Source organism: Stegostoma tigrinum, unplaced genomic scaffold (assembly GCF_030684315.1).
Source record: "Stegostoma tigrinum isolate sSteTig4 unplaced genomic scaffold, sSteTig4.hap1 scaffold_49, whole genome shotgun sequence".
NCBI classification, from domain to species: domain Eukaryota; kingdom Metazoa; phylum Chordata; class Chondrichthyes; order Orectolobiformes; family Stegostomatidae; genus Stegostoma; species Stegostoma tigrinum.
In genome coordinates, this window is record NW_026728419.1 from 5178110 (window position 1) to 5295086 (window position 116977).

At 44.0% G+C, this 116977-nt stretch overlaps 1 protein-coding gene, 1 long non-coding RNA gene and 1 other non-coding gene across 3 annotated transcripts; 2 read left to right on the forward strand and 1 right to left on the reverse strand.

Annotated features, from left to right (window-relative positions):
• The first annotated feature begins 6165 nt into the window (after positions 1–6165).
• On the forward strand, positions 6166–6357 carry LOC132208632 (U2 spliceosomal RNA). The gene has a single exon (XR_009444772.1). It is a non-coding gene; the product is annotated as a U2 spliceosomal RNA (small nuclear RNA).
• Positions 6358–8667: 2310 nt separating this feature from the next.
• On the reverse strand, positions 8668–25204 carry LOC132208610 (uncharacterized). The gene is made up of 4 exons (XR_009444743.1): positions 24906–25204; positions 21097–21261; positions 16005–16104; positions 8668–10423 (listed from the first exon to the last, which is right to left on the reverse strand). It is a non-coding gene; the product is annotated as an uncharacterized LOC132208610 (long non-coding RNA).
• A 7995-nt stretch (positions 25205–33199) lies between these two features.
• LOC132208609 (ral guanine nucleotide dissociation stimulator-like 1) lies at positions 33200–95659 on the forward strand. The gene is made up of 27 exons (XM_059644076.1): positions 33200–33334; positions 34434–34492; positions 35852–35925; positions 39764–39963; positions 43402–43464; positions 44889–44969; positions 47309–47386; positions 49673–49750; positions 51823–51900; positions 55214–55291; positions 56125–56205; positions 57259–57345; positions 58003–58080; positions 63204–63397; positions 64024–64151; positions 66296–66511; positions 68522–68625; positions 69413–69491; positions 71946–72032; positions 72594–72626; positions 74466–74617; positions 76348–76407; positions 78884–79058; positions 80814–81029; positions 90223–90337; positions 91802–91916; positions 95387–95659. Exons 1-26 carry the CDS (start codon positions 33231–33233, stop codon positions 91912–91914), a joined length of 2811 nt encoding a protein of 936 aa, XP_059500059.1. The 5' UTR covers positions 33200–33230; the 3' UTR covers positions 91915–91916; positions 95387–95659.
• Positions 95660–116977: the final 21318 nt, after the last annotated feature.

Here is a 116977-nt window from a genome sequence, read left to right on the forward strand (position 1 = left end):
AGCCCTCCTCCACCTCTCGTAAGGTATTAAAAAGGCCATTTCCCGAACCTGTTCAGTTCTGAAAAAGGGTCTTGCTGGACTTAAAGCCTTAACCCTGTTTCTCTGTCTCCACCGATGCATCTCGACCTGCTGAATTTCTCCAGAAATGAATCAGCACTGACTGAATTTTCAACAAAACAAAGAACCATGCATGCTGGAAATCTGAAAAATGAAAAATTGCTGCAGAAACTGGAAGCTTTGAAAAGGCATCACTGGGTCCAACAGCTTAACTTTGCTTTCACTCTACAGACACTGCCAGACCTGCTGAGTTTCTTCAGCAAATTGTGTTTTTGAATAAATCCCAAAAACGTGTGTCAAAGTTGCTCAAATACCCTTTCCAACATGGATCACCAAACACTGAGAAGTGAGTGACAGTGCAAGGTGAAAAAATTACTTGGTTCTGAAACTACATAACTCTAGCCTCACTGACAGTACAGAGCTCTTAATCATGGTCAGGGAGAGAAACATTCACTTTAAAAACCTTCCGACAGTGTGGAAACAAGCCCACCAGCCTAACAAATCCACACCGACTCTCACAGCATGCCATCCAGACCCAGCCCCCTATTACTCACCTAATCCACACAATGGGCACTTTAGCATGGGCAATTCACCGAGCCTGCACAGCTTAGGTCTGTGGGTGGAAAGTGGACCACCTGGAGGACACCCACGCAAACATGGAAGAACATGCAAACTCCACACAGTCGCCTGAGGGTAGAATTGAGCCGACATCACAGGGGCTGTGAGGCAGCAGTGTTAACCACTGAGCCACTGTGCCACCCAAAGATGTTCCTACTGGAAAGGGAAAGGTTCAGATGAATATGTTAAAGGGTTTTGAGCAACGTGACAAATTGGAGATGTGACACCATGGAGAGACTGTCAGTAGAATGAGAATATTAAAATGTAAGTGTTACCACATCAGAAAATAGAGTAGGTCACTGCGTACAAGGGCAATGGGGACTCAGTCTGAACTGGGGAACATTACATTGCACTTATTGCAGCTCAAAACTGGGCATCCATGTGGTGATGGAAACCACAGCAGCAGCAGCAGAAGCAGAATTGTATTCCACCAGAATCTGTGACTCTTTGTCCCGGATAATCCCTCAGTCTATGATTCCCATGAAGCTGATCAATGGTTCAGTGACGAGTGCAGGCAAACATGCCGGGGTCAGAACCATGCGTACCTGAAACTGATGCCAACCCATTATAGCGACTGCATTCAACTGCTTGCATTACAAACAGCAGAACTAATGCATTACAGACAGGGTGGAAGGATTGCAACTATTCTGCTACAACCAGTCATGAATGGTGATGGGGGCAGCAGGAACTGCCGATGCTAGAATTTGAGATAACAAGCTGTGAAGTTGGATGAACACAGCAGGCCAGGCAGCATCAGAGGAGCAGGAAAGCTGATGTTTCAGGTCTGGACCCTTCTTCAGAAAAAAAGTAGGGGAACAGAGCTCTGAAATAGAGAGAGGGGGAGGCAGTGATAGAAGGTAGATAGTGGAGCAGATAGGTGGAGAGAGGATGGACAGGTCAAGGAGTTGGGGATAAAGCCAGTAAAGGTGAGGTAGGTAGGGAGATTTGACGGGGGTTGGTCAGTGAGGAGGGAGGGGCGAGTAGTGGGAGGGAAGACGGACAGGTCGAGGAGGCAGGAATGAGACTAGTAGAGGTGAGGTTAGTGTAGGTGGGAAGTGGGGCTGGAGGTTGGTCAGTGAGGGGGGAGTGTAGGTGCTCCACAAAGCAGTCTCCAAGCATTCGAGATAACACGGTGTGAAGCTGGATGAACACAGCAGGCCAAGCAGATTCAGGGGAGCAGGAAATTTTGACGTTTCAGATCGGGACCCTTATTCAAAAATGGGTGAGAGGAAGGGGATTCTGAAATAAATAGGGAGACAGGGAGGCGGATAGAAGGTGGACAAAGGAGAAGATAGGGTGAAAGGAGACAGACAGGTCAAAGAGTTGGGGTTCAAACCAGTGAAGGTGACTGTAGGTGTGGAGTTAAGGGGAGATAGGTCAGTCCAGGGAGGATGGATAGGTTGGGAGGGTGTTGCGTGAGGATAGTGGATAGGGGATGGGGGTGGGGCTTGAGAAGGGAGGAATGGTTAGGGAGGCAGGGACTAGCTGGGCTGGTTTTGGCATGTGGTCGAGGGAAGGGAGATTTTGAAGCTTGTGAAATCCACATTGATACCCTTGGGCTGCAGGGTTCCCAAGCGAAATATGAGATGCAGTTCCTGCATCTTTCGGGTGGCATCATTGTGGCAATGCAGGAGGCCCAGGATGGACATGCCATCCGAGGAGTTGGGGGGGTTGGAAATTGAAATGGTTCGCAATTGGGAGGTGTAGTTGTTTGTTGCGAACAGAGGATAGGTGTTCCACAAAGCGGTCCCCAAGCCTCCGTATAGTTTCCTCAATGTAGAGGAGGCCACAACGGGAACAGCGGATACAGTGTATAACATTGACAGATGTGCAGGTGAACATCTGTTTGATGTGAAAAGTCTTCCTCGGGCCTGGGATGCGGGTGAAGGGGGAGATATAGGGGCAGGCATGGCACTTGCTTCGGTTGCAGGGAAACATGCCCGGGGTGGTGGGGCTGGAGGGGAGTGTGGAGCGGACAAGGGAGTCACAGAGAGAGCGGTCCTTCCGGAAAGCAGATAAGGGCAGGAACGGAAAAATGTCTTTGGTGGTGGGGTCGGATTGCAGATGGCAGAAATGTCAGACGAAGATGCGTTGGATTTGGAGGTTGGTCATGTGGTATGTAAGGATAATGGGTATTCAATTTTGGTTATTATTGCGAATAGGGGGTGTGAGGGATGAGTTGCGGGAAATGCGGGAGACATGGTCGAGGGTATTTTTGATCACTGTGGAGGGGAAGTGGCGGTTTTTGAAAAAAGAGGACATCTGGGATGTTTGGGAGTATCATAGGCCGAGACATCTTTGTCAAAGATCATCAGTCTCCTTCGCTTTGTGCAGAACATCTTCAGTTTCACCAACCTGACCTTACAATTAATATCCCTCAGTTCCTGAATCATTCTGATCAATCTCCTTTCAATCACTCCACAGACCCTCACTTCCTTGGTGCACACCACCTGTTTGTGCAGACCCGAATGCTCTGTGTTCAAGTGGGTGATGTTATCACACACGGGCAATTGCTCAGTGACATCACCCTGAATCCTGGGCATTTCATGAACTGTGGGTTTCCTCTGATCCCAGTGGCTCTGATATCTTTTGAGCTGCAGACTCCAGCATTTGATTTTAAAGTTGAAGACAATGAAATTATTTCATTATTTTCAACCAGTAATGTACACATTTTGTATCAGAGATAATAGGAACTGCAGATGCTGGAGAATCCGAGATAACAAAGTGTGGAGCTGGATGAACACAGAAGGCGAAGCAACATCTTAGGAGCACAAAAGCTGACGTTTCGGGCTTGGACCCTTCATCAGAAAAGCGGAATGGGGAGAGGGTTCTGATATAAATAGGGAGTGAGGGAGAGGCGGATTAAAGATGGATTGAGGAGAAGATAGCTGGAGAGGCAAAGGTGGCAGAAAAACTGCTCAATGTCCTAACGTGACTGTCATTCGTGGATGTGTGGGTGAATGAGGACAAAGGTGAGCCCCTTACTGAGGACTAACCGTTTGACCTCAGTCAGTGGGAGGTCTGGGGGATGGTGAAAATTCGGCAGGGCTCAGCGTGGCTGTCTCCTCTGGGGCTGCTGGCTGTGGAGGCTGTGGGCTGTTTGGCCTGCTGTATTCATCCAGCTCCACATTTTGTTATCTCATGTACACATTTTGCTTCACATACTGTTCCCAGTCATCTGACTCTGGTGTTGGTGTGATGTAAATCATGTCCCACTAACATGAGGATTTTGCAGAGGTGACAAAGAAGGTTGGTGAAGACAGAGCGGGTAAAAATTGTTTGGATGCACTTTGGAAAGGTGTTTGAAAAGGTTCCTCATGGTAGACTGGTTAGATCACATGGAATCCAGTGGAAGCTAATGGTTTGGATCCAAGACTGGCTTGAAGGCAGGAGGCACAGAGTGATGGCGGAGTATTATATTTCAGACTGGAGACCTGTGACCTGTGGTGTGTCACAAGAATCAGTGCTGGGACACTGCTTAGCCATAACTTTATATAAATGATTTAGATGGAAGCATAGGAGGGGTGGTTAGTAAGTTTGCCGATGGCCCCAAAATTCATGTTGTTGTGGATAGTGAAGAATGTTATCTCAGAGTACAACGGGACCTTGATCAGATGGGCCTATGAGTGACAGATAGAGTTCAGATAAATGTGATGTGATGCGATTTGGTAAGGCAAACTAGGGCAGGACTTACAAGTTAATGGTAAGGCCTTGGGGAGTGTCACCAAACAGAGACATTGGGGTGCAGATGCAAAATTCCTTGAAAGCGGAGCCACAGTTAGACAGGGTGGTGAAGAAGGCATTTGGCACGCTTGCTTTTATTGATCAATGTATTGAGTATCGGAGTTTGGACGTTATAATGCAGGTGTACAGAACATTGCCACTTTTCGAATACTGCATTCAGTTATAATATCCCTGCTACAGGAAAATTGTTTAACTGAAAGGTTTCAGGAAAAAAAACATTTACAAGAGTGGTGCTTGGATTGAATAGTTTGAGCGACAGGAAGAGGCGGCTGAATAGGCCGGAGCTGATTCCCTGTAACGTCATAGGCTGAGGCGTGACCTTACAGAGGTTTATAAAATCATGAGGGGCTTGGATGGGGTGAATTGTCAATATCTTTTTCTCAAGGAAAGGAATCCAAACCTGAGAGCATGGTTTAAGTTGACAGGCGAAAGGTTTAAAAGGGACCTGAGGGACAGTTTTACATGTAGAGAATGCTGCATGTACGGAGGAGGTGGTACAATCCCAGCTCTTAAACAGCATCAGGATTGGTAAATGAATAGGAAGGGGACGGAGGGATAGGGGCCAAATGTTGGCAAATGGGACTAAAATAACTTAGGATATCTGGTTCGAATAGACAAGTTGCAGCAATCAGTCTGTTTCCATCCTTTATATCTCTGCAGCTCTTGGATCTTAATTTGCAATTCTAAATTACCAGATTGTAATTGGAATGTTTGGAGTCGAAGCCAAACCATTTGTGACTTTTCAAGGTACTGAACTTAATATCCAGCAGCATCACGCTGCTCATTTCCATGAAGGGCGGGGAGTGACGTTAGGGATGTTGGAGTGGTTTGGGGACCAGAGTTCATATATTCCAGGTCAGATGGATTAGTCTAAGAAATTCTGTTTGTAACTGTGACCCAGTACTTCCTGACAGGGATATTACTTGATCAGAATTAGAATTTGTTTCAAGTATTTGATTTGATTTGGGAAGAGGCAGGCATTTTTATGCATTGCTAACAGTTCAGTTTGCTTAGTGCACAGAATAGAATGGCATAAAAATCAGACCCTTTTAGCAACTGCAGGCACATTGACACTGCAGGCAGTTACACATTCCAAAGAAATAGACGGGGTGGGATGGATTTGGAGGGAGGGGATAGTGATTCGCCTTTTTTTTGTAACAAAGAGTCACATTTATCAAGGGAGGGGGACCCACCATCTTCAGCGAGTGGTTCCTGCCGGCTGTGCACTGCCTGAGAGGGCGCTGGAAGCAGAATTATTCATGGCCCTCAGGAGAGAGTTGAATGATGAGATTTACAGGGCATCGGGAGGGACTGGTGAAGTTACCCATACAGAAAGCTGATGCAGAGAGTGACAGGCTGAAGCACCTTCCTCTGTGCTGGGACATTCTCTGAGCGTGCCGTTCTCTGCCGATTGTTGCTGCAATCTCACTGACCCGCTGCTAGTCATGGAGCTGGTTGATGAGGCTTGTTGGTGACGTCAGCTCTGCCCTACCTCATCTGATTGGTACATTTTCGATGATCTACATTCACTACGAAGATGTTTTCTAGAAAAGTGATGAAAAAGCACTGGTGCAATCTGACTTCTTTGCCCTGGTTAAGAAACCCAGGAGTTTGGGAACAACAGTAAAAACTGTCAGCAGTGATTTACAAGTCTTTGCACACAGTCAGGCTGGTGGAAAATAGGATCAAGTGTTTATTATACCAAGTGTTCACAGTTGGTGGCTATCTCATGTGTGGAAACATGGCCTTGCTTTTAGTGGTTTTGGTGTGAAGACAACACCACAGAAAAAGCATTTGTCCCTATCAGCTTTAATATCTGATATGTCCTTTGCCTAAGGACCCTATATTAAACTGATTTTTGGAGCAGGGAGTTGGAATACGAGCTTTCTCCATGCATTATTGTGGTATTGCAGTGTTCCCAGGAATGATGAAGTCTTATTAAACCAATTTTAAAAGCAGACTGATCAAAACTTGAAAAATCCTAGGTCCAAACACCTTGTTATCTCAGATTCTCCAGCATTTGAAGTTCCTACTATCCTCGATATGCTGGGATATGCTCAATGCTCTGGAACCATAATCATGGAATTCCTACAGTGTGGAAACAGGCCCTTCAGCCCAACAAGTCCACACCAAACCTCACAGCATCCCAGCCAGATCTATAACCCTCCTAATGTACCCCTCCCTGAATACAACAGGCAATTTAGCACAGCCAGTCCACCTAACCTGCACATCTTTGGACTGTGGGAGTAAACTCACACAGAAATGGGGAGAATGTGCAAACTCTACACAGGCAGTCGCCCAAGGCTGGAATCGAACCCGGGTCCGAGTGCTGTGAGGCAGCAGTGCAAACCACTGAGCCACCGTGCCACTGAAATGCTTTCTCTCAGTACTTTCACCCAACTTTCTCTAAATATGCTTGTTCCAAGGTAAACGTTAATCTCTCCTTTTCTGCATGTTCAGCACTTGCTCCGAATATTATTGCCTCATCCCTGGTACATGCTGCACCTTCCCACCAACACCATCCCTGAATATTCACACATGGCATCAGAAGTAAAAGAAAATCACCTGCCAACACTACCTCATTACAAATAGCATTTCACAAAAAAATGCTATCGAAGTATTCACTAATTTTGAATTTGATGATGATGACTTGGATGTATTGAATGAGAGATTTTGGGAACACTGTGAGCCAGGAAAGGATATGGTGTATACAACGCACATTTTTCATTTGAGTGCAAAAGCAACCAATCAAACAGATGTGCACGTGGCTGCTTTATTTTTCGCAAGTCGAGGCCTATGAGTTTAATCAGATTACTGACTCACTGATGTGGGACACAACTGTGAATGACCAAGTCAGTGGCATATTACGCCAAAAGCCATTTCTCACATTAGCCAGACCAATAGATATTTGCGGATCTAGCAAAATGAGCCAGAGTGAAATAAAAATGCTACATCAAGATGCCCAAAAAGTACATTGTTGCTGTCAGAACTCTACATGCTTTTCAGCACCTGAGGCATGTTCTGCTCAGGGCCTGGCACAATGTCTCTGCCTTTCCCTGGCATTTTTGCACTTTGATGTCTCAACTAGAACCTAATGTCCCACAGTGCTCCTGTCTTGCCTGGTTGCTTATCACAGGCATAAGTCAGGCAGCTTAGCATCGTTATTACCAGCAGTCAGTCAAGGGCTGGTCAGCAGCTGTGGCAACTAATGCATTTTTTTCAACCAAATGGTCACGTCTACAAGTCTCAGGGAAACAGTTCTCAGTCAGGGCAAGGGAGACAGGATTCAGTCAGGGGATCCTGACACAGCATGTCCAAGGAATCATTTGATATCAGCCCAGGGACTTTGACAGTGTCAGTCAGCCATTGGGGCAATCAGGATCAGGGAATCTGTATCACTACAGTACAGAGAGGTGGCCACACTCACTAATTACATTCTCAAAATGCTGCAATAGACTTGTTGAGCCTGAATTATGTTCATCAATCCAAGCTGACCCTGTCCATTCCTGCCATTGGAGGTCAGTTTGATGAAATGCTCAAGGTTTTTGGGAGTTTGGGAGGTTCAAGTCCATAGCTCCCTGAAACAGCAGCACAAGTAGATAAGATGGTGAAGAATTTCGCTTTCATGGTAAACAGCATCAGGATATGGTCAACGTGGATGTCTGGTTCCTAAGTGGCATGTCAGAGCATGCACTATTTGTACGAGAATTACTATGGTTTCAACCACGAAATGGCCACAACTTGATCAAAAGAGAAAGTGACCAACAAGCAGTTTGAACCATCAGCTGTCAAATAAATTAAGACAGAGTTAAACGTATTGGCAGGAGTTTTTTTTACATTTTTTTAAAAAAAATTCATTCATGGGATGATCACATCACTGGATAAGAATGGCAGTTTCCTTCCCTAAAGGCCGTTGGTGAACAGATGGGTTTTTTCCAACAAAGACAATGGATTCACAGTCATCATCAAATTCTTATTTCCAGATGGATTCACACCTAGGTCCCCAGAACAGTATCTCAGCCTCTAGGGAAGTGACGGACAGAAGACTAAATAGAAAATATGTACTAGAAATCATACAATGTCTTGGTTTATGTTTCCATCATGAGATCCATCACTGCTATGGACACCAGGTAAAGAGCTGAAGAGACTGCAATGCCCCCAGGCAGAGTCACAGCGGTCACCAGGTTTCATAGCCGACTGGGAAAATGCAATCAGGGATTATAGGACATGACTCAGCCCAATCCTATGTTTGGATTTAAAACTTTCCTTTGATTTTTATCCACAAAATGAAAGATTACATTGTTTCCAATAAACAAATGTCTGTGGAGAGCAACAGAATCCGTCATTGTAAAGGTGTGCAGACCTGTCTAACAAATAAAGGGCCATCGAGATCATCACAGAATTCCTACAGTGTGGAAGATGGCCATTCAGTCAATATCAACCCTGCAAAGAGCATCCCACCCAGTCTCACACCCTACCCACCCTATGCCTGCATTTTGCACACAAGATACTATGGGCAATTTAGCATAGTCAATCTACATAATTTGCACAGTTTTGGACTGTGGGAGGAAACCAGAGCATCTGGAGGAAACTCACGCAGACAGTGTCTGGGTAAGACACTGTTTGTCAGGTCAGTGCGGACATGATGGGCTAAATGGTCTGCTCCCACACTGGAGGGATTCTATGATCTCCAGCAACAAGCCCAAAACACATGGTTTTTGAATCTACTATAACAATGTGTGGAGCTGGATGAACACAACAGGTCAAGCAGCATCTCAGGAGCACAAAAGCTGACGTTTCAGGCCTTGACCCTTCTCTAGGCCCGAAAAGTCAGCTTTTGTGCTCCTGAGATGCTGCTTGGCCTGCTGTGTTCATCCAGCTCCACACTTCGTTGTCTTGGATTCTCCAGCATCTGCAGTTCCCATTATCACTGATACTATTTTTGATTCTACTGTTAGCTATATTCAAACCAATCAACTTATTCAGAAATTTGCTGGCAGTTAACCAGTCCTGATGAACCAGCAAGTCCCTTTTCACATATCGTGCAGGTGGATAGTCTTTAGTCAGTGCGAATGTGTCGACGTGTTGTGACAACGTGACTATTTCCAAGCTCTACCTTACACAACTGTTAGTGTGACATTTTATTCACAATACCAGCACCTTTAATTGAGCAGGGGTCGGTAACATCTGTACAAACAGCCCAAAACCATGGTTCATTTGATAGTGAGAGTGACAGCAAAGTTCTTCAACTGTGGTTGTCTGTGAACTCGCTGGTGTGTTAACAGTTTGGATGACAATGAATCCCTTCCCACACTCAGAGCTCATGAAAGGTCTCTCCCCAGAGTGAACTCGCTGGTGTATCAGCGGGGAATTCGAATCAGCAAAGCCTTTCCCTCATGCAGAACAGGCCAATGGTCTCTCTCCAGTGTGACTCTGGTGGTCAGTTTCTAGCTGGGATGGATGAAGAAATTCCTTCCTGCAATCTGCACATTTCCACACTGTCTCCCAGTGTCACTGCACTGGTGTTCGGACATTTCAGATGAATCTTCACAGACTCTTCAACACACACACCTTGTGCATTTCTCCCCAATGTGAGTGCTGCGTTTTCCTTCAATGTTCAAAACCCTGAGATAATTGGGTTGTGATAAACAAAGTGACCGTCAGACCTGGATGTGGACCTGTTAAAATTCTCCAACTGCAGACTATACTTTCAAACAGAAAGTTAAGTGTAGCGAGTAAGAAACCAGAAGGACACAGATTGTGAAACTGAGAAATTCTCTGGGCATGTGTGGAGCGATACTTGGGGAAAATGCTGGATCACCATTAGAACAAATTCATTCATAAATATCCTCCAGGTAAGGGATCCAGTCAGTGTTTGCATAAAACTACCAAAAGAGAGGTGGGGGAAGCCAGCGAGGAAGGACAGTCATTGTATAGATCTGTAACTCAGTCTTTCAGAGGGATCGAAAGGTTAAGAATAGTGCAGAAGTAAAATTGTGGGAATCTGAAATGAAAACAAAAAATGCTTCATCAGCATTGTACAGCACAAAACAATCCCTTTGGTCCCAGTTGTCCATGCTGACTAGATATCCCAAATTAATCTAATCCCATTTGCAAGCATTTGACCTATACTCTGCGACACCCTTCCTATTCACATACAACATTTAAAAGGTATCTGGATGGGTAACTGTACCAGCTTCCACCAGTTCCTCTGGCAGCTCATTCTACACAGGCACCACCCACTTTCCCTTTTTAAAAAAAACAAATTCGCTGGAAAAGCTCAGCAGGCCTGTAGCATCTGTTAAGGAGGAAAAAAAGTTAACATTTCAGGACCGGTGACCCTTCCTCAGAACCCGAAACTCTTCTCTCCTCCACAGATGCTGCCAAACCTGCTAGGCTTTTCCAGCAAATTTGTTTTTTTTTAGATTTAAGGCATCTGCAGTTCTTTTGGTTCCCTTTTAAGACTTTCCCTCTCGGCTAAAGCCAATGTTATTAGTTCTAGTCTCCCCTAACCTGGGAAAACAATCTTGGCCATTCACCCTACGCCCACCATAATTTTAACAACCTCTATAAGGTCACCCCTCAGCCTTCAATGCTCCAGGGAAAATAGACCCAGCATATTCAACTTCTCCCTACAGCTCAAAATTCCACCTCTTGCAACATCCTTGTAAATCTTTTCTGCACCCTGCCAAGTTCAACAGCATCATTCCTATAGCAGGGAGACCAGAACTGAACACAGTATTCCAAAAGCAGCATAATCAATGCCTTGTTCAGCCTATAACATTGACCTCCCAACTCCTACGCTCAATGCACTGACCAATAAATGCAAGCAGAGCAAATATCATCTTCACTACCTTCTGTACCTGCAATCCACCTTCAAGGAACTGTGCACATGCACCCCAAGGAGTCCCTGTTGCATAACAGTCCCCAGGGCCTCATCATTAACTGTTTAAGTCCTGCGCTGATTTGCATTACCATAATGCAATTGCTCACATTTATCTGAACTAAAAACTTATTTCTATCACTCCTTGGCACATCAACCCATGTGATTATGTTCCCATTGTGCTTGGGAAGTAAACGCCTTTGCTGTCTACTACAACAACAATTTTAGTGTCATCTGCAAACTTACTAACCATTCCTCCAATATTCATTCCGCATGATTTGCATCAATGATTAAAAAAAAGCAGTGGACCCAGCACCGATCCTTGCAGCACACTGCTGTTCATAGTCATCTAGACTGAATCCACTCTCCCCCAGCTGACCATGATCTTGTCTCCTACCTTCAAGCCAATTTTGTTTCAAATAGCTAACTCTCCCTGGGTTCCATTTGATCTAATCTTGCTAACCAATCTGTCATGTGGAGCTTTGGTGAATGCCTTGCTGAAGTCCATAATAGACAATGTCCACTGCTTTGAGTTTTTTGAAGAAGTGACGAAGAAGGCAATCAAGTTAATGAGACAAGATTTCCTACTCACAAAGCCATGTTGACTATCCCTAATCAGTCTTTGCTTCTCTAAACACATGCAAATCCTGTCCCTCAGAATCCCCACCAGCAACTTACCCACCACTGACATCAGGCTCAACGGTCGATGGTCCCGTGGCTTTTCCTTAAAGAATGACACCACATTAGCCACCCGGCCTTCTGGCACTTCACTAGTGTCAGTGATACAAATACCTCAGCAAGGGGCCAGCAATTGCTTCCCCAGCTTCTCCCAGAGTTTGTGGGTAACACCTGATCAGGTGCCAGGAACCTATCCACCTTTATGCATTTTAAGACATCTAGCACCTAGATCTCTGTAATATAGACACTTCTCACGACTCACTATTTATGTTTCCAAGCTCTCTCACTTCCATATCCTTCTCTGCAGTAAATACTAATGCGAAATACTCATTCACTATCTCAGCCTGCAGTTCCACACAGACAGCCTCGTTGATCTTTAAAGGGGCCCTATTTTCTCCCTAGTTGCTTTTTTGTCCCAAATGAAGTTTCAGAATCTCTTGGGATTCCCCTTAACTTGATTTGCCAAAGATAGCTCATGTCTCCTTTTTGCCGTCCTGATTTCTCGAGTATAATCCTACTGCCCTTGTACTTCGAGGGATTGACCTAATTCCTGCTGTCAATACCCGACATGTGCTGCCGCCTTTTTCTTGACCACAGCCTCAATTTCTCCAGTCAGCCAGTATCCCCGACATTTACCAGCCTTGCCCTTCACATGAACAGGAACATATTGTGTCTGGGCTCTCCTTATTTTAGTTTTGAAGACCTCCCACTTTCCAAGCATTCCTTGACCTGCATATTACCTCTCTGGATCATCTTTTGCAAGTTCTTGCCCAACAATGTCAAAGTTGGCCTTACTCCAATTTAGAATTTTGAAATGTATATTAAATAAATAAGTTTTATTTTAAACTGATCACATCTGCCTGCATCTGGCATATACTCCTCTAAACCTCTCTTGTCTATGTCCTAATTCAAATGTCTTTTAAACAACGTGGCTGTACCTGTATCTGCCACTTCCTCTGAAAGTTTGTTCCACACATGGAAAACTCCATAAAAATAAAAGTTTCCCTCATGTCTTTTTAAATATGTCTTTCTCCTCTCACCTTACACACATGTCCGCTTGTCTTGAAATCAGCCAACCTTGTGAATAAACCCTTGCTATTTGCATAATCTGTGCCCTCATGATTTTATGAACCTCCAAGGCCACTCGTTAACCCATTATGCTGCAGTGAGAAAAGTGCCAGCTTTGGCCGTCTATTTGATAATCAAGCCCTCCATTCCTGGCAACATCCCAGCAAGTCTATTCTGAACTGTCTCCAGTTTAATAATAATGTCCTTCCTGTAACAGGGCGACCAGAGCTGCACACAATACCTCAAATGAAGCCAAAACAATGTCCTGTACAACCTCAACATAACATCCCAACTCTGAGACTCTAAGGTCTGAGCAATGAAAGGAAGTGAGCTAAACAACTTATTAATCACTCTGTCTACTTGTCTACATAAACTTCAAAGAATTATGCACTTGAATCTCAGCATTTCTCTGTTCCACAACACTACCCTGGGTGCAACCATCAATTGTGCAAGTCCTACCCGGTTCATTTTACCAAAATACAATGTCTCACATTTATTCAAATTGAACTTCATCCTCCACTCCTCAACCCATTGACATAATTGATCAAGATCTTGCTGTCATCTTCGATAACCTTCACTGACCACTATACCAACATTTCATACCACTAATTCTAGTATCATCTGCAAACTTACTAATCTTGTCCCTTAAATTCTCATCCAAATCATTAATATAAATGAGAAACAAAAGTGGACCCTGTGCCAAATGCTGTGGAACATGCTGGTCACAGAACTCCACTCTGAAAAATCCTCCAGCACCACCGTCTCTCCTCCAACTGAGCCAATTCCGCTTCCAATTAGCGAGCTCTTCCTGAATCACATGTGATCTAACTTTACGTATCAGTCTACCATGTGGAATCGTGTCAAAGGCTTCACTCTCACTCTGGAGGTGCTGCAAAACTGAAACAATTCCCCCACCATTTGCCCATCATTCCTTGAAAAGTTAAATCCAAACTCTTTTTTGAGAATAACTGCTAAATCTGCATCCAGCTGCCATTCAGACTGTTCCAGATCCTGGGAACTTGCTGAGTCAAACACTCTTCACATTTTCACTCTGCATTTTTTGCCAATTATCTGAATGTTGTACTCCACGGTTACCAAACATTGCTACAATGGAGAATTACCTGAGCTTTTGTTCACTCTCTCCAAACCAGAGACCCATCAATTTTAATTGACTTATGGGATGTGGCCTTTGCTGCACAGGCTAATATTGATTTCCACTTTTATTCAATTTGGAGAAAGTGGTACTTTCTATTACTGCTGCACTCCATCTGCTGTAAGTACACCACTGTGCTGTTATGATAATAATCCACCCTGGAGCCTCACTACCCTCCCTACTGCAGGAATCATACCTCAGACCTCACTACCCTCCAGATCATGCCCTCAAGCCTCACTACCTGCATTGTTGCAGGCATCATTCTCGAGTCTCAACACCCTTCACATCTGTGGAATCCCTCTCCAGCCTCATGACCTGCCTATCGTTGGAATCCCCCTCCAGCCTCAACTCACACCATCTATCTAGATTCCTCCAGTCTCACAGACCACCTTATCTGTCATCTCCTCCAGCCCACAAACTTCTTTAGCTCTATAATTGTCTTTACCGTCACAAACTCCCTCTGTCTGGTCTCCTCCAGCCTCACAATCTTCCCCATTTCTGTAATCTCCTCCAAGCTCACTTTTCTCTATTTTTGTAGTCTTCTCCAGTCTCAGAACCCTTCCTGTCTCTCATATCATCCAGCCTCACAGATCAGTGATACAAGAACGATATTTCTTTCCTCTAATACAATCCTTATTTTTATTCATCCACATGATGGCAGCACTTTCAATTTCCTGGGCTTCAGGCCCCAGAATTGAAGTCAACCGCTTTCCCTCTATACCTCACTTTACTCCCGAAAACACTGACCAATCATGAGTCATTTAGTCTAATATCTCATTTTCTGAAATAACTTGAAATATTGCTGGGCATCTTCCTATGTGAAGAGTCTCGGAGGTCTACAGCACAGAAAAAGGCTTTGTGGCCCATACAGCCTGGGCTGGTTAAAAACCACACCCTAACTATTCTAATCTAATTTTCCAGCACTTGGCCCATACACTTGTCTGTGTTGGCATCACAAGTGTGCATCTAAATATGCCTTAAACGCTATGAGGATCTCTGTGCCTACCACCCTCACAGAGAGTGAGGCTCAGTGCCATTGTCACAGCATGATGACATCACAGACAGGAACAGAGACGAGCTGAGTCTGTGCAAACCAAAGATCCCCCACACACCGTGAAGGACGGGAGGGTCCCTGATAGGGGGCAGAGGAGATTTAACAGAATGGTTTGTACGAAGAGGGTTTTTAGTTGCATGGATAGGGTTTTTTTTAAAGTTATAATTTCATGTGACTTAGGTATTGCTGGTACATATTGAGAATATCCATCGACAATAGATGGACTCTCATTCTCAACCTCTCCCCTTGCCTGGGGTGTGGTAATCTTCAGGTTAAACTAGCCCTATGGTCAGGTAGGATAATGGTGACTTCACCTTAGGCACAGTGATGCCACTTTGCCTCAGTGGTGTAGAGGGGAATGTTGAATGTGGTGGATGGGACACCACTCCGACACTGCTTCATCTGGAGGATGTTAACTTCCTTTAATATTGTTGGGGCTGTACTCATGCAGGTAAGTGGAAATGAAAAGTGGATGAGTGCCTCACACACAAGAAGCAAACTGTCATTGGGTAATCAGGTGCTTGGGGAAACGGAGATTGATCTCCTTGTAACAAAGGATTTTGAGGGGACCTTTGATAGGAGGTGTTTACAAAAGATAAACATTAGAATGGTAAAACGTACACAACTGGCCATAAAAAAGGACTACAGGACATATATTGAAAGTTGTAGGAAAGATCTATTGAGAGAATGGAGTAATAAGAGAGAAATTTTACATGGCAAATGGGAATGAGCAGGAACACAATACTCACACACAATGCGAATATCCAGGTCCTGATGAATTGAGTAATTCTGTCAGAGTTTGGTGTTACAATTATTGAGCTTCCTACCTGAAAGTCCACTTGTAATATCCTGTAACACAAATTCATAAAATCCATCACTGTCAGAGTAGAAATCCACAACATCCCCTCCTCCTGGCCGAGGGTAACTGTGCATTGTTCCTGCTGCACATTATTCCTTGTGGGAGTCAGCAGCTGATTTGAGGGATTTCTATTTGGGTTTCTCGGAATTTCCACATTGGGGCTTCATGTCACTGAACAGAACAACAGGTGTTTGACACAAGGCAAAGAATGGCCAAGATTTAGTGCGATGCAGGCAGCAGGATTTGCTTCCTTTTCTTTCCTTCTGTGCTGCTGCACTGCCACAATGAGACATCAGCTTTTCCGGCCCAATGCAACTTGATGAACAAGTTGTCTCGATTCTGAGAAATGGGCAGTAAGCTTCTCCCAGTCATTTGAAAAAACGCCCCTTAAAAAGGCAGCAATTACATATGTGTCATGTTGCCCAGTGCTCCCAACAAAAAGATGAGAAGAATGAGGGAGGATCTCATAAAAAGGGATAACAGTCAAGTTCCATGAGGGTTAGAGTTTATGGAGAGATATTGATAAATGGGCGACAAGTCGGCAAATGGAGTATAATTTGGGAAAATGAGAAGTTGCTATTTTTTGAGGAGATGACCGAAGAACAGTGTTATTTAAAAATGTAAAAACTGTGGAAAACTGCAACACAAAAGGGATTCAGGAATAATTGTGCAGGAAGCATGAAGCGAGCACACAGTTGCAACAGGTAATCGGGAAGGGTCATGGGATGTTATCCTTATGTCAAGGTGTTTGCAGTAGAAGAGTTTGGAATACATGTCTTAGGACAAATATACAACTTGCTGGCAAGACCACATCTGGAAGAATGTGAGCAGCTTTTTTGGTCCACTTATTCGAGCAAGTATATCACTTCACTGGAGGCATTTCAAAGAAGTTGAACTAAGATGATCATTGGTTTGGAGGGATTATGTTTTAAGCTAAGACTAAACAGGTCTGGAATATACTAACTAGATTTTTTTGAAGAATGAGAGATGTTCTAATTAAAAATAGAGGATTCTCAAGGGAGTTGACAGGATAAATGCTGAGGAAATATTTCTCATCGTGGGAGCAGATTCTTGATAAGGCAGAGGAGAGGGTTCTCTTTTGGAATTGTCAAGCTTAAGGCAACACAGACATGGGTAAGGGGTTTCAGTCGCGAATGAGCTGGAGTGAGGTGGAGAGAAGGAGCATTTTAGAGATTGAAATTTCTGGCATTTGTGATTGAAATGTACGGTAAGATGTTCATCTTGAGACCAGATATGAGAGCATTATTGAGAAGGGTGCAGTTCAGCCTCAGACAGTTCCCAATGAGAGGGATGGATTCAGTACAATAGTAAGGAAAAATAATTTGTAATAATAACTGAAGGCAATGTGTTTTACTATCACAAAGTGTTATTGGAGGAAATTTCAGCTAATCAAGTAGTGGAAGCATGAAAAGCAGTTTTATAATTGAGTAACAGTGGAGCAAAGTGATGGAGACGAGTTAGATCTGAACATTGTAGAATACATGTGAAAGTTAACACAGTGCTTGTCGAAGATCTCACCTCCTGGAAGTATGTTGGTGAGAAACAGCATGGGCCAAGGATAGATCCTTGAGGGACATTTACTACATGGATTTCAGACAGGAAAGAGAGATGGAGTGGGATTTTCCAATGACGGTGAGGTCGAACATTGGTTTTAAACAGAATGGGTGAGAAGGACATAACCAGAAAAGAGAAACAGACAGAACAAGTAACAATATCTGTGAATTGGCATGGGGGAAGAGGCAGGGAGGAGGAGGAGGAGAAATAAGAGTTGGAATATTTGTAGTTTAGTGAGAATAGGGCAAAGGGTTAAGATGAGCTCTGATAAGGCTTGACATGAAACTGGACAAAGATGCAAGTTTAAGCCTAAAACGAGGAGCAACATGCTAGGCAATTTGGTTTGGTGGGCTTGTGGAAGAGAGGGAAGCAGCAGAGGCAGCTGATTGGATTGTCTCAATCTTAGTGACATAGAAACTGCATGTGTCTCCTTCACTTGCTGTTGGAGCGGAGGATGGAGGAGACAGGATGATGGACAGTGTTTTGCAAAGAAACAATGCCTGTGTTAGTGATATTTAAAAATGAGTGAACAAACCTGATGACTAACTTTTATCCAGAATGTTAAAATGTACAACAGAAGTCCAGGTTCAAATCCTATCTCAGCAGATGGTGGAATTTGAATTCAATTAAAAAAACTGGAAGAATCAACTGGTTGCCATGGCAACAATTGCTGATGACAGAGTGAAAAAAAAATCTAATGTCCTTTGGGGAAAGAAATTTGCCAACCTCAGCAAGCCACTCAGTTGCAAATCACTGCAAAGTTTCAACAAAGGAATGAAGCTGGGTGGCCCATTTGGCATCTACCAGGGAACTAGGAAAGACAACTGCAGAATCAGCCCTATCGGCCCCCCAAACTCCTGCTTAATAATATCTGGGGGCTAGTGGCAAAATTTGGAGAGCCGCTTCAAAGACGAGTCAAGGAACAGTGTCAGACTCATGGAAACATACCTGGCAAACAATGACACACACCACTATCATTGTCCTTAGTGAAGCCCTGTCCCAGCAGACGTGACAGCACAGTGCTATTCTGACCAGATTATTTGACCTGGGAGTACTCAACTTTGACTCTGACGCCTGGAAGTCTCACGGCTCCTGCTGATTACCATGTACCATCCTCCCTTGGTTGATAAATCAGCAGTAGTATTATCGCTAGATTATTAATCCAGAGACCCAGGTAACATTCTGGGGACCTGGGTTCGCATCCTGCCATGGCAGATGGTGAAACATGAATTAAATAATGATCTGGAACTAAGATTCTCATGATGACCATGAAACCATTGCCAATTATCAGGAAAGACCCATCTGGTTCACTTATGCCCTTTCCGGAAATGTGCCATCCTTACCTGGTCTGGATGACATGTGACTCCAAACCCATAGTGATGTGCTTGACTCTTAACTGCCTTCCAGGTTATAAACGCTGGTCCAGCCAGCGATTTCCACATCCCAAGAGGGAATTTTAAGAAACAAAAAACTCCATCATGTTGAACAGCACTTCGAGAAAGCACTGCGAGTGTGAATAGCACTAAATGGACTCAATGTCCACATCAGGAGTAGTTTGCAGGAGGATTACCAATCAGGCTGGTCGGGTCCTGAAGGACAAAGCTGCTTGGCTGGGACTGCAGCAGGTGCTGACGCACCAAACGGGGAAAATATAGCTGATCTCATCATCACCAATTTCCCAGCTGCAGAGGCATCTGTCCATGACAGGATTGTTAACAGCAACCACCGCACACTCCTGTGGAGACAAAGCCTCATCTTAAACTTGAGAATACCCCCCATTGCGTTGGGTGGCACTAACTTCGGCTAAAAGGGACAGACTTGGAACAGACACAGGAGCTCAAAACCAGATATCTATGAGGCTTTGAGAGAGACTGCAACAGTAGCAGACCTTCTCCAGCACAATCTGTAACCTCATGGCCCAGCATATCCTACAGACAGCCATTGCCATTGATCCAGGGGACCAACACTGCTTGAACGGAGAGTATTGGAGGGCACGCCAAGGGCAGCACCAGGCATACCTAAAAAATAAGGTGCCAACCTGGTAAAACCACCAAACAGGACTATCTGCATGCCAAATAGCATAAGCAGCAAGAGTTAGAGCTAAGCCACCCCATAACCAATAGATCAGATGCAAGCTCTGCAGTTCTGCCACACCCAGTCGTGAACGGTGATGGACAATTAAACAACTCACTGGAGGAAGAATGCCAAAAATCCCCATCTTTACCCGACACAGGACCCCAACCTATCCATGCAAAAGACAAGTCTGCAGCAATCTTCAGCCAGAAGTGCCAACTGGATGATCCATCTCAGCCTTCTCCAGAGGTCCCCAACAGAGATGTGAGTTTTCATCCAATTTGATTCATTTCACATGATATTAAAGAAATGAATGAACAGTGCAAAGGTTATGGGCCCTGGCAACACTCTGACAATAGTAGCGATGACTAGTGCTCTAGAGCTTGCTAGCATCCAAGCCAAACTATTTCAGTTCTGCTACAGCGCTGGCATCTACTAACAATTTGGGAAACTGCCCAGGTCTGTTCAGCACAGAAACACTGAAAATTGAACCCGACCAATTTCCCCTCAAGCAATCTACTCTCTATCATCAGTAAAGTGATGGAAGGCGTCGTCGACAGCGGTCGTAAGCAGCACTTACTCAGCAGTAACCTGCTCAGTGACACCCAGCATGGGCCATGGTGGGCACTCGGTTCCTGATCTTATTACAGACTTGATCCGCAAATTCACAAACAGCTGAATTCCTGAGGTGAGGTGAGGGTAAACAGCAGAGCTCTGCACAAAAACCACTTACTTCCACTTCAGTGACAATGACTGACAGTGACACCTTAGTTTCAGCTCATCTGCTGAACCTCTCATCTATTCCTGTGTTACCTCTAGACTTAACTATCCAAACTCACTGCCAGTCGGCCTCCCACATTCAACATCCCTGCAACCTCAAGAATACCTAAAATTCTGCTGCACACAAGTTCATTTGTACCAAGACCTGTTCACCATCACTGCTGTGCTCCCTGACCCACAAAGGCTCCTATTTATAAGCAACAATTTAAAATTCTCACCAGTGATTTAATTCCTGGCTGTGATGAGCCCTATCTCCCTGCACCAAACAACCTTCAAGACTTGGATAACTCATTTAGTTCCAGACTCCAACAATGCGTTTAATCATCCCTTCACTATTGGAGGCTGTTTCTAAAGTTGCCAGAAAACGTGATCTGGAATTCCCCTGATAAACCTCTTAGGTTTGCTTTCCTTGAGAGAGTCAGGAAAACCTGTAGATTTGGTAACTTTTTGGTCACCTGACCTAATATGGCCTTACGTCAAAAGTTTGTTGATAATATTTTTGTGAAATTATAAAACATGATAAAAATACAAATAGTTTGTTGATTTGGACATACACCATTAGCTCTTCAGTAGCTCTTCAGTATCGCTAGATGAATGATCTGTAACTTCTCAAATGGAGCATTGTGAGAGCACCTTTATCATACAAACTGCAGTAGCACACGAAAGTTAAACATCACCTTCTCCACAGGTAACAGGGCTTTGGCAACGATCGCTGGTATCTGTGGAAGGAGAAACACACAGTAAATGTTGCAGAAGTGCAAAATGAATGACAGATAAAAACGCTGTAGAATTTGGTGGTCTGAAATGGAAGAAAAATACACTCTTTCTGGGAAAATATTTCCTGACTGTGAAAGATACCATTCAAAAATTAATCTGGTCAGAGAGCAGCACATGGTCAGGGGGTGGGCAGCAGAGGAAAATTTATTTACAAAAAAGGTACAAGGAAATTACAGTAAAATACTACAGAGATCAAATCTATCCATCAGTAGAGACTGAAGAGATTAGACACCGACAAAGGTGATCAGGGAGCACAGAAGTGAGCAAGAGCAGTGTGAGCTGCTATGATCCAACAGTCTGGGAAAAAAAATCCATAAGAAACAAACATTTCTCTTGGATAAGAGATAATAGGAACTGCAGATGCTGGAGAGTCCAAGATAACAAGGTGTGGAGCTGGATGAACACAGCAGGCCAAGGAGCATCTTAGGAGCAGGAAAGCTGACGTTTTGGGCCTGGACACTTCATCAGAAACGGGGGAGGGGAAGAGGATTCTGAACGAAATAGGGAGAGGGGGGAGACAGATCAAAGATGGAGAGAAAAGATATTTGGAGAGGAGACAGACAAGTTAAAGAGGCGGGCATGGAGCAGGTAAAGATGAGGAGAGGTGGGGAGGTAGGGAGGTGATAGGTCAGTCCAGGGAGGACAGACAGGTCAAGGGGGTGGGATGAAGTTAGTAAGCAGGAAATAGGGGTGCAGCTTGAGGTGGGAGGAGGCGATAGGAGAGAGGAAGAACAGGTTAGGGAGGCAGGGACAAGCTGGGCTAGTTTTGGGATGCAGTTGGGGGAGGGGAGATTTTGAGGCTTCTGAAATCCACATGGACACCATTGGGCTGCAGGGTTTCCAGGCAGAATATGTGTTGCTGTTCCTGCAACCCTTGGGTGGCATCATTGTGGCACTGCAGGTGGCCCAGGATGGACATGTCATCTGAGGAATGGGATGGGGAGTTGAAATGGTTCGCGACTGGGAGGTGCAGTTGTTTCTTGCGAACTGAGCGTAGGTGTTCTGCAAAGCGGTCCCCAAGTCTCCGCTTGGTTTCCCCAATGTAGAGGAGGCCACAACGGGTACAGGGGATGCAGTATACCACATTGGCAGATGTGCAGGTGAACATCTGCTCGATGTAGAAAGTCTTCTTGGGGCCTGGGATGGGGGGGGGGGGGGGGGGGAAGAGAAGAGGGAGGAGGTGTGGAGGCAAGTGTAGCACTTCCTTTGGTTGCAGGGGAAGGTGCTGGGAGTAGTGGGGTTGGAGGGCAGCGTGCAGCGGACAAGGGAGTCACGGAGAGACTGGTCTCTCCGGAAGGCAAGCAAGGGTGGGGAGGGAAAAATGTCTTTGATGGTGAGGTCGGATTGCTGATGGCGGAAGTGTCAGAGGATGACGTGTTCGATCCGGAGATTGGTGGAGTGGTATGTGAGGATGAGGGGGATTCTTTTTCAGTTGTTATTGCAGGGACAGGGTGCGAGGGAGGAGTTGTAGAAAAATGCAGGAGACACGGTCAAGGGTGTTCTTGACCACTCTGGTGGGGAGGTGGGGAGTGGAGTTGCGGTCCTTGAAAAACAAGGGCATCATAGATGTACGGGAGTGGAATCCTGGGAGCAGATGCGGCAGAGGTGAAGCAATTGGGAATAGGAGATGGCATTTTTGCAGGACGGTGGGTGGGTGTGAGATGTTAATGTGATAACATCCCATTAATTTAAAGAAGTATAGAAATCAAAGTCTTTCATCTGCATTTGATTCCTATACAGAGACTTCGATTTATAGAAGTAAAGTCTTTTATCTACTCACATCGGTATGCAGACACTGCCCTGAAGCTTCCTGCCCAGCTAGGAATTCAGTGTAAAGCTTTTGTAACTCCTTATCTTCTCACACATCGGCATGCAGACACTGTCTTAAGTTTCCTGACTGAACTGAAATTAGAATCAATCTGTATCAAATAGGGTTAGGTGGGGAAATTTTGTAAAGGTGTGAAACCTCTAAAGCATGTAACTTCTGTCGCTGACTAAGGAGCCAGGGCACTGACTTTGTCCTAGCCAGACACACTGGCAACTTGAAATCACAATCTGTCCCGGACAACAACTCAAAATCACCTCCGGCCATGAGCAGCTACTTCACAAGCAATCGATACTATATCCTGGTCTTTTATGTTGTCGATGTAATAATTGCTTGGTATCCTGTTTTTGTCTGTTGTAGTAATTGTTTTATGTATCATGTCATTGGAGGTTGTGAAATCGTTTTCTGTATCATGTCTTTTGTAAAGTATAAAAAGCAGGGACTGTCCGGGGAGAACTCCTTGTGAGACTTTGCACTGTGTGCCGGGTTGAGTACAGTGATTCTTCACAGCTTGTACTTGCTTGGTAAGAAAATGATTGGTGTTTTTCTAAACAGGTCAGTGTCTTGTTATTGCAGCACGTCCGTGAGGGTCTCCGAAAACAAACTTGACAGGTGGGAGGAGGTGTATTCTAGGTAGCTGTGGGAGTCAGTGGGCTTGAAATATATATCGGTTTTGAGATTGTTCCCCAAGATGGAAATAGAGGACCAGGAAGGTGAGAGAGGTGGTTAGAGATGGTCCAGGTGAACTTAAGGTTGGGGTGGAAGGTGTTGGTGAAGTGGGCGAACTGTTCGAGCTCCTCATAGGAGCACGAGGCAGCGCCGATACAGTCATCCATGTACTGGAGGAAGAGGTACGGAAGAGGGATTGTTCCAACAAAGAGGCAGGCAAAGCTTGGGCCCACGCAGGTACCCATGGCCACCCCCTTTGTCTGTAGGCAGTGGGACGAGTTCACCGAAGCACATAATGGGGTCAGTGGAGGGGAACTGGTCAGACCTGCAGGACAGGAAATAGCGTAGGGCTTTGAGGCAATCTGTATGGGGTATGCAGGTGCTAATGTGGTATACTGCACCGCTGCACCCGTTCTGGCCTCCTCTATATCAGGGAAACCAAGCAGAGGCTTGGGGACCACTTTACAGAACACCTACACTCAGTTCGCAATAAACAATTGCTCATCCCCACCTCCCTAACCTGCTCTTCCTCTCACCTATCCCCTCCTCCCATCTCAAGCCACACCCCCATTTCCTACTTGCTAACCTCATCCCACCCCTTTGACTTGTTGGTCCTCCATAGACTGACCCATCCCCTCCCCACCTACACTCACCTTTACCTGCTCCATCCTCACCTCTTTAACTTGTCTGTCTCCTCTCCACTTGTCTCCCACTCTCTCCCTGTTTGTTTCAGCATCCCCTTCCCCTCCCCCATTTCTGAAGGGTGTGGGCCCGAATACGTCAGTTTTCCTGTTTCTCTGATGCTGCCTGTCCTGTTATGTTCCTCCAGCTTCACCCCCGGCCCTTTTAAAGTTTCAAAGCTGTCGCGCATGCGCCCCGCGGATCACTGCCCCCAATAAAGATGGTGACGGTCACACGGGCCTATCGCCATCTGAGGCGTTGATTTGTTTTCTGCAAACGTGAGTCTGGGAGTTTCAAATGGGTGTGTTTTCCGACGTACACTAACTGTTTGTAAAACTTCCAAACCCATACGAATATCACTTCCCTCCAGCTTTCTACCGTTTTGCTTTCTTTACTGTGGCCTGCTCTTACCTCAATTGCACAAATCTTGGTCTCAGCGAAGGATCTAGGCCCGAAACGTCAGCTTTCCTGCTGTGTACATCCAGCTGCACACCGTGTTATCTCGGATTCTCCAGCATCTGCAGTTCCGGTTATCTCAGCGACTCTGCACCGCACTCGTGGATGATCACGTGGTTTTCACTGATCCCGCCCTCCCTTCATTCCGATTGGGCGACATCCGTCCGGTCATGCACGGCACACCTGTGCTCCTATTGGTCGCGCACTGACATCAATCAGCCGGACTTCACTGTGAGCTGGAGCATGCGCAGTGCTTTGTGTTATTGTTGGAAGCAAATGAACGTCGTCGCAATGTTGCATTTTGAGACGAATGAGACTGAAAACTGGATCTGTCTTTTTACCTTCACAGATGCTGCCAGACCTGCTGAGCTTTTCCAGCAACTTTGTTTTTGTTCCTGATTGACAACATCCCAGTTCTTTTGTTATTTTTTAATAAGTCGCGATTGAAAAGGCTTCCGGCAGCTCAAAGCTAAAGGTACTCTTGATACCGCTCTGTCAGCCAATAGAGAAATAGCGATGAAATAAGGGTAATAAATACAGGTCTAGCAGTCCTCAGGTAAGATGTAAAGGGAATAATTATGAATATGAAGAACATCACGTGGTGAAGTGAGGTGAGTGTTGTTCATATGAACTGTGATTGGACAGAGAGGGAGGTTAATCAAAAAAGAACAAGCAGAAAAGAGACTCTCAAGAAAGGTCTGTGCAATGGAAAGCAACGAGAATCAGAAGATAAAAGCCCAACACAAGAAAAAGTTTGAAGACCGCGGCTGCAGAAACTCCAATAAGTTGTTTCACTGCTCTACTGCCTAGTTATTGACTTAAGCAGTATAATCCACATTCAACTGTAAGTAGCTGTCTGAGTTTGTCACTGTAGTTTACTTCATAACAGATAAACTCCACACTTTGTCTCAATAAAGCTGACAGTTGGTTCACCAATTAGTTCTGCTGCCAAGTCTGTTCTTGTTTGAAAAGGGGTATAGATCACATTTAAATAGACAATGAAAAATGTCAATCCAGGCTGGGAGCAAAATTCTACTCCCTCGCCACTGACTCCATCCCTGCCCCGGGTAACTGGCAGGTAACACACTGGTCACAGTCAGGGTGCAATATTTCACCCCAAGATGAGCTTCTAACCACATTACTCACCCCCACACTCATTATCACAAAGACCACATACAATTTCAACCTCAACAGCATCTCAGGTCATCTGCTGCTGAAACTCTCATCCATTCCTTTGCTACCTCTCGACTTAACTCCCCAAACACACTCCTGGCCGGCTTCTTAATACTACTTCCCTGAAATCTTGAACTGATCCAAAAATCTGCTGCCCATGTGTTTATTCTCACCGATTTTAACATCTTCAAGTTTTGCCATTCTGTGCTCACTAACATAAACATTTTCTCAGTGGCAAAGCACCAAGGTTTTGAAATTCATATCCTTATTTTGAAATTTTGGCATCACACCACTTTCGTTTGATAGTCCCTCCAGCTGCAAACCCCTCTGAGATATATCTGAAGAAGGGTCACTGGACACAAAACAGTAATGCTGCTCTCTCTCTCTCCACAAGCACTGCCAGATAAGCTGAGTTTTACATCAATTTCTGCTTGTGTTACAACTTTCAAGCATCTACTGTCCTTTTGCTTTTTCCTTCAAGACATTTGTTCTCCCTGACTTCCAACCTCCTGTGGATTTCTGGTTTTAACTCCCACCTTTTTCATGTTTTCAGTTCCTAAGGCCATAAGCTCTTGAATTTACTCCCTAAACATCCGTGGTTTTCAAAGTCCCCTTGTTTGTTCAGGATATTCCTTGAAACCTACTTCTTTGGCCAGTTTTGGGTCACTTGTCCTAATAAGTACCTGGTATCAAATATTGTTTTGTGACAACCTTGTGTAATATGTCAGATCATTGGATTGAATCAAAAATGTGAAAACATTTAAATTGTTCTTTTGGAAAACATCACTAATCCTTTACGATCATTTGGGAACTCGTTACCTAATATCATTGCAAGTGCGACTTCACCACATGACCTGCACTGGTTCAGAAAGGTCAAACATCAAGTTCTCCAGATGTAACTGAGGATTGGCAATAGTTACTGATACCTTTGGAGAGTGATCCAACGTTCATGTATCTGGATATGGTGAATGAATAGACAATAGGTGCTGGAGTAGGCCGTTCGACCCTTCGAGCCAGCACCACCATTCATTACGATCATGGCTGATCATCCACAATCAGTATCCTGTTCCTGCCTTATCCTCATAACCCTTGATTCCACTATCTTTAAGTGCTCTATCTATCTCTTTCTTGAAAGTATCCAGAGAGTTGGCCTCCACTGCCTTCTGGGGCAGTGCATTCCATATATCCATCGCTCTCTGGGTGAAGAAGTTTTTCCTCAACTCTGCTCTAAATGGCCTACCCCTTATTTTTAAACTGTGTCTTCTGTTCTGGACTCACCCATCAGCGGAAACATGCTTCCTGCCTCCAGAGTGTCCAATCCCTTAATAATCTTATACGCCTCAATCAGATCCCCTCTCATCCTTGTAAACTCAAGTGTATACAAGCCCAGTCGCTCCAATCTTTCAACATATGATAGTCCCGGACGCCATTCCAGGAATTGACCTCGTGAACCTACGCTGCACTCCCTGAATAGCCAGAATGTCCTTCCTCAAATTTGGAGACCAAAGCAGCACACAATACTCCAGGTGCGGTCTCACCAGGGCCCTGTACAGCTGCAGAAGGTCCTCTTTGCTCCTGTACTCAATTCCTCTTGTTATGAGGCCAGCATGCTATTAGCTTTCTTCACTGCTTGCTGTACATGCATGCTTGCTTTCATTGACTGATGTACAAGAACACCTAGATCTCGTTGTACTTCCCTTTTACCGAACTTGACTGCATTGAGATAGTAATCTGCCTTCCTGTTCTTGCCACCAAAGTGTATAACCACACATTTATCCACATTAAACTGCATCTGCCACGTATCCGTCCACTCACCTAGCTTGTCCAACTCACCCTGTATTCTCATAACATCCTCCTCACATTTCACACTGCCACCCAATTTTGTGTCATCAGCAAATTTGCTAATATTACTTCTAATGCCTTCGTCTATATCATTAATATATATCGTAAACAGCTGCGGTCCCAGCACTGAACCTTGTGGTACCCCACTGGCCACTGCCTGCCATTCTGAAAGGGACCCGTTTATCACTACATTTTGCTTCCTGTCAGCCAGCCAATTTTCAATCCAACTCAGTATTTTGCCCCCAGTACCATGTGCCCGAATTTTATTCACCAATCTCCTATGTGGGACTTTATCAAAGGCTTTCTGAAAGTCCAGGTACACTACATCCACTGGTTCTCCCTTATCCATCTTCATATGGACATGTTGCAGAACCTGTTGGGTAGGAGAAGTTCAGAAACAGAACTGCGATGGCTTCCTTCTGACTCGAGAGGGTCTAACTTTACTTTTTAATTGAAAAATCTTCAGGTTCATTTATAGTTCTTCACGGAGTATGAATTGTTGAACTTATTCAGCTGCATGTGTCCAATAAATTTCTTCAGATGTGAGGTCAAAGAAATTCAAAACTATTCCTCATCCTCCCACAGACTTTCTCTCACTGTTAAGGTGCCTACTCATGGACTTAGGGGATCCAGGTACATGATTATTTGAAGTTTACATCTCATTTAGACAGTGGTTAAACAGTCTTTTGGCACGGCAGCCTTCATTGCTCAATTGTTTCAGTTTAGGAGTTGGGAAGTCATATTGAGGTTGCACAGGATGTTGATGAGACCTCTTCTGGAATACAATGTGCGGTTTCTGTCACACAATTACAGGAGGCATATCATGAAGCTGGTGAGCGTTAAGAAGAGGTTTACCAGGATGTTGCCTGGTATGGAAGCTTTGATTTATAAAGAAAGGTTGGATAGACTTTGACTTTTCTTGCTGGTGCTTAGGAGGTTGAGAGGCGGCCTGTTAGAAGTTCATAAAATAATGAGACATGTAGATAGTATGAATTGTGGTCGTCATTTCCCAAGGATGGGAGATTTCAAGACTAGGGAATGTCTTTAAGTTGGGAGGAGATAATTTAATAAAAAAAATATGCAAGGCAGAACTTTGCAGTGACTGTGAACAAAGCAATGGCAAGTTCCAGCAGAGAAACGGGTGGCAAAGAAACAGGTGACAGTGAACCAGGCATGTGAGGGCTAATGTGTTTCGTTTGCCAGTGACATTCACCGCTTCACAAAGTGGAGAACGTTGAAGTGCAGCAGCGACGGTGATTATTTTGCAGGATATTCACCTTGCAAATGGGTTTTCCGCCAGTATCCCTGATTACATCGCAATCGACAGGATGAAAGCTGCAGCAAGACGTGTGGAGCCAGTGGTGTAATTGAGACGGCATCTGATTTTGAATTGGAAGTTTGGAATATTGTATCCTCTCTCACTCGAGTGAAGTTGACAGCTTTTCTACCCTTGCAAATTGACAGACACTCCCGAAGAGGAATGTCTGGCCAACGCTGTTTTTGTCAGGTTCCCAGCAGCTTAAGTGAATGGATTGCTGGGTTTTGGAAATTGAAAATTGAAATTAAAAGGTAAATGAGTAACTTGAGTGTGGGGCTACTTCAGCTCATTGTATATTTCATATCCCAGCTCATGGCAACAGTACCCATTGTCAGGAGAAACTGCATGTGTTCCACACAAAGCTGCCTTTTGCTGGGAAACCTTGTGTACAGCAGGAGAAGCGGGTAGAACACTGTGTGTATAAGACTGACACTGAGCCACACATTAAACGGTAAAGATAACAAGTAAAGTTGTAAACTTGCTCACCCAGCTGGCTTGTTTTCGTTCAGACTTTTCGTCACCACGCAAGGTAACGTCATGAGTGAGACTTCCGAAGAAGCGATGTTGTTCTCCTCCACTTGAAATTTATACTGCCCGGTCTGTTCCGGCAACTTCTGTCATTTCGCATTCTGTTCTGTATGGGTTGCATATGGGGTCCAATTCTATATGTTTGCCGACTGCATTATGGATTGAGAACCATGCCTCTAGGAATTCCCATGTGTGGCTATGTTTGGATTGCACTACTACGGTTATGTTGTCCCAGTTAAACTGATGGCCTTCATTATCCGGGTGTACTGATATTAGGGAAAGTTTGTCATGTCATTTTGCTGCCGGCTGATGTTCATGTACACTGACGGCTAGTTTCCTTCCTGTCTGTCTGATATAATGTTTGTGGCAATCGTTGCACAGTATTTTGTAAACACTGTCAGTTCTGCATGTCGTGGGTATGGTGTCTTTAATCCTTGAGAATGTTTGTCGTAGCATGGCTTTGGGCTTGTGTGCTACCGTAATTCCTAGTGGTCATAGGAGTTGTCAGTTCTGATATGTTCTTGATGTGTGGCAGTGTGTCCAGTGTGTTAGGGCATAATGTGTCCTCTTCGTGTTGCTGTTTAGTCAGTACCTGTGGATGAAATTGCAGGGATAGCCATTCAAAGCGAAGATTTTGTATTGGTGTTCTTCCTCTTTCTGCATAGTTCTGGGTCATTGCAATGAGTGGTGACCCATTTAAATAGTGTCCCGACACAGCTTAGTTTGTGCACCACTGACCTGAGTTAGTTGCCAAATTAAAAATATCCGAGCCCCTCGAGGCACTGACCCGAGTTGTTGTGTGCAAAAGACAACACACAAAGGAGGATCCTTGTGTGATTGATCCAATGTGATCTGTATGCCAGGGTAACAGTGAAGACTGGTCTTCAACACCCACATTGAACCTGGCTCCACTTGGCCTCCAGTCACCTCTCACAAACTACCATTGCCCTTCACTTTTCCTGACCTCCCCTCTATTCTTGTTTTAAACTGATTGCACATCAGGCAGTTTCAGCTGGCATTGCTGATGTGGAACTGTAACATGGAGTGAATTGATTTTGACTGATCAATGACATAATTCTGCTTCTCAAGATCAGTCAATATTTCAGATTTATTACTTTAAATGATAACCATGAACAGGCTACGACAGTGAAGGCACTGAATAGTAATCTCTGGACCAGCAGGAAAGATCAGTTTATGGCACTCAGGACACTGTCTGATTCGGCCTTGCATTCTCCCAACCTTCTGCACATGATGCCCCTCTGCTCTGTTTCGGTTTTGTTACGTCTTGATATATAATAGTCTCCAGTTATCTATTCTTTTGCTATTTCCAATACATGAGACCCTCTTTCCATGTCTTGTGCCTGGCTGCACAGCTCAGTGGTCAGAGCACTGGTCTCAGAAACTAGTGGTTGTGAGTTCGAGCCTGTGATAGTGTTTGTACACCCCCTGCTTCAAAGGGCAAAAAGAGCCCTTTAAAAATTATCTGAAATTATAACAGTATCATTTCCTCCACAGACCAGAAATATGTGTGAATTTCCACATTGCTGTTTGTCCTTCCACTTGAGGAGGAGCATTTGGAATGGCAGGAAGCAGCTGACATCAGTGATGTTTGGCTGGAAGTACAAGGTGAAGCAGGAAAACTGCAGGTGAGCAATGGGGGAGGAGCACAAACCCAGGGCATCCATCAAATACTTCCATTTGTTGCTGTAAACAGGTTCTAGTTTTGGAGTCTGGAATGGGACAATAGAGCCAAGTGAGTGACGTTCTGCTTTCTGGGGGTTGCTCTCTCCGAAAGCCTCTGGCACTCTCAGTGGAAGGTGTCCTTGTTAGTTTCCTTCTGTGGGTGAAAATGAGGGTCACTTCCCCGAGGGGGCATGGACACAGTCTTCCCACCTCAAACTTCAGTTTTGCTTGTTGGTTCCTCAAAGTGTTGACCCAGAAACCCGCACTGCACACACTTCATTGGGGAGACAGTGGCCTGAGATTGTTATCACTGGACACTTAATCCAGAGACCCAGATAGTACTTTGGGGACTTGTGTTTGAATCCAGTTGCAGCAGACGGCGGAATTTGAATTCAATACAAACCTGGAATTAAGCGTCTAATGATGAGCATGAATCTGTTGTCCTTTAAGGGAAGTAAACTGCCAGCCTTGCTTACATGTAACTCCTGACCCACAGCAATGTGGTTGACTCTTAACTGCTCTCTGGACATTTAGGAATTGGTAATAAATGTTACCCTAGCCAGTGATGCCCTCATCCCGTGAATGAATTTAATAAGTATGTCAGGAATTCCTCCTGTATGCAATGATAACTGATTTGCTTTGCCCAATCTTTATGCAGACTGAAGTCACCTGACTCTTGAAGTCAGTGACCTTTCATCACAGTTAGAGCTCTCCCTTTCTGCTGGTGTCTTCAATTTCCTGTTTAGTGCCTTCTGCTAAAATTACCACTTGAGTTGACTGGGGTGGATATACATCGACCACTGTCAATTTCTGTCCCTTGATGTTTCTAAACTGTACCCAGACTCCATTTCACCAGAACTAATATCCATTGTCATTACCATATTAATTTTATTCCGTAACCAGTAATGCTGACCTACCTCCTCCTTCTTGTCAGTCCTTCCAAGAAACTGAATACCCCTGGAGCCCAGCTTCAGACATCGTAGATATTTTGGTTTCTGATTTACCAAAATATCCTGGATTCTGGAAAAGTCTGAGTTCAGTAGAAATTAGCAGTTGTAACACTGCTATGTAAGAAAGAAAGAGGAGCAAAAATAAGGGATAAAGCCAGTTAACATGATTTCAATCAGTTGGGAAAGTGCTTAATAATGTCTCTTCATTAAGTATGTTTCAGCAATGCTTTTAAAACAAAAATCGTATCATCTGATTAAATCAACGTGGTCAATCCAGAAGAAGACTTTCCATGATGGAGACAGGACAGTTGCAGGTAAGTTCAAGGTCACCCTGGGGCCAGGCATGTTTGACAATTTCATTCCTTTTTCAGAGTCAAACAAGTGAGGTCGCAAAGAGGAAACCAACAGCTGCATAACACCTGGATTCCCAAGAGGCATTTTGTAGGGTGTCACACTGGTGGCTAATAGATAAGATAAGGGCTCTGGAACTGAAGGTAATGTATGAGCATGAATAGAGAGTTGGTGAACATGCAGGACATAACAGTGAGTGTTGTTGTGACTGTGATGAGAGGAGTGCAAAGGATTCGAAGGTGAATATAAAGGTTAAATTAACCTCAGGGATGTTTTTAAGGGACTTTCAGGACAGATGAGACCATCCATCCTCTTGACAGCTGACCAGCCAGTCTGGCCACCAAATAAATTAATAGACGTATTGGTCACATGTGGGCAGGCCTCCTGGTGCCTTCACCCCCATGGGCAATATCCCAGGAAGGCTGTTAAGGGAAGATGGTGAAGATGGGAAACTGCATCCATGTTATGATGCCCACGTTTACAAACAAGCCCTCCCCACATGACAACCGCGTACACGGAGATGAAGTGGAAAACAGCAGGTAACTGCTGGAACAGGTTTTGTGTTCTTTCTCGGGAAGGTTTTCTTTTAAAAAAGAATAAGCCCAGTGACATCACAATGGTTTGCCTGTGATGTCATAAACACAAACAAGAATAAACAATAACTGCTGTGTGTCTTCACTTCATGTTGAGACAACGTGAGGTGAACATTGCAGACTTGTAGCTCTGCAGTTTCAAGTGCGAATCGCTTATTTCTTTTCTCTCCCTCATCAGTGTAATTAGAACTAACACTAATTGAAGCGGAGGGAAAGGAGCAATACCTTTGTGGTATCACTCTTGGTTGTGAGAAGAGTTTTGAGGTAATTTGAATTCAATATATACTGGACACTATTTGTAAAGAAATTGGATTTTAGTACGAATTTCAAAGACGGGAAAACTGGAAAAATGATGTGAATTTGGGGTAACCCGATTGAATTAATGCGTGTATGTTGTGGGTCGCAATGGTTCCAGTACTTGCCAAAACCAAAATTATATTGGCCACATTTTTGTGTCCGCTCTTTGATGGAGGAAAATGTTTCTTCTGGTCTTTGCTGAAGGTGATGTTAGCAGGAAAAATGTTCATCTCGGATGACCGCAAGATCCCATTATCACAACAATTCGCAAAAAAAACAAGAATGGAATTCTCCCGTATAAATCATCTACTATTTATCCCTCAGTGAATGTTATTTCAATGGAAAAGCTAATCATTACCAATTGTTATTCATGAAAACGTGCTTTCTGCACATTAACCAGTGCCTTTCCTACATTACAGCAGCCAAAAAATAGTATTTAGATGAAAAAGGCCCTTTGGGAAATCATTCCAGATGTTCAAGGTGTTGGATTAGAGCAAAGCTTTGTTGAGTTTCATTTTGAACTGAAGTATCTGAAGGGTGATGTCCTGGCTGCTCAGTTGACATGTTAAAATGTTAAATTGTTGAAGGAAGACCAAGTAGACAGTGAAGGCGCAAATGAATATTTGACATATGTAATGAGGCTGAAGTCAGCATATTTTTTGGTCTAGTATTTAAGTGTGATCGTACTCTTTCTCTTTTCATGTTGAATTTGGTTTTTACTTTTATGGTGTTTTCATTTGTCTTTTAGGTTTGACGATACTTCACCTTTCTCATTCCTCAGACTCCAACCCACTTTGATTCTGAAAGGTATGAGTTATCATTAATTTTTCACAAAGCACAAGCTTCAATCCAGTTCCTTGTCTCCCTGTGTTCAGTCAGGCATCGACTCACTTATTCCAGACCTCACATGGAAATTTGCCTTTAGAGACAATGGGAACTACAGATGCTGGAGAATCCAAGATAACAAAGTGTGGAGCTGGATGAACACAGCAGGGAACTGCAGCTGCTTGGCCTGCTGTGTTCATCCAGCCCCACACTTTGTTATCTTGGAAATATTCCTGCTCCTTTGTTCCATTTGCTCATACTCATCTGTGACATATTAAATTAGATTAGATTCCCTACGGTGTGGAAACAGGCCCTTCAGCCCAACAAGTCCAAACCGCCCCTTGAAGCATCCCACCCAGACCCATCTTCCTTTCACCCACACACCCTTCAACACTACGGGCAAATTAGCATGGCCGATCCACCTAGCCGACACATCTTTGGACTGTGGGAGCACCCAGGGGAAACCCATGCAGACACGGGGAGAATATGCAAACTCCACACAGTCAGCCTGAGCCTGGAATCGAGCCCGGGTTCCTGGCACTGTGAGGCTGCAGTGCTAATCACTGAGCCACCGTGCCTCCCGTATCCGACGAGATTAAAACAGCAGCGGTCCATGACACCTGTGAAAAGTAGTAGTTGTCAGCCTTGCATCAATGACAGCAGCCTGACCCTGGAGTCAGACAGTTCTCAGTGTAATATCTTTGAGCACAATGAGGACTGATGTGGCAGCCCCCTTTTGCGACCTTGACAGACTGAGCAATAGGTGACCCGACATCTAACTGATGTCTCTACAGTTTCCCAGCTGTTTTCTCCCCACTCCCCACACCGGGTTCGGTCTCCCACTGGGCTGACTGTGTCCCACTCACTGGACTGCAGAGGTGTGGATTCTGAGAAGCTGACTGCCTCAGGTGTCCATCTGGCAGAGCCCATTACCCTGTATTAATGCCAGAGACTGCTCTTGGTGAACCGATCCTGCATGAAGGCAGCCTCGCTTGCTTTGACTCTGGGTTACTCCCTTTAGATTCTGAGACAGTGCTTCCAGGGTGTGTAGAGTGATTTTTATTCATATATTGATGTGAAAGCTTTGTTGATTTTTATTTTGAGTGGCCTAAAAAGTCTGAATCCTGACGTCCGTGTTGGCTCAGTTAGGATTTTAAAGTTGTGTTTTCTGAACAAGAGCAACATGATATCAGAAGAGCAAACAGATCATGGACACATGTAACTACACTGAAGTCAGCATTTTATCTTTTTTGGTCCAGTATTTAATTTTTTTATGGCAGTCTTTCTCTTTATATGTTGAATTTGGTTTTGTCTCTCATGATGTTTTCACTTATCTTATAGATTTGACTGTTGTTTCCGGTCAGTCAGCTTGCCGAAGCAGTCAGATTTCCGTCATACTACTCAGAATAAAAATGGTATGTACTATCCTTGCTTTTTTACACACAACAAATTCCAATCCCCTGATTACTTATTCTTCATATTCCTCTACACCATCCAACACTCACTCACTCGCACATTCTTCCACGATGTGCAAGATGTTTTATATATTTGGTCACAGGTTTGTCCCGTTTTATTTTGAGGGAGCTGAAATGTTTGAAGGCTGATGCTCTCATCTGCTCACTTGGCCTTTTAAAGTTTCAATTGTTCTAAGGAAGAGCAAGGTGATATTGAAAGAGGAAATAAACATTTGTGTTGACCATGAGGGTTTGTCCTTATCGACTTCTCCCCGTGCCTGACATGCTGGTTAAACAATCACCAGCTGTCTCTCTCTCTCTCACTCATGTGAGCACAGCCCTATGATGTGGTGTGGTAATGGTGACTTTTTTTTCGAAGGTGGGTCACTTTGGAACAGACAAGCTGGGTTTTTTTGTGATAATCACTGACTGTTTATGTCAGGAAATATCTATTGCTGCACTTTTCAAATCCGAGCTACGTCCGATGGGTGTGAAATCTGGCGACAGACGTTTTTCCAAAAAATGTCGTCCATTGGAGGTTCTGAAGTTGAAGTCTGTTGGGTTCATTCAGAACTTCAAGACTGCCATTTATGTTACGCTAGTGTATTCACAGTAAATGGATAAATGGAGTTAAGAGAGAAATGCATCATGATGTGATACAATGGAGCAAGCTCAAGAGACCTTATTCCTATGAATTCAAAAAATATAGTTTAAGTTCTGAGATATTCAGCAAGCAAACTGTAAGACAAATGGAGTAACAAAAGTATGCTGTGTACTAGGATAGAGATCTGTTCAAACTTTTCTAATTGTTATTAATTAAGTAAGCGACATGTGCAAATTCTTCTTTTCAATTTAAGACTGAGATAGAATAGTCACCCAATTTACATTCATGATGAACATAGAGCAACGATATAATCATGAAGAGGAATTGTGTCCCTTGATGTCGTGTAGTGGGGGTGGTGAAAATAACTGTCATGTTTTTCATAAATTTTTGACAATCATCATGACTAGAACTAACTTGTCGCCACAAACTGGAGTGTGTTAATAGGGGTTAAGAGTGGGCATTAGATGGTGTTTCAATCACTGGCCACTTTCCACTGCTCTGCCACATGCTGTGCCTGGCAACCTTCAGTGAACAAAGTCCAAATCTGAACCAGATTTGCAAACCAGTTCCTGAATTCGAAACAAGAAAAGAACATGTCATCTGTCAGGCAAGCTAGTGTGTTGTGGCATTTTGACTACGAGAGGGAAATAAAACAATGTTCATGTGGAACTCTACTTAATATTTGAAACCTGAATGTGCACACTTCAGTTGATTCTCTCCGCTGCATAATTAACTTCAACTCTTCCATCCTGCTTTTATTGACATATTAATATCTGCTTGAGAGATTTCCTCCATGCCTGTTGATTGCTTACTGACTGCATGTGTACAATATACTGAGAAAACGCACCAGTTTTGATTTATCGCCGCAAAAACTGTGCGTTGAGGGACCGTGATTTACTGCGCTCGATTGTATTTTTTTTTCCTTTTTGCTGGAATTGTGAAAACTTAGAACACTGGAGGGCACATCCTTCCATAGATATCCTGTCCTTTCTTCTGTTACACCGTGCAATGAATGGGAAGGAAAGGAGCGGGAAGAATGATTATGAAGTAAATTTGAGTAGGGGAGCTGATAGCCTTTTACCACAACAGCAGAACAGATGGAAGGAATGAGTAGTAGGGTGAGAGAGAAAGGAACAGAGATTTCACCATTAAAAATGTTGAAGGCAATGTATTGGCAGCTGGTAGCCTTTGTTTTAGTAATGTATTGCAAACATTCAATAGTTTTGCTCTTTTAATATTTAAAGATGGACATTACATAATTTCTCTCACTGAGATTGTCATCATCGTCATAAAACATCAATTTATTTTTAATGTTATTTGTCTTTCTGGATCAAAATATGATGACACATAAACAAATTGAGCTTCAAAATCTCCCCTTCCCCTACCGCATCCCAATACCAGCCCACCTTGCCCCTGCCTCCCTAACCTGTTCTTCCTCTCATCTATCCCCTCCTCCCACCCCAAGCAACACACCCATTTCCTTCTGTCTAACCTCATCCCACCCACTTGACCTATTCGACCTCCCCAGCCTGACCTATCCCCTCCCTACCTCCCTACCTACAATCACCTCTACTGGCTCCATTCCTGCCTCGAAATTTGTCTGTCTCCTCTCCACCTATATTCTCCTCTACCCATCTTCGGTCCGCCTCCCCCTCTCTCCCCATTTATTTCAGAACCCTCTCCCCCTCCCCCTTTTCTGATGGTGCGTCTAGGCCCGAAACGTCAGCTTTTGTGCTCCAAAGATGCTGCCTGGCCTGCTGTGTTCATCCAGCTCCACACTTTGTTATCTTTGTTTGGAGGTTATGCTTTTCTGCAGTCATGCTTTTTTATACTTGTGTGGGGTAAAGTTCTTAAAACGGCAACTTCATTTAATTGAAACACATTTTGTACAATTTTCTATTACTTGGAACAAGTCTTGGAAATACATTTCCTGTGAATACAGACGATTCATAATTCTGACAGAACCGGTCAGCTACTCTGGCAAAGTTGAGAGGTTCGCATTGGATTTCAAATTTCAAATCAGGCTCCTTCAAGAGTGCTCCAATTCCCTCCTTTGCTGACATGCTCCACCCTGACCCCTGCCCAATCCCAAAGGTATATTCATCTGCTGACATGAAGGAAACTGAATTTGATATAGGGGTGCTTGATGTGATTTGAACTATGAAGTTCTTTGTGAGAGTTCTTAATTTCTTTTGCACACTCCACAGTATCAAGTATGATAACCCTTCGGCAGCACATTGGAAGAGACCTTGCATGGCACGAGTTGTGGAACAAAAAAAAAACAGAGGTTTCCTTTTTCTTCAGTTTCTCCCTCCTTCTATTTTCCGCCAAGTCAGCAAACATTTTACACCTCTCTGCTTTCCTTCCAGTTATGTAAGCTTGCTTTCAAGAGTAATTAGATTCCTCAGAACAATATTGTTCAGAAATGTGAAGTCAGTGATATTGTTAGCAGAGAATTCAAACAGGATTGAAGCCAGACTGTCATGTTTCCTGTTGCTGGCTGTGGCCTCGAGCTGTAGACAGAAGTTGCTGCACATAATTCCACATTTTCTCTGTTGTGGAAACTTTCTGGCCCGTCTGATGACTGGATTAAAGTAGAAATTGAGAAATAGTGGGTAGTCAGCTGAAGGGATTTAATATTAAATGTTTATTTACTTAAAATGATGGTTTAATATTCTTGAGATCGACACAAAATAACTCCAAGGCTCAAATTTCTGTTTTGTATGAATCTAGCTGGCCATGTTTCTGTAATGTTTTGACTTTAACTTTGTGTTTTTTTTAATGGTTCAAGCAATACATGAAGTGACCAGCTGCTTTATCATTGGATTGAACATATTGTATCTCCTCATCAATGGTATTCCCCTCCAACCCTTCAATGCTCATATCTTTGCACTTCTAATTCCGGCCACTTTGATCTTGCCTGCATGCTTGATCTTCTTTATCCTGTCATTGGTGTGTTCAGCTACCCAGTTCTGGGACACTGTTCCAAAACATCTCCTCTTTGTCCTCAAAACCAATCTTTCTGACCAAGCTTTTGGTGACCTGCCCTAGTTTTAGCTTCATGAATCTTGGAGCGATTTTTAAATGATTATGTAAATGTGAAGCATTTTGAAATATTTCTACCATGTCAGAGATCTATACAAATAAACATTGTTCCTGCATCACATTTACTTTTTAAATTTGTATTCTCTGTAGGCATCAGGAGATGAGCTTCCATCCCATCTCGCTGTCGATACCTCCAACGTTCAAATTCTTCACTCTGAGACCTCAAAAAGACTTGTCGAAAATTTTGTAATCGCTCTCATGAACAAGGAGCGTTTCTACATCCGCACATTCTTTTCGACATACAAAGCATATACCACTGCTGAAAGTGTGTTGTACATCCTCCTGGACAAGTGAGCATAAATCTTATGAGCATCTCCTTTGTTTAATGGTAATGATAGAAAAGTATGTTCTGTCGAGTAATTTTTGTTATTAATCCTTCTGGCAATGAATCGCTGAAACTAGCCATATGGAAACAACTCTCAGTAAACTGAGAATCTCCATCCAACCCTCAGTTAGGGAGACTATTTTTTGTTCATTGAAGACACAAACTTACCTGCACCCCAATCCCTTGGACATTAAGCTCTGCAAATTTGGGCTTTAACTTTCATCCAGTTTCATCAGAAAAGTCCACATTTTTTAAAGTATTCTGGAGGATTTTATCCTCCACACAGATGGTTTTATCTTCCACCTTCTGCCTAAAAGGTCCGGATTCAAATTCTATCTCCTATGTCATGTGTCATAATAAGTTTGAATAACTTGATTAAAAGTAATTAGACTTGAAGTCCTTCATAAAGAGAGACTGCAGTGGGACTGATGAGCTTGTTTGTTTACAACAAGGCAAAGCAGTCCTTCAGTTCTCCTGTTTTGTGCCCCCATCGCCTTCCAATATCCCTGATCCCAAATGGTGGCACAAATCATGTTTAAGCACCCGGCTAGTGATTTGGGACAGAAGTGAATAAAACATACTCACAAAACATAATGCTGAGACAGCTGCCAATGTATTTTTGATTATTTTTTCGCAATAATGAAGCGATCGAGAACCAGTACAATACAACGATTAAAAAGTGTGGTGAATGTATTAGGACAATGTCTGGACCTTGGTATTAAAGATAAACAGTGACGTTGACTTCCTTCAATGCTTTTTATGTAGTTTGGAGCTTCCTACAACTATGTTTGGAATGTTTAAGTTTCTGCATGTAGTGAATGGAAAAATGTTATTTTAATTGAAAGAAGCCTATCAATTGTCTGTAATAACAAAGTGTGGAGCTGGATGAACACAGCAGGCTAAGCAGCATCTTAGGAGCACACACGCTGACATGTCAGGCCTAGACCCAGCTTTTGTGCTCCGAACATGCTGCTTGGCCTGCTGTGTTCATCCAGCTCCACACTTTGTAATCTCGGATTCTCCAGCATCTGCAGTTCCCATTATCTCTGATCAATTGTCTGTAAGTCTGTGTTGGGCATAACAATCAAAGTTTGGAAGCTGAGTTCAGGGTGAGGAACCTTCATTGCAAAACTGAAATGTTGGTCAAATGAATGTCTGCTTCCAACTGAAATATGCAGGAATACCACAATTTTGTAATAATGGGTGAAATGTTTTTCAAATGACATCAGTGATGGTTTCTCTTGTCACCTCAGTTTTTATACATTAGTTTTTTTGCATGTTGGGTGAGCATTGAACAGTTTATGTACTTCACAAATGGTGTTTTGGGGTAACTTATAAAAACTCAGTTCGGGGACAAAGCGATTCTCACCACTGCTGACCTGCAATTGATGTACCTCTGACATTAGAGGGATATCCCTGGGTAGGAAAAGTTTCCCAAATGTGCTATGGTTAAAAAATTGGAGAAAATCAGCAAATAACCAGAGATTATTAGATTTTTCTTCAAAGCAGTAAGCTAATGAGCAGGCTTTCATGAACCCAATAGGTTGCAGAAATCGATCCAGCTGGACCTTTCAAAAGGGAATTTGGGTTTCTCTTTTTGCCTGTTGCCAAAATATTCTCAATTCTTTGCCCAAGTAAATAAATGTTCCAGCAGAATAATTCCAACCAGAAGCTTCTGAGTTTTTAAAAAAAGATGACCCATACTTGCCGTAGAATTTGAAACATCACAGCTCACGCATGTGTCTCACGTTATCTCTCAGAGGTGAGATAGTGGACAACGATTCTTCGCAGGTTATTACTTTCTTATTTGCTTTTGTGTTAGGCCGGTGGTCATCTTAGATGATGGTATTCTTTTAAAGGTAAAGTGAAAATTTCGTAAAACCAAGGAATCTCAGCAAACTGTGGTTTGTTGAAATTTGAGGAGTTTGGTTCTCATTAAACTCTAAGGTAGCTGTGGTTAAGACAATCATCTGTTATATTTACTATCTCCTCCTTTCACAGTGTAACTGTTTATGACTTTGGCTGCTTAGATCTCTAACTTGTCCATTGTCTTTTGGTGAAAGTCTCCATCTGCAGGGAGATTCTTGGAGTTTTTAAAAAGTCAACAACAAAGTGGCTTCCATGCCATTCAAAAGTTCAAACCCATTTTACCAATTGGTCAGATTTTGTGTTTAAGATTAGTGTTTGAGCCAACCATTTTAATTCGGCTAAAAGATCATCATAATTCAACGGATGTTTATAGCATCCGTTCACCTTACAGGCACCCTACATTTCAAAATTTTCCTTTATCCATGGTGAAAGGGAGAAACAGTCTGACTAGTTGCTACAGTTATTTTGGTGTTCTGTAATTAGATCCAGGGAATTCATCCCTTTTTACGTGTGCTTTTATACGTGAGAATTAACTTGAGTTCAAAATGGTTGGGATCGTATAGTATGAGTATAATTTAAAAAATCTGTTCCTGCCCAAGTTTTCCAAGTGTTGACGACCAGCCCATGACTTCTGAAGGAATGAATTTATGACTGACAGATTTGGTGATGTGACAAAGATGCGCTAAAAAATTAACCTTAGAGGACTTCGGAATACTGCAGAGAAATATAGGTTTAGCAAGTAGTCAACGATATGACAAATAGAGTTGTACATGGGTAAATTTGAAGTCCATTTTGGCAGAAAGAATAGCAGTTTTGTTTTTATTGAGGGAGATTGCATTGCTCTGAGATAGAGTGGAATCTGGGTATCCTCGTGCATGAATCACAAAATGATCATGTACAGACACATTAAGTAATTTGGAAAGCAATTAAATGTTTTCATTTTATCATGAGGGAATTTAAGCACAAAATTAGGGATCACTGGTTATCCAATATCTTGAATGATTTTCTTTATATTAGTCAGTGTATTTCAAGGATGGAAGTAAATATATTAGACGCAGTTCAGAGCAGGTTTACCAGAATAATACCAAGACTAAGTGACTTGTCTTACAAGGAAAATTTGCACAGGCAAGGCTTGCATCAGTTGGTGTTTAGGGAAGGAAGAGGCAACGTGTTTGAAACAAAAAAAACCTGACGATTTGGACAGGGTAGACATGGAGACAATGTTTCCTCCTGTAGAAGAGACTAGAATGAAGGGCGAGTGTCTAAAGGGCAGTGGTTGTCAATTTAAAACAGTGATTTTTTAAAAAAACATTGAACCACATTGAATGCTTTACTCTTCTCTGTGGCAGGGGATGAGGCAGGTATGCTGTAAAGTGCCAAATTGGAGTTTCAATGCAAAGTATTAACAAACTTGGTAATCAAGGCTTCAAATGCCAAAATCCTGAACCTTCAGATGTTTTTCAGTGGCTGAATGCAAATTGTAGATTCAAGCTTGTTTAAAATCACTTAGTTTGTGCTGTCTGACCAATTGCAGATATGGAAGCTTTGGCACCTCAGAGGCAGAAGAGATTCCAGTTATCGATTCAGTGAGCACAAAGTAAGCTTTAGTCTAATGTGTGACTTAATTAAATTTCATCCAAAATACAACAATGTTAAAAAACCTGCTGGCACTTCCTGTAAGATCTGTGGAGGGCCTTCCTCCCACAGCAATGCAGCAAACACTAGACAGCAGCAGTCACATGAACAGAGTTGTTTGATTGTATCAAAAATCTACACAGATTTTGTTTGTTTAAAAAGAAAAGTTGTATCAACAGAAAAGATCCAAAAGTGTTCAGTGAAAAATTGCTCATCTATTCACTATTCAGATCTCCATTTGTCGCCAAACATTTAGATAGCTGAACTCTGAATTAAGGATACAACATGTTGAAGAATTGAGGTTCCTACCTCCTCCCCTCCCCTCAGTCTGCCTGTGCTGTCTTTCAAATCTCCTGTGAAGGTTTTGAAGAAAAACCTACTCCCAGTACATCTGGAGGGTGATCTATTTTATAAAAACTGTTGACCAAAGAATGAAATAGAGGCAGAGCTGCAATCTTTTCTTTGCTGTCATGAAGGTTGGTATTGCTGAGCTTACACAAAAGAGATTTGCAGGCCAATGTCCACTGTGGGAGTTGTGGAACTCTCTTATTTGCAAGACAGACAGGCACAAGTGGCTTTCAGCTGGTGACTTACTTCATGCCCAGTGAGTCATGAAACCAGCTACTTTGCCCACCGCTGACAATACAGTATAATGGTGCAGAAGAGAATTCAGCTTTCCTCATGAACTCCCCTTCACTTTACCAAGAATGTCATGTCTCAGGCCAAGGCCAGTTGACTTGGGAAATGCAGCCCTGTATGTCGAGACACTATCTGAAGTATTTCATCGGACAGTTGGTTGCCTTTCTATATTTGGGCCTGGAGCTCTTTGTTTAAGATATTATTCGACTTTGCAACAAATATAAAATGATGAAGAAATGGATCTGATACATCCGTCTCTCTCTCTCTCTCTCCTTCCCTCTCTCTCTCTCTCTCTCTCTCTCTCTCTCTCTCTTTCTTTACTGCCATACCCCAGTCTCACGGTCTTATCCTGCAAACTGCAGTCAAGGGCTTTGTGGAGACAAATCACCATATTCTGTAGTTGCGTCTAGACCTGTTGTTACAAAATTAGCTGTCAATGGCTCAAATTACGGACTCAATGTCTTTCAGGTGTATGACGATAATTTTATTGTGGATGTAGATGTTCGCTTAAATTTACTTGATAGCGCTTTTATGACCATTTGCAGAATACCTGACAGTGCAAACAACAAGGTAGATGGGAAACCATGCACTCTAAAATCTATCATGAAGGAATAAGTTTGAATACAACAAGCGGTTAAGGTTTTGCTTTATTCAGAGTACAAGGAATACAAAGGAAACTGCCGATGTGCGAACAATTACTGGCTGCAAGTGTTTGTTTAAAATGACATTTTTCACAACTAATTTCAGCAGCGGAAACAGTGATAACATTCCGAGCTGTGAGGAGCTTGCAAATCCAGTGCCTGCAGAGACAGTTACAGAGATCAGAAAGTAAGTATTGATCCAATGTGTGAGGAAATAATGCTTTAATCAGAATACAACTATGTGAAGGGCAGCTGCTGGAGGGCCACCATTTTCAGGAACATTATTTTGAGACTTTCTCCTGAAACTGAGCAGCATCTGTGGAGAGAAAGCAGAGTGGGCGCTTTGAGTTGAGGTTCCCCTGTTCAGAACTTTGCATCTCTGAAGAAGTGTCGCTTGGCTCAACTTGAACTCTGTTTTCTGTCTGCAGATGCTGCAAAACCTGTAGAGTTTCTCCAGAAACATCTGCTTTTCTTTCAGATTGTCTGCGTCCGTAGTTTGTTTTTTTTATATTAAAGAAACAGTTGGCTGTTGTTCTAATATTTGCTCTGTTCTTAGTGTTGTAAAAAGAAATTTTAGATGGAAGCTTGTGGTTCATGCTGCAGGCCTTCTGCTGGATCTGAAACCTGGAGGCCTTGGCCGATTCCAACGGTAACCAATACAGAGATTGCTGCCGGCGTTACTCACCAGTTGACGGTTTGGCTCAGTTTTGACAGCTGCTGGTCCAGAGAAAGGGATGGCAGATCAGCATCTTTCTCAGCCCAACTGTTAATGCTGATTGTCACTGAGGTTGTGTAGGTGGGCGCCATCAGGGAAATGAGGGAGGCAGTCCTTAGAAGTCAAGGAGAGTCCAGGTGTCAAAGAGAACTGGCCCATGTCACATAGCTTTGCAATGTATAGGTGGCAAACCCCCTCCCTGCCATTTTCCTAATCCTCCCGCCTCCCATTTAATTGCCAGTGAATGATTGGGCATGCATTACACACGATCTTTAATGGAATGTTTCTTTTCCAAACATTGGACTGTGCACTGCCGGTAAATATATTGAAAAATTTGACTCTCTAACTCTATTTCCAATGTTATTACATGCCCCACCTCCCCCCGTTGCCCAAAAAAGAAGACCGTGGTGTTTTGAAAACGTGTGAAAGTTGAAATTCCTTCTTTCTTGCAACTTCCCCAGCTTCTCTTCCAGACTCAACTCCTGTCACTTGCAAACCACCTTTTAATGCTTGGAGGTGAAAAACAAATCTCGATCTATTGTAGTTACATACATCAGAAATGTTGCCTGTTTAACAAACCCAGTTGATAAGCACTTGAAAACTTGGGAGAGCTTGTCATCTGAAGAGTGGTTGAGGGTTTTGGTTCTGTTCAGGATGCAGTTTAGAAGGATGGGAGGGAATGTCATTGAAACTTTCAGAATACTGAGAGACCTGGAAGGATTGCACATGGAATGGAGAAGATGTTTCCACTAGTAGGAGAGATTAGGACATGCCGGCGCAGTCGCACAGTGAAGAGACCAACCTTTAGAACTAAGGTAAGAAAGAATTTCTTCAGTCAGGGAGTTGCTCATCTGTGGAAAACATTGCAGAAAGCCATCGAGGCCAAGTCATTCGGTCTATTTAAGATATATAGAGAGAAGGGTTCTTGATTAATAAGAGGATCAAGGGTACCAGAAGAAGGCTGGCAATTGGGCTTGAGAAACATCACAGTCAGAATTGAATGGCAACGCAGACTCAGCAGGTCGAATGAGCTAATTCTGCCCCTATATCTCATAGTCTTATGGATCCACACTAAATACTTCAATGTTCGTTTTGTGAGTAAGCCATTTCTGGGTGCAAGTGCTTGTTTACAATGTCTTTAATTTTTGCCTTATATATTCAGGAAGGCAAATGCAATGTTGGCATTTATTTTGAATGTAAAAACAGGGCTGTATCTCTGAGGCTTTGTAAGGCTCTGGTCAGGTCGTACTTGGAGAGCTGCGTGCAGATTTGTGTCCTATATCTCAGGAAGGATGTACTGTCCCTGGAATGGGTTCAGAGGAGATTCACGACAGTTATCCCAGGAATGGAAAGCGAAACATATAGGGAACGTTTGAGGAATCCAGAACTATATTCATTGGAGTTTAGAAGGATGAGGGGTGATCTAATTGAAACTTTCAGAATACTGAATGGCCTGGACAGAGTGGATGTTGGGAAGATGCTTCCATTGATAGGAGAGACGAGGACCCGAGGGCACGGTCTTAGAATAAAGAGGAGACCTTTTCAATTGAAGATTTGGAGAAACATCTTCAGCCAGAGAGTGTTGAATCTATGAAATTCACTGCCACAGAAGGCTGTGGAGGCCAGGACATTTAAAACTGAGACAGATAGGTTCCTGTTTATCAAGGGGATCAAGGGCTATGGGGAGAAAGCAGGAGAATGATGTTGAGGAACTTATCACCCATGACTGAATGGCAGAACAGATTCAATGGGCTGAATGGCCTAATTTCTGCTCCTATGTCTGATGGTCTTATGGTCTTAATGAATTGCAGGTCCAAAACCTTTGACAGCCCAAACTCTGAGAAAGATGAAGAACCAAGTTCACCAAAAGCGACTGCAGAAATCTCAAAGTAAGTTTCATCCTTCTGTGCTTCATTCATAATACATAATATGAAAAGAAATTGCTGTGAATATAGTAGCTCCTGAAAGATTATGTCACCATTCGAAATGATAAAAATCACATTAAAGAAACAGCTTTACTCCCTCTGCGGCCATTGCCAGTAATTAAATCAATGACACATTTCAGCCTTTGATCTATAGAAAACATTCAAAAATGTTCAGTGAAAATTTGATTGGCCCTCAACATCCAGACCTTGGTGGTCTAACTTGCAACAATGCTAAACTGCGAAACCTCCCACCTCCCGTCAAATGCACCAGCCTACGTAACTGGAGTGACCTACATATTTTCTCTGAAAATTTGGAAAGCAAACCATCTAGTGTAGTCATTCGTCTGGACTTTGACCAATTGGGGACTTGAAATACAGAGCATTTTGGGATTCAGTATTTATTTTCAATGTTTATAAGTCAGTTGTAGATGCAGATCCTTTCCTTAATTTGTGCTTCATGAGCACTTGCAGCTGCAGATATTTTGGCCGTACAGATTGTCGGGTGGGTGGGAATCAAAGTTTGCCAGGCATCTGTGTAACCATGAGGAAGCAAGGTTGATCGGAAATAATTTTGATGTGTTTTAATTCTGCTTCATTTGGAATGCAGCAGTGTGAAAAAGGAATGATGGAGAATCATTGATTTCAAATTTTTTGTTGCAATGTTAGGAATGCCACTCCAGACTATAGCAATCACATTAAAGTGGCTGCTGGACTGCCTCCCTGGAAAATTTATAACAGAGACATTTGCCTTAAATGATAGCATCACCATTGAAGCATCCAAAACACTGAGATGGGAAATTGTTTTCAGATCAATATTGAGGTTATATTTCTGGACAATGTGGCTCTGGTAAAAAAATATGAAAGAAATGGGTTAATCTCCTCTACCCCACCTCAGCACTTCTCTTTGTTCCTCTTTCCTGCTTCAGCTGCACCCTCCCTACAAACTTCCTCCAAGTTCATTGAAGTGTCCTCCAAACTTCCGTGACATTTGAATAAATATTCCTACAATTAAGAATGTGACCTGCTCCCCGTGTCCGAGCCTTGGTATTTCTCCCATACAATATTGCCATTGAATAGTTTGCGTTTTTAATTATCTAATCTGGCCATCTGCCATGTGCATCCATGAAGTCAGGCACTTTCCCAAGTCAGAGACCTGGAATTAATCCTGAGCTTATTTTGTCCAAATCTTTAACTAAACTCAGAACTATTAAAGGAGCAGGAAAGAAAAATGAATAAAATTAATTTTTCAGCAAAACAGCCACTGGTGACTAATCTGACATTAAGCTTCAGTGAATTTGAGCAATGACAAATTCCTACATCAGGGCTCCGAATCAAACTTTGAGTTACAAGCTGTGCTTGTGAGGGTTGAATTGTCAATAGTCTGTAAAGAGCTTGAGTTTCTTTGTCAGAGATGAGGAAGTTAAACTTAAATCGTCTCTTTTGGGATATTTATTGTCTGTCCCAGTGCAGAGGTTCTTTATTTGACATCTTTACATCTCATCTACCCACTGGCTCCCCCTCACAGCCAAAAATCCCAATGTTGATAAGAGTGCCAGAAATTAAAATTGTGATCACATGCACAATTAAAATGATTTATTTGGTGTTTTGTGACCATTTGCAGCTGAGAAAATGTTGACATGTCACACTGTGTAGTGGGTGGAATCCTAAGTTTGTCAGAAACTGAAAGAGTAATTGACAAGTAAATTTGATGTGACGTCAGATTAAACCTGTTGTACAGTATTTGGGATCTAATACTGTGAAAGGAAACTGTTGGGATTTGCTGTAAGATTATGTCAGGGTTGCTTCAGGAAGATACCCCAATTGGCAGTGCAGTGAGCACCAGTCCAGACAATAGCAATCACATGAAGCAACTGCTTGACTGCTTCTGCAATGTTTGGCTTATTTTGGGAGGTGAGATAATGTTGAATTAGCATAAGGCTTTCAAAGCTTTTCAGTGGTAGATTGAATTTTGCTTGTCTTTCAGTATTTAGTTCTTGCATAGCCCAGAAACAACTTTCAACAAGGGTGAAATACTGAAGAAATGGCTTTCTCTCCTTTTTGCCCTGCTCTGTCTCTTCCAAGCCCCACCCCAGCACTGCCTCAATATGAAGACCTGTGGGCATCCTGTGGAAGTCAAAACAATCCATCTCTCAAGACTGTGATTTTTTTGTGTTGAATTGGGTTGGATTTAATTCTGGACGAGTTTGCCTGTTCTAAATGACTTAATTTGTCCTCTTTGATCAATTGCAGTTTTGGAAATGTTGACAGTGCAAATGGTGAGGAAAATGGAAGTTGTGGTTCTTCAGGATCCAGCGAAATAATTGCTAAGTAAGTTTAACTGCATGCATGACAAAGTGAGTCATTATTCAGAATATGACAAAGCGGTAGGAAATAGCTGGGGAGCTAGCAGTTTGTGCAATGTTGTACAGCCATCAAATGGTAATAGCCCAGAGACAATGATTTGATAATGTTTGTACCAGCTCTCAAAGAGGGACTTGCCGATGTTCAGTCCTAAATCCCTTTACTGTGTAACACTGCGAAACATCTCCTTTCGAAAATTGTAGCTCACTTTTGAAGACCCCATTTGAAGCTGCATCCACCACACTATTAGGTCGAGCTTTCCAGTTCCTAAATAGGCTATTTAATAAAAAATCCTTGTCACCATTGGTTCTTCTTGCTGATCATCTTAAATCAGTGTCCTTTTCTTCTTAAGCCTTCTGTCACAAAGAACCGATTGTTCTTATCCATTCTAACCAAATCCCTCATGATTTTGAACACTTTTAAAACCACTTTTTAGTCTTCTCCAAGAGCAGCCGGAGCTTCTTCAGCCTCTCCACAGGATCTTTAATGGAATGTTTCTTTTCCAAACATTGGACTATGCAATGCAGGTAAACGTATTGAAAAACTTGACTCTCTAACTCTCTGCTTTCCAGTGTTATTACATGCCCCACCTCCCCCCATTGCCCAAAAATAAACAGACGGTGGTGTTCTGAAAACTTGTGTGAAAGGTGAAATTCCTTCTTCCTTGCAGCTTCCCCCCAGCTACTCTTCCAGACTCAGTCACAATCACTTGTATACCACCAGTTAAAACTTGGAGGGGGAAAACAAATCACGATCTATTGTAGTTATACACATCAGAAATGTTGCCTGTTTAACAAATCCAGTTGATAAGTACTTGAAAACTTGAGAGGGCTTCTCATTTGAAGAGTGGTTGAGGGTTTTGGTTCTGTACAGGATGGAGTTTAGAAGGATGGGTTGGAATTTCATTGAAACTTACAGCATACTGAGAGGCCTGGAAGGATTGCACGTGGAACGGAGAAGATGCTTCCACGAGTAGGAGAGATTAGGACATGCGGGCACAGTCGTGGAGTGAAGAGACCAACCATTAGAACTCAGGTCAGAAAGAATTTCTTCAGTCAAGGAGTGGCTAATCTGAGGAAAACATTGCAGAAAGCCATGGAGGCCAAGTCATTAGGTCTATTTAAGATAGAGAGAGAGAAGCGTTCTTGATTAATAAGAGGATCAAGGTTTCGAGAAGAAGGCTGGAAATTGGGCTTGAGAAAGATCTCAGCCAGAATCAAATGGCAAAACAGACTCAGTAGGCCGAATGAGCTATTCCTGCCCCCAAAACTTATGGCCTTATGGATTCCACATGAAATTTTTCAATGTTCGTTTTGTAAGGAAGCCATTTCTGGGTGCAAGTGCTTGTTTACAATGTCTTTAATTTTTGCCTTATATAGTCAGGAAGGCAAATGTAATGTTGGCATTTATTTTGAAAGGACTTGAATGTAACAGCAGGGCTGTACCTCTGAGGCTTTATGAGGCTCTGGTCAGGCCATACTTGGAGTACTGTGTACAGACTTGGGCCCCGTATCTCAGGAAGTATGCACTGTACCTGGAACGGGTTCAGAGGAGGTTCATGAGAAAGGTCCAGGGAATGGAAAGCTTAAAATATGAGGAACGTTTGAGGACTGTGAGACTACACTCATTGGAGATTAGATGGATGAGGGGTATCTAATTGAAACTTTCAGAATACTGAATGGCCTGGACAGAGTGGATGTTGGGAAGATGCTTTCATTGGTAGGACAGACTAGGACCCAAGGGCCCACATTTAGAATAAAGAGGAGATCTTTTCAAATGGAGATTTGGAGAAACTTTTTCAGCCAGAGAGTGTTGAATCTGTGAAATTCACTGCCACAGAAGGCTGTGGGGGCCAGGTCATTGAGTACATTTAAAACTGAGACAGATTATCGAGGGGATTAAGGGTTATGGGGAGAAAGCAGGAGAATGGTGTTGAGGAACTTATCACACATGACTGAATGGCAGAACTGACTCAATGGGCCGAATGGCCTAATTTCTGCTCCAATGTCTGATGGTCTTATGGTCTTAATGAATTGCAGGTCCAAAACCTTTGACAGCCCAAACTCTGATAAAGTTGAAGAACCAAGTTCACCGAAAGCGACTGCAGAAATTTCAAAGTAAGTTTCATCCTTCTGTGCTTCATTCGTAATACATACCATGAAAAGAAATTGCTGTGAATATAGTAGCTCTTGAAAGATTATGTCGCCATTCGAGACGATAAAAATCACATTAAAGAAACAGCTTTATTCCCTCCGAGGCCATTGCCAGTAATTAAATCAATGACACATTTCAGCCTTTGATCTATAGAAAACATTCAAAAATGTTCAGTGAAAATTTGATTGGCCCTCAACATCCAGACCTTGGTGGTCTAACTTGCAACAATGCTAAACTGCGAAACCTCCCACCTCCCGTCAAATGCACCAGCCTACGTAACTGGAGTGACCGACATATTTTCTCTGAAAATTTGGAAAGCAAACCATCCAGTGTAGTCATTCATCTGGACTTTAACCGAATGAGGACTTGAAATACTGAGCATTTTGGGCTTCAAAATTTATTTTCAGTGTTTATAAATCAGTTGTAGATGCAAATCCTTTTCTTAATTTGTGCTTCATGAGCACTTGCAGCTGCAGATATTTTGGCCGTATAGATTGTCGGGTGGGTGGGAATCAAAGTTTGCCAGGCATCTGTGTAACCATGAGGAAGCAAGGTTGATCGGAAATAATTTTGATGTGTTTTAATTCTGCTTCATTTGGAATGCAGCAGTGTGAAAAGAGAATGATGGGGAACCATTGATTTCTTCAAAATTTTTAGTGCAATGTGATGAGTGCCACTCCAGACTATAGCAGTCACAAATTACAATCCGACCCCACCACCCAAGACATTTTTCCATCCCCTCCCCTGTCTGCTTTCCGGAGAGACCACTCTCTCCGTGACTCCCTTGTTCGCTCCACACTGCCCTCCAACCCCACCACACCCGGCACCTTCCCCTGCAACCGCAGGAAATGCTACACTTGTCCCCACACCTCCTCCCTCACCCCCATCCCAGGCCCCAAGATGACATTCCACATTAAGCAGAGGTTCACCTGCACATCTGCCAATGTGGTATACTGCATCCACTGTACCCGGTGCGGCTTCCTCTACATTGGGGAAACCAAGCGGAGGCTTGGGGACCGCTTTGCAGAACACCTCCGCTCAGTTCGCAACAAACAACTGCACCTCCCAGTCGCAAACCATTTCCACTCCCCCTCCCATTCTCTTGATGACATGTCCATCATGGGCCTCCTGCACTGCCACAATGATGCCACCCAAAGGTTGCAGGAACAGCAACTCATATTCCGCCTGGGAACCCTGCAGCCATATGGTATCAATGTGGACTTCACCAGTTTCAAAATCTCCCCTTCCCCTACTGCATCCCTAAACCAGCCCAGTTCATCCCCTCCCCCCACTGCACCACACAACCAGCCCAGCTCTTCCCCCCTACCCACTGCATCCCAAAACCAGTCCAACCTGTCTCTGCCTCCCTAACCGGTTCTTCCTCTCACCCATCCCTTCCTCCCACCCCAAGCCGCACCCCCAGCTACCTACTAACCTCATCCCACCTCCTTGACCTGTCCGTCTTCCCTGGACTGACCTATCCCCTCCCTACCTCCCCACCTACACCCTCTCCACCTATCTTCTTTACTCTCCATCTTCGGTCCGCCTCCCCCTCTCTCCCTATTTATTCCAGTTCCCTCCCCCCATCCCCCTCTCTGATGAAGGGTCTAGGCCCGAAACGTCAGCTTTTGTGCTCCTGAGATGCTGCTTGGCCTGCTGTGTTCATCCAGCCTCACATTTTGTTGTCTTGGAATCTCCAGCATCTGCAGTTCCCATTATCTCTCTCACAATAAAGTGTCTGCTGGGCTGCCTCCCTGGAAAATTTATAACAGAGACAGTTGTCTAAAATAATAGCATCACCATTGAAGCATCCAAAACACTTAGATGGGAAATTGTTTTCAGATCAATATTGAGGTTATATTTCTGGACAATGTGGCTCTGGTAAAATTGCTAAAGAAATGAGTTAATCTCCTCTACCCCACCTCAGCACTTCTCTGTGTTCCTCCTTCCTGCTTCAGCTGCACCCTCCCCACAAACTTCCTCCAAGTTCATTGAAGTGTCCTCCAAATGTCCGTAACATTTGAAGAAATATGTCGTCAATTAAGAATGTGACCTGCTCCCCGTGTCCGAGCCTTGGTATATCTCCCATACAATATTGCCATTGAATAGTTTGCATTTTTAATTATCTAATTTGGCCATTTGCCATGTGTATTCATGGAGTCAGGCACTTTCCCAAGTCAGAGACCTGGAATTAATCCTGAGCTTATTCTGTCCAGATCTTTAACTAAACTCAGAACTGTTAAAGAAGCAGGATAGAAAAATGATTTTTTTTTCAGCAAAACAGCCACTGGTGACTAATCTGACCTTTAAGCTTCAGTGAATTTGAGCAATGACAAATTCCTACATCAGTGCTCCGAATCAAACTTTGAGTTACAAGCTGTGCTTGTGAGAGTTGAATTGTCAATAGTCTGTAAAGAGCTTGTGTTTCTTTTTCAGAGATGAGGAAGTTAAACTTAAATCCTCTCTTTTGGGATGTTTATTGTCTGTCCCAGTGCAGAGGTTCTTTATTTGACATCTTTACACCTCATCTACTGACTCATTCCCCCTCTCAGCCAAAAATCCCAATGTTGATAAGAGTGCCAGAAATTAACATTATGATAATATGCACAAGTAAAATGATTTATTTGGTGTTTTGTGACCATTTGCAGCTGTGAAAATGTTGACATGTCACACTGTGTGGTGGGTAGAAACCTAAGTTTGTCAGAAACTGAAGGAGTAATTGACAAGTAAATTTGATGTGACGTCAGATTAATCCTGTTGTATGGTATTTGGGATCTAATACTGTCAAAGGAAACTGTTGGGATTTGCTGTAAGATTATGTCAGGGTTGCCTCAGGAAGATACCCCAATTGGCAGTGCAGTGAGCACCAATCCAGACAATAGCAATCACATGAAGCAATTGCTTGACTGCTTCTGCAATGTTTGGCTTACTTTGAGAGATGGGATAATGTTGAATTAGCATAAAGCTTTCAAAGCTTTTCAATGGTAGATTGAATTTTCCTTGTCTTTCAGTATCAAGTTCTTGCACAGCGCAGGAACGGCTTTCAACAAGGGTGAAATACTGAAGAAATGGTTTTCTCTCCTTATTGCCCTGCTCTGTCTCTTCCAACCCCCACCCCAGCACTGCCTCAATATGAAGACCTGTGGGCATCCTGTGGAAGTCAAAAGAACCTGCTCTCAAGACTGTGATTTTTTTGTGTTGAATTGAGTTGGATTTAATTCTGGATGAGTTTGCCTATTCTAAATGACTTAATTTGTCCTCTTTGATCAATTGCAGTTCTGGAAATGTTGACAGTGCAAATGGTGAGGAAAATGGAAGTTGTGGTTCTTCAGGATCCAGCGAAATAATTGCTAAGTAAGTTTAACTGCATGCATGACAAAGTGAGTCATTATTCAGAATATGACAAAGCGGTAGGAAATAGCTGGGGAGCCAGCAGTTTGTGCAATGTTGTACAGCCATCAAATGGTAATAGCCCAGAGACAATGATTTGATAATGTTTGTACCAGCTCTCAAAGAGGGACTTGCCTACGTTCACTCCTAAGTCCTTTTACTGTGTAATACTGCGAAACCTCTCCTTTCGAAAATTGTAGCTCACTTTTGAAGACCTCAATTGAAGCTGCATCCACCACACTATTAGGCAGAGCTTTCCAGTTTCTAATGATGCTATTTTTAAAAAAAATCCTTGTCACCATTGGTTCTTTTTGCTGATCATCTTAAATCAGTGTCCTTTTCTTCTTAAGCCTTCTGTCACAAGGAACCGATTGTTCTTATCCATTCCAACCAAATCCCTTATAATTTTGAACACTTTTAAAATCACTTCTTAGTTTTCTCCAAGAGCAGTCCAAGCTCCTTCAGCCTCTCCACAGGGCTGTCTAGTTTGTCATCTCTGGTAATATTTTTTGTGAATGTTTTGTGCACCCTCTCAAATCCCTTCCTGAAGTGTGGTTGGTAAATACCAGAGTTGAGGGGAAATCAGGAGGTTTTTGTTTAATCATGATTAGTCAGAACATATTTGTTTTTCATACAATGCTCCAATTTTTAAAGTTCAGAATCCTGATGATATCTTCAACCTGCACTACCACTTCTATAATTATTGTGCACACACACACACACACACTATCGATCAAATATCAGACATGGATCATTTCAGGAAGCACCATATCATAAGATATTTATTTTGGCTCCAGAAAAGAGGAAGGAACAATCCAGAATAATTTTGATTTGGAGGAGGTCCAACTTCAAAAGGAGCAAGAAGGCGTTTGCAGCAAGTAAGGTTGAACACAAGTTCAGGGAAAACTGCAATGAAACAGCAGTCTGTCTTACAGAAGGAGGTTGTTTAGTGACAGTGTCAGAATGTTTCCACAAGCAGGAAATAGTGGCAAATGGTACAAATGATGAGGATTATTGATGACCCCAATGTGTACCGAGTTAATTATAAGTAGTTCAGAAGGGAAGTGTTGAACTAAATGATGCTGGCAGCTCATGTTAACAGGGAATCCGAATGTCGTCCTCCATTGTGAGCAGTGAAAGGGTCGCAAAAGTGGGGCTAATGGTCATAAATCCACTGTTTAATCTTCACAGAGGTAAGGGCCTGGCTGAGATACTATTCAGAAGAAGTTGATGTCCAATTCACGATGAAAAGTAAATAGTTGAGACAAGGATGAGCTGAGGTTGGACAGCATTTTAGAAATGTGAAAATAAAACAACTGCAGATGCTGGAAAACTGAAACGAAAATGGAAATTGCTGGAAAAGCTAAGCAGGTCTGGCAGCATCTGTGGCGAGAAAGCAGAGTTAACATTTTTGAGTAATTTGAGCCACTGAGCTTTTACAGCAATTTCTGCTTTGATTAGAACGGCTGGTTGTCCCTGGTGTTGGTAACTCAGAAGGAAGTGAATTGTAGACAACTGAGGATACTGAGAAAGAAAAAAATAGCTTGAGGCTGCAGTGGCACTTTGCACAACAACCTAATGCTGTTTGAATACAGGGGTGGTATCAGAGGACTGGAGGATTACAACATGTACTATGTTTATGTTCAAAAGTGTGTGGATAAATCCAGCAACTAGATTCATCTTATTGGTGGGACAGCATCACAGGAACTGTAATCCCAGTCTCAAGCAAGAATACTTGGGGAGCATATGGGCTCACATTTTATGCTGACTCAGAAATCTTCACCATCTGGTGTGTAACCTGTTTTATAAAACCATCTGATGGAGGCTTGTAATTCTGAATCTTCAATTTTCATGGGTATTTTACTGGATTTAACTGAAGATGAAAGGGTTTGCTTGAGGTGTTTTAAATTGTTCTTCATGTTCATTTGCAGCTGTGAAAGCATTGAGTCTGAACACTGTCCGAATTCTGATGAAATTCAGAATTTAAGTTCACCAGAAAAGGGAGCGACAGTCAAGAAGTGAGTTTGATCCAAAATGTGACCATGTTATGCTTCATTTGCAATACAGTAGTGTATAAAGGGAATGGCTGGAGAGCTGGTGGCCATAGGTTGGATAATCAGAAATCTCTTCATGAAGGCAGAGATGTTTCCATGCTGTATGACTCTGTAACACATACCACAGAAACAAAAACACGGATATCATTCCAGATCATGGCACATTGATGAAGAAACAGCTTCTGAGTTCTTTGCCTATTCTCTCCCTAATTCTGAGGAACAAGCAATACAAAGCACAAGCAGCAGTTGCGTGTGAAGGTGTTGAGTTTATCTCAGACTGAAATTTCTGGACTAGTAGCAAATGTAAGCTATTGAAGAAGTGGCTTCACTCCTTGCACCTGCTCCTTTCCCCTGTTACCACCAGCCGCCACCACTGCTGGTGAGCTGCTTTGGCCCTCAAGGGCATTTCTGGTAAACTTCCTGAGGAAATTTAAAGAACGTATTCACTATTTTATGCAGTTTTACAATTAGAGTGTGACCTTGTTTCATAAAGTTAGCTGATCACAGTTTGGGATGCTGAATTTTGAGACTTCATTTTTTTATTTTACGTCTGGCAACCAACTGTAGACCTAAACACCATTTTAATTTGCTTTTTCTTTTGTGGTTTATGATCAATTGCAGAAGCATAGACTTCAACAGATCAAGCTTTCTAGAAGAATATAATTTCAGTCCTCCAGAAAAGGAAACACTAATGAAAATGTAAGTTTGATTTGACATGTAGTGAAATTGTATTTTCAATGTGAAATTTAAGAATGTGAGAAGAATTGCTGGAGAGCCAGAAAGACCTGTAAAATAATGTAGAGCCTTTGTCATGAAGATATGAGGCACCCAGAACAGGATGGCAAACGGCACTCCAACCCATAACAATCACATTCAAGAAGCTAAATAATAACTGAAAGAATCACGGACACTGCAACTCAGGGACAAAAACAAAGTTGTTGGAAAAGCTCAGCATTTCTGGCAACATCTGTGAAGGTAAGAACGGAGTTAATGTTTCAGGTCCGGGTGACCCTTCCAGTTCTGAGGGAGGGTCGCTGGACCCAAAATGTTAACTCTGTTTTTGCATTAAAGAAGCTGCTTGCCTTGCATGTCCAATGATTGCATTATTCCTAGAGATTGGCTTGTTAATATTTTTCAGTGTAAATCATCCAAAATTCTTTATCTTTTGGAATTGTTTGTCCTACATGATCACGCTTTTGGGGTTGTTTATCTCAGATTGTCATTAGTCTAGTTTGTGATAATGATGCATTATTGCAGGAATGGTTTTCCTCTTCACACCACTTTATTAGAAGTTATCCTGCAAACTTCCTGTGAATAGTTGAAACCAAATGATACCGCTGTCTAGAGCAGTCAGATACTTGGCAAGTGGTTTGTTTGTGGTGTCCTGACTTTGGTAGCCCTCCCACTCCGTGCTGCTGTTGTACGTTTTGCATATAATCGATCTTGAATTAATACTTCCTGAATCTATGAAATCCAAATAATCTCGTGAAATCATTTTTCATGTTTGAAGTTTGTCAACGAAGTGCTTTCAAAGATATTTGACTGTAGAAAGCATCGCACAAATGCATCTCTAGCTGGAATTCTAGTTAGTTTTGAGCTATACCAGATTGCTGAGGTTGTTTTACTGCTCTGAATAAGATTAGATTACCTACAGTGTGTAAACAGGCCCTTCGGCCCAACAGGTCCACACTGCCCCTTGAAGCATCCCACTCAGACCCATTCCCCGAACACGAAGGGCAATTTAGCACACGGCTGATCCACCCAGCCTGCATATCTTTGGACTGTGGGAGGAAACTGGATCACTTGGAGGAAACTCACTCAGACATGGGGAGAATGTGCAAACTCCTCACAGACAGTCACCCAAAGCTGGAATCAAACCCGGGACCCTGGAGCTGTGAGGTGGCAGTGCTAACCACTGAGCCACCATGCTGCCCTGCATGACACTTTGGCAGCATGGGATTAAAGATAGGATTATTCTGGTTTGTCTGGCCGTTCGATTAAATTCTGTGCTTTTTGATTAAGACAAAAGAACACTTATCCAATAGATTTGAGTGCTGGACTGGACTTGGGGACTTTAAAGTTTGAAATTCTTATCTTTATATATACAGTGATTTATTTTCTTTTGTACATGGTTTGCTTATTCATTTATTTTGTTTTCTTGAGTTGATATTGTTTGTCATTTTTATAATCAAGAAAGCCAATGCCTGAAGGGCCCAGCACAGATAAATTACTTGTGAGCAAATACAAAGGCAAATTTTTGCAGTATTGCTTTGAGAAAAATGGTCAATTTGAGGGAGTGAGGATTTTCAGGGAATATTTTTACTTCAGATGCAATAGCAAGCGTTCACAACTGGGCTGCACTGAAGTTTGAAAGAAAGCTCAAACAATTTATGAAAAATGCAGCAAAGGAAAAATCCCTCTTGTTAATCAAACAAATAGGACACAGTTGGCCAGGCAGCATCAGAGGAGCAGGAAAACTGATGTTTCGGGTCTGGGCCCTCCACCAGAAATTTTCTGAAGAATGGTCCAGACCTGAAATGCCAGCTTTCCTGAGGCCCTAGCCTGCTAGCCTGCTGTGTTCATCCAGTTCCACACCTTGTTATCTCAGACTCCAGCATCAGCAGTACCTACTAACTCAGAACACAGTTGGGATGCCTTGTGCATTGCTATTCACTCTAACCCACCCAGTTGGCTTTTTGGGTAAATGAAACAAAGTTTTAGAAATCTAAGCCACAGGGCATGGTGGTTATCTGGACATTTTTCTCCAACACCTAGCTATTCATGTCTGGATGAACACAGCTAATTGTGGATACCAAATTGGTCCTGATTAATTTCACAATATTCCTGTACTAATGTCTCAAGAGACATATAGGGATGAAGTGTATGAAGGAACCTAAATTATCCTGATCCCCGATTGAGGACAGTGTAATCCTCATGAAAGTAATGTGCTGGTTTGGCATGTTATTTGGTATGTTAATCTCCTTTTGAATTCAAGTTTTTTGGGTTGAGTAATGTAGAAAAATATCATTTTTGTTTTCTACAGAATAGTAGCTTACAACCTGTCAGTTTGACATTGCAGAAAACACAGATATTTGGGGGTTGAGTAAAAGCATGGTCAAAACATGGTTTTAAAGGAACATCTTGAGTGAGGGCAGAAGTGGCAGGAACATATCCAGTGAAGTTGTCATCGATGAAACAATTAATCTCAGATGCGCAAGTGGCCAGAATTGAAAAGAAAGACAAAAGTGCACCTGTACATAATTATTTCAATTCTGGAAGACTCTAATACTTTAAGAATACACTTCTCTCCAGTGCCATTGCAATCTAAGTTTATGTTGTGCTCGCTTTCGGAAATGATCCTTTTAGATGGTGGAAGGATGATAATGAGTAATTAAATGAAATGATGTTGTACACTGCAGCTGATTAGAGGTTTCAGATTACTCGGTAGGGATGTAGTAACTTGTTAATGAATCTATTGGAAACAGAGACTTTAATTCTAGTGGGACGACAGAAAAGTGTTTTGGGTCAAATTTTGGACTCTGCACAGTACTAATTAAGTTCTACCATATTGTCAGCAGGGTAGAGGCTCTTTAGCTCAGCAACCTATTTCCCAGCCACGAAGGCTTTCAGTAGGATATGGAATTTTTTGGTTTTGTGATCTTTTGAATTGATTTTTCTTTCTATATATTTTTGGAGGGTTACTGTTCGAGTGTTTGTAATGTGATCGAAGCATTTCTGAAAGATTCAGGACCAAATGAGCCCAGGCAACTTCCTTAAGTCACATTTCCAGTGTGTTTCAGTTAGTCACTGTTTCCGAGAGGTAACATAACAAATAACATTTCCACAGCCTTGTCCCTCCATCTCTGCAATTTCCTTGTGTCCACTTCAGGCGTTTCTCTTTTTTCCTGTCCAGTTTCACTTTTTTGCCTATCCCAGATTATGTTTGTCCTGTTGTTACCAGCCATGGTTTCAGCTGTTTAGACTCTAAAATCTGAAATGCACAGTATGCTTTTTTCCATTTTTTAAAAAGCTGATTAAAAACTTCACCTTTTATCAAGCTTTTCATAATTCTTCTGACCTCACTGAAAAACAATCTCTTGACATTTCCAAAAATGAGTCACTTCATTTCATAATTTGCCATGTTCACTAGTTAATATCATTCAGCATCTTAGCAGTGTGGGCCAGCTGTGTTTTTGAATCATTGCAAAAGAGTACGACCTATGCCAACTGACCTGAAAGCAGATGAAGTCAAAATAGTCCCTCCAGTGTAAACTATTTCTAAGTCGTATATCTTTCTCAAACAACAAGAGGCTATTGCTGCATATGGCACTATGGCTGCCTAGCACTTCCTACACCAACCACTGTTTAACAGGAATGGAGCTGTTAAAGTCTGAGTGAAGCCCCAATGTCTGTGTGTAATGTTTCACATCATATAATTTCTGTGCTGTAATGATCTATTATGAACGGACTCAAATAAGTGATCATCTGTTTCAGTGTAGGGCTGCAGATAAGGAAATTCCAAATTAAAAACTAGAACAGCACTTTCAGTGTAAAATATTCCATGTAAATTGGGGATGCCAATCAAACAAATGTTTACTTTTTGGAGTCTTTGGAACATCAAAGGTTTCTTCTGCCTATTGCATCATAGACCATAGCTGCAACTCAGTCCATGCTGGCCCACGTTGTCTCTCGGTTGACCAATGTCTGAACTTTAGATTTTTTTTCGAAAAAAACTTTCAATTCTTGTGTTCACATCCTTTCACGTTCTTATTTTGCTTTTGTCTGGAATTATTTTAAGTCCCAAACTTTGCTTGGTACATTTCTGTTCTGCCACGTCCAGTGTGCTGTGTACTTCTTATTTTTTTCATCAGCCCACCACCGTTAGTGCTTCTTCCTGCAGATGTATAGTTTCTTCCTCTAGACATCACCATCTCTCGCCTTTAAGAAACTCATGAAGAGTCACTATGACCAAATGTTTGGACACCTGTTTGAATATCTCCTCCTTTGTCAGTTTTTGAATGGTTAATCTGCTGTGAAGTGCCCTGGGGAGTTTTTCTGTGCAAAGGGTTCGATTTCAGTGGTGTGATGACTTCTCTGTGCCGCTGACGTCTTGTTGCAAAAAAGTAACCATTGATTTACCTGTGAAATAATGCTACGTGGCCTCTCAGTATTAGCCAGGCAGGCAGTTAAAATAAGTGAATTGAAAGCTGACTATGTTGGAGTATTTCATTATTCATCCTCAGCTGGACCCAATTTATCCATGTTACCGAGGTATCCAACTGCTGGCAATGCAACTCCCAGAACAAAGCCAAACAAATCATCATTATCCTTGTGTTTTTCTTTGTTCATCTGATTTGTCCCATTTGACTTTTATAAAGAAGATTTTTTGTCAAAGCTCACTTTCTCTTTACTAGCAAACTCTAAACACCAAGAGGTCCTGCTGGTGTAATAAGTAACCTCAGACCCATGTGAAATCACTTTATACGTGAGCCTTAAGCTTACTTGTGCAATCTACCTGGAAGAAAACTTGGAAACATGGCCAACTTGCAGTTTCCATCCATGGCCAGCGTAATTCGAACTTGGACAGTCATTTCTTCATCATTGGGTCAAAGTGCCACACAGCCCCCCTCTGATGGCACAGCAGGATCACCATTGCCATGTGCACTGCAGCAGCTCAAGATGGCAGCTCATCTCCTGTGTGAGCACGATGACCCCATATTCCAACTTTAATCTATTGCATTTACATTTGTAGAATTAGAAGCTTTTTTCCCACACGTTTTGCTTCCCTGATAAACAGATATAAACTCTGACTTTATTTCCAGTGCTATACCTGAAATTCTTGAAATCTGGCTGGAGGAGTCTGCCGAAGACTTTCGTCAAGTTCCAACTTACTCTTGTCTCCGGAAGGTACTTTGCTACTTGAACCAGACAGTGCCGGGGTCAGATGCTGAACATCGGGCCCAGAAACTCCTGAGTCGGTTTTTGGTGGAGGAAACAGCGGAGAAAGAGATGTTCAGTAAGATTTATAATTATGTTGCAAAAATGTGGTTTTAATTCAGGGTGCCTCCCTACAAGTTTGTGTGCGGCTTGCCCCTCTGTCTCAGGATTTAGTTCATTTTGGTTTCCTTTGACAAGCTTCAAAATTACTTCCAAATTTTTGGGTAAACGAAGTTAATTAAAATTATTGCTGAATGATTACCCCTGTACTACGTGATGTACAAGACCAAATTCTGCATAGATTTGATACTCTAATATGGTCCGCTAAGACCCAGCAGCATGTAATACGACTTTCTGGACAATTTCCTTTTGAACTGTTGCCGTCAATGACATTTTATTTTATAATCTGATGTAATAAGTTTGCAAGTTATTGTGAAACAATAGATTGTGATTCGGAAGATTTCCTAAAGCTAGAAATTGGGATGGGAATCTGTCATTAAATACAATTTCTTTTGCAATTGAGATGCTCCCAACAAGAGGATTTCAGTGCAATATCATATTAATTTCACCAAATCTAGATTTAGAAGTATGAATATTAGATAACTATTGTAAACCAATGCATGACTTCTATTCACAAGTTTGTGAGATATTTTAGAGCAATGCGAACTTTGGGCACAAAATAAATGTCCATCTTCACTTGCACAGAAGGCTACCGTAGAAGAGTTAGATTCTATATTGGAGAAGAACACGACCAAACCATCGAACAAGTTGACGAAAAGCTCCTGTCCTACCCATCACGCTTCATTGCAGAGCAGCTGACTTTTATGGATGCTGTGAGTAAACAGGAATCTGGGGCCCAGTCATTCTGAATAAGATATTTCAGTCAGCAGTAGGCATCTGAATCTCTCTGTGTTGTTTAATGCTATTACTGCTCCACCAGTCGTTATAACTGAATTCCCTTCAAAATGCAGTCTTCCAAGATGTTAAAATGTGTTGTTTGACGTGTAACTTCAGTATCTCGCTTGAAATACCTGCCAACTAATACTTCAGCACTTGTCATTTGTTTTGAATGAACGTCATGTGAAATAAGTGACCTGAGAGAGCACTGAAAATCCTTTGTAACTTAGTGTTGAACCTTTACAAAATGAATAGTATTTCAGGGTAAAAGTTTAATTGTTTCATCATAACATTCACTGTTTCTTCAAGAGTCCACTGATTTTGTTTGAAGTATCCAGGATGGCAATTTTGTTGTTTTCCCAGAATCTTCTGGAGTGGAATCAGCCACAGGGTATTCCAGTCTCGTCTGCAAGGTGGCTTGATGTCTACCTCTAAAAAATGAGACTCGTAGTTGCTGAATCAAAATTTGAGTTATGTCAAAGTCTGGTCATAGGCTTAGGCTTGAAGTGGAAGTTCAGTGGTCTGTATGTCAGCATTGGGTGTGACTCTAGAATGTAAGTAGTCCTCTAGGTCTCAAAAATCCCAAGCATATGTTAGTGTTCAGAACAGGGGTGCAGCGATCTCATCTGGAAGTGACCACTTTGTCAAAAGTTGGTTTTGGTTATGGGATAAGAGATAATGGGAACTGCAGATGCTGAAGAACCCGAGATAACAAAGTGCAGAGCTGGGTGAGCACAGTTGCTCCTAAGATGCTGCTTGGCCTGCTGTGTTCCTCCAACTCCACACTTTGTTATCTCAGTTTGTTGAGGGGCAGCTGCTTTTCTGCACAGAGTTCCAAAGGTAACTGTCTGTTTTCACTGCAGTTTCTGTTGCATATGTGTATGTATATACCGACTGGCATTTAGAGTCTAATCATGTGACATAATGATGACAGCAGCCATTTTTGGTGGGCAGCAACCTCGTTGGGTGTCTGTCGAGGAATGTAGCTGCTTTTCTTTTGTTGAATCATAGAGATCTGCAGTGAGGGCTGAGAGTCTTTTTTCAAATCAGTGGTTTGACCTGATGAATCTCAAAGCGGTTTTTTTTGATCCTCATTGCCAGTTCTTTTTTTTTTTCCTTTACCGCACAGGTCCAGGGGGCTGAAGCATTAAACAGCAGGAGTTTTATTATGTAGTTTGCTGTCGAGGCAGCAGGGTTACCCTAAGCTATTCCTTGCCAGAAATGATCGATGACATCATTGTGACGTGATCAGACTGTTAAAAGTGAGAGCCCACCATGCTTGCATAAACATGCAACAGTTTCCCACTCGATGGTTTCTGAGCACTCCTTTCTACTGCAGCCTGTCACAGCCAACTCTGGCTTTGAAAGTGACGAGACTGACAAATTTCTCCATTCTGAATGAGTTTACGGGGATCTGAAGGAACTATTTGCCGGTTGTGTTAACTTTCACTGTTGGGGCATAATTGTTGATGGGAGTTGCTCATCTTGAAGAGGGAGACAGAAGGACACAATGTAATCTGAATGGCCAGTTGACAAGCTTGGACGTTTGGCAATATTCGTGTTCAGCATGAAACCAACAGTGGGGAAGTGTTGACATTGAGATCTGTTGAACCAACAGAGGGCCGGGCTGCCATTGTGTTCTGTCAACCTGCCTTGGTGCGAGAAGTAGACATGATGCAGGGCTGCTATACTGATGCCCAGCCTGTCTAGCCTGTGGGCCACCAGGGCTGAGCATCTGTAGCAGTGACTATTGCCAGCAGAGCCATGCATGATGGTGTGCGTGGAGCCCAGTCGGAGTTGGGTGGAGATAACCAGTGATTTTAAATCTAACCTACAAATAGGAAGCAGATGACTGAAAATTCGAGGGTTTTGATCTGTCTGAATAGCCAATGTGCGCTTGTGCATCAATGTGAGTATTATGTAGCCAGTCGTTGACAATATAGCACGCAGTTTTAATGTACAATTGCAAACTAGCAGGACGAATGTACCCATGGACGGACAAATCTTGTTTGTCGTTCATTGCTAAAAACATGGCACGACTGATACCTTTACCCTTTGTTTCCTTTTTATTTTTGATCAGGATCTTTTTCGGAAACTTGTGCCCAGCCAATGTTTAGGGTCCATCTGGTCTCAACGAGGGAAGGAAGAAAAACAGCATCTGGTATCAACCGTCCAGGCCACCATTACACAGTTCAATAATGTTACAAAATGTGTCACCAGCACCATATTAAGACCTCAACAGCTGAAACCACGGCAGAGGGCTAAAATCATTGAGAAATGGATTGATGTTGCCCAGGTACACTATTCTTTATTGGTTTTTAGCCTTTGTGACATGTTAAAGTCCACAGTGCATGAAACAACCATGGTGGAAGAGAGCAAGCCATTAACACTATGTGTTGATATGTCCAAGGTTTGAAAGCCTCTTGAACTGGCAAGCAGAATACTTTTCTGAATAAGAGTTGAATGCTTCATGGAAAATCCTAGCATTCATAATTTCTGTAGTGCTGGCTGCTAATAGTTCTTGCCTCAGTTTACAGTTGCATTGAAGTATTAATGTATTTTTTTCTCATCAAAAATATTTATGTGGATAAAAAAGGCAAACTGATTTCAGATTTTTACTGGCCCTTCAAAAATGAAGTTAGTTATTGGGCATTACATAGTGTTATTTGCCTCCCTTCCAAGCTGTAATCAGTCTACGAAACAGTGTACATTTTATTCCCAATGTTCTGCATTCTGTATGCCTACATGACGGCACTTCAGTAACTTGCCTGGTTGTCTGTTTCTTATGTGTTTGCCAAAGGAATTTGTCTCAGCATGTTAGTCAGCAATCGGTAAAAGAGTGAGGAAGGGCTGTCAGATCTGATACCAGGTTTGTACTTGTCGCCAACATGTGGCATTCCCACTCGTACATTTGGAAAGGATCAGGATAGGAACCGAGTAATTAACTAATTAAGTAAAGGAAGTAATTGATTCTTACTGATTTTGTAATCCTAAATTGCACTGGATTTTGCAACAAAACTGTACTTTCAATGTATTTTCCCGTATACACGTGACAACAAAATATTCATTCATTAGGAAGGTTTGGAATGAAAGTTCACAATAATTCTGTTGCCAGCTAATTTAGAGAAGTCTGGTTTGGGTCTTGGCAACACTGCCTGCATCAGTTTTGACTCGTTAAGAGTCTTGAGGCATTAATGGGACCTTGATGGGGATTTGAAAGTCTGTCTCCAGTTTTACAATATGGAGCAGTTCAACCGAATGTAGGCTGACACCCAGTCGTAGACATGGATGAAAGAGTTCCTGACATATCCACTGGCACTATCAAAGGCTATTCTGAAGAGGAATCACTTGATCACTTGGCTGACTTTTCTAGTTCTGATTTTGAGTTTTTACAATAGTTGACAAGGAGTGGCTTCCATGTTGAAGTGCCCTCCATTACTTCCATTTTACTGCAGCAGCTTTATTTCCCTGAAGCCGGAAGACTCTGGGCTTGAGAACCTACCTGCTGGCCTTAATCAGATAAGGCACTTATGATTATGCCAATTGACGCACCTCCAAAGAAATCCCAAATGGTGTGATCACCCTGCCCCTCCCTGGCCTTCCTCCCCAAGCAGAAGTGGCTTTGAGACCTGATAACAAACACTCGCAGGCTTCCTCCTCGTCTCCACCACAACCCAAAGTACACATTTGGGAGGTTTGATTTGATCCAGTTTTCTCCCTGCCTCCAACAGGTTGGGGGGGTGGTGGAAACAGATGAAGGACATTCAGCTGCTAATCTATGTAAGATTAGTTAACTCAGTATCAATAACGTAGTGACTCATAAAAGTAGACCCAATTTCCTGATTTGTTTGTTTTCCCTCGAATGAGTATCTCACGTGACTGGTCCTGCCCTCCTATTCTGTCAGATAATACAACCTAAAATTCATTTATGAGCTAAATGTGATGGATATACCAAAGATGATTACCCCGCCTCCACCCCCCTACCTTCGCCACTTCTACCACTCAGATGTCCATGTCTCAATCCTACTCTTTTTGAGCTCTCCTTTGGTGTCAGTAATCATATCTAACCAGTCACAGGCTGGCAGCAAGGGAACTGAAGAGGTTGTCTCAGAGGGATACAAAACAAATATCAAGGTTTGAGTTGCCAAGAATCATGGAATTCTTTCCCTCAAAAAGTTTGTTTGTTAATGCTGTTATTTTCTCAGCTAACATTTTTCTGATAGAACCTTTTTAAAAAGTCTGAGGTGTTGGGTAATGGGGAGTCACTGCTTTTTCCACAGAACTCACGGCTTTTTTTCTCTGACAGGAATGTAGGACTTTGCAGAATTTCTCGTCAGTGCATGCAATTACCACTGCATTGCAATCGAATAGTGTGTTCAATTTGAAGAAGACTTGGGCAGCCGTGTCAAAGTAAGTCATTGTTCAGAAAGAGCCATGTAATTTTTATTTGATAAGTATGAGGTAGGAAATTGCAGGTTTGACCTCCAGGTTTACTTGCACAAGTGATCTTCACACACTCGGTGCATTAACAGGATTACCAGAGGCACTACAGTGCAATCCTAACAATTGGCTAATTGGCAGAATCTTTCATTCTTTCACGAAGGAGCGAAGAGTTAATTTGTTTAAGTGGAAAAAGAAAACTGTTTGGCAACTTGAAATATTTAACTATCGTGTTCCAAAACTGATCTGCTGTTGGATGGAACGTAACACAGTTTCCTGTGGATATGCTGTGATGGGGTGATATAAGCCAGAGGTTTGTGTGGGATGCTAAAATACAAAGACAACAATTATTTTAATCTCCCAAGAAAGCACTCTATAACACTTTGAAGTGCACACCTGTAGTTTATGTTCGTGTGCCTCAGACCATTTGATCATGGTTGTTTTTTGTAGGCAGCTTGGGAATGAAATCTCTCTTGCTACAATGAGATTCACCAAAACGACTGCACTCAAGAGCTTTTGCGGCACAATGGCAGTATCCCCATCCCTGGGTTTCAACAATCAGGGTTCAAGTTCTACCTGCCCCAGAGATTGCCAAAACATTTCTGAACAATTTGGCTAAAATAACTATACTTACTGTAAAAATGCTTCACTGCCATTCACTGTCTGTATTACTTGCTTATTTGTCAGATTCCGTATCAGCTGTTTGTTATCTTGACTCTATTCTGTCAAGAGTAATTTGTCTCATTCTCTTGACTAGGAGCAGTAAGATAACATTTGAAGACCTTTCAAACAATGAAGAAGATAACTTTATGGCAAGTAGAGAGCTGCTAATGGAGGTAAGGTGTTGCACTTGGCCCAGTGTGACTATATTCAGGGCATGATCAACAGTTTATAGTAAAATATCTGCAATGAACTCAGTTGGTGACTGAATGCGTACAGATTCTGTCAATCAATACTGCAACAGGAATATATGTATTGCAGTCCAGGTGGTCTGGCTTGGCTCAAGTCTTCCAAGATTGTTTTGCCATGATTCTTGTAATTGCTGATGATATTGCAGTTAACATTTTAATCAACATCAAATGTGGTTATACTGCAGTGATGCAGCCTTCATAGATTATCTTTCTCAGTGTTCATTATCTTGGAAATTTGAACTGAAGCAATGTCTAAAGTGCGATATGTGCCAATTTCTTTTTCTTTTGCTTTGTACACTTCAAGGGCCTTGTAATTAATAAAAACATTAAGAGATTTAACTGGTTCTCATAAGTGTTTTTACTCAATTACCATGTTTTCCTTTTATTGTTCTCCGCAGTAAGGACTATTTGCTGCGTCGGAATGGAGAGATATTCATATCTCTTTGTTTGTTCAGTATTTCAGACATCAACTATCTAGTTTCAACTAGCTTGGACGAAAACTGACAAGTTTCTAGCCATTCCTCCTCACTCCTTTTATCATGCTCTTTGTCCACTCATTTTGCTCCTGAATTTGATAAAAGAACAAAATAATTGGTCAGATATAAATATTTTGGTGCCACTTTACCAAACTAGTTGTCCAGCTCAGAAAATAGTCAAAGTTTTCTTATTCTCTAAATCATTCTTAGATGGAATTGAAGCATTTTTAAGCTGGTATTTGAAGAGGGAGAAATGCAGTAATCATGCTAGCATGTTGTCAGTTTGACAGACACTCCATGTTTCAAACTGCTCAATGTTCCAGTTGCAGTGAACGATCTTTTTACATTGCTTTCCAGATGTTTGCCCCAGAATTTCTACTGCCCTGCTGTCACACTTTGTTTATTGTGTGTTGTGATTGGTGCACTGTGCAGAATTTCAACATATTTTTCTGATCTAGATTGAATCTAAAAGTAGGTTTGCTTTTATAATCAAAAATGTGTGCTCTGCGTGATGATTGTTTTTGTGGTGCAAAATTCTGTAAGTATACAGGGGAAAATGTGAGTTCATGATTGGACAGTTGTATAACTTCCATAAAGCTTTCTCCCAGATTATGCAGTGAATGACAGTGCATGGTTTGCTAATCTTGCAGCATCTTACACAAATGTGCTTTGGCAATGGTGCAGGGCACCGCAATAGTTCTTGCTGTGAGTACATTAATGTTCAAGACACAAAAGCTCCAAGTATGAACAGCAGGTTCACAGATGACACAAGAATTGGAGCGGTAGTAAGTAGCAAAATGCCTTCGTTTCTCGGCACACATTGTTCCAGCTGTGGCTCAACTAATGTTATTTACAGTTCCATCATTACTTCTTTGCTCTTATATTCAGGCAAGTATCCAATATTTTATCAACTTATCCACAGGTCCTCCTGCCTTCAAGAATATGTTTATGCACACACCAAGGTCCTTCTGATCCTCTGTCATCCAGACCCAAAACATCAACTTTCCTGCTCCTCTGATGCTGCCTGGCCTGCTGTGTTCATCCAGCTCCACACCTTATTATCTCATTGAACATATATTGTCCTGACTTATTAGACTCCCAAAATGCTTCACCTCACACTTTTCTGGATTGAATTCTATTTGCCTCTGTTCAAGCCTTCTAACCAGCCCATATGTGTAACCCGAGAGACTAAGGCTTTTTGCTGTTTACAACCGTCCAATTCTTGTGTCATCTGTGAACCGGCTGTTCATACTTGGAGCTTTCGTGCCTTCAACATTAATGTACGCACAGTAAGAACTATTACTGTGTCCTGTGGTATGCTGCTGGATGAAAGCATCAAGTTGCCGAAAAGCCCCTCAAAAATCGCATTTACTTCCTGCCACAAACCCAATATTGGTTCCAATTTGCCAATTCCGATAGATCTCCTAGGCTGTTAGGTTCTTAACCAACCCACCGTCTGAGACCATTAAATTATTTCTTTGGGTAAGAGAGGTGTCCTATGAAAAGACATTGAGAAGAATTATATTCTTGAGTTTAGAAAAAAAATGACATTTAAACTTGTTGAGACAAAGTTTTGGAGATCTGGTGAGGTAAATTGTTTTTATCTTCAAGCGAAATTGCACACTACGTAGAACATTTCCAATCTCCAAATGATGAGGTTACACAAATATTGAGTTTGGTTTCCAGTTCACAGATCAGGGATCAAACGTTGAACTTGCCTGGCCTTTATAGATCTAACTTTGCATTCCACTGTATAACTGTCTAAAATTTTGAGTCCTAAATTTTGATTCTAAATAGATTTAGTTGTATGATCAAGGGAATAAATAAGACATGGAGTAGTAATTTTGAGAAATAGGACAATGAGTTCACAATGGATTAAACAAATTCACCTCTCTTTTTCCAGGATATTGTTCAGGGAATTGTGCCGTACCTGGGAACTTTCTTAACAGAATTTTCAGCGCTGGATTCGGCTTTCCCGAATTACCATTCAGTAAGTCTCTCTTACAAGATTTGGATTCCTTATTTGCTGATGAGCGCTATTATTATGGTTTCATTGCAAGCTGCTTGTAGATGAGAATCAAAGCAATAAAAAAATGAATGAGCTTGATTAATAATCCCAATCAGAATAATTTGATGCTTTGTGCTGTGAATCAAACAATTTGTAAACAAAGGAACATGCAAATCACTTTGCAGTTAATTGAATATGGGTTTAGTTTTTCAAAAGGTTGGATAAATTGCACATCATTTTTATTCTGTACAGGTAAATTGGTTACCTGGATGTCACTGCCTATTGAGCAGTTGAACAGCTGAGAATGTCTTCAGCTTGGTACTGATCTACTTGACTGGAGCAAAGGACTCTATGTAGTGTCCAAGATATGACCTGGTGGTATGATAGATCATTTGTGATTGGCCTTTGACGATATACTAAAACGGAACCAAGTTTACAGAGCTTGTATTTCACTTCTGATCTTTTAAATTTCATGATCTTGTAGTACTGTTTGACCTTTGTACATTTGAATTAATTTTCTTTGTCCTTGTCTATCTCTTACAGAATGGCTTGATCAACTTTGACAAGAGACAAAAAGTTAGTACTGAAAATTGCACTGTACAAAATGTTTGGAATTGTATGAAAGGGGAAAAGCATGCTTTTCAATCTTGTGCTGCTTTATTTGCTTGATGGGGGTGTAGGGGGAGTCCCCAACAGCATCCTAAATGTATATGGTCACTAATAAATCCAATAAAGAATTAAGGAGATGCTTTGTTGCTCAGAGCAGCCAGAATGCAGAAGCTGCTGCTACCAGGACTCGTTGAGAGGATGAGCACAGATGTATTTGAGAGAAAGTTAGATGTCAGAAAGGACACAACGGCATATTTAGAGTTTGAAGCAAGGTGGGAGAGGTGTATAGATCAGCATGGAGCAGTTCAGTCAAATAGACTGCTTTTGCGCTGCTAATGTGCTGCAATTTACCTTTGAACAATCACAGCCATGTACAGGATATGCTAGGCGTTATGTGAATGAAGATGTTGTTCAAATAATCTCAGTGTCATGGAAGCTATTTCATTATTGAAGACACTGGGTAAACAATCTCTCCATATTAGTATTTCCCTTTATATGAGAGGCATCATTTCATCATGGGATGTCAGAAATTGAGGGAGTGCACCTGTTTGGATTCTCACTGACTGGGCAGTATGTTTTACTCCATATTTCTGAATTTGGTAATACCAAATTCTCAAACATCCCTGTTGTCATGGCTACTGTTGAGGGTATCATCAAATCCCTATAGTGTGGAAACAGGCCATGCGGCCCAACAAGTTCATAGGGCCACTCTGAAGAGGGTCCCACCCAGACCCATTCCCCATGTCTAACTCACTGAAGCTAAATATCCCTGGGCACTACGGGCAATTTAGCATGGGCAATCCACCTAACATGCACATCTTTGGACCTTGGGAGGAAACCAGAGCACCCAGAGATAACCCACTCAGATTGTATTTTCATCTTGTACTGCAACATTCAGCAGGCAACCTGAGAATATGAATTTGAGAGGAATTTGACCTTATGGCAAACAATGAATTCTTGCTTACAGAGCTGTAACTTGAGGTCCCTATGAATAGAATAGGTTCCGATCAGAAGCAGCTGATGCTGAATTTGCCAAACTGGGCTATGTGATGTAAAATCAGCTGGGTGGTAAAATAGGCATCCAACGCTGTGTGACTCCAATTCACCAGCTCGGAATGTAATCTGTCAAATGGCCCGCCATTTGTCGTGGCTGATGTGGATGTAGTGAAGTGTTTCTTTTCACTGACCTGTTGAAAACTGGCTGGCACTTTACAACTTGGCAGTAACATGTTGTCAGAGTTTGACTTAGAAAGGTCTGCCCCTTTTTACATGTCAAATTGTGACAAGATTCAACCAAGAAGCCACTGTGGTTGAAAGAAAATAGTCCAGTAACTTCGAGCTGCTCATGGTCCATTCAATTTCATGGTGGTGCAACCTTGAAAAATTAACTCAACATTTTCACCGTCTGTCTTGGTATCAGTTACTATAGATCAGCCACTTATTTTGTACTTGGCAGACTTCCTTTTGCATGGATGAATGATCTTTCATAACATTTCTTGTCTTCACCCTAAATCAGCTTATGGTTCTTAAATGAATCATTTTTAAAAATAATCCATCTTTGAAGCACTGTTTTGGGAGTTAGTGTCCTGAAACCATCCTGGATAATTTGTACAGAAATATCTCCTTCAAAAATCACGTTCGTGTCATTTATTTCCAAAGCAGAAATATTTTTGTGACATGATGTACTATGCACTTTGAATAAAGTTATCGATGCTGTTCAAAATACCATGGACTCGGATTTAGCAGGAGCAATTATAGCAGTTTAAACTTGCTTTAACAGCTCATTATTTATTTGTGTTCTTTCAGGAATATGAAATAATTTTGGGTATCAAATCCCTGCAGTTTGCTTGCTCATCTTACACCCTTCGTCCAAACGAGAATTTTCTAGACTTGTTCTTTCTGCAACAATACTTAAGTGAGGATAGCGAGTACGTAACTGGTATTGTAGGAGTGTGCAGGTAAAACAGTTAAGGGTTGTGTGTGAAATCTTCTCTAGTTATAATTGCTGTTTAATGCTAGTGAGCTGCCAGTTTACTTACTGTCTTCCTTTTCCTTGGTTTCAAAGTTTTGACAATGAATTCTGACCTATGAGGATAAAGCCAGTTGCTCAATGAATCAATTCTGTTGTAGTGCATCAAAATGCATTTCAAAGGTATATAATAATGCAGAGTATACTACCACTAAGCCAACGATTGCAGGAAAATGCAAAAAACTTGATGAGTGACCAATTTTAGCAACATGTCCAAGAGCTCCTATTGTGGGTGCACCTACAAATCCAGATGTAAATTGTACCAGTTTTGAGAAATGTTTCTTTACCTTCCAATTTCTTTTCAAATACATAATCCTATTACTAACATAAAATTAACAATAACCCTACACAATTGGCCAGCATTTTAAAGTATCTTTCAATGGTTGCCTAAAAACATCATTCCCTCATCTCGAAATAGCCACAGTATATTTTTAATAATGCAACCAAAAATAATCTCCAACTGAAAAACAAAACACTTTGCCATTCCTGGACCAGAGTTGATTAAGGAACCAGATTATAGATCACTGAAACTATTTTTTAGTTTTGACAGAGCAGGCTTTGTAATAATTACATTGTTTGAAAACAGTTTGCTTCTTCATAAATTGGTGGACCGAAGTTCTTATATAAAATGTACGTGATGTAGCAATTTACATTCCTGCTTTGAAAATCAAAGCTCACTATTAAGCCCATCCTCAGGCTATGGATGCCCATGTGCAGCAAGCACCTGGCATTATCGTCAGTTCCATCAGTGGCACAGTCAGTATTGGGCCAACGTCAAACATGGTATTTATTTATAACAGTAATTACAAAATGTTACCGAAATTCACTTTGCATGGATCATAAGTTATATTTAAAGTTCTTTTGGACTTCTCGGATAGTTTAGTTGATTTTCGGACAGTTTGTCTGAAAATATCAGCAACAGAAAGTCTGGTCAAGAGATATACTCCTCATTTTACTACCTCCGAGATGTGGCATGTGGTGTTTTAGTCACCTGAAGTGACTGATTCATGACTACCTTTCATTGTTTGACATTGTCTGTACATTCACATGACAGTGTGGATGAGGCCCAGAGAAACTCCTGTATAACTTTACAACCTAATGTATCACCTTCGGCACTGGAAGTTTGATTCTCATGTTTTCCAGTTAACTTTTTTCAAGCCCAGTCCTTGTTAATTTTTTCTGTTCCTGCTGTAGAAATTCGACCATTTTGTTCAATTCCACGTGTTCTGCAAAAAGACTGAGGGGGTTATAATCTTGGTAAAAAATTACGCAAAGGAACCGCAGATGCTGGGAATCAAAAACACAAAGAGAAATTGCTGAAAACATTCAGCAGGTCTGGCAGCATCTGTGGAAAGAAAGCAGAGTTATCCTTCGGGTCTGGTGACATTTCTTCAGAACTCTTATTGTCTTGATCTGCTGTTCATAAAGCAGAAAAGATCGATGTGCCTACAGTGAGAACTTTTGTCGCTCATTAGTCAAAGTAATGTTAAGTGTTCTCCTGCCTGAAATCACGTGCCTTTTGCAAACAAAATTATCATTCTGCAATTTCAAATCTATGTAAATGATTGATTTTGCCATAAATAATAAGAATATTGAACAAAAGCATCTGATTCTTTTTAAATGAATCTTGTCTGAAAATGTTTATTTGCCACCCTGCAGCTCCTCTGAACTCGAGAAACCGCCAAAGCCCAAAAAGAGTGTGTTTAAACGCCTCAGCTGGTAAGTATCCCATGTTAAGCAACGCAAATATCTCATTATTTCCTTTATTATTGGGATGAATGGACAGAAAGGTAATTACATCTGTTCCTTGACAAATAGAGACATTTGATGTGTGGTCATTATTGCTTCATTGGAGTGAGATTTTTTAGTAACTGTTCGAGTAATTTGAGATGATGCAAGGAGTGGTGCTGTTATTCTCACCTCGTGCATGTGTCTAGTGTAGACTGATTGATAGAGATTCTTTGCTATGACCATGAGTGTAGAATGTGGACCTGTGATGAGCTTGGTATTGCCTAGTGATTCTCATTTATCCAGAGAAGTTTCTGCACCATGGCTAAATTTCACCGGAATAAATTTGTTTATGAGAGACAAGTAAGCAAAAAAGGTGTTACAGTGAATTAAATTTGCATATTTGTGGGCCTGTATAATGAAAACTAGCAATGTTTAACGATTTTGAGTGAAAAATCAGATTTGTGTTCTACTTTGTGGGCCAGCAGGCAGCAGAAATATCTTCTGTTGAAAAATTATCAGCCATGCTTCTCACATTTGAAGCTCCACCTCAAAATTACTGTCTCAATGGAGTCAAGTTAGGTAAAGGAGAAGCACACGAGATCCAGGCGTTCTTGTGCATCAGTCAATGAAAGCAAGCATGCAGGTACAGCAGGTAGTGAAGAAAGCTAATAGCATGCTGGCCTTCATAACAAGAGGAATTGAGTACAGGAGCAAAGAGATCCTTCTGCAGCTGTACAGGGCCCTGGTGAGACCGCACCTGGAGTATTGTGTGCAGTTTTGGTCTCCCAATTTGAGGAAGGACATTCTTGCTATTGAGGGAGTGCAGCGTAGGTTCACAAGGTCAATTCCCAGAATGGCGGGACTATTATATGTTGAAAGATTGGAGCGACTGGTCTTGGAGACTTGAGTTTAGAAGGATGAGAGGGGATCTGATTGAGACGTATAAGATTATTAAGGGATTGGACACTGTGGAGGCAGGAAGCATGTTTCCGCTGATGGGTGAGTCCAGGACCAGAGGACACAGTTTAAAAATGAGGGGAAGGCCATTTAGAACAGAGTTGAGGAAAAACTTCTTCACCCAGAGAGTGGTGGATATATGGAATGCTCTGCCCCAGAAGGCAGTGGAGGCCAACTCTCTGGATGCTTTCAAGAAAGAGATAAACAGAGCTGTTAAAGATAGTGGAATCAAGGGTTATGGGGATAAGGCAGGAACAGGATACTGATTGTGGATGATCAGCCATGATCATAATGAATGGTGGTGCTGGCTCGAAGGGCCGAATGGCCTACTCCAGCACCTATTGTCTATAAAACTCAAATCTCTTTCCATGTGGGTGACGTGAAAGTATGTGTTTGTGTTGTTGTGCATACATGTGTAAAGACTTCAAAGTTATTGTTTTTGATAATTTTCCTGAGTTGGGGATATTATCTTATATTTCTGTTCAATAGGTAAGGACTGACCAGAACTCAGCAAAGTCAGATTTTCCACCACCTACCCGTGTAGAGTTTCAGAGAAGCAAAACCATGCCTTGTTGCTGTGTTGTGCCTTGCAGTGATCTGGACTGTGACATGTGACTATTGTTATATAGAAACCAAGAAAGAGAAGGGAAACACTTATTCACTTCCTAGGATATCTTCTCTTTACATGAGTGTGGATGTTACATGGATGTGATTTAGGCTTCCGTGGCTTAATTGTGATTCTCGAAGTGCAGGCAATCAACATTGCGGCATTATTGTGCAATCTCACATTTCAGCAGCCATCTGCTCTTGCTCCCTGTACTATTTAATGCTTAATATACCAACAATCGGGATTTTCAGTGTGGGAATTTATTTATCATGCCATCTGCTGTACTTCTTTTGGGAGTTTTGGAAAATTTTCGATGTAAATCATGCAATATAAATGCAAATTGCTGAATAGAAATCCTAATGTTTGCAGTACCAATATACTGAAGGCCAAATTCAGAGTACACTGTCCTACCTTACAAAGTGTTGTATACAGTTTTCTATCAATTATCAATGGTGTTACTTTGTTTTACGTTTTATTTTTAATAAACTGCAGCTTTTGGGATGAAATTACATACACATTAGCATGTGGCCAGGTTGGGGGAAATTTTCCACCCTGTGGGTATTCAAATCCACATTTTGCCTTTCATGAGATTGAGGTTGATAGCAAGTTGAACAAACACTGCAAAAAGTCCAGATTCTTGTGCCATTGGAATATGCAAACATTGTAACCTATTCATATACTCCCTAACGATGAGACAATGTAACGGTGTTCAATACTAGTAATGCGAGCTCTTGGTATGAGTGTGCCACTATTAATTTCTCACAGGTCAAATGTGGCGAACATCAAACTCCTGGTACTCACATCATCAATATACCTTCATTCTAGTTTAATTTTTTTTAACAGTTTCTCTAGAATGCAATGACATTTTCATGTTTGTTGTGTCCCCTTTCCCTTGTGCAGCCTGTTTTCAAAGAGAGGTGTTAAAATACACAACACTCAAACTAAAAGCTCTGAGCAGCGAGCATCCCTTCAGAATGAGGATTCAGACAACAGCATTACCGCAGCCAACATTTTATCCGATTCCAGCCACTTGGAAATGGAAGAGCCGAGCACTTCGCAAAAAGCGCTGGAAAAGGTGAGACAGTGAGGCACTCATCACGTAAAATATGTTGTTCTTGGAGACTCTGGTTTGTCTAATAATGTCCAGACACTTTTTTTCTTCTTTCTTTCCTTCCTTTCTTCTGTCTTCCTGCCGTCTATTATCCTGACTACACTTTGGCAGTCAAGAGGATACAAGGGTACTCAGTGATACCGTCCCAGCCACTGGAGCTAGATGGCTGCCTAGCCAATCTCCTTCGCCTTTCTTTTAAGAGCTATTAGCCGAATAGCCATTTTGATGTTTCAGCCAGACTGAAATCCTTAATGTGAATGCCGTTCCACCAAGCATCTTCATAACTGGCTGCTGCCAGCAATTTTCCATCCCAGGTCCCACTTGCCAAAGTTGGGTTACTTGCTTTCAGAACGAAGGCAAGACAGCTGTGCAATTGCCAGCAAAATTCAACCTTTGTGCTGGTTACTGAAGCATTTGATTCCAGAAAAGGTATTATTCGCTCACGAAGTGAGAGCTGATTTTATTTGTTTTTTTTTGAGTTGTGCTGTTGGCTTTGTTTTGCTTAGATATTTTATATGATTTTATACTAATAGCCAAAATATTTCATCTTTAATTATTCACAGCATGTTTAATTTCTACTCAGTAAATTTTAGTGCATGGGGTACATCTGTCGCAGCTTGAAGCGCACTGCCCACAAAAACAGTATTTAGAGTATGTTGGATAAGTCTTGATCCAGCAATTGCAACAAAGTAATGCAGCTCTCTGCATGGAGTCCTCGTGACTGCACCTTTTGTTTTTCTTCAATATTTGGGCTTTGAGCTGTTGATTAGTGCGTTCTCTGCTGAAGACCATTGTATCTTGGGAGATTATCAAAGTTGTGTTATGGTTATTGTTTACAGAATATGTCTAGGACTTGTCCCAGGGATATTTTCATAATGTATTCCCCTAAGAATTGGGCTAAGTATTATTAGGTCACATTTAGGTGTTTTGGAGTGGTATTTCTTTGTTTCAAAATACCCTCTTCCTTTTTATGGATTCTCCTGTTTAGTGTTGTGACTCCCTGTATGTTAATCATAAACTGAGAGCTGCAGTGACTTGGATGATTTCACTTCTGGTTTCTTTAGTTCTCTGCTGTATGGTTTGCTGTTGCTGTCTGTCTTTCTTTCTGCCAGTGGTGCTGTGCCGCACACATTCTGACCTGCACAATGCACTGGTTGGCCCATTCGCAGTCACCTGCAATTCATAAATGTGTGTTTTAACTTCAAACAGTGTAGTTGTATTCAAGATTTCTGTGCGTAGCAGGGTGAAGTGGGCAAATAAATATTTATGTAAGCATGTTCACATACTGTGTGCAAACTGAAACCCCAAAGGTTTATCTGACAAACTTAGAATTGAAGCACCAGTTTACATGGTCAAGTGAAATGACCACAATTATTGTGCCGAAGGAAACTAATTAGTAATTTATGGGCATGCTAAGTACTGAATTGTTGATGTTGACTGAACAGCTAGTAAACACAAGCGGGAGTATAATTCCTCAGAAGTGATCTTTACGGGTAGAGGAAAGAACTGCAAGTTAAATATTTCACAAGACAGCAATGACCAAGAATTCATGTGCAACTTCATGTTCTTGCAATTAGGCTGTCATGCGCAGAATGCCTTCACCTTTGTGGGCAGCAGGAGAGCATATTTTGTGTAATAATATATATAACTGGAAAGGGGGAAGTATCTAATATGCAACAATTGACAAACGTTTTCTTAAACAAAATAATTATTCCACAGTCATTAAGATCCGTGGATACTGCCTCCTCTGGAGGTTTATCCAACAGTGGTGCATCAGCAAAACCAAATTATGACACAGCCAAGTCTGGTAGGCGTGCAGGTTTGGGCAGCTGCTGGTGTGCAACACGTCGGAGGGACAACCGCCAGAATGAGAAAAGCTGCCTCATCCGAGTCAGATTAGAGGAGGACAGAGCACAAGAATTCAAAACTATTTTGGTAAGTCCCTGGACTGTTTGCTGTCGTCATGCTCGGTCCAAATAATTGCCATTGCTCTCTGCCAGTATCGCAAGAGGAATTTTTATCCCAATTATTTGTTGCCATGCAGTCATATTCAGTGTGTATTTTCCACATTGCTGAAGCCTTTTTTGCTCTATGAGAGTGCTTTGACCATCATTTTGATCCTGTTTTGTAATGCAGTAGCAATGTTTAGGTTTTAGGCCTGAACACATTTTCCTTGCATTTCTCCTTTAAGTGTACATGGCAAGGTGCAGCACTCTGTTGCCCCATTTTGGGGACTGGCTGATAACTATTGAAGAGGAAATATCACAAATTAACACGCACCATTAACTGTACAATAAATCAGCAAGGAGTTACCAGATCTTCAGTTAGCTGACCACAGGCACTTTGGTCCATCTGTAAGCCAATCGAGTAATACTAACAGAGATATTGAAGATTTCTTTGATAATGGGAACTGCAGATGCTGGAGATTCCAAGTTAATAAAATGTGAGGCTGGATGAACACAGCAGGCCAAGCAGCATCTCAGGAGCACAAAAGCTGACGTTTCGGGCCTAGACCCTTCATCAGAGAGGGGGATGGGGGGAGGTAACTGGAATAAATAGGGAGAGAGGGGGAGGCGGACCGAAGATGGAGAGTAAAGAAGATAGGTGGAGAGAGTGTAGGTGGGGAGGTAAAGAGGGGATAGGTCAGTCCAGGGAAGACGGACAGGTCAAGGAGGTGGGATGAGGTTAGTAGGTAGCGGGGGGTGCGGCTTGGGATGGGAGGAAGGGATGGGTGAGAGGAAGAACCGGTTAGGGAGGCAGAGACAGGTTGGACTGGTTTTGGGATGCAGTGGGTGGGGGGGAAGAGCTGGGCTGGTTGTGTGGTGCAGTGGGGGGAGGGGATGAACTGGGCTGGTTTAGGGATGCAGTAGGGGAAGGGGAGATTTTGAAACTGGTGAAGTCCACATTGATACCATATGGCTGCAGGGTTCCCAGGCGGAATATGAGTTGCTGTTCCTGCAACCTTCGGGTGGCATCATTGTGGCAGTGCAGGAGGCCCATGATGGACATGTCATCAAGAGAATGGGAGGGGTAGTGGAAATGGTTTGCGACTGGGAGATGCAGTTGTTTGTTGCGAACTGAGCGGAGGTGTTCTGCAAAGCGGTCCCCAAGCCTCCGCTTGGTTTCCCCAATGTAGAGGAAGCCGCACCGGGTACAGTGGATGCAGTATACCACATTGGCAGATGTGCAGGTGAACCTCTGCTTGATGTGGAATGTCATCTTGGGGCCTGGGATGGGGGTGAGGGAGGAGGTGTGGGGACAAGTGTAGCATTTCCTGCGGTTGCAGGGGAAGGTGCCGGGTGTGGTGGGGTTGGAGGGCAGTGTGGAGCGAACAAGGGAGTCACGGAGAGAGTGGTCTCTCCGGAAAGCAGACAGGGGAGGGGATGGAAAAATGTCTTGGGTGGTGGGGTCGGATTGTAAATGGCGGAAGTGTCGGAGGATAATGCGTTGTATCCGGAGGTTGGTAGAGTGGTGTGTGAGAACGAGGGGGATCCTCTTGGGGCGGTTGTGGCGGGGGCGGGGTGTGAGGGATGTGTCGCGGGAAATGCGGGAGACGCGGTCAAGGGCGTTCTCGATCACCGTGGGGGGAAAGTTGCGGTCCTTAAAGAACTTGGACATCTGGGATGTGCGGGAGTGGAATGTCTTATCGTGGGAGCAGATGCGGCGGAGGCGGAGGAATTGGGAATAGGGGATGGAATTTTTGCAGGAGGGTGGGTGGGAGGAGGTGTATTCTAGGTAGCTGTGGGAGTCGGTGGGCTTGAAATGGACATCAGTTACAAGCTGGTTGCCTGAGATGGAGACTGAGAGGTCCAGGAAGGTGAGGGATGTGCTGGAGATGGCCCAGGTGAACTGAAGGTTGGGGTGGAAGGTGTTGGTGAAGTGGATGAACTGTTCGAGCTACTCTGGGGAGCAAGAGGCGGCGCCGATACAGTCATCAATGTACCGGAGGAAGAGGTGGGGTTTGGGGCCTGTGTAGGTGCGGAAGAGGGACTGTTCCAAGTAACCTACAAAGAGGCAGGCATAGCTGGGGCCCATGCGGGTGCCCATGGCCACCCCCTTAGTCTGTAGGAAGTGGGAGGAGTCAAAAGAGAAGTTGTTGAGTGTGAGGACGAGTTCAGCTAGGCGGATGAGAGTGTCGGTGGAGGGGGACTGGTCTGGCCTGCGGGACAGGAAGAAGCGGAGGGCCTTGAGGCCATCTCCATGCGGAATGCAGGTGTACAGGGACTGGACGTCCATGGTGAATATGAGGTGTTGGGGGCCAGGGAATTGGAAGTCCTGGAGGAGGTGGAGGGCGTGGGTGGTGTCACGGACGTAGGTGGGGAGTTCCTGGACCAAAGGGGAGAAAATGGAGTCCAGATAGGTGGAGATGAGTTCGGTGGGGCAGGAGCAGGCTGAGACGATGGGTCGACCAGGGCAGGCAGGTTTGTGGATTTTGGGAAGGAGATAGAAACGGGCTGTGCGGGGTTGGGGAACAATGAGGTTGGAGGCTGTGGGTGGGAGGTCCCCTGAGGTGATGAGGTCGTGAATGGTGTTGGAGATGATGGTTTGGTGCTCGGGTGTGGGGTCATGATCGAGGAGGCGGTAGGAGGTGGTGTCGGAGAGTTGGCGTCTGGCCTCGGCGATGTAGAGGTCAGTGCGCCATACTACCTGAAGAAGTTACCCTCCTCCCTCTAGACCAACCTCAGGGAATCTCTCTCCCATTGCAACTCTCTTGTAATCTCTTCGGCCTTGAAACTGCTCGACCATGTCCTGAAGCAAACCAGGTACCACAGCCACATCACCTTCCTCAGCACCTGCCTACGGAACCAGATCATCCCCAAGGGACTACAGTCCACATTTCAGCCTTCCCAATTTGGCCCCAACCGTGACCACCTCTACACCCAGAACATTCAGACCCTTCAGAAGCGGTTCTCCCTGCGAGTCCTGAAACAGACACTCGCAGCCATGCGCCGGCACCTCCACACACTGCAATCCAGCCTGCCTCAGCTCAGAGCCTCCCTCTCCCAGACCTGCAAAGGACCCCTGCTGTTTTTCATCCTCCGCAGGATCCACAGACTGAACACCCAGTTCCACTCAGCTTTACTGGACACCAAAAATCGTAAGTACAACAAACTCACGGGCCCCTGCCTCCCACAAGAGGATTCCTGCGCCTCCCAAATCCTGACTCTGTCCCTGCCCCTCCCCCACCATGCACCCGCCGCCATTGACCATGAGGACACGGCCGGAGACCCCACCGATGACGTCACATCCGCCTCCGCCGGCCACAGAACTTCCGGAACCGCTGCTGCAGTCACCACCTCCACGTCCAGGTACTACAGCCCACACACCACCCTCACCTCAGCTGCTGCCGCCCACCCCGATCCTCCCACCGCCGACGGAACCCCGCCCACGGTCGACGCCGACGGAACCCCGCCCACGGCCGACGCCGACGGAACCCCGCCCACGGCCGACGACCTCATCGCTCCGCCCACAACCTCCACAGCCTGCAACCCCAGAGGAGACAGCCACACTGAGCCCTGCCGAATCTTCACCATCCCCCCAGACCTCCCACTGACTGAGGACGAACGGTCAGTCCTTAGCAAGGGGCTCACCTTTGTCCCCCTACAACCACACATCAACGAATACCAGTCACGGTCGGACATAGAGCAGTTTTTCCGCCGTCTTCGCCTCCATGCCTACTTCTTCAACCGGGAAGCCAACCCTCCTTCCACTGACCCCCTTCACCCGCTTCCAACACAAGTCCTCCTCCTGGACACCACCCCCAGGCCTCCTACCCTCCCTCGACCTCTTCATCTCCAACTGCCGTCGAGACATCAACCGCCTCAACCTCTCCACCCCTCTCACCCACTCCAACCTCTCCCCCGCAGAACGGGCAGCCCTCCGCTCCCTCCGCAACCTCACCATCAAACCCGCAGACAAGGGTGGCGCAGTGGTAGTATGGCGCACTGACCTCTACATCGCCGAGGCCAGACGCCAACTCTCCGACACCACCTCCTACCGCCTCCTCGTTCATGACCCCACACCCGAGCACCAAACCATCATCTCCAACACCATTCACGACCTCATCACCTCAGGGGACCTCCCACCCACAGCCTCCAACCTCATTGTTCCCCAACCCCGCACGGCCCGTTTCTATCTCCTTCCCAAAATCCACAAACCTGCCTGCCCTGGTCGACCCATTGTCTCAGACTGCTCCTGCCCCACCGAACTCATCTCCACCTATCTGGACTCCATTTTCTCCCCTTTGGTCCAGGAACTCCCCACCTACGTCCGTGACACCACCCACGCCCTCCACCTCCTCCAGGACTTCCAATTCCCTGGCCCCCAACACCTCATATTCACCATGGACGTCCAGTCCCTGTACACCTGCATTCCGCATGGAGATGGCCTCAAGGCCCTCCGCTTCTTCCTGTCCCGCAGGCCCGACCAGTCCCCCTCCACCGACACTCTCATCCGCCTAGCTGAACTCGTCCTCACACTCAACAACTTCTCTTTTGACTCCTCCCACTTCCTACAGACTAAGGGGGTGGCCATGGGCACCCGCATGGGCCCCAGCTATGCCTGCCTCTTTGTAGGTTACTTGGAACAGTCCCTCTTCCGCACCTACACAGGCCCCAAACCCCACCTCTTCCTCCAGTACATTGATGACAGTATCGGCGCCGCCTCTTGCTCCCCAGAGGAGCTCAAACAGTTCATCCACTTCACCAACACCTTCCACCCCAACCTTCAGTTCACCTGGGCCATCTCCAGCACATCCCTCACCTTCCTGGACCTCTCAGTCTCCATCTCAGGCAACCAGTTTGTAACTGATGTCCATTTCAAGCCCACCGACTCCCACAGCTACCTAGAATACACCTCCTCCCACCCACCCTCCTGCAAAAATTTCATCCCCTATTCCCAATTCCTCCGCCTCCGCCGCATCTGCTCCCACGATAAGACATTCCACTCCCGCACATCCCAGATGTCCAAGTTCTTTAAGGACCGCAACTTTCCCCCCACGGTGATCGAGAACGCCCTTGACCGCGTCTCCCGCATTTCCCGCGACACATCCCTCACACCCCGCCCCCGCCACAACCGCCCCAAGAGGATCCCCCTCGTTCTCACACACCACCCTACCAACCTCCGGATACAACGCATTATCCTCTGACACTTCCGCCATTTACAATCCGACCCCACCACCCAAGACATTTTTCCATCCCCTCCCCTGTCTGCTTTCCGGAGAGACCACTCTCTCCGTGACTCCCTTGTTCGCTCCACACTGCCCTCCAACCCCACCACACCCGGCACCTTCCCCTGCAACCGCAGGAAATGCTACACTTGTCCCCACACCTCCTCCCTCACCCCCATCCCAGGCCCCAAGATGACATTCCACATCAAGCAGAGGTTCACCTGCACATCTGCCAATGTGGTATACTGCATCCACTGTACCCGGTGCGGCTTCCTCTACATTGGGGAAACCAAGCGGAGGCTTGGGGACCGCTTTGCAGAACACCTCCGCTCAGTTCGCAACAAACAACTGCATCTCCCAGTCGCAAACCATTTCCACTCCCCCTCCCATTCTCTTGATGACATGTCCATCATGGGCCTCCTGCACTGCCACAATGATGCCACCCGAAGGTTGCAGGAACAGCAACTCATATTCCGCCTGGGAACCCTGCAGCCATATGGTATCAATGTGGACTTCACCAGTTTCAAAATCTCCCCTTCCCCTACTGCATCCCTAAACCAGCCCAGTTCATCCCCTCCCCCCACTGCACCACACAACCAGCCCAGCTCTTCCCCCCCACCCACTGCATCCCAAAACCAGTCCAACCTGTCTCTGCCTCCCTCACCGGTTCTTCCTCTCACCCATCCCTTCCTCCCACCCCAAGCCGCACCCCCCGCTACCTACTAACCTCATCCCACCTCCTTGACCTGTCCGTCTTCCCTGGACTGACCTATCCCCTCCCTACCTCCCCACCTACACTCTCTCCACCTATCTTCTTTACTCTCCATCTTCGGTCCGCCTCTCCCTCTCTCCCTATTTGTTCCAGTTCCCTCCCCCCATCCCCCTCTCTGATGAAGGGTCTAGGCCCGAAACGTCAGCTTTTGTGCTCCTGAGATGCTGCTTGGCCTGCTGTGTTCATCCAGCCTCACATTTTATTATCTTGAATATTTCTTTCCTGGCTTTGGTTCATGTGAAAATTAAAAGGCTGGTGCATGGAAGAAAGCACATCAAAAATGGGTTGGAGAAGAACATAGAACATTACAGCACAGTACAGGCCCTTCGGCCTTCGATGTTGTGCCGACCTGTCATACCAATCTGAAGCCAATCTAACCTACACTATTCCATGTACGTCCATATGCTTGTCCAATGACGACTTAAATGTACCTAAAGTTGGTGAATCTACTACCGTTGCAGGCAAAGCGTTCCAATAGCAAGAGTGCAATCCAAAACAGAATAATTGCCTACTGGCTAGTTCAGGGAAGCCGAAGGAATATTGGCCAAATTAGAAGGCACATAGATTGTTATGTTTGGTCATGCATTTTCCTTGACAGGATCAGTCGTACTCTGATTGTGCCTCCACAGAGGTCAGTGTGATGTGTGGAAATTGCTTCTAGTGTTTAAATATTGTTAACAAACAGCGCCTCTTTATTCTGGTGAAGAGAACATTTGTTAGCTTGTCAGTGAGTTGGAGATGGGGCAGAACCAGCCTAAGATCTGAGGCAGAATTTGGATAAGCAAATGGCAAACAGCTTGTTTAGATTGAACATCTATGAAACACAGAAAACAAAATTCTCAACCAAAATGATGAAAATGTCTCCTGATGAATGTGCAACAAATTGTTGCCAACTAATACAGTCATGAGAGGCCAACTAGAGAATCGTGGAATGTTATCACAAAGCAAAAAAAAGCTTGACTTATTGTGTCTGTGTTAAATCTCAGTAAGAAGTAGCTAAATTCGCCACCCACCTCCCCCACCACCACCACCACCATTGCCCTTTTTAGCCCTGCCCTGCAAATTTTGCTCCATGTAATTATTCAGTCGTCTTATGAATGTAATTTAATCTGCTTTAACCACCTATTCAGATATTGCGGTTTGGAAAAAGCAGGATTCTTTTTTGTTTTTGCTTTTTCTCCCCACCAATGACCTTAGATTTTGACCTTGGTACATAGTGTCAGAAGGACCAGTGAACAGTTTCCCTCATTTACTTTAGTTAGCCTGAGCAAATGACTGTTCTTCATGATTCTATGTTCTAATCCTCACCCAATTTTGAGTCTATACTGCCACTGCCCATTTCATTCCACAGGCTTCAATTTTGCTTGCACACTTGTGTGGCACTTCTTCGAACATAATTTAGAAAATCCAATTTATCACCAATGAATCACTAAAATTAGTGATTAATCATTTAAAGTCTGAGCATACAGAGTGGAAAAGGTATTGATTATTCAAAAAAGATCACTTTTGGGGATGTTAGTTAATGTAAAATAACAAGGTGTCGAGCTGGATGAACAGTGCAGGCAAAGCAGCATCAGAGGAGCAGGAAGGCTGACGTTTCAGGCCTAGACCCTTCTTTAGAAAGATAATGTAGTTCATCTAATCTCTAGTTGTGTAATATTTGACTCTACCACTTATAGAATTGTCGAGACGTACCGAACAAAATATCCCCCCAAACCTTTCCTATTTATGTACTTATTCAAATGTCTTTTAAACATTGTAATTGTGTCTGCATCTGCCACTTGCTCAGGAATTTAATTCCACTACATTTTTTGGATTTTTCAGATTTGCTATCCATTAATATATTTAATATGATCTTTGCTTTAGACTGGGTGGCAAAAGTAATTTTTTTAGCCATGAACTATAGCAAAATTAAAGTAGAATTAAGTGTGAGTTTACTCAACCAGAAAACATTGCAGTTCTCCAGAAGAAACAGAAAATTTGCTGGTGCATTTCATCTTCCAGGTCATTGCTCAAATTTGAGCTGAGAAAAGCAATCTCCAAATATAACACAGAATTAAACAAAAGCAGACAATTGCCCAAAAAACTGGTCTTCTCAATATCCTGCCTATCAAATATTATTCCTGTACAGTCACATTATGATTGAATATTAAATATTTGCACTGTCTTCAAATCACAAATTGCTAAATGTTTCAAACTGTTAAAGCAATTTTATGAATAATTTATATGAATAAGCATAACATTAGGAAATGTCAGACTTCACAAACAACATTGAGCCATTTGCTGTAATGACAATAAATGTTAAAAGCAGGCAAATTGTATGGGGGTAACAAAGTGGGAAGCTGGATGAACACAGCAGGCCAAGCAGCAGAGCATCTCAGGAGCACACAGTCTGGCCTTTTAGGCCTAGACCCTTTTCTGATGAAGGGTCTAGGCCTGAAACATCAGCTTTTGTGCTCCAAAGATGCTTCTTGACCTGCTGTGTTCATCCAGCTCCACACTTTGTTATCTTGGATTCTCCAGCATCTGCAGTTCCCATTATCTCTGATACAATTTTAACCTCATTGTGAAACCGCTTCCAGGGATACCTAACCTGAAGAAGTTACCCTCCTCTCTCCGGAACAACCTCAGTGGATCTCTCTCCCACTGCAACTCTCTTGTAATCTCTTCAGCCTTGAAACAAAGCTTTTCTGTTGAAGGGTCTGTGTCCGAAACATCAGCTTTTGTGCTCCTGAGATGCTGCTTGGCCTGCTGTGTTCATCCAGCTCCACATTTTGTTATCTCGGACTCTCCAGCATCTGCAGTTCCCATTATGTCAAATGGTATGGGGGTTTTGGGTGGGAGGGGATGGAAGTGGATTATTTAAATTATGAATTTCGTCATTAGTTACTTGTTTCAAACTGTGTGTATAAGTAAACTTGATCACTGGGCTCTGTTTCCATTCAAATTCCAACCTTTACTGTTCACAGTAACTGTGTTATGGAGCATCGAATGCAGATTTTACAATAACTGTCCTACCAGATATTATTTCATTAATGTAACTTTTACAGCTTTCAGTGTAATGTCCCAATTAGTTTTCTGGGTGAAAGCAGCTATATTTATAAGCCCTTTGGAAATTGAGGCATTATATATTTCATTTGGTGTGTGTGTCTAATGCATTAATGAAAAGTGAATGTTGTTTTAATTAGGTGACTAATCAAGATCGTGTGTCTGAAGTTCTCAACAAAGCCATCACCGCGCTCAAATTTGAACCCGAGCGTCCTCAGCAATTTGCTCTAGCACAGATCATTGAATCAAATAAAGGTGAGCAGTGGAAATTGCTTCAATTTAAGTTAAATCTATTTCTGAACAGCATAACCACTGCAAGGGAATTGATATTTTCTTTTGATTTCACCAAAAAGCTGCTGATATCTAAATTTGTATCATCGAACATATCCAAGCATGTTCAGCAGGATTCAAGTCTGAGGAATGTAAAGCCAATAAACAACTAATATCTACACCTAATAAAAGCAAATTATTTCATCAGATTGCCCTAAAGCCAAATCAGAACAAAGAACCACAAATGCTGGAAATCAGAAACTGCTGGAAAAGCACAGCAGCAGTAGCAGCACTTGTAGAGAGAAGTCAGGGTTAGTGTTTGGAGTCCAGTAGCCCTTTTGTAAAACTACCTAAAGCCATATTGAGCGAAGGATGTACATCAGGATTTGGGTGTGGCATTAAATCCTGAATTATTCGCATTGTTAGCACATTGTTCTGCTTTGTTCATTCTTATTTTAACTGGTTATTCCAAAATAAATGTTTCCTGTTGCTGAAATTAATCTGTTCTTCCCCTCTTTTTGGCCTGTGGCTGAGAGACCAGAAACATGGATGGGGTCACTGCTGTCAAGTTGCTAATCTGTCGCAACCCTCCCCCAACCATTTCCTGGTGAAAAGTAGAAACGAGGTCTCATGGGTTTAATTCTGCTGTGGTTTAAAACTTGCCATCCAGGCTGTGTTCAGCAGAATGCATTATGAAAATGAAGTGTCCCAATGCCTTTGCAGCATGCTATCCCTGTCAGATTTCACAGAAAAGAAAAATCAGTTCCCTGGACGTAAGTCTCACTGACAAAGCCGGAATTTATTCTGCATCCATCATAGCCCTCAGAAAATGGCCATTCACTGGATCACTAACTCGTGTTTGATTTAGGTGCCCTCAGTGGTGTTAGTTTCAAGATTCCAACACAATGCTGAAGGAGCGGATAGCTTTTCTCAGTGTTTTCACGTTGAACACACTGCACCTTTTTGTGTTTGATGCTGGTATCAGCAGAAGTGACCTTGTAGCTGCTGGGTCATTCGTGAATCAGTTGGGGTTTTGCATTGTTCTGTAGTAAGGAAAATCTGACATCTTTACCTGGGCTACTGTATGCTGACTCTTCACAGCCTCATATCTGGCCCAGTAAAGCCACTGAATTGTACAAACTGTCGTGAAGAAGGCCTGTGCCATCGGACAGTGAGAGGTTTGAAATGGATTTTAGTCTTGACCAACAATGCTCATCCTGAGAATGGGTCTCAGATATAATGGTTTTCAGTTATTGAGTTTACCTGAGGATGGTATAACTCCAAGACTTTCTCTTGTATTTTGTAATACATTCTGAATCCTTGCAGTACATTCGTTCTGTTCCTCCCAGTCATTGATATTTCCGTACCCAGGAAGCAGTTGGACCTGTGCACAATTAATATGATGAAAACACGTGTGAATAATAATGTGCTTTCCCTCTGCTTTTTCAGTGCTCATACTTCCGGCCGATGCCATCCTGTATTACGCAATGAACAAGAAAGTGAGTCACGACTTCATCCTGAGATTCACTGAAAGAAGATCTTCATGTCTATGCAAGTTTTAGCTGTAAGGAACATAATGTTTCACGGGACTCTGATGGATCTCAAATCTCTGCTCAGTATCAAAAACCCTGCAATATATGAATAAATTACTTTGGCAGTGTTCTACTTTAAATTATTGGACAATTTGGAGAGAGTGACTTGACTTCAGACAATTGCTTAACATTAACTTTTGAGTCCAGGGCTTGTTTGTCCTTTTCAAACATCTTGCACATCAGCTATTTTTTCTGGAATGCTGGAGAATTGAACCCTGCCACCGGTCTTCTATGAACATCACAGTCATGTATCAATTGGTTGGATGAGAAAAAGAATCGTTTACGTGTCAATCTTGTTGACCAATTGTGATTGAATTTGCTTGGGTTCCTCAATGGTTGTTTGGTTAAAAAGCAAACCAGCCATTTGTTCAGCCAATGGCAGGATGATGAATACTTCAACTGAAGTGTTTGGTTTGGCCTTTAAACTCTTCAGCACTCCATTCCTGCCTTCAATATTTTTATTTCTCCAGTGGTTTAAACTAATTTGGAGAGAATGCCATTGACATGCCTTCAACAAAGGGTAACTACAAGAAATAATAGAGTTGTTTATTACTGCCAGTCATATTGCACTTGTTTGAGACCTTAACTGTTTTTACTTAATGTTCAATTTTACAACAATTTAACATAAAATTATTGTGCCATAGTGGGACATATGAGTGAGACTGTGTGAGTGAGAGTCAGAATAAGCGATGTGTGAGTGAGACTGTGAGTGTGTGTAAGAGTGAGACTGTGAAGTTAGAGTAAGACTGTATGTGTGAGTGAGACTGAATGACAGTCAGTGTGAGACTGTGGGAGTGATGCTGAGAGTTTGTGTGAGTGGGTGTGAGAGAGTGGGACTGTATGAAGTCAGAGTGAGACTGTGAGTGAGACCATATGTGTGAGTGAGACTGTGAGAGAGAGAGTCAGAGTTAGATTGAGAGAGAGAGACCAGGGATTTGTATGTGAATGAAACCGTGCATTTGTGAGAGTGAGACCATATGTATGACTGAGAACATGTGTGAGTGAGAGAGTCTGAGTGGGACTGTGTGTGAGTGGGTCTGTGGGTGAGTGAGTGAGTCTGTGTGTCAGTGAGTCAGAGTGAGACTGAGAGAGAGAGAGAGTAGGAATTTGTATGTGAATGAGACCATGCATTTGTGAGAGTGAAAACATGTGTGTGACTAAGAACATGTGTGTGAGTGAGAGAGTCTGAGTGGGCCCGTGTGTGAGTGAGTCAGAGTGAGACTGAGAGAGAAAGAGTAGGAATTTGTATGTGAATGAGACCGTGCATTTGTGAGAGTGAGGCCATGTGTGTGAATAAGAATGTGTGTGTGTGTGTGAGAGACTGAGAGAGACTGTGTGTGAGTGAGACTGTGTTAGTGAGACTGCGAGTGATCCGATGTGAGTGTGACTGTGAGTGAGAGTTTGAGTGACACAGTGAGATTAATTGAGAATGTACGATTGAGTGTGAGACTGACTATTAGTCAGACTGAATAAGATTGTGTGAGAATGTATGAGTGAGAGAGCATGTGTAATTGAGTGAGTTTGATCAAGACCATGTGTGATTGAGACTGTGAACTCAGAGTGAGATTGTGTATGAGTGAGGCTATGTGAATGTGAGAGGCAAGGTGTGTGAGAGTGAAATCGTGGGAAGTCAGAGTGATACTGTGTGTTTGAACTTCCAAGTAAGACCGTGTGAGGGTGAGACTATGTACGGGTGAGACTGCATGCGAGTGAGACAGCGTTATGAGTGAGACTGTGTGCAAGTGAGATTATGTACAGGTGAGATTGCGTGCGAGTGAGACTGTGCGCAGGTGAGACTCTGTGTGAGTGAGTCTCTGTGTGGGTGAGACTGTGCACTCAAATGAGACTGGCTGAGGTATCAGAGACAGCCTGTGTGAGTGAGACTGAGTTGGTGCGTGAGAGTCAAAATTGGGCATGTGTGTTATTGAGCCTGAGTTTGTGCGTGTGACACAATGTGAGTGTCTGTGTGGGAGGGAGTCAAACTACGTGTATGAGACTGTGTGAAGTGAGAATGAGACTGTATGTGTGAAAAAGTCAGAGTGAGACTGTGTATGCGTGTGACTGAAGCTGCAAAGTCAGCGTGATACTGTATGAGTGAGAGCGTGTGAGATTAGATTGGATTCCCTACAGTGTGGAAACAGGACCTTTGACCCCACAAGTCCACACTGCCCCTTGAAGCATCCCACCCAGACCCATCCCCCTACAACCCACACACCCCTGAACACTACGGGCAATTTAGCGTGGCCGATGCACCTCGCCTGCACATCTTTGGACTGTGGGAGGAAACCGGAGCACCCAGAGGAAACCCACGCAGACATGGGGAGAATGTACAAACTCCACACAGACACTCACCGGAGGTTGGAATCGAACCCGGGTCCCTGGCGCTGTGAGGCTGCAGTGCTAACCACTAAGACACCGTGCCACCCTTGAGATTGTGCTTGTGATACTGTGTGAGACTGAGTGTGAATAAGACTGTTTGAGAGTGTGAGGGAAGGGAGTCAGTCCATGTGTGTGAATGAGTCCATATTTGTGAGTGAAACTGAGTGTGAGTGAGGCTGCGTGAAGTGTGAGTCAGACCGACTGAGTGTGTGTGAGTGACTATAACAGGCTGAGTGAGACTATGTGTGTAAGTGTGAGACTGAATGAAACTGTCAGAGTGTAAGAGTGAGAGAGTGTGTGTATGAGAGGATATATCTGTAAAGTGCAAGCCATCTCAGGGGAAAAAAAAACTAACAAACTAACCATTTATCCAGACCATTAGGTGGGATGATGAGTACTTCAGCTGGCCTGTTTGGCTCGGCCTTTAAAGTCTCCAGCCAACCTTTTGTTTCCAGAGGCTTTAACTAATTCTGCATTAAAAACCCATTGATATGTTTTTAACTGACTGCAACTGCAAGAAATAACAGCATTGTTTATTATTGCCAGTGGTATTGCACTTGTTTGAGACTTTAATTAGTGCTCAGCTTTATAATGAATTTATTTTGAATGGTTATATTGTGAGATGCGCGCGCGTGTGTAAGAGAATGTATATTTGTAAAGTGCAAACCATTTTGGGGATAAAAGGTATTTAAAAGATGCACAGGGGACCAGATCACCTCAGACATGAATACTGAAATACACTTGTGTTCCTAGTTTATCTGCTTATGTTCCATTACTCAGACCTGTCATTGTTTCAAGTGGGTCTCATTGGTTAACAGCCTAATCTGACACTCATTCATTGACCTTTTTATCTTCATGCAATCACATCTCACGTGCAGAACAGTGTTGGTTATGTATATTCACTTTTCAAATGGATCCAAAACAAAAATCCATTCAAAGTAGCAAAATATCAGGAATTTTTAACAGTATTTGAGTCTCTGTCAAATTCACATTTGCACGATGTATAAATTAACACCAGGAACAACAAGCACTTTAACATTTCTGGCATTCCTTTCTTCCACAGGCAATGCTCGAGCCTCCTTCCCAATGTGAATCAATGAGCTCTGGTGAGGAAGGGCGTTAGAGAGCTCACCGCCCTGATTTTTGAGAGGTCGTATGTATTTTATTTCCTTCTCCTCCTGTAAATCGCTTGGTGCTCGACATAGGATTCACTAATTAGACATTTACACATAACCACTTTAAAATTAAAATGGTTCAACATCGAGGCTATGCCAACAATACCAGCCACAGATGGAAGAGAAAATCATCTGAGTTCTTTGTCTAAGTTTGTTTCTAAAAATAGTGTTCAATAAATGTTTTCAATGTTCTTACATTTGTTTTAAATTAAAAAACTTAAATTGCAATCTTTTGTTTCATTCTTTTGAAGTAGAAGACAAATTCTGGGCTGAGGGAGTATACTTCATATCTAATTAGCGCTGCTTCACTAAATATAACCTCCTATCAGCAATTTGTGTTGAGAGCTCACCTCCACGAACCATGTATCAGGGGCAATTGACGGTCATAATCCTAGAGAGCAAGGCAGGTACCTTGGCACCACACAGGAAATCTCTATTTGTGGGGTGGGGGGGGGGCAGCTGATGGAGAAACTGGTTGAACAAATAATGGCTCTGACAGGATTGGAAGAGTTTGTTTGCAATATGTGGGAAAGGTGCCTCCATTAAAAATGGCCTCTGATATCCGTCTACTCACTTGCATCACTGACCCCATGCCATTTGTAAAATGCAAGCTTTAGTGCAAAGGTCACATTGGCCTTGATGCACTTTCAAAGAATTTCTGTGCAAGACTGTTGAATAATGGTGTTTGCAGTGACTGTCACATCAGCGCTGTGGGGCAACTCGTGCTGGCACAAGCATTGGTGGGACAGATAAAAGAGTTAGCTCCAGGAATAGTGGGTGTACTGTTGTAGTTTTCCTCATCTTTGGATTCTGGGGAAGTATCTGGAAAACTGCCAATGTGACACCCCTATTCAAATAGAGAGGGAGGCAAAAGGCAGGTAACTTTAGGCCAAACATTTAATGTTGAAAAGGTGTTGGGATCAATCATTAAGGAAATAATAACAGTGCATTTGGAAAGCAATAATCTAATTAAACAGAGTCATCATGACTCCATGAAAGAGAAATCATGTCTGACTATTAGTTTTTTGAAGAATGCTGAACCAGAGCAGTTCGGGAGGAACCAGTACATGTGTTGTATTTGGACTTTGAGTATGTGTTCAACAAGGTGCCTCACAAAAGGTTCAGCCTTACGATAAAAACCATGGTGTTGGAGGTGGTAAGTTGACATGGACGGAGAATTGGCTAACAGCCAGGAAGCAGTGAGCAGGGATTAGAGGTTCTTTTCCAACTTGGTGACCAGTGGAGTTTCACAGGGATCAGTACTGGGACGGCAACTGTTTACAACAAATATAAATAACTTGGGTCAATAGAGTGTAAGCACCTGGGCCAAATTTGCAGAAAACATAAAAATAAGTAGAAAGGCGGGTTGTGAGAGAGATACAAACAGTTCACAATGAAATATTGCTATTTGAGTAGACGAAAAGCAAATGGATTATAATGTGGGAAAGTGCAAATTTGGTATATTTGGAAAGACGAATAAAGGAGTTGTTTTATTCAAATGAAAAAAAAAGCAGAAATCTGCAACAAAGTTAAGTGAGTTCCTTGTGCACAAAACACAGGAAGCTAGCACACAGATGCAGCAGGTAAACATGAAGACTAATCGAATATTGGCCCTTACTTTAAGGGGTTGGAATGTCAGACGAGGGAGGTGTGCTGGTGGGACACATTTGAACTATGTCAGCAGTTTTTCCTCCCTTATTTAAAGGATATCATTTTACTGGAGGCAGCACTAAGAACGGTCACTAGATGATCTCCAATGTGTTGGGATGACCTGATGAGCAAAGGCTAAACAGATTGGGACACGACTGTCTGGAATTTAAAAAAAAACGAGGATGTGATTTTGTTAGAACATAGAACATAGAACAGTACAGCACAGAACAGGCCCTTCAGCCCACAATGTTGTGCCGACCATTGATCCTCATGTATGCACCCTCAAATTTCTGTGACCATATGCATGTCCAGCAGTCTCTTAAAAGACCCCAATGACCTTGCTTCCACAACCGCTGCTGGCAACGCATTCCATGCTCTCACAACTCTCTGTGTAAAGAACCTGCCTCTGACATCCCCTCTCTACTTTCCTCTAACCAGCTTAAAACTATGACCCCTCATTTTAGCCATTTCTGCCCTGGGAAATAGTCTCTGGCTATCACCTCTATCTATGCCTCTCATTATCTTATATACCTCAATTAGGTCCCCTCTCCTCCTCCTTTTCTCCAATGAAAAGAGACCGAGCTGAGTCAACCTCTCTTCATAAGATAAGCCCTCCAGTCCAGGCAGCATCCTGGTACACCTCCTCTGCACCCTCTCCAAAGCATCCACCTCTTTCCTATAATAGGGCGACCAGAACTGGACGCAGTATTCCAAGTGCGGTCTAACCAAAGTTTTATAGAGCTGCAACAAGATCTCACGACTCTTAAACTCAATCCCCCTGTTAATGAAAGCCAAAACACCATATGCTTTCTTAACAACCCTGTCCACTTGGGTGCCCATTTTAAGGGATCTATGTTTCTGCACACCAAGATCCCTCTGTTCCTCCACACTGCCAAGAATCCTATCCTTAATACTGTACTCAGCTTTCAAATTCGACCTTCCAAAATGCATCACCTCGCATTTATCCAGGTTGACCTCCATCTGCCACCTCTCAGCCCATCTCTGCATCCTGTCAATATCCCGCTGCAGCCTACAACAGCCCTCTATACTGTCAACGACACCTCCGACCTTTGTGTCATCTGCAAACTTGCTGACCCAGTTGAATTGTACAGGATTCTTAAGAGGCTTGACAGGGTGAATGTTGAAAGGATATTCCCTTCATGGGAGACTTTATGACCAGAGGGCGTAGTCCCCAAATATAAGGTGCCATGTTAGAACTGAATCTGAGAAGTAGCTTTATTGTCACATATACTCAAATGCCAAGTACTGGGCCATTTTAGGTCCAGAAGTACCCAGGTTAAGATTCTTAAGTACAAAGTCTTGGTCAGGAAGACAATTAGAAAAATAAAGAAAGAAAAGTTCCAGGATTATAGATCAGAGGAATAAGTGAGAACAGTAAATTTTAAAAAATCACCATGATAGATCATAGGAATAAATTTTAAAATATAAATGTAAAGTTCAGAATGTCAGTCGTTTTAACCCAGTTCGCGCTGGCACCGAGCCTCCAGTTTGAGTTTTGACACCTGACCATGCCAGGCTTCACTTTGAGCCTCTCGAGGCCGGGAGACTGCTCTGGAATCACATCAAGGCCAGAAGACCACGCTGAGGGCATGTCAGCCGACAGATCAGCTTGCCAGACCCACACTGAGGCCTGACATTCAGGACATTACTGAGAAGAAAGAAGCAAAAAAAGGAGGGAAGAAACAGAAAAGAAATGGACAGAGTGGACAGGTCCTACTCCTCAGCCTAAGACTGAGGTGAGGAGGACTTTGGTCTCTGGTACTCATGGAGTCATTGAGCTGGACAGCACTGAAACAGACCGTTTGGTCCAATTGTCCATGCCAACCAAATATCCTGAACTGATCCAGTCCGATTTGTCAACATTTGGCCCATATCCCTCTAAACCTCCCTATTTATATACCCATCCAGATTCCTTTTAACTGTCATTGTACCCACTTCCACCACTTCCTCTGGCAGCTTGTTCGATATATGCAACACCCTCTGCGTGAAAACATTACCCCTTAGGTCTTTTTCAAATCTTTTTCCTCTAACCCTAAACTTATGTGCTGTAGTTTTCAACTGCCCTCCCCTGGGAAAAAAGACCTTGGCTATTCACCCTCCCCATGTCTATCATGATTTTAAAAAAATCTCTCCCCTCAGTCTTTGACATTCCATGGAAAATAGCCCGAGCCCGTCCTCATAGCTCAAACCCTCCAAACCTGGCAATATCCTTGTAATGAATCCTCGTAATGACAGGAATATGAATTGTGTCAAGTTTCACATCTTTCCTATAGCAGAGAGACCAGAATTGGATGCAGTATTCCAAAAGTAGGCTAACCAATGTTCTGTACAGCTACAACATGACCTTGCAACTCCTCTGCTCAATGCACTGAGCAATAAAGGCAAGCACACCAAAAACCCTCTTCACTATCCTATCTACCTGCAACTGCACTTTCAAAGAACAATGCACCTGCACCCCAATGTCTCTTTGTTCTGCAACACTCCCCAGAATCTTACTGTTAAGTTTATAAGCCCTGCTGTAATTTGACTTTCCAAAATGCAGACCCTCACCTTTCTCTAAATTAAACTCCATTTGCCACTCCTTGGCCCACTGGCCCAGCTGATCAATGTCCTGTTGTACTCTCAGATAACCTTCTTCGCTGTCCACTACACCTCCAATTTCGGTGCCGTCCACATTTCTACTATCCATACTTCCTCTGTTCACATCCAAACCATTTACATAAATGACAGAAAGCAGTGGAGCCAGCATTCATCCTTGTAGCACACCACTGGTCACAGGCCTTCAGTCTGAAAAGGAACCTTCTATCACCCTCTGTCTCCTACTTTTGAGCCAATTTTGTGCCCAACTGGCTAGCTGTCCCCGTTTTCCATGTAATCAAACATTGCTTAGCAGTCTACCCATGCAGTACCTTGTTGAATGCCTGACAAGTTCATATAAACAACATCCACTGCTCCACCTTCAACAATCTTCTTCATTACTTCTTTAAAAAATACTCAAACAAGTTCGTGAGAGACAATTCCGCATGCACAAAGCCATGTTCACCATCTGTAGTCGGTGGTTGCCTTTCCAAATACCTGTAAATCCTGTGCCTCAGGATCCCTTCCAACAACTTATCCACCACTGGAGTCAGGCTCACTAGTCTATAGTTCCCTGGCTTTTTCTTACCACCTTTCTGAAATAATGGCACCGCGTTAGACAACCCCCAGTCTGCTGGCACCTTGCACATGGTTTTTAATGATACAAATACCTCAGCAAAGGGCCCAGTAATTTACCAGAGCTTCCCACAAAGCTCTGGGTTACACCTGATCAGGTCCCAGGGACTTATCCACCTTTATGTATTTTAAAACCTCCAGCACCTCCTCTGTAATATGGACTGTTTTCAGGACATCACTATTTATTTCCCCAGGTTCCCAAGCTTCCATGTCTTTCTCCAGGGGAAATACTGATGTGAAATATTCATTTAGTATCTCACCCATCTCCTGCGGTTTCACACACGGACGGCCTTTTTGATCTTTAAAGGGCTCTACTCTCTCCCTCATTACTGTTTTGCCCTTATTATTGTTATAGAATCTCTTTGGATGCTCCTTAACTGTACTTGCCAAAGCTATTTCATGTCCCTTTTATGCACGCTTGATTTCGCTCCTAAATATACACTTATTGTCCTTATGCTCGTCCAGGGATTCACTCAATCCCAGCTGTAACAACACAGCATATGCTTCGTTTTTCTTAACCAGACCCTCACTTTCTCTATTTTCAGCATTCCCGGCACCTACCAGCCCTGCCCTTCACATTACCGTCAACAAACTGTCTCTGGACTCTCCTTATCTCTTTTTGAAAGGAGTCCTGATTCCCAATCTTTACCTGCAAATAATCTCTCCTAGTCAGATTTTGAAAGTAATAATGTGGAAGAAACTGTGGATGCTCTAAATTGGAAACAAAAGCTGAAATTGCTGGAAAAGTCTGACATAATCTGTGGAGAGAAATCAGTGTTTGCGTTTCAGGTCGATTGACACTCCCTCAGAGCTTAGGAAGGGTCACTCGACCTGAAACATAGAACATAGAAAAGTACAGCACAGTGCAGGCCCTTCGGCCCACAATGTTGTGCCGTGGAGTAATCCTAATCCAAAAACAAAATAACCGAACCTGCCTTCCCCTCAATTCACTACTGTCCATGTGCATGTCCAGCAGTTGCTTAAATGTCACTAATGAGCATCTGATTTCTCTCAACAGATGCAGTAACACCTGCTGAGCTTTACCAGCAATTGCTGTTTTCGTAACTTTTGGAAGTTCCTGCCTAATACCATGAAAATTATTTTTTTTTTCAATTTAACTTTTTGATCAGTCTGTCCTTTTCCATAACTATTTTAAAACTGGTAGAATTACGATCACTTGCCCCAAAGTACTCCCTTTCTGTCACCTCAATCGTTTGCCTGCCTTATTCCTAACACGTCAAGTTTTGCTCCTTCTCTTGTACGTACATCCACAGACTGAATAAGAAAGTTTTCTTTCACACACTGAAAAAATTCCTTCCCATCCCACCTCTTAACACTATGCCAGGCCCAGTCTATGTTTGGAAAGTTAAAATCCCCAACCATTACAACCTTGTTATTCTCACAGACATCTGAGATCTCCTTACTTTTTCATCTCAATTTCCCATTGACTACTGGGGGTGCCTTTTGTACAATCCCAACAAGACGGTCATCCCTTTCTTATTTCATAGTTCAACGCAAATAATTTCCTTGGGCAAACTCCCAGGAATCCTCCCTAAGTACTCGCTAAGTACAGCCATAATGTTATCCCAAACAAAAATCACCACTCCCCCTCCTCTCTTTCCTCCCCTTAAGTCCCTCATATCATCCACAAACAAAGCTGTTTAATCCTGGTGTCAAATTTAAGTCCTTTAAGAAATTTCCAATAAGTGTTGATATTTAACCCCAATCCCGAGCTCTAATTTTGAGTAATAACCTATTTAATTATATTTTTCAAAATCTTACTGATGTTTTCTGAAGGCCCAAACACATTATTTGCATGAGGGAAGCAGCAGGGACCTGTGGGGCAATATTTTCACACAGAGGGTGGATCGCATGTGGAATGAACTGCCAGAGGAAGCGGCACATACATGTACAGTTGAATTCTGCTTATTACAAAGTTCAAAAGACATTTGGACAATTACCTAAAAGAGGAAAACTTTACAGGGATATAAAAGCAACTGGGATTAGTACAGTTTGGGAAACTTGGTCGGCACAGACAAGTTGGACAGAAGGGTCTATTTCTGTGCTGTATGACTCTGAGACTCTAATAAATGCTCATGTTTATATTACTACCCTTCATTATTGGAACTAATGGATATTCCTGCAATCCTTAAGTGGAAATATGAAATGCAAACTTGCTTTCAGTAATGTATGTTTCCCATGGCCTGATATAGATGTTTGCAAAAATCTGAGCTCAGACATCCCCACTGAAAGATTTAACTTGGCTGCAGTAACAAATCTGATGTGTCCTGTTCTGCAGGGAAACCAGCTAATTGCTTAAGTTGTGAAGGTGACCCATGGCAGCTGATATGGGGGATTTTCTCAATAATTCCAACATGGGTGTATTTGTATAATCTCCGCTGCATCACGTTTGGCAGTCATCAGCACAGTTTCAGAACACAAATGGCAGGTACATGAAGGCAAATTATGGTATTTATCAAATCAGATGATCGCAATATGTTTGATAAAGCTACCCACCCAGTTCCTGTTCATTACTGAATTCCCCAGCAAGGCTCCCTGTCCATACAACCTTAATATTTTCTGCAAAGTAGAAATTATTCTTCAAGGTTAGCAGTTGAATTCTGCTCTTTATAACTTCTGCACAATCAGCTCTGTTTAGAGCATTAGCTACCCCGTGGTGATGAAGCTTTGGTCACAAGGTCTTTATCAAAATGATGTTTGATGCTCATTGCTTACATCTTGTTCCCTTTTCTTAAAACAAAAGCTGCATGTTCATTTTTGCAGTGACTGAGCTCTGAGGTGGGTCAGCTGTTTTATTGGAAAATGCATCTGGGATCAAAGCAGGGTGAAGGATTGCATCCTGAAATGTTAGCTTTGTCTCTTCACAGATGTTGCTTGAATATTTCCAGCACTTTCTGTTTTCCCCAACTTCCCCACATTCTGATGTCCTGCATCTGTAGTAATTCGCTTAATTACATTTAGGTTGAGTTGGCCTGTGAAAGGCCTGAGTAATTTTTTTTTGCATATTACAAAAAAAAACTGTCCCAGCAATGTCAAACGGCTTGGAAAACATCAGCCTTTCAACCGCCGACCCTTAACTATTGAAACAGCCATTCCTCATCCCTGTTAAATTTCTGCTGGAATATGCGATTTGCAGCAAGCAGAATATTCAGTTCTTCATACGGGGTTGGTTTGGCCTCTATAGTGATTAGGTGTAGTGAATGAATGGAGAACTGAAAACCAAAAAATAATTTGGAAGAGGATCGCATTGTAGCAGCACATATTGTCCATTTCTGCAGAGGCAGCTGAAACAGTTGGAACAGCAAACAACATATTTTCTGAGAAAAGCTTGAAACATAAGTAAGATTCACTGCAGCTAAGGCAGGTTGCACATGGTTTGTATCTGTCCTGTCCACAGTTCGTTGCCATTGAAATACACTGCATGGAAAAAAAAACTAATAGTCCAGTATAATAAAGTGTGAAACTGGATGAACACAGAAGGCCAAGCAGCATCTCAGGAGCACGAAAGCTGATGTTTCGAGCCTTGACCCTTCATCAGAGAGCAACTTCATCTCTGATGAAGGGTCTAGGCCCGAAACGTCAGCTTTTGTGCTCCTGAGATGCTGCTTGGCCTGCTGTGTTCATCCAGCTTCACACTTTGTTATCTTGGATTCTCCAGCATCTGCAGTTCCCATTATCTCTGCAGCATGTTCTAAACAGTTTAGTTTCCTGGATGACCTCCTGACATTTACACCTCCTTGAGATTTCCCAAATTGGTCATGTGGAATTGTGGTAATGTTGGCTAGACTGAGAACTGGAAATTCATCTTTTCAGATATTACCTAGAATGGTGACGAAACGTCTGAAAACTAACCTTCCAGCTCAGCGAGCAAACTCACATCCAGAACCTCAACCTGAGCTACAAATCTTCTCAAAACTCACTGGCACCTATGGGCGCAATACGCTAAAACTGGCCCGAAGATGGGAAACCAGTGCCATCCGACAGACTGCCACCCGCGAACAGCTGCACTTGCTGCATGAATGCCTAAGGAAACAGGTACTACCTAAATGTCTCAAATACAAACCTCCCCTTAACACCACACGAGACAGAAGAATAGCAGAGCAAAACGGCCGCAGAATGCTTAGAGAAATGATCAATGATGCCCACAACAGACTCCGTAAATACAACCTGGAAATTTCGCGCCAAAAAACTTTACTCACGAACGCGACAGACCATGAATGGACAGGCACAGTACCACAACCCAGGGGAGTGGACGACGGTCCGGAAAGCGAGGTGGAAGGTGCGTCGGCGGGCCCAGGAACCGCAACCATCAGGCGGGAAGAGGCAGCTACAGGGGGGCTATAAGAGCTCCTCTGACAAGGGGGATTCGGAGAGGGCCCGCCCGAAGCAGAAGTTAAAGATCTCAAGGGAGAAGGAAAGCAGCACCACACTTCCAGGTGACGGGAGGCGTCCTGAGGCTCCCTCCGGCACCCAGCCACGCGCCATTGGGGCGCTGGAGGGCCCCCCGGAACTTCCAGGCGGGAAGGAGGAAACAGCACGTCCCCAGCCTGACCCAGAGCTGGACTCTCCTGCCTCCGTACCCCCGACCGGGGGATGCCACCCGGAAGGCAGCACGGACGGTTTCCTCAGCCTGGAGAGTGTCCAGCAGTTAGCCCGGGCAATGGGCATGAAGGGACAGATGGAGGGGCTGGACCTTGGACTTGGGGAGGGTATTGCTGTCACTGCCCACAATGGGGGTACGAGTTGTGAGCATTAATGTGCGCAGTGTCAAGACCAGCGCAGGATGTGTATCCACGTTGGCCTACCTGACCACCATCAAGGCGGACCTCCTGTTTCAGCAGGAGTGCGGGATACCGCACCTCGGCAGGTACAGGAAATGGTCCGGCGCCTGGAACTGTGGGCCTTCGATCTGGTTGGGGGGTAACGAATGTCGGTCCTCCGGCCTGGCTATTCTACTGCAGGGGCGCGACTTCACCATCTCTCAAGTTCAGGAGGTGGTGGGGTGGCGCCTCCTAGTGGCTGACATCACCTACAGGAACGCTCCCCTGAGGCTGATCAACGTGTACGCCCCAGTGGTACGGAGTGAGCGGTTGGCCGTCCTGCAGTGGCTTCCACCCCTGCTGGCTACGTCCAGGCCGGTCATCCTAGGCGGAGACTTCAACTGCATCATCGATGCAGATGGAAGATCCAGCGCGGGGACAGCGGGTGGGGGGAGTCAACTGGATGTCACGTCCAGATTCCTGGTGGGCACGGTGAAGGACGCCAAGCTGCTCGACATTTTCAGCACCACTGCAGAAGCAGCGCAGCGGAGGTACACCTGGTCGCGGCCAGACGGGTCTATTCGCTCAAGAATAGACTTCCTGTTTGTGTCACAGGCGTTCTCAGTCAGGTCCACCAGTCAGGTCGAGCCGGTGTTCTTCTCTGACCACTGCCTCCTGCTGGTGGACTGTCACTTACAGGACGACCAGCCGGCTGGCAAGGGGACGTGGAAGCTCAACACGACTCTGTTGACCCCAGAGAACGTCGAGGACCTTAAAAGGGAGTACGCCGGTTGGAGAACCGTGAAACCCCTCTTTGAGTCTCCGGGCGACTGGTGGGAGATGGTGAAGGAGAACATCAAGAGGTTCTTTGTCTTCAAGGGTGTTCGGAAGGCGAGAGAGAGGTGGGGAAAGCTGTTGCGACTCCAGAAAAGGGTGAAGAACCTGCTCCTTCTGCAGTTGATGGGGGCGATGTCACTGAGGAACTCCGCAAGGTGAGGGGCCAGCAAGCCTCGCTCTTTGCCGCGGAGGCCTCCAGGATAATCTTCCGGTCCAGGGTCCGCTCCGTGGAGCAGGACGAGACATGCTCGCGTTTCTTCTTTCAGAAGGTGCACAAAGAGAGCTCTGTGCTTAGCCAGCTGAAGGAGGACGACGGGTCGGTGACGTCGTCTCGGCCCGACATTTTGAGGATCAGCAGATCCTTCTATGCCGGACTGTACAACACGAAGCCCCCATGACGAAGCATGGCCTCCGTCATCTGTCACGGAGGTCTTAGACGACGGCACGAGGGAGTGGCTGGACCAGCCGATATCCCTGGACGAGCTGACCAGAGCCTTCAAGTCCTTGGAGAGGAATAGGACTCCCGGGAGTGACGGCTTACCGGTCGAGCTGTATTCTGCTCTGTGGGACCTGGTCGGCCAGGACCTGCTAGTGGTGTACGATAGCGCGCTTCGGGCAGGGGAAATGTGCAAGTCCATGAGGAAGGGCATTATCACCCTCATTTACAAGAGGAAGGGGGAGAGGGAAGAAATTAAGAATTGGCGTCCCATTTCACTATTGAACATGGACTACAAAATCCTGGCCAAGGTCATAGCCAACCGGGTCAGGTCTGTCCTGGAGTCGGTGATTCACCCTGACCAAACCTGTGCTGTGCCGGGCAGGAAGTTAGCTCAGAGCCTCGCGCTCATCAGGGATACGATCACCTACGTACAGGACAGGTGGGTGGACACCTGCCTCGTCAGCCTGGACCAGGAGAAAGCCTTTGACAGGGTGTCTCATGCTGACATGAGGGACGTCCTCGCCAAATTGGGGTTTGGGGAGGGCATCTGCTATTGGATCCGGCTGCTCGACACCAACATCGTTAGCGCAGTCTCGATCAACGGGTGGGAATCGGACAGTTTTCCCGTCAGACCTGGAGTCAGGCAGGGCTGCCCACTCTCTCCTGCCTTGTTCGTGTGCTGTGTGGAGCCCTTCGCCGCATCCATCAGGAAGGACGTGAGCCTGAAGGGCGTGACTATCCCAGGCAGGGGAGGCCTTCAGGTCAAGACCTCCCTGTACATGGACGATGTCGCCGTCTTCTGCACCGATCGTCGGTCGGTGAGTCGGCTGTTGGACATCTGCGGCCAGTTTGAACTGGCCTCGAGTGCCAAAGTCAATAGGGGTAAGAGCGAGGCCATGTTCTTCGGGAACTGGGACGACCGCTCCTTCATCCCCTTCACTGTCAGGACGGACTATCTGAAGGTGCTGGGTGTTTGGTTTGGTGGAGCTGGGGCGTGCACTAAGACTTGGGAGGAGCGTATCACCAAATTGAAGCAGAAGCTGGGCAGGTGGACGCTCCGGTCCCTCTCCATCGCGGGTAAGAACCTGGTTGTCAGGTGCGAGGGGCTTTCGGTACTGTTGTATGTGGCGCAGGCCTTGCCTATTCCCTGGACCTGCGCTGCTGCGGTCACCCGGGCCATCTTCCACTTCATTTGGGGGTCGAGGATGGACAGGGTCCGCAGGGACACCATGTACAAAGACCTGGAAAATGGGGGGAAAGGGCGTTCCGAACACCACACTCGCCCTGACGGCTACCTTTGTGTGCGGCTGCATCAAGCTGTGCGGAGACCCTCAGTACGCAAACACCAAGTGTCGCTACTTACTGAGGTTCTACCTGTCCCCGGTGTTGCGAAGGATGGGCCTGGCCTCATTGCCACGGAACGCTCCGAGTAGTTGGACTGTCCCGTACCACCTGTCCTTCGTGGAGAAATTTTTGAAAAGAAACACTTTTGGCCACAAGGCTGTCAGGCAGTGGTCAGCACGTAGTATCCTCGGGACCCTTCGGGAAAAGGAGAGGGTGGATCCCGTCGTGTGGTTCCCCACGCAGACTGCCAAAGTCGTTTGGCAGAATGCCTCATCGCCAGAACTTTCAAACAAGCACAAGGACATTGCTTGGCTGGCAGTGAGAGGGGCTCTGCCAGTGAGATCCTTTATGCATGCCCGGAATCTCTGCGCCACCACACGCAGCCCTCGAGGCAGCTGCGGGCGGGACAAGACTGTCGATCACCTCCTTCTGGAGTGTGCCTATGTGCATGAGGTCTGGAGGGCGATGCAGTGGTATTTGTCGAGGTTCGTCCTGAGCAGCTCCGTGATGCAGGACTCCGTGTTCTCCAGGCTGTTTCCTGAGACGCACACTGAGACCAACATCAGCTGCGCCTGGAGGACCATCAATGCGGTGAAAGATGCTCTTTGGTCTGCCCGCAACTTGCTGGTCTGCTAGCTGAAAGAACTGACCCCAACCGAATGTTGCAGACTGGCGCACTCCAAGGTCCAGGACTACGTGCTGAGGGACGCGCTAAAGCTTGTGGCAGCCGCCGCCAAGGTGCGGTGGGGAAAGACCACCGTATGAAACCCCTCGTCCAGAATAGAAAAAAGGGCCCTATCTGGTTACTGGGCCCAGCTGGCGCCTTCCCCAACTGGTCAGGGGGCCAAAGGGGACTGTGCGGGGAGACGACTGCCGGGGTATTTTCTTTGCTTTGTTTTTTTACTTCTTTGTTTGTTTTTTTCCTTTAGTTGGTGTACGTACCCCCTGGGTAAGGCGGAGCGGCTTGCATGACTGGGTAGGTGTGTAAATATGTTTTTTTTGTACATCTTATGAATAAAGTATATTTTTTCAAATGAAAAAAATGGTGACAAAACGTCTGAAAACTAACCTTCCAGCTCAGCGAGCAAACTCACATCCAGAGCAGATCAGGTCTGAGCTGTGCAGTCCTACTGAGGGGAGCTGTGAATGGAGGTGGGCAATTACAGCCATAACGCAAAGAGACATCTCCATAAATATTCCCAGGCTCAACGCTGAGGGAACACAGGACATCATCCCACTGACAAGGCAGAACTGTTTGCTTCCGTCCTCAACAAGGAGTGTCGAGTTGATGTGGTTTGATTTATTACTGTCACATGTACCGAGATACAGTGAAAAGTTATGTTTTGCATGCAGTGCAGCCATATCACACAGGCGTACCTTTTGTATCTTCTTATTGTGGCCTCTTCCTGAAAACCTCAATGTCATTGATGTTGATCTTGAACTAATTTGACTCACTCCATGGAATATCGGGAAACAGCTGAAGGAACTGGATATGACAAAAGCTGTACGCGCTGACAACCCTCCAGCAATAACACTGAAGGGTCATGTTCCAGAACTGGCCTGGACACGAGCCAATCTGTGCCAGTATATCTACAGCATTGGCATCTACCCAGAAATACGGGCAATTGCCCAGCAACGTTCTGAGCGCAAAAGCAAGAAAAAAAACCCAGTCGAGTGAATTTACATCCAGTCAGTTGTCTCCCAATGTTCAATGAAGTGATGGAAGGAAAGTGGACAGGACTCTCAAGCATCACATTCTCAACAATTAGCTTCTCACTGACACTCTATATCTTCTAATGTTCGCTGTCTTTGTTCATAGTCTCCATTTGCTTGCCGTTTTAGATTTATCACCTTCCTTCCGGCAGGGAGGTGGCGTTCAAACACAATCACATCAAACATGAGCTTTCCGAATGGTGGGCCAGAGCCAAGGGACGAGACAGAGAGGGAGACAGAGAGAGAAAGAGAGAGAAATGTGGAGAGAAAGGGGGGTGGAAGAAAGGGGAGAGATGGTGAGAGAGTGGATGAGGGGGGAGATGGAGAGAAATGGAGAGGGTGAGAAAGGGACAGAGAGAAGGAGAGAGAGAGGATGTGCGAGCTCAGAGATAGAGAGAGGGAGAGAAAAAGCCCCCGTCTCACCACTGACTGGTCCCTTTTGGTTAAAGTGATACAATGCCGACATCTGCTGGCCTCCACACGCCACTACACAGGGGATGGTGATGGGTGAAAAGCATCAGAGGTTCAGTCAGGGAGAAAGAGAGAGGAGCTCGCTCACAGCAACAGCAACACACATGCAGAGTGTGCTGGTGTAGAGAGGATTGCAACTGTACTGAGACTGGTCTGAATAAATATGCTAATGTTCAGAAATGTTTGTGTTCCCTCTGCAAATGAGGAAATGGTTTGCCTTTGAGCATTGTCCTGACATTATACACAGTTAATAGAGTATTCCCTTTGCAATTGTATTCAGGTACCTTCGAGTAAACTGTTTTGTGAGGAGGCATGGTGAATCTTATTGCACTTTCTGCAATTTGTCATGATTTGGAATCTACTCTCTCAGATCCTAAGCGGGAAAAAATTCAAATGTGAAGGGAGTGAGATAAGCAGTGGGTTTATTCATGCCTCATTCTGTTCATATCTCAGGGACAACATCTACCGGACAAAACTGCTTTGTGTCTCCAAAGACATTGGTTGAAGAACAAAACAACTGCAACCAGAGAGGTTCAGAGACTGTGATGCCTTGTGAAGCAAAAAAGAAAATCGGTGGCTTGTGTAGTGTCGTGGGGAGGCAAGAGGGAGCGAGAGAATGAGTCCTTGATTCATAACTTTTTTATTCATTCATGATTCATTTGTTCTAATTTCCCCCCAGGGAGTCCCACTGCAGCCAGAGATAGAAATACAGATGCAAACACACAGAGACAAACATTAACAGGACAGGTGTTTCACTTTAAACAAAAGAGGGAGAGACAGAATGCAAGAGGAATGGGGGCAAAACACATTTCAATGGATTCACCCCCAAGACAAGAGACAGCCCATTGCACAGAGACACAAACAAAGGGAGAGACAGATACTAATGCACACACTCAGAAACACTAAACAACAACTCATATTCCGCTTGGGAACACTGCAGCCCAATGGTATCAATGTGGGTTTCACCAGCTTCAATATCTCCCTTCCCCCACTGCATCCGAAAACCAGCCCAGCTCCCCCCCAGCTGCCTAACCTGTTCTTCCTCTCACCAATCCCCTCCTCCCACCTCAAGCCGCACCTCCATTTCCTACCTGCTAACCTCATCCCATCCCCTTGACCTGTCCGTCCTCCCCGGACTGACCTATCCCCTCCCCACCCATACTGTCCTCTCCTCCTATCTTCTCCTCTGTCCGTCTTCAGTCTGCCTCCCCCCCTTCCTATTTATTTCACAATCCTCTCCCTATCTCCCCTTTTCTGATGAAGGGTCTAGGCCTGAAACATCAGCTTTTGTGCTCCTAGGATGCTGCTTGGCCTGCTGTGTTCATCCAGCTCCAGTCTTTGTTATCTCAGATTCTCCAGCATCTCCAGTTCCCATTATATCTCTCACACTCACACACACAGTTACAGAGACACTCAGGCATATTTATACACTGACACAAACATACACAGACCTAGAAACACACAGCCACATTTATACACACAGAAAAACAAACAAAAACATTGATAGACACAGAGGCACACACTGAGGCACAGACATACAATCCGATACTGACATCCACACAGACACACTAACACACAAATACACAGAAACATACACACATACAGCCAAACACAGCCACATATATACCAACACACAGAAACACACACAGGGAGACAGAAACAAAGCATACACGTACAGATTCTATATACAGTAACTGACACTGCGCTGAGATTAACCACCGTTAACATAGTTTTTGTTAATCAAATAATGCCCAGTTTTTCATGATGAAATGTCAGTCAGAAAGTGGGAAAGTGCCTTGATGTCCCTTACTTTATTGTCAGGGCAAAAGTGAATGTAAACTCACTGACTTTACAAGATAACACGACGTGAAGCTGGATGAACACAGCAGGCCAAGCAGCATCTTTGGAGCAGGAAAGCTGACTTTTCGGGCCTCAACCCTTTATCAGAAATGGGGGAGGGGAACGGGGTTCTGAAATAAATAGGGAGACAGGGGGAGGTGGATCAAAGATGGATAGAGGAGAAGATAGGTGGAGAGGAGACAGACAAGTTAAAGAGGTGGAGATGGAGCCAATAAAGGTGAGTGTAGGTGGGGAGGCAGGGAGGAGATAGGTCAGTCCAGGAAGGACGGACAGGTCAACGGGGTGGGATGAGGTTAGTAGGTAGGGAATGGGGGTACGGCTTGAGAGGGGAAGAGGGGATAGGTGAGAGGAAGGACAGGTTAGGGAGGCAGGGATGAGCTGGGCTGGTTTTGGGATGCGGTAGGGGGAGGGGAGATTTTGAAGCTTGTGAAATCCACATTGATACCATTGGGCTGCAGAGTTTCCAAGCGGAATATGAGTTGCTGTTCCTGTAACCTTCGTGTGGTATCGTTGTGGCACTGCAGGAGGCCCAGGGTGGACATGATGTCTGAGGAATGGAAGGGGGAGTTGAAATAGTTCGCGACTGGAAGGCCTGCTGGTTTTATGGTGAGGTTGGGGTTGGAGCGGAGGGCTGCAAGTTCTGCAGGGCAGAGGTTGTAGTGGGTGAGAGGGTGGAGAGGTTGAGGCGATTGATGTCTCAACACCTCCCTCACCTTCCTGGACCTCTCTGTCTCCATCTTGGGCAGCCACTAGAATCTGATATCTATTTCAAGCCCACCGACTCCCACAGCTACCTAGTATACACCTCCTACCACCCACCTTCCTGCAAAAATGCCATCCCATAATCGCAATGCCTCCACTGCATCTGCTCCCAGGATGAGGCATTCCACTCCGATACATCTCAGATGTCCTCGTTTTTCAAGTGCCGCAAGTCACCCCCTGCAGTGGTGGAGAACGCCCTCGACCATGTGTCACGCATTTCCTACAAATCATCCCTCACGCCCCGTCCCTGCAATAACAACTATTGTGATGAGAAAAGGGTGGGCATTGGTTCACAGATCATTGCCAGGGGAAGAGATTGGGATGTTTTGCACCCTGTAGCTTGTGGAAAAGAGTGAACATGAGTTCACACAACGACATAAGTCATTGCATGAAGGAAGTGTGAATGCTTTCACAGGCCGTTACTAAGGGAACAGTGTCGGGATGGTTTTGTAGACTATAGCAAGAAGAATATTGTGGGTTCCAGTTCGCAGCATGTTGGTAGGGGAACTGAGGAAAGATGCGTTCACAGGCTGTTGCTTGCAGAACAGTGGAGATGTGCTGATAGGCCGTTACTAAGTTAACAGAGTGGGGGCACGTTCACAGGGTTTGGCTGTTAGAGAAGAGAGGGGATGGGTTTCCTTGTTGTTGCTGTGAGAAACGATTGCGGATTGTTCACAGGTCAGAGCTAGGCTAACATAGACAGGATGGGCTCACAGGCCACTGTGAGGGTGTCCGAATGGAATAATTTCACAGGTACTTGCTGAGGAAATGGAGTGTGAACGTGTTCACAGGATTTTGCTATGAAAGAGAGTGGGGTGGGTTCAGAGGCCGTTGATTGGAGAGCAGAGTGGGGAGGGATTAACTGGCTGTTAGTGTGAGAACAGATTGTGGATGGGATCTCAGGTCACTGTGAGGATGACAGAGTGGGGATGGGTTCGCAGGTCACTGTTAGGATAACAGAGTGGTGAAGGGTTCATAGGTCACTGCAGGATGACAGAGTGGGGATGGGTTCGCAAGTTACTGTTAGGATAACAGAGTGGGAATGGGTTCACAGGTCACTGTTAGGATGACAGAGTGGGAATGGGTTCACAGGCCATTGGCAGGAGATCAGAATAATGAAGGGTTCACATGCCTTTTCTAGGGGATCAGCATGGGGATGGGTTTGTTGGCCGTTGCCAGGAGAACAGAGTGGGTTATCATCTCCCAAACCATTCACAACCTCATCGCCTCAGGTCACCTCCCACCCACAGCCTCCAACCTCATTGTTCCCCAACCCCGCACCGCCCACTTCTATCTCCTTCCCAAAATCCACAAACCTGCCTGCCCTGGCCGACCTATTGTCTCTGCCTGCCCCTGCCCCACCGAACTCATCTCCACCTATCTGGACTCCATTTTCTCCCCCTTGGTCTGGGAACTCCCCACCTACATCCATGACACCACCCAGTCCCTCCACCTCCTCCAGAACTTCCAACTCCCCGGTCCCCAACACCTCATTTTCACTATAGGCGTCCAGACCTTATACATCTGCATTCCCCATACAAATGGCTTAAAGGCCCCCTGCTTCTTCCTGTACTGCAGACCTGACCAATCCCCCTCCAACGACGCCCTCATCCGCCTAGCCGAACTCATCCTCACCCTCAACAACTTCTCTTCTGATTCCTCCCACTTCCTACAAAGGGGGTGGCCATGGGTACCAGCATGGGCCCAAGCTATGTCTGCCTCTTTGTAGGTTACATGGAATAGTCCCTCTTCCATACCTGCACAGGCCCCAAACCCCACCTCTTCCTCCATTACATTGATGACTGCATCGGCGCCGCCTCTTGCTCCCAAGAGGAGCTCGAACAGTTCATCCACTTCACCAACAGCTTCCGCCCCAACCTCAAGTTCCCCTTCGGCCATCTCCGACACATCCCTCACCTTCCTGGACCCCTCTGTCTCTATTTCAGGCAACCACCTAGAAACCAATGTCTATTTCAAGCCCACAGCTACCTATAATACACCTCCTCCCACCCACTGTCCTGCAAAAATTCCATTCCCTCTTCCCAATTCCTGCACTTCTGCCGCATCTGCTCCCAGGATGAGGCATTCCACTCCCGTACATCCTAGATCTCCCCGTTCTTCAAGGACTGCAACTTCACTCCCGCCCCACCACCACCTCCCCACCCACACCCCGCAGTGGTCGAGAACGCCCTCATCCATGTCTCCCGCATTTCCCACAACTCATTCCTCACATCCCGTCCCTGCAATAACTGCCAAAGGAGAATTCCCCGAGACCTCACATACCACCCCACCAACCTCCGGATACAACGCATCATCCTCCGACACTTCCGCCATCTGCAATCCGACCCCACCACCCAAGACATTTTTCCATCCCCCCGCTTGACTTCGGGAGAGACCACTCTCTCCATGACTCGCTTGTCCGCTCCACACTCCCCTCCAACCCACCACACCCAGCACTTACCCCTGCAACCACAGGAAGTGCTACAATTGCCCCCACACCTCCTCCCTCACCCCCATCCAAGGTCCCAAGATGACTTTCCACATTAAGCAGATGTTCACCAGCACATCCGCCAATGTGCTGCATCCGCTGTAACCGTTGTGGCTTCCTCTACATTGGGGAAACCAAGCGGAGGCTTGGGGACCGCTCTGCATAAACCTATGCTCGGTTCGCAATAAAGAACTGCACCTCCCAGTCACGAACCATTTTAACTCCCGCTCCCATTCCTCAGATGACATGTCCATCGTGGGCCTCCTGCAGTACCATAATGATGCCGCCCGAAAGTTGCAGGAACAGCAACTCATATTCCGCTTGGGAACCCTGTAGCCCAATGGTATCAATGTGGACTTCACCAGCTTCAAAATCTCCTCTCCCTCCACCACATCCCAAAACCAGCCCAGCTCGTCCCCGCCTCCGTAACCTTTTCTTCCTCTCACCTATCCTCTCCTCTCACCTCAAGCCGCACCTCCATTTCCTACCTACTAACCTCATCCCACCTCTTTGACCTGTCCATCTTCCCTGGACTGACCTATCCCCTCCCCACCTCCCCACCTATACTCTCCTCTCCACCTTTTCTCTCCATCTTCGGTCCGCCTCCCCCTCTCTCCCTATTTATTCCAGAACCCTCTCCCCATCCCCCTCTCTGATGAAGGGTCTAGGCCCGAAACATCAGCTTTTGTGCTCCTAAGATGCTCCTTGACCTGCTGTGTTCATCCAGCTCCAGACTTTGTTATGTCAGATTCTCCAGCATCTGCAGTTTCCATTATCTCAGACAAGCCCAATAGGTCTGGCAGCATCTGTGAAGAAAAAAAGAGTTAATGTTCTGGGTCCAGTGACCCTTCCTCAGAACTTTGTTTTTGTTCTTGCTTCACAGCATCTGCAGTTCTTTCAGTTTTTATGTTTTTGTTCTTGCTTCACAGCATCTGCAGTTCTTTCAGTTTTTATGTTTTTGTTCTTGCTTCACAGCATCTGCAGTTCTTTCAGTTTTTATTTCATATTTAACTCACTGTCACATCTCTTCCAGGCATGCCCACCTTGAAGAATTTCTGCTCCTCTCTCCAATGGGATGTCTGTTCCGATCTTTCTTCTTGTCCACCGACATCAATTTCACTGTCACTCCTGGTGTTTGCCCAAGTATTTGCTAAAACTTCCTCGCACGGCCATATCACATTCTTCAGTGACTACCTCCAGCTCAGACTTCCCTCACGTGGATTCCAGCTGAAGTTTTATCCCTAATGTTTTGAATCTTCCCACTGTCATAGATCTCTGAGATGTTCAACGTTCCATAGATAGCTGCTGTTGCCGCACCCAGAGATCCACACTCACTGCCATGTGGTGCCACATACACACTCTCAACCTTTCTTTCCAATAGCATCGCATCACACTGACTCAGGGCTGCACCACTCTGTAGTTCCACTTCATCCTCCGGCTTATTCGTTGTGCTCATAACAAACTTGTTTTCCTTCCAGGCATCAAGGCCCACAAGATGCAACAACTCAGAGATACCCATGACCCTTTGGAAACTTCCTCTCCTCCCTGTCCCTCAGCCTCCATCTCCTCCCCCAACTCCACCTCCTGGCGGGTATTCACCATCCTGCCTAACCTTCTGCTCTCTGATGCTGAATGCTCTGTACTCAGCAAAGGCCTCAGCTTTATTCCTCTGCGTACTCACCCAGTTCTGAGTAAGGGTCACCGGACCCGAAACACTAACTCTGTTTTTTTTTATAGATGCTGCCAGACCTCCTGAGCTTTTCCAGCAACTTTGGTTGTTCCAGAAAATCTTCAACTGCACCTTCCTGCCTTATCCCCATAACTGCTGATTCCCAAATTAAACAGAAATTTGTTTAATACCAAGTGTGCATTGCCAAAAGAGCTTTTAAATATCTGATTG

What these genes read in the sequence shown, in the direction of transcription:
- LOC132208609 (XM_059644076.1), top strand. Translation starts at nt 33,231, where the DNA reads ATGGTGAAGATGGGAAACTGCATCCATGTTATGATGCCCACGTTTACA. An exon ending in ACAGTTACAGAGATCAGAAA is followed by an intron (nt 44,970 to 47,308) that starts GTAAGTATTGAT and finishes AATGAATTGCAG; the next exon opens with GTCCAAAACCTTTGACAGCC. An exon ending in CTTTCCCGAATTACCATTCA is followed by an intron (nt 72,033 to 72,593) that starts GTAAGTCTCTCT and finishes TATCTCTTACAG; the next exon opens with AATGGCTTGATCAACTTTGA.